The 122,383-nt window shown below is 56.1% G+C and overlaps 39 protein-coding genes across 39 annotated transcripts; 21 read left to right on the top strand and 18 right to left on the bottom strand.

The window, feature by feature from the left end:
• Positions 1-898: 898 nt before the first annotated feature.
• On the bottom strand, positions 899-2,054 carry B0H18DRAFT_76921 (uncharacterized protein). The gene is made up of 3 exons (XM_048039238.1): positions 1,440-2,054; positions 1,006-1,333; positions 899-952 (listed from the first exon to the last, which is right to left on the bottom strand). Exons 1-2 carry the CDS (start codon positions 1,828-1,830, stop codon positions 1,077-1,079), a joined length of 648 nt encoding a protein of 215 aa, XP_047887473.1. The 5' UTR covers positions 1,831-2,054; the 3' UTR covers positions 899-952; positions 1,006-1,076.
• Positions 2,055-6,269: 4,215 nt separating this feature from the next.
• On the bottom strand, positions 6,270-6,608 carry B0H18DRAFT_1039240 (uncharacterized protein). The gene has a single exon (XM_048030490.1). The coding sequence runs from the start codon at positions 6,557-6,559 to the stop codon at positions 6,392-6,394; it is 168 nt and encodes a 55-aa protein (XP_047887474.1). The 5' UTR covers positions 6,560-6,608; the 3' UTR covers positions 6,270-6,391.
• Positions 6,609-7,784: 1,176 nt separating this feature from the next.
• On the bottom strand, positions 7,785-8,348 carry B0H18DRAFT_959010 (uncharacterized protein; the record flags this gene model as incomplete). Its single annotated transcript, XM_048042773.1, has 1 exon — positions 7,785-8,348. The coding sequence occupies one exon, from the start codon at positions 8,346-8,348 to the stop codon at positions 7,785-7,787; it is 564 nt and encodes a 187-aa protein (XP_047887475.1).
• Positions 8,349-13,309: 4,961 nt separating this feature from the next.
• On the top strand, positions 13,310-14,065 carry B0H18DRAFT_1087395 (uncharacterized protein; the record flags this gene model as incomplete). Its single annotated transcript, XM_048032162.1, has 1 exon — positions 13,310-14,065. One exon carries the CDS (start codon positions 13,310-13,312, stop codon positions 14,063-14,065), a length of 756 nt encoding a protein of 251 aa, XP_047887476.1.
• Positions 14,066-16,763: 2,698 nt separating this feature from the next.
• On the top strand, positions 16,764-19,100 carry B0H18DRAFT_77162 (caspase domain-containing protein). Its single transcript, XM_048039239.1, has 14 exons — positions 16,764-17,047; positions 17,114-17,193; positions 17,247-17,307; positions 17,357-17,419; positions 17,490-17,548; positions 17,600-17,647; positions 17,707-17,743; positions 17,790-17,876; positions 17,933-17,947; positions 18,012-18,388; positions 18,449-18,517; positions 18,569-18,587; positions 18,639-18,684; positions 18,749-19,100. The coding sequence occupies exons 1-14, from the start codon at positions 16,873-16,875 to the stop codon at positions 18,894-18,896; spliced, it is 1,284 nt and encodes a 427-aa protein (XP_047887477.1). The 5' UTR covers positions 16,764-16,872; the 3' UTR covers positions 18,897-19,100.
• Positions 19,101-21,164: 2,064 nt separating this feature from the next.
• B0H18DRAFT_885286 (uncharacterized protein) lies at positions 21,165-21,680 on the top strand (the record flags this gene model as incomplete). The annotated part of the gene is made up of 1 exon (XM_048041064.1): positions 21,165-21,680. One exon carries the CDS (start codon positions 21,165-21,167, stop codon positions 21,678-21,680), a length of 516 nt encoding a protein of 171 aa, XP_047887478.1.
• Positions 21,681-22,198: 518 nt separating this feature from the next.
• B0H18DRAFT_77405 (uncharacterized protein) lies at positions 22,199-23,869 on the bottom strand. The gene is made up of 6 exons (XM_048039241.1): positions 23,751-23,869; positions 23,460-23,686; positions 22,999-23,383; positions 22,551-22,934; positions 22,379-22,495; positions 22,199-22,312 (listed from the first exon to the last, which is right to left on the bottom strand). The coding sequence occupies exons 2-5, from the start codon at positions 23,609-23,611 to the stop codon at positions 22,406-22,408; spliced, it is 1,011 nt and encodes a 336-aa protein (XP_047887479.1). The 5' UTR covers positions 23,612-23,686; positions 23,751-23,869; the 3' UTR covers positions 22,199-22,312; positions 22,379-22,405.
• A 181-nt stretch (positions 23,870-24,050) lies between these two features.
• Positions 24,051-27,071, bottom strand: B0H18DRAFT_1039307 (uncharacterized protein). The gene is made up of 11 exons (XM_048030491.1): positions 26,968-27,071; positions 26,321-26,441; positions 25,853-26,150; positions 25,386-25,772; positions 25,182-25,334; positions 24,950-25,114; positions 24,838-24,897; positions 24,774-24,817; positions 24,569-24,715; positions 24,380-24,502; positions 24,051-24,329 (listed from the first exon to the last, which is right to left on the bottom strand). The coding sequence occupies exons 1-11, from the start codon at positions 26,972-26,974 to the stop codon at positions 24,284-24,286; spliced, it is 1,551 nt and encodes a 516-aa protein (XP_047887480.1). The 5' UTR covers positions 26,975-27,071; the 3' UTR covers positions 24,051-24,283.
• A 236-nt stretch (positions 27,072-27,307) lies between these two features.
• On the top strand, positions 27,308-30,421 carry B0H18DRAFT_1124494 (aspartic peptidase domain-containing protein; the record flags this gene model as incomplete). Its single annotated transcript, XM_048034861.1, has 15 exons — positions 27,308-27,532; positions 27,599-27,788; positions 27,847-27,919; positions 27,982-28,060; positions 28,116-28,212; positions 28,266-28,404; positions 28,459-28,511; positions 28,571-28,685; positions 28,745-28,860; positions 28,919-29,019; positions 29,079-29,381; positions 29,432-29,680; positions 29,784-29,814; positions 29,870-30,023; positions 30,076-30,421. 15 exons carry the CDS (start codon positions 27,308-27,310, stop codon positions 30,419-30,421), a joined length of 2,271 nt encoding a protein of 756 aa, XP_047887481.1.
• A 785-nt stretch (positions 30,422-31,206) lies between these two features.
• On the top strand, positions 31,207-33,678 carry B0H18DRAFT_77721 (aspartic peptidase domain-containing protein). The gene is made up of 11 exons (XM_048039243.1): positions 31,207-31,727; positions 31,796-31,985; positions 32,035-32,107; positions 32,175-32,253; positions 32,302-32,398; positions 32,449-32,584; positions 32,634-32,686; positions 32,748-32,862; positions 32,918-33,033; positions 33,092-33,198; positions 33,255-33,678. The coding sequence occupies exons 1-11, from the start codon at positions 31,503-31,505 to the stop codon at positions 33,495-33,497; spliced, it is 1,434 nt and encodes a 477-aa protein (XP_047887482.1). The 5' UTR covers positions 31,207-31,502; the 3' UTR covers positions 33,498-33,678.
• B0H18DRAFT_77651 (glycoside hydrolase) lies at positions 33,479-35,858 on the bottom strand. Its single transcript, XM_048039242.1, has 6 exons — positions 35,676-35,858; positions 35,420-35,613; positions 34,973-35,120; positions 34,112-34,912; positions 33,830-34,054; positions 33,479-33,782 (listed from the first exon to the last, which is right to left on the bottom strand). Exons 1-6 carry the CDS (start codon positions 35,827-35,829, stop codon positions 33,703-33,705), a joined length of 1,602 nt encoding a protein of 533 aa, XP_047887483.1. The 5' UTR covers positions 35,830-35,858; the 3' UTR covers positions 33,479-33,702.
• A 5,427-nt stretch (positions 35,859-41,285) lies between these two features.
• On the top strand, positions 41,286-42,558 carry B0H18DRAFT_1087397 (uncharacterized protein; the record flags this gene model as incomplete). The annotated part of the gene is made up of 4 exons (XM_048032163.1): positions 41,286-41,448; positions 41,469-41,609; positions 41,672-41,882; positions 41,976-42,558. The coding sequence occupies 4 exons, from the start codon at positions 41,286-41,288 to the stop codon at positions 42,556-42,558; spliced, it is 1,098 nt and encodes a 365-aa protein (XP_047887484.1).
• Positions 42,559-42,567: 9 nt separating this feature from the next.
• B0H18DRAFT_77824 (uncharacterized protein) lies at positions 42,568-43,452 on the top strand. Its single transcript, XM_048039244.1, has one exon. The coding sequence runs from the start codon at positions 42,845-42,847 to the stop codon at positions 43,361-43,363; it is 519 nt and encodes a 172-aa protein (XP_047887485.1). The 5' UTR covers positions 42,568-42,844; the 3' UTR covers positions 43,364-43,452.
• A 734-nt stretch (positions 43,453-44,186) lies between these two features.
• On the top strand, positions 44,187-46,414 carry B0H18DRAFT_1039357 (uncharacterized protein). Its single transcript, XM_048030492.1, has 3 exons — positions 44,187-44,438; positions 44,495-46,128; positions 46,316-46,414. Exon 2 carries the CDS (start codon positions 44,593-44,595, stop codon positions 46,126-46,128), a length of 1,536 nt encoding a protein of 511 aa, XP_047887486.1. The 5' UTR covers positions 44,187-44,438; positions 44,495-44,592; the 3' UTR covers positions 46,316-46,414.
• Positions 46,415-50,911: 4,497 nt separating this feature from the next.
• B0H18DRAFT_1039367 (uncharacterized protein) lies at positions 50,912-52,275 on the bottom strand. The gene is made up of 2 exons (XM_048030493.1): positions 51,879-52,275; positions 50,912-51,811 (listed from the first exon to the last, which is right to left on the bottom strand). The coding sequence occupies exons 1-2, from the start codon at positions 52,078-52,080 to the stop codon at positions 51,321-51,323; spliced, it is 693 nt and encodes a 230-aa protein (XP_047887487.1). The 5' UTR covers positions 52,081-52,275; the 3' UTR covers positions 50,912-51,320.
• Positions 52,276-52,898: 623 nt separating this feature from the next.
• On the bottom strand, positions 52,899-57,036 carry B0H18DRAFT_1124500 (gamma DNA-directed DNA polymerase; the record flags this gene model as incomplete). The annotated part of the gene is made up of 3 exons (XM_048034862.1): positions 52,899-55,349; positions 55,400-56,805; positions 56,853-57,036. 3 exons carry the CDS (start codon positions 57,034-57,036, stop codon positions 52,899-52,901), a joined length of 4,041 nt encoding a protein of 1,346 aa, XP_047887488.1.
• A 406-nt stretch (positions 57,037-57,442) lies between these two features.
• On the top strand, positions 57,443-59,902 carry B0H18DRAFT_1039374 (histidine phosphatase superfamily). Its single transcript, XM_048030494.1, has 10 exons — positions 57,443-57,532; positions 57,598-58,012; positions 58,074-58,119; positions 58,175-58,500; positions 58,526-58,576; positions 58,597-59,026; positions 59,077-59,117; positions 59,150-59,288; positions 59,340-59,413; positions 59,467-59,902. Exons 2-10 carry the CDS (start codon positions 57,938-57,940, stop codon positions 59,770-59,772), a joined length of 1,488 nt encoding a protein of 495 aa, XP_047887489.1. The 5' UTR covers positions 57,443-57,532; positions 57,598-57,937; the 3' UTR covers positions 59,773-59,902.
• Positions 59,903-60,118: 216 nt separating this feature from the next.
• On the top strand, positions 60,119-61,173 carry B0H18DRAFT_1087400 (uncharacterized protein; the record flags this gene model as incomplete). The annotated part of the gene is made up of 5 exons (XM_048032164.1): positions 60,119-60,343; positions 60,410-60,540; positions 60,609-60,666; positions 60,698-60,906; positions 60,990-61,173. 5 exons carry the CDS (start codon positions 60,119-60,121, stop codon positions 61,171-61,173), a joined length of 807 nt encoding a protein of 268 aa, XP_047887490.1.
• A 1,724-nt stretch (positions 61,174-62,897) lies between these two features.
• B0H18DRAFT_1215225 (uncharacterized protein) lies at positions 62,898-65,176 on the bottom strand. The gene is made up of 3 exons (XM_048036624.1): positions 65,083-65,176; positions 64,797-65,024; positions 62,898-64,739 (listed from the first exon to the last, which is right to left on the bottom strand). Exon 3 carries the CDS (start codon positions 64,724-64,726, stop codon positions 63,176-63,178), a length of 1,551 nt encoding a protein of 516 aa, XP_047887491.1. The 5' UTR covers positions 64,727-64,739; positions 64,797-65,024; positions 65,083-65,176; the 3' UTR covers positions 62,898-63,175.
• Positions 65,177-66,678: 1,502 nt separating this feature from the next.
• On the bottom strand, positions 66,679-67,442 carry B0H18DRAFT_1215226 (uncharacterized protein; the record flags this gene model as incomplete). Its single annotated transcript, XM_048036625.1, has 2 exons — positions 66,679-67,282; positions 67,332-67,442. Coding segments are annotated over 2 exons (607 nt in total), but the record flags the coding sequence as incomplete, so codon positions are not given.
• Positions 67,443-69,976: 2,534 nt separating this feature from the next.
• B0H18DRAFT_1039390 (uncharacterized protein) lies at positions 69,977-73,477 on the bottom strand. The gene is made up of 11 exons (XM_048030495.1): positions 73,056-73,477; positions 72,832-73,003; positions 72,481-72,778; positions 72,123-72,431; positions 71,913-72,071; positions 71,632-71,865; positions 71,049-71,608; positions 70,730-70,997; positions 70,464-70,673; positions 70,219-70,406; positions 69,977-70,159 (listed from the first exon to the last, which is right to left on the bottom strand). The coding sequence occupies exons 1-10, from the start codon at positions 73,087-73,089 to the stop codon at positions 70,383-70,385; spliced, it is 2,268 nt and encodes a 755-aa protein (XP_047887493.1). The 5' UTR covers positions 73,090-73,477; the 3' UTR covers positions 69,977-70,159; positions 70,219-70,382.
• On the top strand, positions 73,478-74,708 carry B0H18DRAFT_1039403 (uncharacterized protein). The gene is made up of 3 exons (XM_048030496.1): positions 73,478-73,695; positions 73,757-73,872; positions 74,183-74,708. Exons 1-3 carry the CDS (start codon positions 73,505-73,507, stop codon positions 74,572-74,574), a joined length of 699 nt encoding a protein of 232 aa, XP_047887494.1. The 5' UTR covers positions 73,478-73,504; the 3' UTR covers positions 74,575-74,708.
• A 1,660-nt stretch (positions 74,709-76,368) lies between these two features.
• B0H18DRAFT_1124506 (uncharacterized protein) lies at positions 76,369-77,744 on the top strand (the record flags this gene model as incomplete). The annotated part of the gene is made up of 5 exons (XM_048034863.1): positions 76,369-76,519; positions 76,582-76,978; positions 77,034-77,059; positions 77,112-77,314; positions 77,616-77,744. The coding sequence occupies 5 exons, from the start codon at positions 76,369-76,371 to the stop codon at positions 77,742-77,744; spliced, it is 906 nt and encodes a 301-aa protein (XP_047887495.1).
• An 857-nt stretch (positions 77,745-78,601) lies between these two features.
• On the top strand, positions 78,602-80,385 carry B0H18DRAFT_1124507 (uncharacterized protein; the record flags this gene model as incomplete). Its single annotated transcript, XM_048034864.1, has 9 exons — positions 78,602-78,663; positions 78,722-78,756; positions 78,809-78,849; positions 79,358-79,449; positions 79,499-79,577; positions 79,631-79,742; positions 79,797-79,812; positions 79,862-79,996; positions 80,058-80,385. 9 exons carry the CDS (start codon positions 78,602-78,604, stop codon positions 80,383-80,385), a joined length of 900 nt encoding a protein of 299 aa, XP_047887496.1.
• A 52-nt stretch (positions 80,386-80,437) lies between these two features.
• On the bottom strand, positions 80,438-82,988 carry B0H18DRAFT_1139781 (carboxylesterase). Its single transcript, XM_048035624.1, has 8 exons — positions 82,705-82,988; positions 82,539-82,637; positions 82,404-82,488; positions 82,271-82,354; positions 81,995-82,206; positions 81,797-81,935; positions 81,143-81,735; positions 80,438-81,076 (listed from the first exon to the last, which is right to left on the bottom strand). Exons 1-8 carry the CDS (start codon positions 82,883-82,885, stop codon positions 80,823-80,825), a joined length of 1,647 nt encoding a protein of 548 aa, XP_047887497.1. The 5' UTR covers positions 82,886-82,988; the 3' UTR covers positions 80,438-80,822.
• Positions 82,989-84,022: 1,034 nt separating this feature from the next.
• B0H18DRAFT_959026 (carboxylesterase) lies at positions 84,023-86,088 on the bottom strand (the record flags this gene model as incomplete). Its single annotated transcript, XM_048042774.1, has 10 exons — positions 84,023-84,282; positions 84,333-84,411; positions 84,441-84,936; positions 84,990-85,128; positions 85,183-85,391; positions 85,444-85,527; positions 85,582-85,639; positions 85,686-85,715; positions 85,770-85,839; positions 85,933-86,088. The coding sequence occupies 10 exons, from the start codon at positions 86,086-86,088 to the stop codon at positions 84,023-84,025; spliced, it is 1,581 nt and encodes a 526-aa protein (XP_047887498.1).
• Positions 86,089-87,337: 1,249 nt separating this feature from the next.
• B0H18DRAFT_1139789 (carboxylesterase) lies at positions 87,338-89,869 on the bottom strand (the record flags this gene model as incomplete). Its single annotated transcript, XM_048035625.1, has 10 exons — positions 87,338-88,078; positions 88,143-88,733; positions 88,788-88,926; positions 88,979-89,053; positions 89,080-89,186; positions 89,242-89,319; positions 89,373-89,421; positions 89,479-89,514; positions 89,575-89,673; positions 89,752-89,869. The coding sequence occupies 10 exons, from the start codon at positions 89,867-89,869 to the stop codon at positions 87,814-87,816; spliced, it is 1,557 nt and encodes a 518-aa protein (XP_047887499.1). The 3' UTR covers positions 87,338-87,813.
• Positions 89,870-90,278: 409 nt separating this feature from the next.
• B0H18DRAFT_1039452 (rab-GTPase-TBC domain-containing protein) lies at positions 90,279-92,913 on the bottom strand. The gene is made up of 8 exons (XM_048030497.1): positions 92,559-92,913; positions 92,306-92,508; positions 92,159-92,250; positions 91,967-92,103; positions 91,850-91,906; positions 91,655-91,796; positions 90,520-91,595; positions 90,279-90,461 (listed from the first exon to the last, which is right to left on the bottom strand). Exons 1-8 carry the CDS (start codon positions 92,675-92,677, stop codon positions 90,458-90,460), a joined length of 1,830 nt encoding a protein of 609 aa, XP_047887500.1. The 5' UTR covers positions 92,678-92,913; the 3' UTR covers positions 90,279-90,457.
• Positions 92,880-95,362, top strand: B0H18DRAFT_78407 (PLP-dependent transferase). The gene is made up of 5 exons (XM_048039248.1): positions 92,880-92,993; positions 93,081-93,387; positions 93,436-94,232; positions 94,285-94,641; positions 94,691-95,362. The coding sequence occupies exons 2-5, from the start codon at positions 93,190-93,192 to the stop codon at positions 95,268-95,270; spliced, it is 1,932 nt and encodes a 643-aa protein (XP_047887501.1). The 5' UTR covers positions 92,880-92,993; positions 93,081-93,189; the 3' UTR covers positions 95,271-95,362.
• Positions 95,363-95,473: 111 nt separating this feature from the next.
• On the bottom strand, positions 95,474-98,272 carry B0H18DRAFT_885291 (uncharacterized protein; the record flags this gene model as incomplete). The annotated part of the gene is made up of 10 exons (XM_048041065.1): positions 95,474-95,854; positions 95,911-96,264; positions 96,315-96,520; positions 96,577-96,673; positions 96,729-96,860; positions 96,918-97,062; positions 97,146-97,342; positions 97,404-97,597; positions 97,803-98,028; positions 98,078-98,272. The coding sequence occupies 10 exons, from the start codon at positions 98,270-98,272 to the stop codon at positions 95,474-95,476; spliced, it is 2,127 nt and encodes a 708-aa protein (XP_047887502.1).
• Positions 98,273-98,572: 300 nt separating this feature from the next.
• B0H18DRAFT_939459 (uncharacterized protein) lies at positions 98,573-98,940 on the top strand (the record flags this gene model as incomplete). The annotated part of the gene is made up of 2 exons (XM_048041858.1): positions 98,573-98,684; positions 98,750-98,940. Coding segments are annotated over 2 exons (151 nt in total), but the record flags the coding sequence as incomplete, so codon positions are not given.
• B0H18DRAFT_914471 (uncharacterized protein) lies at positions 98,573-99,903 on the top strand (the record flags this gene model as incomplete). The annotated part of the gene is made up of 2 exons (XM_048041583.1): positions 98,573-98,684; positions 98,750-99,903. A coding segment is annotated over exon 2 (831 nt), but the record flags the coding sequence as incomplete, so codon positions are not given.
• Positions 99,904-100,456: 553 nt separating this feature from the next.
• On the bottom strand, positions 100,457-101,784 carry B0H18DRAFT_1039462 (uncharacterized protein). Its single transcript, XM_048030498.1, has 6 exons — positions 101,519-101,784; positions 101,267-101,428; positions 101,026-101,211; positions 100,873-100,965; positions 100,683-100,821; positions 100,457-100,614 (listed from the first exon to the last, which is right to left on the bottom strand). The coding sequence occupies exons 1-6, from the start codon at positions 101,678-101,680 to the stop codon at positions 100,511-100,513; spliced, it is 846 nt and encodes a 281-aa protein (XP_047887505.1). The 5' UTR covers positions 101,681-101,784; the 3' UTR covers positions 100,457-100,510.
• A 1,908-nt stretch (positions 101,785-103,692) lies between these two features.
• On the top strand, positions 103,693-105,962 carry B0H18DRAFT_1039466 (uncharacterized protein; the record flags this gene model as incomplete). The annotated part of the gene is made up of 6 exons (XM_048030499.1): positions 103,693-103,748; positions 104,202-104,325; positions 104,368-104,511; positions 104,553-104,709; positions 104,754-105,327; positions 105,391-105,962. 6 exons carry the CDS (start codon positions 103,696-103,698, stop codon positions 105,584-105,586), a joined length of 1,248 nt encoding a protein of 415 aa, XP_047887506.1. The 3' UTR covers positions 105,587-105,962.
• A 2,252-nt stretch (positions 105,963-108,214) lies between these two features.
• B0H18DRAFT_1039469 (uncharacterized protein) lies at positions 108,215-108,816 on the bottom strand (the record flags this gene model as incomplete). The annotated part of the gene is made up of 4 exons (XM_048030500.1): positions 108,215-108,413; positions 108,437-108,478; positions 108,520-108,731; positions 108,787-108,816. Coding segments are annotated over 2 exons (186 nt in total), but the record flags the coding sequence as incomplete, so codon positions are not given.
• A 736-nt stretch (positions 108,817-109,552) lies between these two features.
• On the top strand, positions 109,553-112,267 carry B0H18DRAFT_1107756 (auxin efflux carrier). Its single transcript, XM_048032722.1, has 7 exons — positions 109,553-109,671; positions 109,723-109,803; positions 109,857-109,932; positions 109,983-110,094; positions 110,477-110,651; positions 110,709-111,553; positions 111,605-112,267. The coding sequence occupies exons 1-7, from the start codon at positions 109,627-109,629 to the stop codon at positions 111,798-111,800; spliced, it is 1,530 nt and encodes a 509-aa protein (XP_047887508.1). The 5' UTR covers positions 109,553-109,626; the 3' UTR covers positions 111,801-112,267.
• On the top strand, positions 112,253-113,743 carry B0H18DRAFT_1107757 (uncharacterized protein; the record flags this gene model as incomplete). The annotated part of the gene is made up of 5 exons (XM_048032723.1): positions 112,253-112,713; positions 112,784-113,164; positions 113,214-113,309; positions 113,360-113,420; positions 113,712-113,743. Exons 1-5 carry the CDS (start codon positions 112,528-112,530, stop codon positions 113,741-113,743), a joined length of 756 nt encoding a protein of 251 aa, XP_047887509.1. The 5' UTR covers positions 112,253-112,527.
• Positions 113,744-117,464: 3,721 nt separating this feature from the next.
• On the top strand, positions 117,465-118,938 carry B0H18DRAFT_1039493 (uncharacterized protein). Its single transcript, XM_048030501.1, has 3 exons — positions 117,465-117,869; positions 117,939-118,254; positions 118,368-118,938. The coding sequence occupies exons 1-3, from the start codon at positions 117,780-117,782 to the stop codon at positions 118,502-118,504; spliced, it is 543 nt and encodes a 180-aa protein (XP_047887510.1). The 5' UTR covers positions 117,465-117,779; the 3' UTR covers positions 118,505-118,938.
• Positions 118,939-119,149: 211 nt separating this feature from the next.
• B0H18DRAFT_1039499 (mitochondrial glycoprotein) lies at positions 119,150-120,741 on the top strand. The gene is made up of 3 exons (XM_048030502.1): positions 119,150-119,674; positions 119,732-120,598; positions 120,655-120,741. Exons 1-2 carry the CDS (start codon positions 119,548-119,550, stop codon positions 120,328-120,330), a joined length of 726 nt encoding a protein of 241 aa, XP_047887511.1. The 5' UTR covers positions 119,150-119,547; the 3' UTR covers positions 120,331-120,598; positions 120,655-120,741.
• Positions 120,742-122,383: the final 1,642 nt, after the last annotated feature.

A 122,383-nucleotide genomic window follows, 5' to 3' on the forward strand; every position in this document is an offset into this window, starting at 1 on the left:
ATCGGCTCGGGTGCATCGACAGCCCTCTTGCCATCTGCGGAACACGTCAGTGTGCGAAGACAGGTGGGCCATCTGCTCTGCCTGTGCAAATGATATGCGGTCCTCTAATACTTACAGCTACAGCCCTGCGTACGTAAGCACCATCAATTAGGCGATCCTGTGTGATTTCAGGACCAGACTCACCGGTCTAGCGCCTCCCTGTATTGCTGCCCGCACCCGTGTTCATGTCGCGTTGTCAGAGCATGTACCAGGATCATCCCGAGCCTCTTCGGGGATGGCCGCGCTCCTCCAAAGATATGCACGCACCCGTTTCGAATGGAAGGGGCATCCCAGAGACGGCCCCGAGGCCTTGGGCTCGCTGGCGCTACTAATCATCACGGCCACTGCCATGGACGGTACCTGGCAAGACACTGAGCCTGTGCACGGTCCGGTCCGCGTTACACACCTGGCACTCGCTGATTCAGACCCCAGTCACTGGCAATTTCCTACACTGGCTCTCCGCAGAATCCGCGCTGCAGTATTGACAACTATCCGCTCAGGCAGAAGACTGGGGACTCTCAAGCACTCGGGAAGGAGATCGATCTGCCACTCGGTAACCCAAAGAAGGCAGGTACGCACTTGCCTTTCTGGTCAGCGCAGTACAGCCGTGCGACCCCTCCTCCATTCACTACCGCACGTAGGTACCCCAAGTCGGCCCGCAGTAGGCCTGTACCCGAAGTGATTCCTGCACGGGAACAGTCTGGGTCTGAGTGCTGACAATGAGCACCGATCAGCTATCTGACTGGTACTTACTGCCGCTGTAGGACGGGTAGGACATGCGATTCCGCCCACTTTGAAATCACGCAGCCAAGGCCAGCATCGGATCCCCCTATCATCCGAACGTCACCGTCGTCAACGAAGACTACACAGCTATGGGCCTAAGCTTCGCGGGCAGAGGTGCGTACTGGCTACTCTACATTAGTGCTCAGAGTATAGCGCTCATGATCGAACCAGGAGGACGCTCACGATCTCCGACTTAGGGTCCACCGCTGCTATCTCATCGAATCACCTGTGCGGAGATGTTTTCAAGGGCGTTGTCATCGCGCTAGGTCGAAATAGCAAGTAGTGTACCAGTACCAGAGGCCAGGGACCCCCGAAAAGGCAGCATTGGGCGTGGCTTGAATCCCACGTGTATTGCGAATGTCTGCTGCTCCACTCCGGAGAGAAGCGCGACACAGATGCGGCCACGATCCGCCTGGAGGGGCGATGTCCAATACAGCGGGGTATAACATTGGTACATGCATGCCAAAGGCCTGCGGATGTTGAATACTGACATGGAATGTGTATTGACGTGCTGAGCAGGCGCAGTGGACCCGACGTTCACGGTAATAAGCGCGCACGAGGGAGACCAAGTAGGTAAGTAATGAGGAGGAGGAGGAGGAGGTAATTGAGAGTGGCACCTGCGATTAGGCTGTGAGAACGGTATGTACCGATCGCTCGGTGCAGAGTCCCGATCAGAGCCTGACATACTGCGACTCCAGATGCGACTCCAAACTGCAGAGGTTGGCCGCTATCGTAACATGCGCGAACACCATGTGAAGGCCACGCAGTACGATGCCGGTCGGAATGGTCATCGTGTGCGCATGGACATGTGTCTGGAGACAGAACATGCGTCTCGCGACCTGTAGATACCTTGTTAGTCACGATCGGACCATGAATAGCAAGGGCGCTGCCGCAGCGCCCATACGCCGAATTAACAAGCTTCGCTCCGTTCGAAAGAACGTTACCTGTGCAATCGGCGTCGCCCATGAAGCTGCTGTAGAATGTGATACGCTGTCTCCGCCGAAGCATCGGCAGAGGTACGTTACAAAGAGCATAGGACGATGTATCAGCGCAGGCGCTTGCTCCTGGTGAATCTCAATACTTAGATCTTCGCCAAAAAGGAGAGTGAAGTTAGATTCCGGCATGCGATTGGTGGAGACCCGAGACCTAGGTCTCTGCCCGATTTGGCCACTGTTTGTGAACGGCCTCCTTGTCCAGGCTCTCGTGAGCACCAGTCCCGGTCCCTAGGTACTGGCAGTTGTCTAGACCGTGAGTGTCTAGATCAATCGAGAGCGTTTACAGGCAAGTCAGCTGGAGTTGCGAAGTCAGTACGGTGGACTGTGGTCGCCGCTGACCTCGGATCATGGTCTGGGGCGAGCACCCGGAGGCTAGGAAGATAACGTCTCGACTTTGCTGTGTTTTCCGTATCCGCAAGTGCGAACTCACGTTCTGGCACCCCATTTTGCTTCGGGACGTGATGCCGGCATGGCTCGGCAGCATGATGAAGCCACACTTCTGTAGTCACAGTCAAGGAACTGACGGATGGCACGGTGGTGACATCTGCTGACCTGTGGTCTGTGCAGCGGCCCAACAGGCACATAGGCGCTCCCCGGCTGAGGAGCCGAACGAATCTCAAACGCGGAGGATAGTCCTAATATTCGTCACCAATGAACTTAAAAGATCTAAGCCTCTGTCAGTGCACTAGGAAGATGTAGTAAGCGGTGTAATTTGGACGAACCTTATTCCAGCTCCACAGCCTTGCAGCAGTCGACCGCGACGCCGAGAGACACATGAGGACCATGCGCTTCGTTAGCACAGACCAGGTGCTTGCGAAGCAGCCCCGAGTATGAATTCGGTCTGACAGAGTACTTACCACTGACAAGCATTTCGAAGCCCAGGTATCGGAGAGTTCCAGCGGGCCCGGGGCGCTTCCGACATTCAGGTAACCGGGTTGACAGCCTCACATCGGTGTGCCTCGCGATCTACGCCCATTGTACCGTGGCACATCCCCGTGTGTACTGAACTGCTTCCAAGCTCTTCTGCAGAATATGATCGGCGACTGCCTGCAGCTTATGCCATTAGCGCGGGCATCACGCACAAAAATTGATAAAAATGATAGTCGATAACGGTGGAGCCTTTGTTTTGAAAGACTATGCCGCTACGCAGTGACTCATCCCCGGGTAGAAGGTACGGCGTATCTCGTCAAGTGGCTCCATGATATTGGTAGACGGGCACATCAGCGACTGTATGGCACTCTTCAGGAGAACGAGCTTGATCGATGCAGCTTCCGCCGGTCGATGGGCACGGCGGCGCGGGATAAGGTAAAGTACTCAGCCGCACAGGAGCCTCGGGTCAAAGGGCGACAAACCTACTCACGAGGTTCGGCGCAGAAGAGGGACACAGGCGTAGGTGCCGCGGCGCAGAGGCCAAGGTTGCAGGGCGACAGCGGAGAACCATCGGCTCGGAGGAGGAGGAGGAGGAGGTAATTCCATTTAGTCACCCCAGCTAAGTACTACCTACGCAGATGCGCCAGTACATAGCTCGTGACGGCGTTCACCGATTAGATGACAGCCGCGTATCCGAGAGGCCGCCACTTGTCTACATCTAACCTACAGTACCCTACTCTCACTATCACACGATCACAATTACAGTCATACATGCAGTATACCTTGGCCCTCTAGCTGCTAGGCTGGGCGGGCATCATGGGTAAAACCTGGCAGGAAAAAATATGCAAAAGCCTCCAGGCGTCAGTGGCAGTCCCCCGCCACACTGACATAACTCCCCATGATCCAGGTGATGTATCTAGTGCTACAGCCGTCCTACATCGTGTGGAAGGCATGATTTGCCCCCAATGCATAGTGAGTGCAGGGAATCCGTGAGTTGGTTGTAAACCAGTGGTGAACTCCAGTGGAGAACATGGGCTTCGAACAAGAAGCTGCGGTCATACAGTCGCACGCGGGCGGACAGTGGTAGCCCGCTCACTGTATTGAATACAAAGGTGACTGATACACACTTGGGATCAGTGGTAAGGGGACGGCCTAGTGGTGCTCATACTCCTCATGCAAGTACTGTGCTACGGCTGTCTCGATTCTCGAACGGTGCACACGTTCAATCGGTGCCATGAGGGTAGCATTTCCAATACATTTGGTGTACTTCTGCAGAAAAGTGCAGGTATTGAGTACCAGTAGCTGTTGCTAGGCATACCATAGACACATGGGCCATGTAGCAGTCCCCGTCGCAGCCCGCACAGTGAAACTCAGCTCACACTGCCAAAGGAACCGAGCATTGTGCCACACTGCAATGAATTATGACAGTGTAACACATTGACCGGAGAACAACTTGAATGTTGTCAAACACTCGTAATCATTGCCCGCAGGCAGCATCACCAAAGGGTGGCATCACCATGCATGCTGCAAGGTGGTATCCGCCGAGCCAAAGCTACGAGGCGAGAATTCAGACTAAGGGTGCGCCCACACAGCAATGTTAACATCGGCGAGAATTCAGACAAAGGCCTAAGGTACACCTTGATAGGCTCACGCCGTCGACCACTCTCACGCCGTCGACCACTCTCACGCCGTCGACCACTCCCCGGCTACAAGATGGTATTGAGGAGCATTCGTGCTACGAGAAGGCATTACCAGCGCCGAGCAGACTGCTTCTAGGCGACATCGTCGAGTAATAGCTACAAGACGGAGGATGTCCTGGGCAAGGCGGGGATCGCCGACCGCACACTCACGAGCCGCATCGCTCGACAGCGGGATCATCGTCGATGCAAGGGTGTTGCCCCCGAAACCCATCACTGAGCACTTTGCTTCGAGTCGGCATGGTTGAGATCCTCCGAGACGGTCGCCCTTGAGTTTTACACTGCGAGATGGCATCGCCGAGCCTTTCCGCTTCCAGGCCGCATCACCGAGCATAGGTCATTCGGGGGGGGGGGGGGTGAGGAATGAGGTTGCCCTCGGTGGCGGGGAACACCAGCAGATTGCTATAAAGCGGCGCCGAGCGTTTCCACGGCTGCATCGCCGAGCATAGGTCCTGCATGAGGATAGAGAACAACACCACCCTTGTTGTCGAGGAACACCAGCAGACTGCTACGAAGCGGCACCCAGCGTTTCCGCGGCTGCATCGCCGAGCATAGGTCGTGCATGTCCCAGAGACGATGATCCAGCAGACTGCTTCTAAGCAACGCCAAGCGTTCCCGCGGCTGCCTCGCTGAGCATAGGTCGTGCATGACAAACGTCATCGTCGTCGGCGTTGCCGGAGGCAACACCCAACGACGGCATCACCTAACGGCGGCATCGCTAGACAGCGGCATCGCCGAGCATTGCAGCTTCAAGGCGGAATTGCACAGCATCGTCGAGCAGTTGCTTCCAAGACGGCATCGTCGAGCATTGTTGCTTCCGAGACGGCATCGTCGAGCATTCAAGTTGCTTCTAGACGGCATCGCCGAGCATTTGCTTCGAGGCGGGTACAGAGCATGTAGATTCTCGTCGAGCGAGTCTACATCAAGACGGCGTCACCGAGCAAATTTGCTACAGGACAGCAGCGTCGAGCGCCCTGCTTCCAGACTGCAGGTCGTGCAGACAGGACACTTTCCCGACGTCGGTGATCCCCAGCAGACTGCTTCAAAGCGAACGTCGCCGCCAGTGAGTGCGGCGACGAGAGACCAGCGGGTGGGCCGGGCGGTGCTGCCACAAGTGGGACTAGGTCCGCGAAGGCTATAGTCTACGATGTGTCGATCCCTACAAGACACAGATAAGCCCCCCAGACCCAACCGGTGAGCTACTCACAAGACTGCAACGCTCGCTCAGGAGCCGGCCTCCACTCGCTCGACACCATCCCGCGCTTTTAGCGCCGTCATCCGACCACACCGACATCCATCCATCCAGTCCCCGCTGCGGTCCAGCCCATTGTTGAGCTTGATAAGGTCGCCAGCCGATAGCGCGGGCACTAAAAGTTGTGCCCTGGTGATGGACATTGCATAGAAGCGCAATCACAGGCGCACGGTCCACAGAGGGCAACTCATACGCAGCGCTCCCGCGTCGCGACGTCAGCGGCTCACACGCCAAACCGCACAAGCATGAGCCACGTACCGCAGACCTGCTCCCAGAAGTCGGGCCCGGAATCGACTTGGGCGCATTCCTTACGCCTTTTCCAAGACGGCAGAAGGTCCGACCCGCTGTGAGAGAATTACTGAGCAAGTCAATGTCGCTGTGGAGTTTATCGGGGCACACCGACAAAGTTGGCTTGAGTAACGGCTCCTCCAGAGGTGTGTTTTGAATTTTCACAGGCGCATCTCGCCCTTGCCGTTCACAGCGGACTGGTCCAGACCATGTCCTCGATAGGGATGCCTTCTGGTTGCTGATCATGATTTCGGACCTTGTTCGTCGTTCTCGTCGTGGCGCATCTGTGCGGTGCCGTGTCACATTGATTCAGAAATGCTGGAGGCGGATTTCCGACATGCATCTCTGCAGTGCCACGTCTGGAATAGATGCCAGACTTCAGCTGTGCAAGATTTGAACTCTGTGTCTCACCGAATGCAATACATACGGAGCCCCGTGGCCGTGCACAAGCGTGCGGGCCAGGAGCGCTACATGTCATCCCCAGCCACACAGTGCATTGACGGTCTTCTCTGCCATCCTGCGGCTATGACATCCGCCGGTTCGCCCTCATCTCTCGGCGAGAGTACACCGGATGAGGGAGGGCGTATAGCCCTCGGAGGAGAGTTCGGCATACCTACCTCAGACTCTGTACACATGTTGACAGCTCAGGCCCAGGGTCGTAGTCCGAGTCTGATGAATCCCGTCGTCATGATCAGCGGCCACCGACCGACCGCCAATGTCATCGACGTTCTCTTGTAAATCCTGGAGTTGAGCCCGACAGCAAATCGGACACCCTCAGTCGGGGACACGATTCGGAAGAAGTACGTCATGTCCCTGCACGGGCCTGTAAATTCAGTGCATGGTGTAATGCTCGCCGCACCTGCCGGAACAGCTGCGTGTCACCGCCATGATTGAGTAAGCCCTGCCGTGGTTGTCGCTGCGAATGCGAATTTGGAATGGGGCCGCAACGAGCACCGTCTTCCGCGATCGATTCGGTACGCCTGGCACCCATTGGAGGGACCTCGGGTGCATTCCCAGAACCACAGAATTGGCAACATTCACTTGACCGATATCGTGGCCGCCGGGGGACGAGACCAGCAGCGAACTGTGTGCGTGTGTGGCGAAACTTGTGTGTCGCGAAAGCGCGTGTGGCGAACTGAGTGCGTGTGGCGATCGGTAGTGCGAGTGGCGTTGGCGATCCTGCGTGGCGAGCGCGAGGCTGCCGTAAAGATTCAAGAGACCCGGCCCTGCATTCGGAAGAACACAGCCGAGAGAATGAAGAAATTAAGACATGCTTCGTCGAAGACATTGGGTGCGTTCAACGCCACTGGGTGCCATGGTATCAACGGAATTCAGAGGGCTGAAACTTCTGAGGAGATCGTGTGAGCTACTTGGTACTAGTAGTCACTCACTGCGCAGCCAGCATGTGAGACGGTGATGTTGTAGCCAGAGGGCGTGCTCACTGTAAGTTCCTAGAGGTTGCTGCAGCCTGAGGGTGACGCCACAAGTGCATTCAAACCCGAAGTGTACCACAGTTACGTAAGCTACGCCCCCTTGGAACCTTAGCCCGGCGTCAATCCTTACGCTCACGACCTTCAAGAGACTTGTATGTAGGCTCACTTGGGACACATGTTACAATTCTTTATGAGATTGTTTGAACCTAAGGGGCGATGTACGAAGTAGTATTACATGGTATCCTCATAGTATGATGTACAGTAACATAAGCAATTGAAGTTAGCAATAAGTACAGTACGATGACAGTAGGTAATGTCGTGCAAACTGTCACGGTCAACGTGCGAGCCGCCTATCGACTCGGTGTAGAATGTCTGTGCCGCAGGAGCGGATATGGGTATACTAGGAGCAAGGATAAGGACCCATCAGTCATGACTCGCGTTTGCCGACCAGCAACTCGAGCCTCGGTAGCTCAGACTTCCCTAGTACCCGAGCCGGACCCGCCGACGCGAGTCCAAAAAAGACCGTGCGCCCGCCCAGGAAGTCGATCCTCCGCATCCTCCTCATGGCGTCCCCGTTCGTCCTGTGCCGCCAGGTCGCCAACGCTGCGTTCCAGACGTCAGTCTGCGTCGCGGCGCTCTGCATTTCTTGGGGCGTGATGGTCTCGCCGAGGTGGGCATGTACGGCCTGGAGGACGTCGCGCACCGTCACGAAGGGGGGTGCGGTGGGGAGGGGACTCCGGTCCACGCGTATGGTGTAGGGATACGGCGCGCCGGCGATGGTGATGATGAGGGAAGGGGTGGGAGTGGACAGGGCTGGGTCGCCCAGACAGACGGAGGACGCGATGTGCGTCTTGAGGGATCGGTCGTACGACTGGAGCCCGTCGCAAGCCATGTCCCACTTCAGTCGTATCCTGTCCCCCTTGGGCGCCCGCGAGAGGAGCGGGGCGACGTCGAGGGATGCGAGGCGCGTGTTCTTCGCCGGGGGTGACATGCTGGCGACGCCCGCGCAGTCCTCGAGCTCCTTGGCTTGGTATCTGGAGGAGACGGCGGGCAGCGGTATGATACGCCCGCCATAGTATGTCGGCGGCGGTGAGGGTGAGTGTGGGATGTGTGAACCTATGCTGGTCGCGGACACGCGCGATGACGACTGTAGGCCGCAGGGAGATTGGGGTGGGCTCGGAGCCCATGCGACGTGCTTGACAGGCTTTGAGTCCTGTGCACGGGGGATTGCTTGTGTGCGATGCCCATGATGTTGTGAAGACACCACCCGACGTGCAAGAGGTCGGTGTGAGTGGGAGGCAATGGACTCGGGGAGGCGGTGACGGTTTCGAGGAGTGTGGTGTTCTGAGGACAGCATGGCGGTGAGGCTCACTTTATAGAGGTTGGAGAGGTATGAGGTATGAGCATGTCTGCCCAATTGAACCCGGTACGGACGTAAGGTTTTCGAACAGAGGCATCGCCGCGAGCCACAGAGGCGGTCCGCTTCGAGCCGTGGAGTGACGCCGTGCTGCCGATTGAGACGCAGGACTGCCTGCGCAGGCAGGAAGTGTGGCCCATGGATGATGGTCAGGGTCCTGGCGATGCAGGAAGGTCGGCCAAGGATTATCCTGCCATCTACGACACGCCAGCCGTTAAGGTTTGCCAGCGGCTAGATCATGCTCGCGATGGCCCACCGGATTGCGACGGGACGGGATGCGAATGTACTGCCAGCCAGTACGGAGGCTATGGACAGATCCTAGGAACAGAGCGCTTATCGTCGCGTGTATAACGCGGGTTCCTTCCCAACGCGGCTGTCTTCGAGAGCAGATTATCGCAATCATCCAGGGAGGAAGGCGGACAGACACTGTAACCAGCAGGGTGTGATGACCGGTTGTCGAGATGCGTTCAAGAGGCTCCGGCACGCATGAACGGATCGAAGTGCGCTACTCACCGATCCGTCGCCATGCACGGTAAGGCAGGAACTTACCTCACAGGGGGAGGCTAATAGAGCCGTTGAGACGCGTCGTCGTGCACTTCGGCTATGCAGAAGACAACACAGTCGCTGCAACTGCCCGCCCCAGTCGACGCGCGCCTTGCCTTCCCGGGGGCTACATTCAATGAGCAATATTTCCCAGGTTTCTGGGAGTAATCCCATGCCCAATGTGATGCGCCGTCGGTGCAGGTCCGTATTCAGTACCGCACAACGCCTTCTCCCGCACGATCGGGTGGCGAGCAGGCGCAGTGGCGTTCGAAGCCAGTCAGCCATCGCCACTCCGTGCCTGCATTCCCCGAACGAAAGCCAAAGGGACCGCTTACGTTTGGCCCTCCATCGATTCGTCGCCCGCAGTGCAAGTATACCATGCCCGCCCCATCCCCCACGAGCTGCCTCGTGTTGCAGCGAGAACACAGGAGACATCACTGCGAAACGGTCAAGGTCAGGATATGAACGGGCGACTGATCTTCCTCCGGTGCAGCGTGGGCTCGGCCGCAATCTCCTGCGATCAGCTCCAGCATGTGAATGAAATACGACATGTCTCTGCATACGGGCCGAACGCGGACCCGCGCTTATGAGCGGAGGCCACACGCACAGGAGAGTCCGAAGTAGAGGGCACTCACTCCACCATGGGACCCGTGATGTGTGTGCATCTTCCGCCACCAGCTCAAGACACGCGCATCAGGCCCGCCGTCAGGGTGGACAAGAAGAGACGGATCATGCAAACGACACAGGCGCGATACCGGGGGGACGGTGGAGCGCCCGTGCTCAACGCGCCTCCAGTGGTCGCGGGACGGATCCCTGCTCCAATGTCCTCTGTAGCATCATCCCGCCCCGGAGAGAACGGCAGACCCTGAGGATCGCGGAGAGAAAAGACCTCGTTGAATGCGGCCATCTGACAAATGGTGGCAAGGGTGATTGATGAGCCCCACACGATGCCAAAGAATAACCGTCACCTGCAGTTGCAGTTGCATCCCATCTGCGCCCGTATCACCAATACCAGAATCGGGGGCGTCGGGTTCCCCATCTTTGTTGATGATATGGCAAGCGCGGTGCCTACAGCCCGAAGCTCGGTGAGACGCTGAAATCACCGTGGGTAGCACAATGCATGCTTGTGAAGTATAGCATCGCCAATCCGCGGACAGAGGAACATACCAAGAGGAATTCTACGCATTTGGCACAGAGCCGGACTCGGTTCTGACTTCCGTAATGACTTCAAAGAAATGACACAGGCTATCACTCACCTCTAGAGAGTCCAGGCCTCGCAGCGATGCTTACTGCGCCGTGGTAACTCCGTCAGATAGCATAAGGTTCATGCTCGTGCGCTGCAGTGATAGATGGGCCACACATGCAGTCTATTCTTGTAGAGATGGCCGGTTGAGCGATGTCAATGAATGCTTTCAGAGCAATGAACTTACGCGGACGAAGTGAATTGATTTGTGTGCTTTGTCGTGCGCGAAGATCGCTCCTTCGGGACCTGCTTGTATGTTGATGCGTCTGAACCACAGAGCGGCATGAGACGCCCGCCAGTTAAGGTGCCGCCTGTGCAATTATTTGCATTTTAGAAGACTTGAGTTCGATGGTGAGATTATGAGCATTGGGACGACTCCATACAATTGTGTTGCTGACGGAGAGATGGTCAGTAGAGCACACGGTACAACGACAAGCATCAAGAGCTTGTCCGACAGTGGTGGCATTGACAACGCTGATACCAACGCATACAGATCCAGCCGACTCCCAAACCCAGTGACGGAGGCGTACCGTTGTCACGAAAAGTCACTGGTACAATCAGAGCAGATATCAGCAGAACGAAACGCGACACCTCAAAACAAAAGGTGGTCGTCTGCATCACTGAGGACTGTGTTGTATGTATTCCGCTCTGTCAGTGCCACATAGAACGACAGAACTGACGTATCCCATCAAAAATGGACTCTGGCCATCAGACCGTAGGTGGCCTGTGAAAGCTCAATCTTCGTGGCGTCAGCTCTGCCCCGAGTAAAGCGAACAACGCATCTCGGTTTAGGTCCTGAAGACATCATCAATGCCGAGCATCGTTGCCAAACATCGCTGAAAGCCGAACAGCAGTGATGTGTCACTCCGAGCTGACCTGGTAGTTCCTCGCAGCGTGCGGCCACGAGGCATGCGCAGGATGCCACGTCGGATGGAGCGAGCGGCGCAGCCTTCAGAACGGTGGATGACAGACGACGGTCTGATACGCTGACCATAGCGCAGGTCAGATGCGCAACTTGCGAACCCAGATGCGACGGGACATCGCGAAGGCGCAGCGACCCGCGACCGTCCAGCGGGTAACCTTGTCAGCACGCAAGGCTCGCGGAGATTGCAGGGAAACCGTCAGCGAACGACCGATCAGCACGTAACGGTGGCGGGCCGCCTCCATGCACTGTCCGTGCACACTGATCTGTACCGCACACGCCGTCGGGCATAGAGCGGTAAAGACCTGCGCGGCGCAGCCGACGCGAGACATGGAGGCTCTTGCCATGTAAGGATAACTGTTAACCAGATCCGGAAAGGTGAGTCCCATCGAGACTCGTCGGACGCATGAGTTGTGGCGAAGTGGGCGGAGCGCTCGGAGGCCGATATGGCGACAGGCATCGAGCATTGCCGCCCGGGCACGCTGGAATGAGAGTAAGTACGTCGCAACGCGTGCGAAGGAAGTCCGCGTCATAGCGTCATTTCGGAAGCAGCCGCTACACGAAGAGGCAACTTGAGATGAGAGAGCGACGTTGGCGCTTAGCATAGGGCACGAGGAGGTGAGATTGAACCATGTATAATTGCGACCGCGGTCGTCAATCCGTCTACTGAGCGTCAGCCAACGTACGGGATTCCCTCGGGGCATGGAGTTCGTGTCAACCACGTTGAGGATCTGAACCACCTACCGCTGAGGCACTGCGCGACAGTCGGCTGCGCACTCCGTTGGCCGCGACGGATACATAGCAATGACAGCGCTACGTGCACCTTGCCTCTTCTGAGCCACAACGGGCTATACCGCAGCGTGATCAGCACCACCGGTGTCGGGGGACACGGCGTAACGACCTGCAGGTTCTGAAACGATTGACGTTCAGATGCCAGACGTGACGTGGACCGGCGACGAGAACAACGTACGCTCACTTCCACGTTGCTCGGTGTCATTCATACTTTGGTGACATCAAACAATTGTTTCGGGTTGCCCCAAATCCAATCGTTCGCCAGTGAGATGAGCTGCGCTGCCAATGTCGTGAGAGCGGCCCAGAAGGTCTTTGCGACATGTTTTGACCTACTACATAGGACGATACCAAGCTTGAACGGGTCATGGAGATGACCACGCCTGTCACAATAGCGTTAGTTACTGTGCAGGGAACCCAGTCGTCTGTATCCCGAATGTAGTGAGTGGGACCGCGGCTGCAGATGAACAGACGCAGGAGCAATCTATCACTATTCGGTGAGACGACCTTCGTGTCAGTGCACCACCGGCGTCGACGACGATAAGACTTCGTACCACTTCAGTCCAGACCCAAACCCCCGCAGCAAAAGGGCTTGCCACTCCGGTGCCACTCCGCATTATCAGAACGGAATCAAATGCGGTTATGGGCGGCGTGCGGGAGCTGTGCGCACTGCTTAGATAATACTGAATAGCGACCCAATTTGGGCGAGACTGCCAGCCTGGCGCCAGAGCACTTTTTTCCCTCCTCTCCCCGCCAGATCTCGCTTTGCAAGGCAACTCGCACCCGGAATCAAGCAGGATCTGGCGTAAATATGGCATGTTATGCGTAGAAGGCAAGTGGTGCAACTCGGGGTTTGACAGTGCTTGACTCACGTCAGGGGGATGTGTTGCTGTGCCAGTCATAAATCATTCCTCTCCCGACAACCATACACAGCTCGACAACACTCCCTCATCTCCCCTGTTACCATCCTTATATAACCATGTCTGCCTAGCCATGACCCCTCTAAACTATCCCAACCCTCTGAACCCCGACCTCATCATGCCCGGAACCACCAAACGCGTCCACTTCGACGTCCCCCCGACGCCGCCCCCGAAGCACTTCGAGGTGCCCCCAACGCCGTCGCCCGTCCACTCCGACGCGTCGTTGCCATCGTCGGTCGGGATCGTCACACCACCGCAGTTCGCGTACGCGCAACTCTCTCCCAAGTTCCCCAGCCAGTATGTGCCCAGCCCGCCGTCGCCCTTCGGCTCGCTGCCCTATGTCGCCGGGCACGTCATGATACACCCCGTCCTCGCCGCGCCCCACACCGCGCTCGCATGGGACCTCCTCCTCGCACCGTCGACAGCAAGCATCCCGGGCGCGTACACGACCCCTTCGCCGCTAAACCCCGCGCTGCTGGCAGAGCCCGCGACACACCCCGGGCTCCCGTCGCTCACGATCATCTGCGACCTACTCCCATGGTCGATCACCATCACGCCGACACGGTCACACGTCGTCTCCGTCGGCGACGTGCTGCACGCGCTGTACCGAATGCTCCGGATCGCGGTCTCGCAGACGGAGCTGGGCGTGCTCCCGCCGGATACGCTGACGCGCGTGCACGGCGCGTTCCATACGCGACACAAGATGCTCCCCGACGCGCGCTCACGAGCGGAGGAGAAGCAGAAGGGCGTAAAACGCGTCGACTTTCTCATGGACCTCCGCCGCTTCGCAGGGCTGTCCATCGTGATGAGCGGCGCGGCGCTCAACGGCAAGGGCCTCGGCGAGGTGTGGGCGCTGCAGCTCGCCATGGCATGATGGAGTGCAGTAGCATGTGCTGCTGCTGCGCTGCAGATGGCGATTTGACTTATTCCTTATTTGCGACCACCCCGCGACAGCGGTGACGACCACGATCACGGCGACGTCGATGATGGCGACGCCGGCGACGACTGATGACGGACTCCAGACGACGATCATGGACTGCATAACTGTAGAAGAAAACCCCTCGCGTTCGATTTCTCCTCGGTGTACACGGTTTCCCATTGACGACGACTCGGACGCGCATGTTTGTACGGTACTCCCCCACATACCCCTCATAGATCCCCGAAGACAAAAGCAACAATCACTGTAATTTTTCCCTCATCCTTGGTAGCGCTAAGTTATTGTCTTTGACATACGCACTGTACTGGACGTCTACTTGTAGTTCTCGCTGTAACGAATCGACACGTCGCCATGACCTCTGCTGCGGTTCGACACGGCGCTTCGTGATTGGCAACAGCGATCGCCCGATATGGTATGCATGCCGGTTCGTTGCCACCGAATCGGACCCGCCCATGCTTCGCGTTTCGTTGAATGGGACGCACACTCACGGTCGTACGTCTGTGCGAAGACTCGGGCACATGTTCATGACGTGGTTGACGATCTGGGCCGGTAAGCCTATGAAAAGAACGAAGCCGCAGGTACGCCCCGCCAAATCCGTCCGGCGTCCCGAGGAACTAATCCCTCCGCCAGAACATTGATAAGCTGTACAAGCAACGCCCACCGGCGTGGTGCACCTCCGTCAAAGTAGTGCAGTAGGTGCGTGATGATATCTCCCAAAATACTACTGTTTTCCGCTGAATGGAGTAGCCTGGGTGATGAGAACATCTGAGCCTGTCAATCGGCGACTGGTCAAAGTACTGGGATCTGACCATGGTCCTTGGGTCTCCGTGGGTAGTTCACATGTTGTGCGCCCTAAACAGACTATTACCCCGCGCTGCGACAAATCCGGGTGCGCCGATCCCCTTTGACGTACTAACCACTCCAAATGCACGCCGCATGGGTCACGGTCTCGCAGCAGTCTGGCATCCAACATCTTTTTGCAAGCCGTTTTGTTCAGCCTCGGAACGAGGGGCATCCTGAACGTGTTTGCCTGCTCGACGTCCAGGAATAGACAGCATGTACGGGCCGTTCTGAGCCCCATTGAGCTTGTGTACTAACGGTGAGCACACCCATCACTGTGTGGTATGTTCTCCGATACGTCTTCCGGCCCTACCGATCTTACGAGGCGCAGTTCGCTGACTACCTTTGCAGCAGCGCCGTTATGCTGACCAACCCATTCGCACCTCTTAGACCACTCGCTGACCATGGTCTCTGCTCGCGCACCTCCGGTCAGCATGCATGTTGCGGAACAAGTTCGGAAGACAACCCAGTCATGGATTTCTCGGAAGCTCGCGCCTCATGGTGATATGCCAGGCTTCCTTCCACGGCGGTCTGGGCCGTCCTGTGCTTCCTCAGTACACACAAGTATATTCACGCCATCGGTGAGTCTGAACCTGAGAAGGCAATGGAATGCTCCGGCTGACAGACGTATCGGGCTTTCGGTCTGCATGCCGAGTCTGAGAGGCTAACGACATTCCGGCGACAACGCGTCTCACCAATGTTTGGCGGTTGCTCAAATACTCTGCAATTTCAAGTGGACTCCACGTAAAGTCTGCGTTGACGCTTCTGGGGCCGCACGGCCTGGCGGCTGTGGAGGCAAAAGCTCCAGTTTCAGTCGGACTCCTGCAACTAGGGCGATACCATTTGCAACGGTAAATGTCTTGTTTCCCACTATCCGTCCGAGTTAGTCAAGTTAGGCCGTTCATGTTCCGATTGACAATTTTTCCCACTTTATTTATATTGACGCGTGCGATATGAAAGCTTGAAGCCCTGATGGAAACCAAGGGGTGGACTTGCCATTCCGGTCAGCGTCCGCGCGATGCACGTCGACGCGTCGTACTAATCATGTGATCGTCTGCCAGGATCCCGTCACCACAACCTCAGACTCGCGTCGTCCTCAGTTCCACTTCCCTCAATGAGCCAGTACATTGGTTGATCTTGCGGATGCACTAAGTGGCCATATGCATCTCCCTCTGGGCTAATATTGCTTTGATTCAGCCTATGGATCGATTATTGAAGAGACCCCGCAAGTTGAACGTTGAAGCCGGGATTCTGGATGCGCTTTCAATCGCCATTTGCCAATGGTCTCCGACGCAAGTCGTTCAAAACCTAGACTGAGTGTCTGACAAGCTCAATATTTCACTGCGGTGATTGGCCAGATTCGCGCGGATCCTTGCTGCGGACCCTGCCCTTCCTTTGGCGTACTAGATGCAGACAGGCACATTAGACGACTTCAGGTATTTCCTTGGCCGCTCGCGACGTGCGCGCGTTAGTATGACTTGGTACGTGCTCCAGGAGAACATTTGAATATGTTCTTACGCTCTAGCTCAACCACGGAATGCTTCAGGGGTTTCTTGTACTGTACACGTACACATCGCCAGATCCATCATCCCGCGTGGCGCGCACCGCCGCCGACGCCCCAGTCTGGGAGAATTGCGGTTTGACTGAACTTTGTCTTGAAACGCGTCCCCGACCGAGTGTTTCATCAAAGAACTGTCATGCGCCCAGTCATTTTCGATGCACTGTTGGGCTCGTCGAATCCTGAGGACCCGCCGCCTCGTCGGCACTCCACGCGAGTTGCTATCGTTGCCTTGTACTGCAGATCAACTTGATGAACTACGACACTGATTGTTGAACCACGCTCTGCGGCCGCGACTATAACACACAATGCTGGGGTAGACACAGACCGCAAGCCCACTCTAGCTATGAAGATTGGCCCTCTGTACAAGCGTGCAACGGACCCGGAGCATCGTCATGGTGCGAGGAAGGCTCTCCTAGTGGGCATCAACTACAACACACAAGCTTCGCGGCGAGATACAGACAGTCAAACCTTGGGCAAGTGCCACCGAGATGCGCTAGCTGTGCGGGACTTATTGATTGGTGAGTGGACGGTACGACAATTGTGGGCATTGTGCTGACCATAAGAATTATTCTGTGGTGCAACAGATTCCTACGGCTATAAAACATCCGATATAGTTGTCATGCTCGATGCCAAAGATTATCCACAGCCTACGCATGACAATATGGTACTATGACATTCATCTCTTTCACTCCGGGTATTCACCGTAAATTTGCATAGATCCTTGCAATCGAAAACTTGGTGAAGGGCGCCCGACCCGGGGATCGCCTGGTCTTCATGTGTCGGTTGCCCTCTTAATTTGTGTTATCATCCACTAACACACTCCCCAGTTGCCGGACACTGTTGTCAGATTCCATGTCATCATCATAGTGAGGCAGACGACTTCGATGAGGGTAGGAGTGATTCGACGTCACTTATATTCGGCTTCTGCATATTGTCTGCATATTCTCATGTTTCTCCTAGCGCTCATGCCCATGGACCATGAAGGTACACGGAACAAGTCAAAACTCATAATCGACAACGTACGTCGTACGTTGCGTTCATTAGATTCTATATTGAGCCTCCCCTAGCAGTTGCGCCAGCTGCTTGTGAACCCACTGTCCCCGGGAGTTCGACTTACGGTGAGGGATGAATGCCACATCGACGGACGAAGAATAGCTGTCTGATACATTTGCTGCAGGCGATATTTGACGCCTGTCATTCAGGAACACTCCTCGGTAGGCTGGAGTCGTACTGTTTTTCATTTTTCTGACGCCTCCCTAGATTTGGACCATTACATGTGTAACATGCTATACACGCCCAGGATATCTCGTGGTCCTCGCGGATCTGGGTCACGAAGACAGGCAGTTCGTAAGTCGGCATGCTCTCGCATCCACCACTGCGCTGACTCAAAACCACGCTCCCAGAACGCAAGACAGCTAGTGGGTGTCTCACCGAGCCCGGCACGCCCATGTTTGTGACTGATTCCAACGTGTCATTTATCAGTGCTGCCCCTAGTGCACGACCAACCGATGTCGAAGCCTCGTCGTCGTTCCACAGCTCCACCACGGATGCTGTCCATTGACGGGATCTATCATGTCTTTCGCGATGCTATGCCTCAAATAGACCGCAGGCCGACGTTCCTTTCCCAGAGCGAGCAATCAGTAGTATCCGAAGCCGAATCCATCGAGGAGGCTTCCGGCCCTGCTGAGCCTCGAAAAGGTCCGGTCCTTGCGCGAGCCACAAGGACGTTCGTCAGGCCCTGGAAAGAGGCGTTCGCGTTGATCATTCGGAGGCACCAGTCGCCGACGCCCGTTTCGAGTGTGCGATGCGATGGCTGGTGCGTGCCCACTAGTGCCGCCTCGAAGACGGCTCCGCGGGTGGTACGTGAATTCACATTCCGCTTGTTTGACTCGTCAACCTCAGCCGGAGTCGTCGTACAGATCTCCATAGCAGCTTGTGGCGATCCACAGCAAACGTGGGAGGATCCGAAGGGGCGTTCTATGTCTTTGGTGAGGCTATGTCTTGTCATGCGTTTGTTGCGTTACTTACTCTCGGTCAAGACATTGGTAGAAGAACTAAGTAAACGTGTAGCTCCTAGGTCTGCGTGACTTGTCTGACCTCGTTCCTTAGGGCACAATCGTCACCCCATGTTGAAGGATCTCGTCGCCAGACTGATGTGCGTGGCCATACTCGACGTCATTCGTCGACGAATGGTCTCATTGCAGTCTTTCACTGAACAGGCATTCTCGTGATAACGTATCTATGCAACTTCATGCTGCAGCGAAGCGGCAGCGTAAGAAGGGCCACAAGTCGGCGTACGTGCTTGATGGCGTTAACTTCCAGGACGTACAGGTGAGTACGTTAGAGGGAGCCAATGATCCACATTGAACTGATACACTTTGCCACTGCCGTAGGTCGGAAGTCAAGAGAAGCTGGTAAGACGTGTGAAACCTACACATCCACGTATCATTCACGGCTGAAGGACCTTGATAGGCCATGGAAACCATCGTCTTCGAGCTGTAGCGGTGTGCCCTCGCCCTACAATGTCTGTGTCTGCGCGTCATTGCTAATATCTATCCTACATGCGCTGTTAATGTTTGTACTCGGAGAGACACCAACCCTAATGAATGAGGAGCGTTTTGTTTCTATCGTCGACACGGTGCTGTTTGACGCGAGCACGTGATCGCGTCGCTGAATTGCCTCCCGATTCTGATTGACTATGTAAACCTCCTCCTCGTACGCTTCGCGCATTGGAATGGAGATCTGTGAAGACACTGACTTACATTCAGTACCAGGCATAGAGCCTAGGAGTGTGATCAATACTGGACAGGATGTCGTTTCCCTTATTTGGTGTCGTTGATGAGCGGTGTACTAAGCGCGGTGGAACTTGCACACAACTCGACAAATATTTGTTACGCGTCGCGTGTTCCTTGTCTTGACTCTCGATGCTGGTCGACTATTGTACTCGAGTGTACCTGTCTACGATCAATATGGCTGCAAGAGAATATGGCACAAAAGCATTGCCTAGCAACACGCCGGATAATACAAGGCTGGCCAGCGACCGGGCAGGGGCAGACAGTCGTTGTCTCAGGTCTGGACGGTGTAGTCACCGTTGGCCCTGAAGAGTATGGTCCTTAAGAGGACGGGGTACGTCCTCCTAGAAGTGATTCTCTTGCTCCAGATAACGGGCTTCGCAGTCTCCTTGGCTGTCGGAGTGCAGCTCAGCCTACGCAAGTCATCGGCACCATCACGCAGGACCAGCCCAACCCAGATTTGGATGCGTTGGCCCTTTGCCTCTCTTGCTTCAACTGTAATCAAAAACTGGCCTAAGGAGGCGACACTTGCTCATATCCTACATGCGCTGCGGAGCACGCGCACACTTGGCGTAGACCGATGTCGGTAGCCTTCAACGATCGTGCACAGCGCGAGCCGAACACCCACCTGCATCATACTCCCCAGCACCGTAGTGCGTATCCTAACCGAGGCATCCTTCAAAATGCACACCAGGCGTCGCCCCGTCGAGCGGAAATGCCGCCACACCTATTTAGGGATGCCTCAGCCTCGCATTCAAGTTCTGGGATGCACCCTCTTCCATCTTGGGAAATCCCTGGTGCGCCGCCTTCGCCCGACTTTCCGCCAATAAACGCGACTACGACGGCTCCCTCGTATTCTACACACTCGCCACATCGCCCGGCTCTTCCGCCACACTTGTTCAGGGATTCCGCGCCGGCTGCCAGAAGTTCCTCCTACTCCTTCTCATCAACCCATCCTCCAGCGGCCACACATTATTCTGTGCCTCCTCAGCAGTCATCGACGCCCCCTCGACCGTCCCGGTCAGGGCGCCGTCATAGCATGCCGCCCCATCTATTCCGCGATGTACCCCGACCATCATCACCCCTACGTCCGTTTCCCCCCAACGCTGCTGGTAAGGCTGTACCTGCAGCTGGTGCTTGTACTTATGCAAACTCTTGCAATAGACTTGGGAACAACACCAGCTCACGGAGTGCGCAACCCTCGATTACCGCCCCACTTGTTCCGCGACCGCCACCATCCGTATGCACGTATGTGTTTCCATGTGCGAGCCTCTATCGTCGTAACTCACATACTCACCATTAGCGAATGCACATGCAGACACACAGCGGTATACCGTTCCCGCTGCGGCTCCTCCGTCACCATGGCCGCCCTCAAACGTCAACTCTCATGCACCAGCGGGCGCGGGTACGGTATTCGTTCCGGCCCTGTTACCTGCAATGATTCCAGTAGCGTCCCCGGTCCCCGCGTTTGCAACACTCCAGGCCTCCCCTATGGGCGCCCCACAGTGTTCCTTCTACCGCCCGCGCTTCCTCATGTTCATCCGCCAACAACACCACTGATGACCCCGTCCCCTGCAGCATGGATGCCCCACCCACACCCACATCCAAACATCCCCCCGCATGCGTTCTGGGGCTCTAACATGTTCAACGGCCCTCGGGCATGGCCGACGTCGCCGTACAGCCCGGGTGCGCTGGCGACGTTGACAGGAGGCTGGCCGCTTCCAGGTGCCTTCCCGCCTGGAGGGCTCCTGCGGCGTGGCCCCCGACGCCCAGTCGAACAAACCAGGCGGACTCGCAGATTCTACTCTGCCCATGGCTCGTTCCGAATCCGGCTGTGCCGTCCATGCCGCACGTCGCCTGGGACGTCACGCAGCACCCGACCACCGCGCGATGGGCGACTGGTCGTCATGTCTGGGTACCGCTCTCGCAGAGGTTTAACCAGGTGGCGACCTATCCCGAGGTGCGCACGCTGCATATTCACTGCGACATCGGGCTGGCTAGTGTGCGCTGGGGACCTGTCGTCATCGAGAAGAGTGGCGCCATCACTCTGGGCGACATCCTCTATGCGATCTACGACTTCTTCCAGAGGCGGATGTCGGAGGACGACGTGAACTTCGTGGCGACGCTGCGTCCGGGCAACCGCGAGCGGATGTACGAGGCGTTCTGGAGACGCTGTCGGACGGGCCACGCGCTGGATGGGTACGAGCACCAGCAGGGTATGAAGCGTGTGGACTGTCTGCAGGATCAGACAGCTTGGTGGGGAACGTGGATCACCGTCCGTCCTGACAACAGATGGCACCTCAACTTGGGCCTGCAATCTATTCACGCGAGTCCTCACTCTCGACATCGAACTCCTTGACCTTGACCTTGCTCGTTGCATCGCTCGCCGTGCTTTTGGGATTGACATTCCTTCCTTGGGTTTATGCTCTTGTTTTCCGCTTTCGTGACACTGTGTTGTCGTAACGCTCTGAAGACTGACGCTATCGTTATGCTCTGACAGTTCCACGTATCCCTGACGTCGACGCATGATTAATGAAGCGATCATGTATGTATTGTTATGATTTACGATTCATGTATTCTTAGACACCCGATGTACTCTTACTGTACAACAGACCAGGGTCGTTCGCAGCCCTTGTAATGAAACTGAAACAACACATACAATTCTGATGCGGTGTCTGGGGAGCTGTCCCAACAGCAAACTTGGAGGAACTATCCTCGAGTACAACGATTCCTGCGTTTCAGCGAATCGTCTATGGTCATGGGAGGAAGGCAGCTAATGACTAGCACTGCTCAAACATACAGCGAACGTAGGCGCCTAAGGGTCCGAAGCATCGCTGGGATCAAGCTGGGGTATATGCTATAAGATGCTTGTGCATTTCGTCAGTACCGGTGAGGATAAAGACAACATCGTGGTCAGTACCTTGCAGCATAAGTTACGACGCGGATGCCAATAAAAATAGACGGTATGATGGGTGATATTCAAGGCTGTGACTGGAGACAGTGCCATATGATCTCAGTAAGCTCAGAAACGAAGCCGTACGACGAGCAAACACTCACATAGATAGCATGTGGAACAACAAGGTGTTAGATGCTTATACCAGATGCAATGCTGATAGGAATGGTCGTGCTCAATCTGTGGAAACGACCGAACTTGACCCGGACGTATAAGAAATACTGCGATGGCAGATTCGGTCACCGTTCTGAACGCGAGGACAAATGACACACATACCTGAATCTCAACTTCATGACCAAGGCGCGCGAATTTGAATGTAGGCGGACACCGGAGTCGGAACACAGAGGTGAAGACCGTCTGTTGTTTCCACCGCCCCTTGATTCCCAAGTCGTCTATAGGAAACCACTCATCCTGAAAGCGCTCGATGTCGACAGAGCCCCATAGTGGCGATAGTGGCAGTGTGTACGTCTTGTCAAATGTTCGAGATCTGACGTGGACTCTCTGCCTTAGAAACAATTTGACTTCGCGCGGCTGGAGGGGCGGGCTAGGCCAGATTCGTTTGTCGTAGGTCCGGAGGAGGGGTCTGCTGACGGTAACGATTGAAAGTGCAAAGGGAATGGGAGCAGATAGTGGCAGTACCGGGGTGGCAGGGTACGTGAACTACGAACTCACTTAGAGCGCTTCTCTGGAAAGTGATATATGAGCAATGAAGCTGTCCACTCACTTCCAACTGAACATCCGCATGGGGACCCCAGAGCCCCTTGCGGATACGTTGCCGGGCTGTCTTCGTCGCCCATGGCCCTTGCCAGCCGCCCTTCAGTCGTATTCGGATTGGCGCACCCACGGCATCGGGCGTGACGACCTTCAACGCACACTCTACCTTCTCGTTCAGCCGGAGCATACCAGCTCGAACACCGATAGCTTCGACCTTATAGTCGACTCGTACAGTCATGCTGCTAGTTGAGACAGAGCACGAGGGAGGGACGTCGGCGGGCAACTCCAAGCTGAAGGGTATTCTCAGGAAGTGGGTTCCGGCCGGAGGGTAACGTTCCCCTCGTTTCCAGAGGGACTTGCTTTCATAGACGAGAAGAACATCTTCCTTCCCGCGGCTACGACGGCCGCGCGAAGCGCAGCTTCATTGAATTCACTCAGCTCGTAGTCGTGAGAGACGTCAAGAGGACGTACATGCGCATGAGTCCCCTCAGTTCCACTCGCACTTCAAGTAGTGGGTCGTCTCGTACCGAGCGAAAGTCCAACGCGACCGTGCCTTGAACGGGTTGTCCAGCAACACATGTGTGGTGAGCAACGAGAATGTGCAGTGGCGGCTTGGAAGTCATCGACGAAGACCCGCAGTACAAGTCGACTGATCGAGGCGCAATGGTCCAGAGTGACAAGATATATGCGGGCCGGGGCTATGGACAGCTTTCACGGTCAACTACAAACGCCACATCATATCAATCTTGATTTGACACTCACAGGGTCTAACACAGCGAATTCGCGACAGACGTTCTAGATGATCAGCATACTTACACTGCGTCTACGCATGTCATGGGTAGATGAATGTAAATAGACCAGATGTTAGCCCTTCCCATCGCAGGTCATAGGGATGGGGATGCAGCCGTGACTTCGCACAAGCAGAACCAATTCGCAGACTGCTGGTGGGCTTTATGGCAAGGCAATCAATATCATGCTTGATGCATCAGTCGGGAATCCTGTCCGTGAGAGCCAGAGGCACGATTCGCGTCAACCCGAAGCGGGAGTCTGTCGCCGAACCACTGTTCCACGACATTCACATCGGACATCGCATGGCTTTGGGGAGCGGTGGGTAGGCATGTGTTACATACAAGATCTCAGACAACAGACAGAACATCCTAAGAGCAATAAGTAGATACGTACCAGATAAGTTACAGATAAGTGACGAGAAGCGAGCACCAGACGGCGGATATGCGGAGGAGCGATCAGCGCTATCATGCGAGTAGTGGACATCGAGCATGTGGTGCTGACATGCGCTACTCCTCGTAGGGTGGAGGTTCGTCGTCGAGGCTGGCGCCGTAACTGCCCCGCAGTCAATGATGCCATCCCAGGCCAGCATGAGAATCACGTACGAAGGCAGGTCCACCGACTCGGTGTCCGAGGGTCGATTGGTCTCGAATGCAGGTGGTGGATGCCTGCGTGCGGGACGTCGAGAGGCAGAGAAGACCGCGCTATGATCGGCAGCATACATATTTCTAGGTAACGTTCACGGTCAGTATCCTGCGGAATGCCAAGCTCTCAAGAGCTCGAGGCGGACTCACTCAGGGACGTCAGCGGCCCCGAAGTTCCGTATGCGACCACTTCGTGAAACAGGTGGGCCTCTCGCTGGACTGACAGACCGTGTTGGTCGCAACGGGACGAAACCGCGTGTGGTGCCGTAGGGTCGCAAACTGTTTTCCATTAGTGCGCTGGATCATACCCGGATTGAGTAGGCGACCACATAGGCAAGACACGGACACGGCGTACATAGAATTATCCAGTAGATCCAAACTTCTTGAGTACCCATGACCCTGCGCCATTGATCAGGGACGCGGAGAGTAGCATTAGATGGTGTGATGGTCTCAGAGAGAGCACCAGGCGCAACCAGCTCCTACACGAACATGTTCTTAGTAAATGTCTAGCAATGTGCAGCGTTTGAAGACTGACATCGGTATCTCATGCTGCTGCAGACGGCCAACAAGCCCGCTACTCTCTCGATTTGCTGGTATCGGACGAGGAGGCCTTGTCTCTGGGGCAGTTATCACGCGACACAGGGGACTTGTCGAGTCGTTGTCAGTTGCACCCCCGGAACGGAGAGAAACCAGTCCCTAAACAGCCATGTCTCGTCAGTATTGCTCGCTATAATGTTTGCATTGCGTACATAGGGGGCTCGACTTGGTCGAGTCTATGACGTTGCTGTGTAGCTTCCATTGTTGCTGTTGTCGTTTCATCCACCGAGTTCCGCACTGAACCAGGGCAGATGACGACCGGTATGTTCTGGGTCAAACTGTAATGGGACCCGAAGTGGACGTTGATGCGAAGCGAATACTAGGCTCAGCTCTCAGCTCAATGCGAAGAACGACAACGTCGTGATGATACCTCAACGCAGACTTCGCCTGCCCCGGCCCGTGAGAAGGCTAATGTAGGTGCACTTGAGGGTGCAAATGACGACTTGAACGTCATCTCTTGCTTCCACTGGCCCGTCGACGCATCGCCTTCGGCAGGGATCCATTCTTTGTCAAGTGGTCCGACGTCCACGGTACCCCACAATGATTTGACGGGCGAAGTGAACACACGACTTTCGGGACCAACGCGGATGTAAACTCGCTGCTGCAATTCGGCAAGGATCTCGCGTGGGTGCGATGGCGGAGAAGGCCATATCGTACCGCCATCGTTCCGCGACATCGTCGAGCTGATGGTGACTACATGTAGCGTGAAGGGGATGCTGGACGACGCTGGAAAAGCGGGCAACGATGGATACGTCAACTACGAATGCCTGAACGTCGGCACAGAGCATATATCTGGCAGAGCTCTGAATCAACGCACGTTCAAAGTGGCATCCCCACAAGTCCATGCACTCTGCGAAATTGTTCAGCGATGGTCTTTGTCGTCCAAGGACCAGCCCAGCCTTGCGCTAGCTGCAACTCGGCCTGCGCGCCGTCCGGGTCGTTCGGAACGACAGTCACAGGGGATTCAACCCGTCCGCTTCGGATGCCCGAATGATCGGGAACGGCTTCAACAATGTAGCTGATACGGACACTGTTTCCCTCATCATTGAAGTTGAATGAGGGAGGTATACCATTGGACAGCTGGAATGCAAATCCGAACGGGACCATGAAGTGCCCGAGGAAGGGGAAGTCACCCCTCGCTTCCACAAGAAATGCCTTGATGCGTAAGAGAAACTGTATGCGTGACTGGAGGTCCATGATTGCGCTTCAAAGACCTATACTTCCGTGAGTCCGTGATGGAGCGTCATGGGGCTTGGTTAGATAGGACTGTACGTACGAGATCAGGGTGCCTTTCAAGTTGCATACACCTCTCCTACCCTCTCCTCTCCTAGTGCCCGGATATCCAGGCGCACAGTCCCTTCAACGATGCCACCAGCAGCAACATGTGTCTGCGACGAGGAAATACGGATAGCGGAGAGATACGACCCTGACATGTGGAGAGGACGACCGTCAGCGCGTCAGCACTGCAGGCGGCACTGCCAGTGGAGACGTACTTACCACTAGGTATGACTAAGTATTCCGCTATTGGGAACTTGTTGGGAACAACTGATGGATCTGATCCGGATCTGGGACCGGCGTGGCGTGAACGGGCGGCCAGACCGTCACAATGCTCAGTGCGGCGATCGTCCTCAGCCTCAGCCACCACAGCCTGCGTAGTACCACTCAGCTGGCATGAGAACAGCAGGCGCACAGCTCGCATATTCACGCTGCGCGCCCATATCGACGCTTGAAGTAATGGTTCCCGAAACTTTGCGTCCAAGCCAAGTGACTGCGACCGCTGGCAGCCGCGCGCAGGTTCAAGTGTACATTCCCCTCTTTTCCGCCCGTTCTCGCGGTAAGTAAGTTTTGCATCAGGTGGTTGTCATTGCATCGCGAGGACCTCATTTCTAGTGGCAGGATCTCTAGCGCAGCGTGTAGCAAGGTCAACACCCGGCGTAGTATGTAGTAGGCACAAGTCATTTAGACCGTATTCAGGAAGACCGTTCACTACACTGTTTTGTGTTGATGGATCAGATTCATGAGTTAGCAAGAGCGCAATTTTGACACACAGCTGCGAATAATCACGATGCAGTGGGCGCTGTCGCGAGGCCTTTTGGCGATATGCGCGCTGATCCCGCATAACAGTTATGGACACAGTGCTTTGACGGTGCTGGTACTACCGTACTATAGGTGCGCCCCGGGTCGCTGGCGGTCTTACGTTGAATGATGGCGCATCGCCGCAGCAATCCATTCGGATTCATAAGGACAGCCAACCGACTGGCATGGGCATTCCACCGCCCTGGGCGAACGACCATGTATCACCGTCTTCTGTCCTTCTCTTTCCTCGCCGCCACTGTTCTTTCCTCGGTCTTTGCTATTCATATTCCCCTTTGCAGGAACGCCGTCAGCATTCGGGATGCTAGTCCACACAGAATTTCTGTAACAAAGTCGGCGTCCTCGACCGACCTTTCTGGATTCGTCAATTATGCAAATGGTCGTTATAGTGGCAACATAACTATCGCTGGGCAGTCGCTCGAGGTATGTGCCTCCTGCAGTCCCGAATTTGAGATCGCAACTCATCATCGTTGCGCTGCCATAATACAGGTGGTCTTGGATACAGGCAGTTCGGACTTGTGGATAATCTCGGACTCTGCTTTGCCCGGCTCTGTGAACACCTCTATTCCAGCGGAACACAAGTATGGTACCGACGCCGCAAACGGCGCCTCCATTCAGGGATACATTTTCACAGCGGATGTGGAGTTCGGCGGCTTCACGATCGCACAACAGGCCTACAGTAGGTTTTGTAGCCCCTGAGATCCTTAGACTGCTCGTTGATACTTACTTGTCTCCAGTCGATGTGCCAAACTCGTCAGTGTCAAGCGGCGTGGTGGCTCCTGGCATGAGCGGGCTCATCGGTCTGAGCCCGTAAGTTTCCGTGTCCACATCTATCAAATGGGTCCGCTCACCACGGCATCTCTCTTGATTAGAGTGGCAGAGATTGGGACGGTCGCAGCCGATCTGCAGAAAGCCAATTACAACGCAAGCGGTGCAAACCCGATGCAGAACGTGAGTGAAGCTCAAAAATCGAGTAGGACCACAGCTTATAGGACCGGGACCGCAGATCTTTTACAATGACCCGAGTATCAAACCACAGTTCACTATCCTAATGTCTCGCAACGATGGCAAGGTAGAAACCTCTGGCGGTGTATTCACCATCGGTATTACCATTTCACGTTGTCCTAGTGAGTGCATTGCTAATGGTCATTGGCAGGTGACCCTGTTCCAGAACTGGCGTCTATCCAGGACGCGCCCATCTTGCCCGTCGGCCATGATGATGATGAAATCCTGGCCCAACATTGGACTGTGCACATGGATGCCATCGTCATCAACGGGCAGTCGTACAACACCAGGTAGACGTTTCGCAGGTTCTGAGGCTCAGTTGTTGACTTACTATCTCTTTGCAGCTCAAGCGGCGTCGCAAACCTTTCTGCGATCCTGGACACTGGTACACCGACTGGTAAGTAAAGCGTTGCATTCTAGCGAGGAATGTGCTAATCGACTCGCATTCACTCAAAGCACTTGTCGACCCGAGGTTCGTGGACATCATGTTCGGCGCAAACGCACAGCCCATCCAAACAGACTTCTCGGTCGTGGACTGCAACACTCAGATCAACATCTCGTTTGTGTTCGGGTGCGCCAGTCATGACAGGACCGTCGCCCACCCACTCACTCATTAGGTCAAACCAACAGCGGTATAGAGTTCCCGATTCATCCCATTGACGCGATCCAACCCGTCGCATTGGACGACAACGGTACGGTGATCTGCAGTGGTTCGTTCGGTCGACTCGAGGGCCTCCCCGACGGCTGTGAGTATTCATCGTCGTCTTGCACGCTCCTATTCCGAGATCAATTGCTGGGCACCAGTGCTACTTCTTGGAGATACCTTCCTTCGGAATGCGTATACTCTGTACAACCTCAACATCGGAAACAGCTCTCCAGTTGGACCATACGTTCAGATGCTCAGCGTGAGTGATCGCGTCCGGCGGTAGAGTACCGATCGTGTAACTGACGGCGGCTGCTCTAGACAACTGATGCTGAGGCGGCCGCGACGGAGTTCGCACAGCTGAACCAGCAGAGACTCTGCGCCTTCGCGGCGGCGCAATCGAACAGCTCGTCATCCGCGACTGTTGACCACGACGACGACGAACTGTCGGCTGCCGGCGCAGTTTCTTCTCCCTCGCCATCGTCTTCGTCTTCGTCTTCCGACGACTACTCTGCTCTCATGCGCAACTCATACATCATCATCGGGCTCATGGGTGGAGCGCTGCTGCTCTTGATCATCATTGCTGCGATGCTCGACGATTGCTGTCGCTGTGCTGGATACCTTGTATCGCGCGCCTCGGGGTAGTCAACAAGCGGAACTCGTGGGCCTTCAAGCCTGCGTTCAAGGCGTATGTTAAGTGCCCGGAAAGGTTCGACGAATACTACATCCAAGATCCCGATGCCGCGGCCAAGCGCGATTATGACAAGTGGGGAGTCATACCGGAAAGGGCGAGGTTCGTTCCTAGGGTATATAAGGTCAAGGGCAAGGTTGTCGGATGCTGGGACACCGTAGCAAGCCTGGAGCGGCCCTTATCGAACGCAGGCGGCGTCACCGGCCACTGTGAGAACTACGACGGTGGTCTTGTCTCTTGTTCAAGTTTATAGCATGCTCTTGGCAGGTATCGAGCACGCTTTCCACCCGTTGGCTCAGGACGAATATCTGGGCCCATTCACCCCCACTTTGTAGCACCTTCCCGACAAGGATGAAGTGGCGAAATGTGCGTTTGTTCTCCTTCTGTTCGTCACGCACCTCTCACCTCAGTCTTCACACAGCCATCGACCTCCGCCAGTGTTGGTTCTCCGGCGTCCACACCAACTTGAACGTGGGCGGAGGCTACCCCGACCAGGCGCTCGCCGATCTCGCCCTCGCGTGGATGATCGATCTGTGTAGCCCGTACCCCGATTTTGACCCCAAGTACATCAAAATGTGCGTCGACCTCGATCGCCAGCCTTGGAAGGTCCATAGCATGTACCGCCAGTCGCACCCGGATGGCTTCGACCGCGACTACCAGCCTCTACCGCTGGGCATGCGGGAAACTGTACTCGACGCTCGTGCAAGAAGGGCCAGACGTGGACGTGGCTATACCGCACGCCTGGCGCGTACCACAAGCCGGCAGACCGCACGAGAGAGAAGATGCACGCAAGTATGCGCGAACGATGGTTGACCCGGCCCGCGGGGCAAGACTGGCGACCACAAACGCTGAAAAGCTCCGAGCCAAAGCAGCGAGAGGATGGTCAGTGGGGGGGGTAGAGAACGCTGGCGGCAGGAAGCAGCCCAAAGAGTCATTTACCAGTGAGGTCAAGGCGAAGGAGAGCTTCGAGTGACTGCTCCGTTATGCGCCCGTCACGGAGCCACTGTCTAGAGAACATCGAATGAAAAGGATAACAAGAGCCTGGGCAGTTCCTCCCCTTCACGTTGTAGACGAACATCAATCGACTACTTATTGGTAGATGTCTGTAGATGTAGTGAGTTATCAAAATGCGGATTGACGTTGAAACGTTGAGGCGCTACTTATGCTATACTTACCGTCTGCTTATGTAATCAATCGGTCCAACACGCCTGGCCCCAGCGCGATCGTGCTCAGCCTCACCTACCACAGCCTACCACTGGCATGAGAACAGCAGATGACAGCTCGCATGCTCATGCCGCGCGCCCGTACCGACGCTCGTTGATTAGATCTTCCTCGTTGAAGTGATAGCCCAGAAGTCCAAGTTCCGAGACTTTGCTTGGTTACCCTACGTTCCGGCGAGGCGCACAAATCGCGCTGAAGTGCGCGCACGACCACCTCGCTTCGAGGTCCAAACTTTCGCATCCAACGTTCAATCCCTTCTTATCCGGCCGTTCCTGGAGTAAGCCTTCGGATCATGGATTTGTTTCTGCATTAATTGACTGTAAGTGCATCGCGAGGACCGGTACCTCATTTCTACTGGCAGGAGCTCTTAGAGATATATGAAAGTAGGGCGCACAGCTTTGATGGGCGCTGTCGCGGTGCTTGTTGGTGATCCCGCATAACTTAAAAACACTTGACGGGTGCTGTGATTGAATGACAGAACCTCTGTACAGACCCGGCGATCGCTGTCGACTTCAAGTGTCAATAAAGTTGTCCGACCTGCTGAAAGGATTGGTGTAAACTCAACATGAGGTGCGTCAACTCTGATGCTACATGTCCTGTTCTTGATGAGGCGGAAATGGACGACATGCGGGGTAAACGTGGCGGAGCGTGGGATGGCAGTTCAGTTGCTGGTTGCTACCTGCCGCAACCCGAACCCGTGTCTGACAATAGGTGCCAGCGCCGGCGGCGGATTCCGTTGAGTGATGGCCATCGCGCATCAATACATTCTGAATCCATTCATAAGGACAGCCTGCCAACTGCTATGAGCATCCCACCGCCCTGGGCGAACGACCATGTATCAACGTCTTCTGTCCCTCTCCTTCCTCGCCACTACTGTCCTTTCCTCGGCCTTTGCTATTCACATTCCCCTTCGCAGGGACGTCGTCAGCATTCGGGATGCTAGTCCACACAGAGTTTCTGTAACGAAGTCAGCGTCTTCGACCGACCTTTCTGGATTCGTCAATTATCAAGACTTTCGTTATATTGGCAACATAACCATCGCTGGACAGTCGTTCGAGGTATGTGCTCACCTGCAGCCCTGATTTTGAGATCGCAACTCACACATCGTTGCGTCACCACAATGCAGGTGATCTTGGATACCGGCAGTCCGGACTTGTGGATAGTCACGGACTCTGCTCTATCCGGCTCTGTGAACACCTCTGTTCCAGCGGAACTCAACTATGGTACCGATGCTGCGGACGGCTCTTCGATTCAGGGACACATCTTCACAGCGGACGTTGAGTTCGGCGGCTTCACTATTGCACAACAGGCCTACAGTAGGCTTTTAGACCCTTGGGCTGCTCATCCACGCTGACTTGTCTCCAGTCGATGTAGCAAACTCATCAGCGTCAAGCGGCCTGGTGGAACCAGGCATAAGCGGGCTCATAGGTCTGAGCCCGTAAGTTCCTGTGTCCACTATCAGCATATTCGTTAAATGGGCTCACCACGGCATCTCCCCCGATTAGAGTGGCAGAGGCTAGTACGATCGCAGCTGATCTGCAGGGAGCCAAGTACAACGCAAGCGGGGCAAATCCGCTGCAGAACGTGAGTAACAGGGATGTTCTAGTAGAGTCGGAGCTCATGAAACTGCAGATCTTTTACAACGATCCGAGCATCCAACCTCAGTTCACTATTCTGATGTCTCGCAACGATGGCGAGGTTGACACCAGTGGCGGTGAATTCACCATTGGTAAGACCATTTCACGACGTGGTGAGTGCACTGCTAACTGCTGTTGCCAGGTGACCCTGTTCCAGAACTGGCGTCTATCCAGGACACTCCCATCTTGCCAGTCGGCAGTGATAACGATGTCCTGGCCCAACACTGGACTGTACACATGGATGCCATCGTCATTAACGGGCAATGGTACAACACCAGGTATGATATTACTCACAGATTCTGAGGTTCCATTGTTGATTCTGTGCAGCTCAAGCGGCGTCGCAAACCTTTCTGCGATCCTGGACACAGGTACACCGACTGGTAAGTGACGCATCGCATCCTGCCGAGGAGTGCGCTGATCGCCTCGCATTCTCGACTCAAGCATATATCGATCCGAGGTTCGTGGACATCATGTACGGCGCAAACGCAAAACCCGTCGATACCGACTTCTCGGTCGTGGACTGCAACGCTCAGATCAACGTTACCCTTGTCTTCGGGTACGCTAATCATGGCATGGATGTCGCCTATTCGCTCACTAGGTCACACCGACAGTGGTATAGAGTTCCCGATTAACCCCATTGATACGATCCAACCCTACGCATTGGAGGACAATGGCACGGTGATCTGCGAGGGTGCGTTCGCTCGCCTCGAGGGCTTCCCCGACGGCTGTGAGTATTCATCGTCCCTTACGTGCTCCTATTCCGAGACTTATCGCTGGGCACCTAGCGCTGCTGCTTGGAGATACCTTCCTTCGGAATGCGTACACCCTGTACAACCTCAACATCGGAAACAGCTCTCAAGCCGATATTGGACCATACGTTCAGATGCTCAGCGTGAGTGATCGTGTTTGGTGGTAGAGTGATTTTGTGACTGACGGTGGCTGCTCTAGACAACTGATGCTGAGGCGGCCGCGACGGAGTTCGCACAGCTGAACCAGCAGAGACTCTCCGCCTTCGCCGCGGCGCAATCAAATAGCTCGTCATCCGCGGCCTCTGATGATGACGACGACGACCTTTCGGCTGCCGGCGCAGTTTCCTCTCCTCGCCGTCGTCGTCTTCCGACGACTACTCTGCTCTCATGCGCAACTCATACATCATCATCGGGCTTATGGGTGGAGCGCTGCTGCTCTTGATCATCATTGCTGCAATGCTCGTAAGCAAGGCACGAGGGAGCCCCCAGAGGTCGTACAGGCCGGTCGGCGCAGAGAAGTTCGACCATGTCCCCTTGCAACACGAGTCCTACAACGCCACTTACAAAGACTGAGACGGACAGACGAATGTATTTATTTACGATCGATGCATACTCACAGGGCCCATTTATATTGACCTCCAGTGCTGTCACTGTGCTGGATACAAGCTAGCAGCACATCTTCTCGAAGTCTCCGCGGGCCGCGCTACTCCCTGAGAGAACCCATGCTCTGCATCACATTTAGCATCGTATTATTGCACGCGGATGACGACTCACCGTACTCCCAGATGTTACTGTTACCCTTCTTATTGATGTGCTCCTGACTCCTCCTCTTCCCCCACGGACCCTTGAAGCCAAGCTCGGAGATGAAGCCGGTACGCTGTGCATGGGAAGAGATGAAGAAGAACAGCCACGCATCTTCCCATCCCTCTGTGAACCCGTCGCCGAACCGCCAATGCTCGTAGTTCCCTGGGTGCTGAGACCACCAAGAGCTGTGCGAACCTGCTCGCGATCGAGGTCGTCGGTTCTTCTCCGGATATCATGGATGATGTCACTCACCTAAAGCCACGTCTCTTGCCTGATCTCTCCGTGCGGTGCGCTCGGGATCATCTACAACCGGCCTGTTCGCTCTCAGCCCCACGGAACTCGGGAATACGTTCGCGGCAACGGCGTCTCTGAGCGACCAGCCCTTGTCTCCGTGCTGTTTCTTGTAAGTCCAGAAGAACCACCCGGCGCAATGGCGATCGTAGAGTTGCAGCTGAGCATCCACGTATTCACGTCTGGCCCTATCTTCGTCGCCTACACCTTGCAGGGAGCCCGGGTTGAGACCGCACGACCATTCGCCGACTATCATACCACAGCCTGCGCCTTCGAGCTTCTGCGCGACACGCGCGAACATCTGGGGTGCCCATTCGTTCTGGTCGGAGAGGGACCTCGCGTGCTGCGACACGGGCGTAGAGATGTCCTGCTGAGTGAAGCAGCGATACAGGTGGTGGTCCAGGACGGCGAACGGCACTCCGGAATTGCTGAGAAAGTCCGCGCACTGATCCGTCATCCAGACGTCGCCGATGTACAGTGGTATACTTGGATCGATGTTGCGGAGCGTGCGGAAGGCGTCGAGGTACCATCTCTCGAGGGAAGCGTTGTGCGGCCCGGGCTGCGGCTCGTTGAGAAGCTCGATGCCGACAACGTTGGGCAGCGGCGGGTTGTGCGAGCGAGTAAAGGCTGTGAGCTGGGAAAGCAGGACGGAGAGGACGTGGATCGTGTGAGGCATGTTATGAGGACTCGTGAAGAATGTTGGCTCCGAAGACGACCCAGAATGTGAGTCGGCATTTTGTTTGCCCGGAGCAGCGTGCAGGTCTGCAAGCACGTCATGTGAGCCTGCCTCGCTACGCCCTCAACGGTCCAGTATGAACTTACCGATGAGAACACCTAGGCCATAGCGATGCGCGGTAGCGATGGCTTTTGTGATTCTGACCCAAGCCCTGTCAAAGACATGACCGAGCTGGGCGAAGTCGGTGCCCTGCAAGACTGTTTGATCGACACCGCATAGGTGATAGAAACCAATCTGCGTGAGGTGAAGATTTTGTGAGTAAATTGAATCACATGGTTCGGCTGCCCCATGATGAAATGTGTCCACCTGCTGCGTCGCGGTGATATGAGAGTCGTGTTACGCCTCGCAGCTAAGAACACCGACAACACGCGCATCATGCCTGGCAATGCCGAGCATCGGCCCGCCATCCCGAATTGCTCTGCGCAGATCCTTCGCACCCGAACACCACCATTTCGACACATATCGTAGCAAGTCGTGTAATCTCGCAGTAGCGGGAGGCGAAAAGGAGGGGCAAAGGAAGAAAGACTGCGTACCGGCAGGCGGACAGTGTTTATGCCTCTGTCGGCAATCCACGCCCAGTCCTCTTCGGACACCCAAGTGTCCCAATGCCGCTCGAGCACCTCTTTGGCGTGGGAGCCGCGCGCAACGTCGAGATCGCTTTGCGCGGGGCCATCGGCGGAGCAGAAGGGCGCATCTGCGATCCATCGCTCGAGAACGAACCAAGAGCCTGCTCAATGGAATGATCAATCGATCGGGTTATGAGACGATACAACAGAAACGGATGCGGACCGAGATTAACTCCGCGTTGCTTTCGGTAGCGGTACAGATCGACGTCGGTAAACGACGTGGTTGGCAGCCTAGCCTGTGCTGCTGGAGATGTTTCTGGCCGTGTCTCCCCCTGTGGTCGGAGGTGCTGTTTCAGAGCATTCGCTACTTTGTGCATGCTGGTGGTGGTAGGAGGAGAAGAAGTATGTAAACCGTGTTGTACGTTCGGACAAGCCTAAAGTCACCTCGCCTTGTGACGTCATATCGCTGCCCGTCATCTGATCGCGTTGTATGCCTTCAGCCAGTCTTGCGACTGTGCGCTTGCAGGAAGGTCCAGTACCATCGCGAACGCGACAAAGCGAGATGCAATCATGTCTTGCTAATTCGCCAGACCGACTTCACGTCCGACGTGAAAATCTCGGGGGGAGAGGCGCATCTTCACCGGCAGGGCAAGTATGGCGGAAGGCCGTTCGACAGTTGCTCAGAGTGAAGCACAGACTCAGAGAGGCCTCGGTTGACTCGGAGATGCCTCACCCACTCTGCCTGCCCTACCAGCGTACAGCCTACACGTGAGTCGCCGCACGGAGAGGGGAATTTGCTGACGTACTGTCTATCACAGGGTAATGGACGCGCTGGTGAAGACTCGCGTCTTTTACGAACGGAACAGCAGCTAAAGATCCTGAATACGCATGTGTTGAGATAACCGTCGGTTTACGGTGAAGTTTGCCGTGTTCGTTGACATGAGCCAGATCGTCCACGGCGCAGCAGGCTGCAAGCACGGTGAGTAGCGGCAAGGTTCCCGCGTAAATCATCAATCCTTACCTCTCAATTGTCAGAGGCAAACTTGATGTTAGTTTATGCCTTCGACACGCTGCCTTTCAGACGACTGACAGAGACCTTGAATGATTGTGTTGGAAGTGATTTTGAAGAGAGTGCATAGTACGGTCAAAACGTGATGTCAAAGTGAAAGTTGATCCACAATGTGCCGTGTGGCCCTAACGACAGGCTCAAGACCACTGAAGTACTGCGTAGATGGTGCTGGAAACTCAAGACTAGCTGAGGTCTGCCCGGAGTGCCACTGGCTCGCTGAGGCGAGCGCTCGAGCTTGGACGCGCCCATTGACACGTCACGGTCACACCGATTCACACGTCGCATTCGCGGGAGTCACAGGCGCTGATTGGCTGTGACTGTGACTCGCTGACCCAATGCCCATGATAGAGCCAGTCGCGTCTCCTGAATCTTGCGCCTAGCGTCCACTCTCCAATCCATCTACAGCGCACTGGCCGTCACAAAAACTCGCTGCAAGCATTTAACAGGCGCATATATGCGTCAATCATGCCATCTTGGCCCCTACGGAGCTCTGGTTGAACGTCACTATCACAAGTCTTCCAGCAGTCAGCATCGCAGCCTCGCTCGCACCGTCAATGCTACGCGCAGCCCACGAGTTGCATACGTCAGGTCATCGAGTCGCTTAAGAGAATAAGCTATGGTAGTGTTTCATTGACTGTTAGTCGGAGTACGGTGAGCTCACGCGACAGCACTGTTATCTGGTCTTCCTATTGATAGTCCCGCATACCCAACGTATCACCGCCGGCACGCGGTGCATGTACGGTCGCTCGTGCGAAGATGCTGGTGTTGATTGTAGGGGTCGAGATGCGCTGAAGCCGGTCTCACGGTGAGTCTTCGGTCATTGCAAATCGTGCAAAGGAGCTGACAGTGAAGGCGTTCCAAGCCGGGTATCTGCACGTTCGTGTTTTCACCAGAACGTTATCCGACTTCTATAGAGCTCGACCGCGTCTCTTGCCAGGTGAGTCTCAGGCATATGGATCGTCAGGTCCCAATGAGGATGTTAACGATAGAGGGGGCAGGTCCATAGAATATGCCTCGTCCGGTTCACATCATCGCGCAGCACCTCAGGAAAGCTGCGACGAGTTCTACTTCGCTCGAACCATCGACTCTGGCGCTCCGCGGACGGAAATGACTCTGCAGACATGGCCAGTGTGCGCAGGCGATATGACGGTCGACGGTCAGGCAGTCTAGACTGTCCGATAGGGAGTATGGGCTAACATACAGTCTTCAAGGTCGCCCGCGCGACATGCCGCCTCAGGTAAAGAAGATTGAGCGACAACAAGTTATGTCATTCCGCCGTGCATCGGAGCTTCCACATTGACTCAATACCGGTGAGCTTCTCTGACGCAGAGGTCGATCTTCTCTCGGCTCCACGCGGACCAATCGCAAATTCGCGTGGCTTTATGCTCTCTTTTTGTCTGGACTTCGCCTCGCGGTCGGTTGCGCGTCCAGGAGGCGGACAACGCGGTGCGGTCCCTCCCAAACAAGTCTCTGCCGTTTGATCAGTTTCCTCGACGGTCCTCGGTGTCGGCACGATACCGAGGTCTGGAACGCATTGCTACGAGGGTCCCCGCTGTTCGAGGAACAGGCCGGCGTCACCACCGAGAAGCCCGTGCTTCTCCCCTTCGTGCAAGACTATGTCAGGGCAATGAGGATGTGCTATCTGCGCACGGTGTCGCGCTATCTATGCCGCATGTCCTCGACTTAGCACAGCCTGCGTCACTGCAATGCCCTTTGACCGACGAATGAGGACGAATGATAGCGTCACGAACATGATACCACTTGCTGCGTATGCCTCGTCGCGTCCGGCGAACCTCGTCTGCGTCTACAGCGATTGCATATGTATGCCCGAGAGCGGTGTATCCTCTTCAGGTTACCACCAACGTTCGTCCCGTTTGACGAGATCCTACTGCTGAGCTGCTCCATTGTTGAACGCCCTGCTTTGCCTCGGGTATTCTGCGCGCTTGCTACGGTCTAGGCTACCCCGCCCTCCGCCCTCCTCGGGTGTCCCATACCAAACCAAGCACTGCTCTCTCACCTCCGCGTCCCTGACGACATCGTCCGGGGTTCGAACGATCCCGTTCTTGCGCGCGCCCCAGAAGCGCATCAGTGCAGTCATCTCTCCGGCTTGCGTTGCGCCCTCATGTTTGCATGCTGCTCCGTTCAGTGTGTTCGTTACTGCGCTTCGTCCGTCCCTCGGTCATGTCGTACAGGTCGTCGGGGCGCGGCAGTTCGAGACCATCGGCCTCTCCGCACCCTAGAACTGCTGTCTTTGGCAGATGGAAGATGCTTTCTGATGCAGCTTGACCGACCGTGGAAAGATCCTCGCCGAATGTGATGTGTAACTCCGTACTGGCGGGATTGTCTTGAAAGGACAAGCGAGGTGACGCACAGCAGCTACGGTAGTAGCATAGCTCTGCACATGTTGTTCGAGACTGCTGTAGCGGCCGGCCATGGAGGGCCTGGATCCCCCACATCTCGTCTGTAACTGGCTGGCGCGTATGCTCTTTCGTGTGGATGGTTTAGGAGGTTGTTGTACGGTACGTGTGCTTTCCTATCCCTGCCACGTTTTCTCTGACAGTGTTCATTTAGGGCATCTATGCTGGCGATGACATTTCCGCTATGATCTGTTGTGTCATGCATCGTCCTTTTCTCGACAATGAAACTCTTGCGAACCGCTCTCATGCTCAGGAGTTACTTCGGCCTCGTGTTCGTTCAGTCTTTGTTCTTTCATGATGCGTCTCAGAGAGCTGCGGGCGTATCCTTCATGCTGTTGAACCTTGGGCTAGCTATGGTCTTTTGGTCCCTGGTCCTAAACGCCTCGGGGTACTGATAGCCGACATCGAACCTCCACCTTTTTTCAGGACAACCCTCCTTGCAACGTGTCATGGCATGCGGAGCTCCCCAGTCTTGACGAATGTTCGACTGTTCACGGTGAATCGCATCGCTGGATGACTGCGCTGGCGAACTGGTTTGTCTAGTCTGGCGGAGGAGCACTCTAGTTGAGCGTCCACCTACAGCTCGCATCTCGGCGTTCTGGTCTGTTCAGCCTCCCCCAAGTTCGTCTCAGCATGCCAGCGTGTTGGCTACCAATCACTGGCTCAAGACTGGTACGGTACAGAATGCACCCCAAGACAGGCGGTGGAGCCACGCAGCAGGATCCTTGGTCGAGGCCTGAACGTACATCTGTAGCTGGCCGATTTGTTTTCCGTGATCCTCTCTCGCGAAGGCATTCGGGTATCTCTCGCTGGCGGAGGACGCGCAGACATCGTGCTTCGAACCTTCTGGCCTGGGTGCTGCGCATGCGCTCGATCACTCTCGCTGGGATCTGTGCTGGTTTTGCCCTCGCTGTTCCCCTCCTGCGTCACGGTTCGGTTCGACGATCTGCGCTGACGCGCCTAGCCCACGGCGCTTGCTGTTCAGTCCAGGTTCAGTCAACAAATCCGACACCCGCATTCCAGTTGAGACTACAGGCGCATGATAGTTCGCAGCAGAGGTGGAGATGAGCATCACGTCCGCTGTCGGCACGGTGGGACTGCTCTAGAACCCGCCCCCCTACCGCCGAAACACCCGCTCATTCCCTGCCCCGCACTGCTTGGATCATTCTTCGAGGCGCGGGGGCTGGCGCGTCGGGATAGCTTGGCCACCGCCGCAGTAGGGGGATTCGGCGACGAGCCGCCGGTGTCTGTGTGCCGGAAGGTGCTGTCGACGGGTCCCACAACGACCAACGAGATCTCGGAATCTGCATCTCATTTGTGATGCCCGGTTCTAGGGTGCTGATCTCCACAGCCTGGACCCGTGGTTCATTTTAGTCCGGAGAAGCAGGCAAGGCATGCCATATACGTGCGCTACTTTCCCTTAACCGGGCCAACGTCCGGTGCGCTCGTATCATGTCCATGACTATGCGCCTTCCGGTCTTCCCGCCCTGGATTCTGCCGGTCTTGTCTTCGGTGCCCTTGGTCCAAGCATAGTACAATCTACGCAGCTCCTGGTGGCCAACTCAAGTCTGCAGGAGTGCGCTTTTACTGGGGCGACGAAGACGTCAGCATGACAAGACACAGTCTGCAGGTAGAGTCATGGCGCTCTTCGACACCTGGACTGGTCGTGCATCCCCCGCGTCGGTAAAGAGCCCAAACGGTACAGCGCGCTTGCCGCGCCCCCTAGAACGGGAAAACACGCCTTCGCCACGCGCCTTCTCCAGGTTCTAAGATCATTGTTAGCGGCCTAACGCCCGGTGGAGGCCCTTGTCACGCCGCCAATCACAATTATTACTGTTTTGTACATCGAATGCCAACATTTCCGCAGGAAAAGGCCTGGAAAAGACCACCTGGTCTGTGCTGTCGGCTGCCCATTGGACGCGGGGGCGTGTCGCTAAGGGTGATTGTAATACCTGCGTATCACGGAGTTTACGGCGAAGGGGCGGTCGAAGAGCAGCGGCTATGCACACGCTGTCTAGAACTGGACAGCTCGATCCAGGCCTCCCCGCACGTCCTTTCATTATTCTGGGGGTCTTTCCACGCTACCCACCGCGGTAGGCGGTGTCCAGAACTCGATGCACCAAGTCACGTAACCGTACCTGCCCCAAACGAGGTGCATTCTCTGTTCCCGTCACGTCGACTTATAAGGAGTCCCTCTCAGATCTCTCTGCTGCGTTCCCCCTGCAGCCGTTGCGAAGTAGAGTTGTTCCTTTGCTCTCTTGCAAGACCGCACCGTATCCGCCACTTGTCTTCGAACTCGTCGTCCGCCACCTCGAGGTATTATCAACACCGATCGCATTCGCACCAAATGACTATCATGCCTTCTTACTTTCGCAACTGGTTTGGTGGCTCGAGCAGCACTGCTGGGTCCTCTAAGTCTCACAGCCGCTCGCGCTCTGCGGGACCTGCTGCTCCCATCTATGCGCCTGCTGGCGCCTCCAGTGGTAGCGCAAACACCCAGCGCAGCTACAGTTCTCTGCCTCCCGCGCAGCGAATCCCTCGCCGCTTCGCTATGCTACCGGCCCTGATACACGAACAGCGCACGGTTATGCGAAGCGCAGTGCTACTTCACCTTACGCGGAACCGCGCGCGAACAGCCTGCGTCGGGCAAGCTACAAGACTCGCGAACCCGGTGAGTTTGATCATCACAATTCGAACTCTCCTATGCTCACTTGTCGGGGACATCGATCTTAGCTCAATATGCGACGTATACCTCTGCCGGCGGGCGCATTACGCCGCCTGGCTCACATTCGAATTCAAGTTCCTCGCTCTTCGGTATGGGGGCGCCACGGTCGTCTAGCTCTGACATGGGGCACCACAGTGGGCGCTCCTCTGTTGACGTCCGTCCGCCCTTGAGGCAGAACCAGAGTTGGCAATCTAGTGTCGGCACTGCGTCATCTTGTGAGTTATTTTTGGCTTCGCGTCTCATGCTATAACTGACCGGAGACTCAGACGGCTCGCTTCGCGGTGGCCCGTCTTCGACCCACTCGCAATCTAGCTGCTACTCGCGGCCTCGTACGCCTATGCTGCATATGCATCCACTCCTCGCGTACACGCGTCTTCACCACGCGCCGCTCACGTACGACGTCACATTCACGCCATCGGCACGGACGGTCCTGGACCGTGCAACCCACTCTGCCATTCCTTCGCATACCCTTGCCCAACCTGCCACGGAGCCGCCCATGCCTTCGGGCGCCCGTCTCGTCCTCCGCTCGTCAAAGTTCCCATGGCCAGTTATCGTATCTGCGCCCCCGACCACGGCTTCGCCCGGTCCTCGTTTCACCGTGGGCCCTCCGAAGCTGAGCGGAACCATCACGAACCTTGATGTCCTCTATGCTGTGCATACCACACTCATGACGCCCGTGACGCCAGAGGAGTGGGCGGCTCTGGGGAACGGGAGCCGGGCACAGCAGAAGGTCGCGAAGGCGTACGAGCGTCGATGCACACGCATGGGTGGCGGTTGGGAGGCTGGTGTCCGTCGCGTTGACTGGCTCGGTGAGAAGACACGGCTGGTCGGCGTCGAGGTCGACAAGAGCGGCGGTGGCGGAGGCACCGGCAAGCTCATCTTCGAGAAGCCGTGAGGTGCTCCTCGCTGCGCGGCTTGCTTCCTCTTTCGTTTCTTGGGATTTTTGGTGATCTATTGGTCTCGCCGGTCCGCGATTGGCCCAAAACTTTTGCAGGTACTTGCGTATTTGCTTGTCGTCTGCTCTGCTTTCTCGTCTCGCTTTCGCTCTCGCCGCTCTCTCCTTATCGGTCTCGTTTCGGTTCAGGTGATATTTGACGACTCGCGCCCGACTCCGCTCGGGCGTCCACGACGCGATTTACGCTTATGATTATGACCATCTGTACCATACTCACGCACGAACGATGATACTACCATTCGCATTTTTAGGACGTTTGTACTATACATCTATCGCGCACTTGTGTTGTGTCTATAGTGCTGTACCGCTTACTACTGACCTAGTCGCATCCCCAGCTCAGGCAATGCATCATCATATGCCCATGCAGTACTGTCTTCTATGTACTTTGTCAGCAACTATGACGATACTTCATCCTCTTGACGCCTGGAAAGCAGGGGACCTCTCGCTTAGATACGTGAAGGCTCGGACATCGGGATTCGACGACCGCACCGGGCACATGCTGGTACACAACTCCACCGTGCATACGGGGTTACGGCGAGTCAATGCACTAGAAGAACGTAGGTGCCTTGCGTCCGCAAAACAAGCTCGTCCTGTGACCACGGTACGAAACACCACGCTGGTTGCCGCCCATTTCCGAGCTGACGCACGTATGCACATAGGAGGGTACATACACACTTGTGCTTCGTCGTCCATGCACTCGGGCACGGCAGATCCCAGCCTCGGAGTGCTTGCCGCTCGATCCTAGACCATTCCCTGCGAACCCCAGAACCGTCAGGTGCGATCACCCGCAGTGTAGGTTTACACTGGCCCACCTGACGTCGAGATCCGGCTCGCTTCGCCCTCGGAGATGACGGTGCTGGCAGCGAAGGGGAGGGGACTGCCTCTAAAGTTATTGGTAGCGGTGAAGTGAGCTCATTGAGAACATGCGTCACTTCGGCTATGGCCACCCATACAATCCTTTCCCGATTGCGCTCAACAAACGCTGGTCTGGACCGGAGCATATTGGTGGCCCAAAGGTGGGGAACACGAGGGCGCGTGCGGTGGACAGATACGAACACGGTCTGAGGGCCACCACCACTGGGTGTTCTTATACCCTGTTTCAGGTTACAATATCAAAACGGGAATATCGGAAGTTGTTCCTACTCGTGCGGAAATGCACTCGATATCATTCGCAGGGCCATGATACTCTATGCTATCTTTGCCGTCGTCGGTATTGACCCTGCTCAGTCTCAGGTCAAGAAGTTATATGACGTTGAAAGATGAAATGGCATTAAAAGATTATTTAGAGTTCGGCGATGTACTAGCATCCATCCTAACTTAATAGTAACCGTACGGTCATACTGTGGCCATGACATTCGACATTTTACAAGCTGCCATGTGCTAAAAGATTCAATGCATAAACGTACCCACTGCAATGGGGTTACCTTTAAGGAGCAGGTCCTCATTGTCTCGTACCTGCAGCACCGTAACACTACGGCTTCTGCAGTGGCCCGAAGTCGATCAAGGTCAGTCACCGCGCCCACGTGCACGCGTCCTTCTGCCGCCGGTGGACCGTGGACTGTCACTGAGTTACAGTGCACGACCGTCCTCTTCTGAGTCTCAACAAAGTCGTGTAAAGGGTTCACCTACGGGAGCCTGACACTCCTCCTCCTGTACTCACGTCTGACCTCGGCTAGCTATCCGCGACGCCCATCTTGAGGTGCATTGAGCAGGCTGCCTCGCCGCTCCGCAAATCCTGCGCTATCCTATCGAAACATCCCAGTATAGGAGCTTTACTAGCTAGGCTGTGAGACGGAGCTACGACGCAAATCAAGCCTAATGTACGTCGAGTGACTTGCATATATGCGTCTCGTTTGCTGATGACGGTGCACTGGAGTAAAAAACGGTGTTTTGAGGCCACCAGGTGAATCATAGCACTAGCGGGTCGGTATAGCCTCGCCAGTCCCGGTGTACGATCAAGAGTCGTCAAGCCACATGGCCCACGCGCTCCTCAGTTACCGGGGTACTAGCGGGATACCCTGCAGGCCTCGCTCTACCACCATCGTTGACCTCCCACCCGACGTCCTCCTCATCATCTTTCGCTACGTGTCGAAGGACGCCGAGCTCCCAGGAGACAGCAATGGCATCCATTCAAGACTGGCCGCGTTTCTAGATCCTTGGCCCTCGCACCATGACCGATACCTTGACCATCCTTTCCCAGAATCCCTGGCATCTATTCGCCCCCTCTGGCGGAGCATCATGTCAAATATATCCATATTCTGGACGCGACTTGTCATTTGGATTGGAAGGGACCCTACTCCGCTTTCTAGGATTCACCAGTACCTCTCGTGGTCGCAGGACCGTCCCCTCGACATCTACGTCTATCGAAGGTTTGACCAGTCCGTACAGGATCCTAACGAGAAGGCTCGGATCGACGCCATATTCGAGCTGCTTCTGCCACACGTGAAGCGATGGAGGACCTTACACATGCATCTTCTTTGCTCCAGTTCGCTCCCCCTCCCTCGCGTCGATCTCGTGGGACGCGCAGACAGGCTGGTCACGCTCGTACTTCGGTTCATATTCGACGACCTTATCGACAGCACCGGATCGACCTCGCATCTTGAAGACGAATTCGAGACTCCTGTTCTGAGGAATCTCTTTATGGGTGGAGTCCACTTCCGCGAATCGTACGTGAGACCGTTTCCGCGGTTGGCCATGCCGCCCAAGCTCAGCTCCGTTGCCATCACCGACTACAACTCGCACAACGTGGCTTTCCCGCTCGTCGACCTGCTTGCATGTCTTGTGGGCTGCACGCATCTGAGCAGTCTCGAGCTCGACAGCGTCTGCCTCGACTGCTCGTACACCGGGCCACACATCATCACTGCCGAGATGCGCCTTCCCCGCTGGTCAGCCAATGTCAAATTCATCGACATCAGCGGCGACGTGATCACGGAGTACAGCAGGCTTCTCGATTACCCCGTTGTTGACAGTGTGTCGTACAGGCGATGCACGACCGCCGTACCTCTGGGGGCCACTCTCACAGATGGGTATAACGTTGGCATGTTCGAGATCCATAGTCCAACGGTACTCTTCAGCCTTCTCGCGGCTGCGCCTGAAGATTTCTCATTCTGCGAAACACAATTTGAGGATTGCGACGGTCTGACCACGGACGTTTTGCGCAAGCTGGCGGAGCCTATGCACGATCCCGATGCAGAGGCGGAATGGGTGCTCCAAGGGACGTGGTTATGCCCGAACATGAAGTCGATCCATGTTCTCGCATGCACGCAGTTCCGAAGCGCGGACATGCGCGCGCTGCTCGAGGCACGTCGCAGAGTGCACGCGGCGACGGGATTCGCGGATGCAGACAGCCCAGGGTTTCTGGTGTCGTCGGTGGACCAGCTGTACGTGCGTGGATGCTGCGAGCTCGCCCCCGAAGATGAAGTATGGTTAGATGTGAACGTCCCTCGGGTGCACTGGGACGATTGGAAAGGAGGTTACGATCGGCCGGGGCTGAGAAGGCAGATATCTTGAGTGCTCGTGCGTCAGCCCGAGTCGCCTTCCCATACGAAGAGCCTCGAGCGGCTTATGATGTCACTTGCGGTAAATGCGCACCGATACTTGGTGGTGAACGTTTGAACATCGGCGAGTTGGTCTATGGTAAGCACGACTGGTATCTGTCGAAGTAGCCCTCGTAATTGATTGGACATATGATTGACAGGCGCTTTGTATCCACACTGTCGTATAAGCTACCATGTCCCCAACCGGTAGCTAAATGAAGCGAGTCCCCCATTCACTTTCTCCAGCACCGGACTTAGTACAGTACATGCGCATTGTGCTCATGCAAAGTCAGAGCACCTTAATTTGAGCTGGCTGCGGCCCGGGCTTCGGTGATCGTTTCCACGCTGCACAGGCCATATTATTGTTTTGCACTCACTGAGATCGAGAGCTGCCAGAGGACCACCTACTACAACGTCCCCTTTGTGTCTTGAGCAGACCGTTTTCCGACTCGTTTACTGCTGTATCGACGCATTCTGGCAGTACCGAAGCTTTACCAAGGTGCTTCGAAGTAAACCAACTTGACGCCTAATGTAAGTCAACTCAGTCCGTTGTGTGCGTCTGCCTCCTCTCACCAGTGACGACGCTCCGCCGTAAAAATTACAGACAACATATTGAAGATACTAGGTAGATCCTGGGTAATCCCGCGGATCGTCATGGCCTCACCAGTCACAGCTGTGTGCAGTGATAAAAGCCCATCAAGCAACATGGCCCGAGTCCTCCTCAGTGACCGAAGGCGCTGTTCGATGAATCGGCTTCTGAGGCCTGAAGAAGGGATCATACGAACGCACCACGGTATTGACGAGCGATCTCAACACCTAGGATGCGTCGTAGGTACGTTCCTCGTCACATAATCCTTAAGATTGATGACTCAAGCTGACAGGGATAACCACCGTGATGAGCGTAGTCACTGACGAGGTGCACATGTCGTGGAGCGTTCATGGTATTACAATAACATCAACCTGAATGTACCGAACAAATGACAATCATAGATCCCCAGCGTCGGCTTAAACGTCGTTCTCGTGATAATATTCGCAGCCGATGCAGCAGCATGCATCTGCAGACCGTTTTCGTTATGATCAGTTTCGCTGTTGCACAATGATTAGACTCGCCGTCTTTGGGGTCTACATCATGCATAAGTGAGTACATCATCTATTGATGAGCGGTTTGTATATAGAACTTACCAGCCACAGGGTGTGCGTTCACCGCTGAGGTGGCGAGGACAACGATGGCGAAGAGACTGGTGGCGAGGCGGAGCAGCTGCATCTTGTCTCTAGAGTGGTGAACGAGTTCTTGACTTGTGACCCTTTTCGTGAGCAGGCCTTCATTTATATTGCAACATTGACGCTGCTGACGCCCAAGGACCAATACTGTCGATTCTGACACAGGCACTGCTGGCGAGGCATCCTTGCCAGACCGTGTGCACCAACACTACACAATAACGCGCGACTTCATATAGTACGTACTGGTTTCCCAAGGTCACGATGAAATCTGATAGCACGCCACGATTTGACAATTTTCGCATAGCCTTTGTTTCCAGGATGGAGATCCTTTAGCGGCTTCAAGTGTGTCTTGTCTTCGCTAATTTGCAACCCAGTCGCCCGTTCGGTCGCTCCGTCGAGATTTGGAACGAACTGCCTCGGATTCGGTGGCCTCCTATGCAAGCACCATACAACGGTACGATCTATCTGATACGCATTTGTGATTTACTGACGCACTGCGATGTTATGTTACAGATGACCGGAAAGACAAGGCGACTGATGTCAGTGACATGCAGGAAATTCTACCTGCCGCCAGTTGATAAAGGGTCATCGACAGGTATCGTGGCTTCAGACTCACTCATTCACACAGACTGATATTCTTACCGTTGCCGCAGTTGGAGTACAGTGCTGAGTAAAGAGGGCTGCTCGAATTCTTCCTAGGGACAGGAGATTCACCGTTACAGTGAACCTTACCGTGACCAGCAACACGCTGCAAGAGACCGACTCGATCTAGAGTCTGATAAAGAAGAATTCAATCGCAAACGATGGGTGAGGAGACATACTCCCGGTAGTGCTGCTTGGCCGGGTGTGTGGTGGTCTTCGAAGGCTTCATGAAAGCAAATAGTTTTGCTAGGTTGTCATCCCTCTTAGCTCAGTTGGTAGAGCGCGTCACTAGTACTTTGTTCTCACGATCACGTGACTTATGTCGCGAGCAAGAGGGCGAGGACAGCAGGCGGCGGGGCGACACGCCAACGCACGGGACGGGGTGACGTCAGCGGACACGCGGATGATTCCCAAGAAACTCTTGGGAGTCTTTGCGGCGATGCGAGATGCGGGTGCGGGTGCATGCCGGCGGCAGGAATCGATGGTAGGGTTTTGAGTCGTCGTGGAGCTGGTCAACCGGTGTCCCTCACTGTAGATCCAAGGGAAGATTGGCGGCATCAACCCGCAGAGAGTTGTTGCCCACGGGAGGCGCGCGGCAGTGTGGTCGTGTAATGGCCCGGGATGGAAGGAAGGTTGGGAGTGACGTAGATGTGGACGCTGACGAGTGGCGGGAGGCGACGGTTTGATGCGGCGGCGAGAACACGACGTGGGCGCGCATCGGGCGTGTCAAAGAACGACGACGTCAGGTGCAACGCACTACACTCAGGCTCATCCGAATCTTTGTTACGCGTGTCGGAACTTGAGCAGTCTTCGGAAGCAGGCCCCCTTCAGCCGTTCCTGATCCGAGAGGCGACCGACACCCACTCGTTGAGTTGGCTCGGGCGTTGCGCATTGTCGTCCAGCCCCTTAGCAGGGAACATTTTCCGAGTCGTATACGGCGGACGCGGCCAGTTCTCCGAGTACGACCTACACGCAGTTCAAGGTTCAACAGGGTGCCCGCACGGACGGACAGGCGGGGCCGCCACTCACGTGTTCGTTGATAAGAGTTGTGGATGCCGCAGACGGTATGCGTCAGGTTCAGCCGGCGGACTGCTGGCATGATGACTTTTAGCAGCTCCCCCACCGACTCCAGACGTTTGCCGAACGGGGCGGCTGCAGCAAGGTCCGGTCGCCACTGCTAGAGTGCAAAGTGACACCGAGGGAGACCTTCTCAAGCGAGTCCTCCGTCACAGCAAAGTCGGGAGCGTCACCGCCCTCCTCGACGTTCATTGCCTGTGCGAATGCCTCCCACATGCGGTCGGTAGTAGTCCTCCTCCATGCTCTTGTTGTCATGACCCTCGCTCCCAAGAGCCCGGTCGACGTTGTTCGCTATGGGGTTGTACGTCTGGTTGCCGAGACCGCGGATGGCGTACTTGACACCCGATAGCGTGTGCTCGCCGTTGCTGAACTCGCGCGAGAGGTTTCGAAGGACGAGGTTCTGTGAGCGGACCAAGCTTCCACACCCTGCTCAAGCCACGCCTGCCCGCTGCGGATGAAACCAAGCCGTGGCAGGCCTGAGCGACGCCTTTTTAACAGCGTTTTGATGTGTCTACATGGCATGCTGGGATCTGCGTCTCGACCTCTCGTGTGCGAGCGGCACGAGTATTCCTGCGCGGGGCACACGCACGATGACCGTCGCGCAACCAACACCGCGCCCTCCGTACACGTCCCGCCGCGCAAGAACTCTCCGAGGGCCTCTGGAAGTGTGCGTCTGGGTGATTTGGTCAGGGAATGGACACCGTGACCCGAGGCTAGGGTTTGTAGTCAGCGGAATGTCATTCGGGCATACGGAATCCTTACAGCGAACGCGAGCGGCACCGCCACCCGTGAGATGGGCGATCACTGTCGCCGATTTGGGAGTCCTTTCGTGCACGACGTTCGTGCACGAGTGGGGCCTACATGGTGTAGTGGTGCGGCACTGTCTACTGGCCGTGCACGACGACGGCGATATCCAGGGTGGCGATGGTAGCGACGGGTGGGGAGGGTGTGCCGCGAAGAGAAGGTGGGCGGTACTGGCAAGGGGGCATGGCCGCAACACACTCCGGACGGTGGTGGTTGTGGATCAAGAAGGGCGTGGGTGAGCGGCGGGCGGCGGGTGGCATTTGTCGGCGCGGCGCGCGGGGGCAGAGGGGCAGACGGCAGAAGCCGACGTCGCGCGCGCGATTCCCAAGGACTCCTGCGGGATCTCGCCGCTATCGCGGGGGCGCGGTGATGGTGGATAGGGCGCAGACGGGGACCACGGTGCGCACTGGCAGGGACGGTCTATCCGGCACAAGGCGACGTCACGCGCGGCGCGCAAGAGTACTCCCAAGGACCGCTTGGGAGACTTTGCGGGCGGCGGTGCGGCGTCGGCGACCGAGGGGTGCGCGGACGGTGGACGAGAGCCTGGGGGACACGGTGCGGCTTGTTTGGGGCGTGTGTTGTCAGAGGTGCGCGGGAGATGATGTGCGTACTGGGCGTGAGGGGCGACGGCGGGAGGGACTCGGACGCGAGGTCGCGCGACGCGCGGCGCGTGGGCGGCGATCACAGCACGTGATGTGAAGGTGCGCGGTGGCGTGACCGTCTGCAGCGGGGCGGGGCGGGGAGGTGCAGCGGGATGGCGCGTGGCGTGTGGCGGGAGTGGCGGGCGACGCAGAGGGTGGCGGGTGGCGGGAGTGGCGGGCGACAAGGGCAGAGGTGGCGGCGGGTGGCGGGGTGGACGACGGCGGAGAGCGACGGGGAGGCGCGACGAGGGCAGGGTGGCGCTGGTCACGGGACGTTAGAATGCCCATTAGCCGACTGGAACAACCCGCACGGATTAAGGTCAGTCGTTCAAATCGGCTAGCGGGAATTCTTTTTTTGCGCTCTAGGCAAAGGTGTTTTCCAACGGCGACCTGGCGACACGGTTCTGAGGGTGCGCCGAAGAGGACCGCAACGCCGGTCAGACGTTCCTAGAGCGTAACTTGTAAACGTAGTATTTATAAACTTTATGTAAGGTACAGTTGCAAGCCATAGTTCGTAAGGAGCAGTGGCGGTATAGCTACTGTACAGTGAGAGATGTCCGAGAGGAGGGAATAGCTACAGGAGAGGGGATTGTATACAGTGACGATCGACCAGAGAAACGCATGTCCGAGATGATACAAATAATGGGACTGCACGAGCGTCCAGCGCATACGACCAAGCACATCCGGAAAGAAGTTATTTTTGCCGCGCGGGTCGAGATAGGTGGGGGGCGTTCGAGGCGGCGAAGGGAGGACGGAATAACGACGGGGGTCCTCGTGCATCTCACGACGCCGTGACGGCGAGCTGAAGATCGCAATAGACCGCACCGCCCGACGCGCTCGTCACTTCGACGGCGTTGAAGAGGACCCTGGTGCCCAGAAAGTCGACGCGGCGAGGGGTGCGCACGGACGCCGCGACGCGCTGCCGCGCATCGGTGGGGAAGCAGTTGTACTCGTTGGCCAAGACGGGCTGCGCCATCGCCCGCCCGATGCCTTCGAGGACATCCCCGACGGTGACGCCGCTCGCTTGGGAGGCGCGCACTTCAAATTGGAACACGCCGATGATGTTGACGAAGACGCTTCGCGCGGGCGGCGACGCGAAGCTGTCCGTGACGTTGCGGTGGGAGAACGGCGCCCGGAACTCAATCTGCGAGGCCGGCAGGGAGATGTTGAACCTGAGCGTATTTGGGTGGAACATCGGGTGGATGGTGTAGCCCGCGGACCCACGCTGCCCGCGTGCTCTCTCCGGGGTTGTGGGCGGAGTCATGAGGCCATCTATGGTAACGCGCCGAAGATCGTCAACATACAGTCGGAGCGGAAAATAAATGCGAAGTTTGCATACAAGTAGCTCGAGAACCCGGAGCAGCGCCGTAACCCGCGGGGTGCATGTACGGCGCACCGGCAGGTGCGCCGTATCCGGGGAGAAAATGGGTCGGCGTGACTGGTGACGGGGGCAAGTCCTTCGGACTCATGTAGGGCGCGTTGGGCACCGGTGTGGTGGGAACACGAGTGGTACTCGACGATGGGCTCGGAGGGTACTGCATGGTGACAAGTGTTGTAGCTGAGGTGTGACAGTAGACTGCTAGCCGAGGTCGTTGGGATGGAGGCGGCGGGCAGAAATGCGGAGGCGGACGGGGCGGGGGGCGGGGCGGGCAGATTGATACGGAACGCACCCGGCGCGGCGGGCGGATTTATACGAGTCATCGTGTTTGTATGGGGCGGGGACGCGCGACGTCGCCAAACAATGCTGGCCGCAGGCGGGGCGGTCGAGTCATGCGGTCGTCGCAGCCCCGACGCGCGTCGGTGATGGCGAACCCGCCTTATCGCCCGGCATCCCGTCTGCCGGGCGCCTTCCCACGGCGGCAGGCGCGACCTACCATATTGGGCCACGCGCCCATTGCCATATGGGGTATCATCGCGCCCTCCGCCCACGCCGCGCGCCGCATGGCACGTCGGCCCTGCACCTCGCCCACAGCGCGTGACGGCGCGACTTCCCATCTGGGCTCCCGCCTTGTCCTCAGGAAGCAGGGGCGGTGTGACCATCGATTGGTGTCGCCCGCCGTGCCGCCCGCGTACGCCGCAGGACAATGCTTCGTGCTCTCCTTCCCGGCTCCGAACCCGCACACATTTCTCGGTGCAGCTCCAAGTCGCAGGTGCCTCCGTCCGGACACAATGGCGGCGCCGTTTGAATGGCCGTCTCGGACCGGCCGTCGGTCTTCGCGCGTGAACATCACGACCGCAAACTACCCACGGCGCAGTGAGAATGACATGCGTGACATTACTTGGGGGCTAAACATACCGCAACAAATGGAATATACAATAACTATGCCATAACTGACGCAGATAGCATGAGAGCAGACGTTCACGAAAGCATGTCCAACGACTTGAGCAGCTGCTCGATAGTGATGTTCCAGTCTACGCCGTCCCCGTCGCCCAGCGCCCGAACCTTCTTCAGACGCTTGAGCCCATTAACATTCTTGCTAGTCTTACTTTTGGTCTTCTTTAGGTTGTTTCCAAACTTCGCCCTGTGATCCATCGCGAGCTGCTTAATCTCCTCGACGTCGGAGATGGTCTGCGCTCGCAGCCACGCAGCGCTCTCTGCCCGGTGGACAAGACAGTCAGGTTGACGATACCCGACGAGGTCGCCCCCGCAGCGGATACCGTCATTTTCGACCATCGGCGCTCCGTTGGGCCAAAGGGAGCCGCCACCAGTCTTTTCTAGGACCTCGGCGATGTCCAAGCTCTCGCCCGGCGGGATGGGGATGGGCTGCGACGGCGTCACGCAAGGCATATCGACCTCCTTGCGCAGCACCTTGTCGACGTCAACAGCGGAGAAGAACGCCACGCCCTGCGGGAGATCATCCATGCCCAGCTTGTAAGCGAACAAGCTGCGCGTCCAGAGGTTGGCAATTTGGAGCGCGAGCGCTGCTCTGTAACGGTCTTCTTCCTTGACCAAGTACCGCAGTTCGTCGTGCACGGAGATGAGGTAGCGCGCCTGGATGTTGTACTTCTTGATGAGATGCTCCATCGAGACAATGAGGAGGTGCAGGTAATCGACACCCGAGGATTGAACGACCCAGTTGATACGAGAAGGCATGTAGTCGTCACCAAACGTCGCTGGCAAGTACTCCTTCGATAGCGCGTACGTCACCCCACACCCGAGCGCAGGCGTCTGCGGCCGGTCCGACAGCGCGATCTCCTCAAGCTTGTTGAAGACGAAACTCTCCGTGCCGCCGTACCAGAACTTGCGTCCGAACAGATCACCGCGGTGGGTGTTCTTACCCTTCGTAGACGCGTACAGGTTCTGCGCGAGCTTCTGCGCCTGCTCGGGCAGCATGCCGGCGTTCGACTGCAGCAGCAGCAAGACTGCGTGACGCATCCCGGCGCCGTAGATACGCGAGTAGTTGAACACCTTCGCCTGGTCACGCGAGATGCCCAGAATGCTCGCAGTCTTGGAGTGCAGATCCGTGCCCGCCGCCTTGGTCCCCTCGAGCGTCATCCACCCAATTGCAGTCGCGCCGTGCAGACCGAACTGCGCGTCGCCCATCACGCTCGAGATCCACAGCTCCTCCGAGTCGACGTCGGCGCCAACGATAGCGTACCCCTCCGGGGCGCGCACCATCGCCTTCAGCTCGGACCCTACTCGGTTCTTCTTCGCATTGCTCGCGGTCAGCCACGTCTTCTCGATCGCGCGCCGCGTCACTGTGCCCATCGTGATGACCTGCGGGAGGATGATGCCCCACTTCTTGCCCTCCTCGGCGGGCTGCGGGAGGCCCGCTTTGACGCGCTCGTCCTGCCAGACGACCATCTGGTTGAGGACCCGGTCGCGGGCGCTGATCCAGTAGCTGCACTGCGCGTTCATGTCGAGGGCGTCCTTGGCCTCGTCGCCCGGGCTCGTCAGCGTCCCGTCCTGCGCGTACTTCATGAACGTCTTGCCGAGGGGGCTCCCTACGTTGGCCTCGTCGCCGTCCTTGTGCGGGAGCTTGTAAAACATGTAGCCCTCGTCGGCCATCGCCCGCAGCGGCGCATCCGCCTCCACTGGAAAAGCGACCGATTTCGCACGAGTCTCGAAGCCGGCGTCGGGAGGGACGCGGAAGGTCCACCCATGCTCCCGAGAGTGGAAGAGCGGCCAGCCCTGCCAGGAGAGACGCAGAAGGAGCGGCGCGAGCCGACTACGCACAGTGAGGTCGAGAGTCCCCGGCTGTGCGTCCTTCTTCGGCTTCGCGAGATCCCAAAACCACTTGGGCCACTTCACGGCACCAGAGCCTACGGAGCTCCCCTTCGAGGTCGTTTTCGGTGTAGTGGTTTTCGGCGTAGAAGTAACCTCCTCCGTCGAAGTAACGCCGTCTTCAATTATGCCTTGGCAGGTTGGATGAGCTTTCCTCGGAGGTCGTACGGGCGTCCAGTCCAGCTGCCTTAACGAAGGGTCCTTCTCGACTTCGATTTTGTCCATCTGCACGATCTTCTCTGCTACAGCCATGACGCGCTCCGTCATCCATTGATACTTGTACTTGCTCGAGAGGGCGAACGCCAGCTCGTCGTCATCGGTCACTAATCTTCCTTGCCGCAGGCCGTGCAACCCGCACACCGCCGAAAACACTTCGAATATGTTACGACCGGTGCCGCCGATCTTCAGGGGGCGACACACCTCGCCAGACACAAGCCAATGCCAGCGGTGCTCCGCCGAGTACTGCAGGGGTACCCCGTCGTACTTGGAGCGAAGCAGGAGTGGCATTACACGCCCCAGGAACACACTACTGAATGTGCCCGACTTGAGGAGGGAAGCGTACCAGGTTGGGACATCAGTTGAGGCCTAGCACAAACATTGAATGCATATTCCGTCAAATCATACACTTGGCTTACCTTGACACCTCGCGTCTTGCCCGCGACTTTAGGGGTCCAATCTAGCTGGCTGAGCCAAACGTCCGACTTCCAACTCTCGTCGTCCATCATGCCCTTTGCCTGGCATGCCAGGTCCTGTAGCCGTCTCTTCACCTTCTCTTCCAACTCCTTGTACGTACGTTCGGCCTCGGCGAGATAGGTGTCCCACTTTTCGTTGACCGTTAGGAAGCTTGATCCCATCGTCAACACGCCAGCGAAAGATACAGGGTTCGGGCACGCGTTGAGAAATGAAGGAAGGACTTTGCTGAAAACAGCGTGAGTGACTGCGACGTCGCCAGCACAGTAGTTCAGGTAGTCCTGGACGCCCTGGAGAATCTCCTCCCTCGTGCTCGTCATGAAGTCGTTGCGGATCGCTTTGTCCATGTCAATGTCGCAGTGCAACTTCGCAACGTCGGCGAGTGAGTTCGCGGACGTGAGGTCCTCCCAGCGCTGGCACGACATCTCATCCTCCTCGGCCTCCTCAAACTCCTCGGCCTGCAAAGAAGGCAGACCCTCCTCCAAGTCGTGTAGCAGCCGACCGAGCTCCTCGACCTTGGCGGGATCGGTTTCCGAGAGTCGGCGCTCCTCAGCCTGGCGCATGAGCTCCAGAACGGCTTCGATAGCTTCCTCCTTCTGCTGCTGTGCCTTTTCCTTCGTCTTCCGGTACTTCGCCCACGCGGGCCGCTGATGAGATGAAATACCCTTCACGGCAACGTGCAGAGCCATGGTATCGATGAACCGCGTCTGCGTGCCGTCGACACTGTACTCCTCCAGGACGCGACCACGGTCGTATGACACGTTATGCCCGACCACCACACGGGGCACCGTACGACCGCCCATAGGGATCAGCTGCTTGCTCTCCTCCGTCTCGCCCAAGAGCCACGGCGACACCCAGGAATACCACGCGTTCTTCGACGCTGCGCACGCCATGACGGCATACGGGCTGTACTCCGGCATCGTCTCCACGTCGAACACGAGCATCTCCTCCGCCTGACCGCTGAACTCAGGACACTCAACGTGCTCGTAGTAGCTCGAGCCATCCGGTTGGTAGAGATACCTCGTCCATCCCGCCTGCATGTTCCAATGGTCGGGTCGCGGCGGGAGCTCCGCGCCAGCGAGGTCTTTCGCGAGGGAGAGCCATGGATGCGCTGCGCTGGCGCCGATAGCGTGGAAGTGTTCGTCGAGATTGCGGCCCTGCAGGGGCGGGAGCGTGAAGCTGGTGTTCGGAAGGACGGATCCTTGTGCGGGGTCGAGCCCGTGCGTTTTGAGGTGTTCCCGGGCGATGTGCACGTACGAGGACTCGGGAGAGGGGAAGGATATGTTGCGGAAGATCTGCTGGTGCAGCTGGCGAGAGAGAAGCTGCACGCCGACCTGGTTGCGCTTGACCTCTGCGAAACCGTTAGCAAGACCTCATCAAGCAACGTTTGCGACGCACCCTCTTGTCTCGCGACCTCCTGAGTGGGCTGGGAACATAGCTCCTCCTGCTCGGTGCTCCTATGATCTGGGACTGCACGCTTGGGAGCGCTGGTTGGCAGAGGCTTCTGCTGCAGAACAGAGGTGGGCAGAGAAGTATGAAATAGTCGGGAACGTCTTGCAACTGGGAGCGACTTGGCCAGCATTCGACCAGGCCTCGCATTCGCTTCCCCAACCAGGCTCCTTTCTGCGACAGAGAACAGGCGTAGGAGGCGACTAGGAGGAATAGGAGGAATTGGGGGAGACTCGAAAAAAGGGCGAAATGAGGTGTCCAGTACTTGGTTACTTTTAATCTGTCGCCGACGATCTTGACAGAAATGCTCACTGTTACCAAAAATGGAAACCTCCACCTTCGCCGTTGCGCTCACATTGTCATTGTGACTCACAACGATACTTACGCATCTGTGTACAGCTGCTCTTCTTGGGACTACATCTGGACCGTCTTGAGTCGAGCTCAGTCAATTATATAGCGGTACTTTCTCGGTTCCTCGAAGGCATTGAGCTCAAATTCGGCGATAGGGCTGCAGCAGCAGGCACGCATTGACGGTCACAACCTAGTATGTAGGCCCCTTGTTTTCGCTCACCCACGGTCCCTCGCCCCTGGGATAAAACAATGTCCAGTTCTGCGCGTCACGCCATACGGTATGTATGTGCACGGCCACGATAACAAGTAAATTCATTTGCCAAGCCTGCGCGTGTACATCCAGCTGCAGATCCAAGACGGCGATTTGTTGCAGCAGTGCGCAACAACTTCAAGTAATCGCACGACTCGTAGCTGGAAGTCACCACAACAGGACATGGCCCACCCCCAAATATTCATCTCTCCTCTGCCAGGGCGTCGACGCTTCTTCAGCTTCGGCTTCAGAGTCCAATGAAGCATTTGCACTTATCGGTGCACAGCGACCATGTGCAACGAACCCGTCAGTGCTGTGTGCGATGTGCGCCCTTGTGCGCCCCGTGCAATCAATAACGGCAGCGGTCCCTGCCGCTGCATAAATATCACTGCTTGATGCTCGGCCGCCAGGGATTTTCCTCTGGCGGTCCAGTATGGTCTCCGTGCTCCTGCTCGCTGCCCTGCCCTTCGCTGCTGCGCTCCCGCACTCATACTCAGCCTCGATCTTCGTGGGGTCGACAATTTCCGCGGCGTTTCCGCCCCGGTGCGACTAGCACGTCCTACAAAGAGTACTTCCCCGATGCAGCAGAGGTTGGATTCGCCGGACCCACTCCCAGTACGTGTTCGACGAGTCTTTCACGCGTCGCATCCACTGAACGACGCGTCCACAGCTGGGGCTGAACCGGAGGCCATCCAGACGGCACCTGCGGCACCTGTGAAGTCGGATACGTACCCGCTCGTTGCGGATGGCGCGGCGTATAGCCCGTCGTTCAATCCGATGCGCTACTGGGGCAACCTCTCGCCGTGGTTCTCAGTCGGCGGCGCGTTTGGGTTGCCGGAAGCGTCCCCACAAGTTCCATCTGGCTGCGAACTCACTCAGGCGCACATCGTTCAGCGGCACGGCGCACGATACCCCACATCTGGCACGAACAAGTTCGCCGCGCTCTTGCAGAACGCAGTCGTGAACAGACCGGATTCACCGCCAAGGGTCCCCTCGGTTCCTCAACACCTGGACGTACAAGCTCGGCGCGGAGATCCTTACGCCCTTCGGTAGGAAGCAGCTGTATGACCTGGTGTCGCGTCAAGGGTGCAGTACGGACACCTGCTGAGTGGCTTCACGCAGCTTCCCGTGTTCCGCACGACCTCCGAGTGGCGGATGGTCCAGTCCGCACGCAACTGGGCTGCAGGCTTCTTCGGTCTCGAGGAGTACCCCACGTCGTACTATGAGGAGATCATCATCGAGGAGGACGGCTATAACAATACGCTCGTGCCGTGGAATGACTGTGCGAATGCGAATGGCGACCTATACGAGATGGGCAGTTGGTATGCGAACAATTGGACGGAGATATACTTGAAGGGCGCTGTGGAGCGGCTGCAGCAGTATGTCGATGGTGTGGAACTCACTACGACATATGTATCGGAGATGCAGGACCTGTGCGCGTACGAGACGGTGTCGATCGGTTACTCGAAGTTCTGCGACTTGTTCACTGAGGAGGAATGGAAGGGCTACCAGTACGCAAATGGTCAGTTTTGGCGGTGTCGTCAGTAGCTTGTCGCTTACATAGTTTCGCAGACTTGGACTTCTGGTACGCTGACGGGCCTGGAACCCTACCGGTGCTGCGCAGGGCATAGGATACGTGCAAGAGCTGCTTGCGCGTCTGACGCAGACACCTATGACCCTATTTGACACGACGACCAACGGGACGCTTGACGGGAACAACATCACGTTCCCTCTCAATCAACCGATCTACATGGACGCCACCCACGATACTAATATTGCTTCTAGTGAGTTCCCAATATTTTCTTTCATATAGAATGCTGGCTGAGATCATACAGTCGCCGTTGCTATGAATTTCACGAGCATGGTTGCAAGCGGTCCGCTGCCAGTAGATCACATACCGCTTGATTTGGTGCGAGCATCTCTTGCCGCCTCTCCTGACATCTACTCACCTACACCTCGTAGAGCTACAACACCCAACACATCGCGCCCTTCGCCGCTCATCTCGTAGGGCAAGTTATGACTTGCCCTGTAACTGACAGTCCCTCCGGGTCTGAGAAGTACATACGCTGGCTTCTGAACGACGGCGCGGTGCCCCTCACCGGTATCAAGTACTGCGAGGAGCCCAATAAGGACGGCCTGTGCCTGTTGGGCAACTTCATTAAGGGCATGCAGGAGCGCGTCGCGGAGGTTGACTTCCAGTACGACTGCTTTGGCGACGTGTCCGTGCCGTACCCAGATAACTTGACGAATGGAAGGTATATCCGATAGCATGGGGTGTGTTGCTCGGTTGAAAAAAAAGTAAGGGTAGAGTCGGTACCGTACAACATTACGATACTATTCGCATAACTTACCTGAAACCCGGAACGCGAGGGCAGTCATAACACACCAAGTTGGGTGGTTGAGCCTGAGCGCAACCTGAGCGTTAGACTCCTCGATCTCAGCCACAATATCGGTCGCGACTCGCGATGGCTGCTCGGAGTCACCGCTCCTCCTCCTCCTCCTCCTCCGTCCCTGAAATTCATCCCGATTTATCAGTGACTGGAAGACCACTACGCTTCTTGCATTCAAACCGACCGTACTTCAAGCTACAGCTCTGATCAAGGAGGTGATAGTCATGGCCAGCGTGGCAGAGGATCGACCCATAGGGCCGCTTCCAGATGTTCCAGGACAGAGATACGTCTCCGTGTATGCATTGCACGCCGGCTCGGTATTCCTGCCAGACCGGGAAGTCTTCGACGACTCGCTAGACACAGACACAGGTTCTAAAGTGCCCAGCTTCGCCTTCCTGATTCAGCACGGTCAACGGGGGAAGTTATTGTTTGATCTCGGGCTGAGGAAGGTGATGTTTGTGTTCTGTTCCTTCAGCCTTGTACGACCATCTGATGTACTAGTCATGGCCGAATAGCACGGCATGGGATATCCCCCGGCATGGAATGAGACCTTGCAGACGTTCACAGTCGATTGTCCTCACGACATTGTCGATATCTTGAACGGCGGGGACGTCGCTCCAAGTTCGATCAACACAATCGTGTACAGGTGCGGTTCCTCATAGATCACGCACGTCGCAGACAAGGATACCGCTCATCGCGGACTCACCACCATAGCCATCTCCACTTTGACCACGTTGGTGATCTCTCTCCCTTCCCGTCCGCCGAACTCGTGGTTGGTGCGCCCGCCGCCGAACTCATGGGAGGCCTTACCGCGCTACCCAGACAGCCTCTGGCAGGAGTTCCCTCCGCACCAGAAAGTCCGTTACATCCAGTTCGAAGACAACGTGCCACCATCGCGCGTCGTAGCTCCCCTCGGGTCCTTCGATCGCGGACTTGATTTCTACGGAGATGGCTCGCTGTATCTGCTTGACGCACCGGGCCACTTCCCGGCCATCTCGGCGCCCTTGCTCGCGTCGCGCCCAATGGCTTCGTCCTGCTGGCCGCGGACTGTTGCCACAATCGACTCTGCTACTGCCCTGGAGACCGTCTCATCAGCCGAGAGAACTATGATGAGCTCGATATCGCCCGGAAGACGGTCGACAGGCTGAAAGCTATGCATGCTGTGGACAATGTCGTGGTCATCCTCGCGCACGAGAAGGAGAGACTGGACGAGATGCCTCTATTTCCGACAGCTCTTGACGATTGGGCAGTCGAAGAAGCGCAGAGGAAGAGGGGCTAGTGCGTACGGCGCCACACGAGGCCACTGGATATCTCCGGTGTGACCAATTGTATACGATGTGTACCATGACCACGACTGACTACGAATACCATCCTTGAAACGGCCGATGCTTGTGACAAGGATGGCTCTTGACGGTGAACATCGACACAGGACTGGTGAATATATTGATCCTTCCCTTGATTTCATACAGTTGGTTAACCGACACGGTGCGAATGATGCTACATGTAAGTCTTTTCTTGCACCTTTTGGTTCCACCCAGATACCCGCTGATAGCGAGTCTTCTTGGACGGAAGGTAGCTCATATCCAGATGCTGAATGCTCGTGGCATGATGTGGTGTCCGCAAGGCCTAAGCAAGGTTTGCGCGTGGATCTGCTGGAGAGCAGATCATAAGAGCGCGCGGTACATCCATACGACCCACTTCTTCGTCGCTGTCTTGCACTATCTTCGCACTTTGTGGGCCTCACTAGTTCAAGCTGCTTCCGCTCAAATCAACCAGGCTGTACCTGTCGTGCATGCTGCCCTCAGCGGATCGTCTCACCAGGTTGCTACCGCCCTCACAGCCGCGAAGGAGGCCTCAGCAGTCCAGGCTGCTTCTGCTCAATCAACCAGGCGGTACCTGTCGTACATGCTGCCCTCAGCGGATCGGCCCCTCATGCCGCCGCCGCCCTCACAGCCGCGAACGTGGCAGCAGCAGCTGTCACTACGTTCGGTGCTCCTGTGGCCTCAGGCCTAAAACTGCATCGCTCACCTCTTATATCGTGGCGAAAGTCGCCCTCATGAAATCCGCGCTCAAGAACGCCCTCGACATCGACTCGGGGAGTCATGTCAAGGAGTTCGCGGAGGGCGTTCGCGCCAGGGAGCTGCGCAATAGCGCACGTATCACGTCGCTCGCTCTATACCAGACCTCGTCGGCGGAGGATTTCATCGCCAGCAGACGGGCGGCAACCTGGGCCATCGTTTCATCGTAGTCACGATCGAGATGAAGGGTGACGGCGCGTTCACTCAGACATTCGCCCGCGTCGAGTTCTGGGGCAAGGACACATTCCAGGAGAACCCTATCTCACAGGTCGTCATGCTCTCTGACGACGCCAGCGAGCTCCAACGCGACGCAAACGAGCTTGCACACCTGCGCTCGAGTGGCTACGCCGGAAGTCCTACCCTTGGCGAGTTCGCCTCCCTGCTGGAGGTCATCCATGACTGCACAACGAACTACAACGTCTTCACTCGAAACTGCTACTGGTACTCGGAGGCGATCATGTTTCCCTCGCACGGCGGTATTCCGAGCACTGGATGGCAGGGCAGGTCTGGCCAGAGCCCCTGACGAAGTGGATCAAGCGCGAGTGTGACGCCCCGCCTGCATGGCGGGCTCGTCTTTCAGCATCCTGCTGTTCAGTGGGGTGCAGCCGTGGGCACGGGTCTCTTTCGATGGAGTATGGCGAATTCCCCAGCCTTGTCCCTGAGAATGAACGCATGACTTTCCACGAAGTCGACATCGATCAGATTCTGGGTGCGTGGCAGGGTTGCCAGTGATTATTGATGTGGGGTCGGAATGGTGAGTCCTCCATGTCTTAAGACCATCGGTTGAGACGGAGTGTCTGATTGTACAGATCCGGATGCTGCAGTGGGCGTGGGCGCATTCATGATAGTTCTTGTATTCTTCGTTGGCTTCTCTTCAGACTCACTAAGCGTCGTTGTACATGTATAGGTAGAGGTAAATTTGTGACCATGTTGTACAGCGGTACTAAATCTGTCGAAACAAATCTCGACCATGGCTTCATGCTTCATGCATTCATGCCTTACGTCTCATGTCCACACAGTTTCGCTCATGGCAGTAAGGTAAATGGAAAGTGACGCGTCACTACGAGACATGGTTTATGCCGAGTTTGCACCGGAGAGGTCAAGTGGCATACACGACCAAGGCAGACTTGGTTGTGTGCCAGTGTACATACTGTCCTATCTCTACGTATCTACTCTTTATGAGGATCACGCAGAACATGGTATTTACACACCAACACCCAAAGGCAAGAGGTTTTCACTCAAAGGTCGCCATTCGTAACCCCCACGGAAATCATCCCACTGGAAGTATGGGACGTTTGCATGCAACCACTCCCGATCTTCGGGGACGAGCTCGCAGCACCCGCGCACGTAGAGGTGGTTCACCGACGTCACAACGAACCCCGGGTCATCTTCATCCACAAATCCCGTGCCTTCGTGTGCTCTGCGACGCGCCTCGACGAATGCGCGCACATCGGTGCTCCGAAACTGCGTGCACTCAATGATCATGAGCTCCTCCAAAGTCGGACAGATCCAGATACCGCCGGGCCCCTCGTCGTCTGCCTCCGCCTCGGGATCAGGCATAGTAGGATCCGTGAGCACCCGCAGCACATCTGTAGTCAGGCCACCGCAATTGGTGAACTCTACCTCGCCAAGTACTGTGCTACTTAGCGAGGCTGCGAGGGATTCGAAGAGCGCTGCTGGGCTGTGGATCTCCTCCATAATGACCCGGCGAGCGTGTAAGAGCTTTGCGTCCAGCGGAGTGGTCAGCCCACATCGCGTGTACGACACACAGTCGATGAAAGGATGGTTCAGAAGCCTGCCATACTCAGCGATCACATCACCGCCCATGTCGGTGAAGCTGACGCCCCAACGGGGCATTCTCGGAGCCTCAATGATGGGTGGCCCAACGTCGAAGCCGTTGAGGTTGAGGTTGTCGAGCTCGAGAGACGCCAATTCCTTGCAGCTCTCAAGGCATGCGAGCAGATCAACGAGTGCGAAGGCTTCGTTTTGCGAGTGGTAGCCGGTGATGGCGAGGGAATAGAGCTGAGGTGGCATGGCCAACTGCGGGAAAGGGTCCACATACGATTTGCGGAAGTGGACTCCACCCATGGAGATTTTCTTCAGAACAGGGGTCTCAAACTCATCTCCTAGATGCAAGGTCGTCCCGGTGCTGCCGACGAGGTCATCGACAATAAACTCCAGGATGAGTGCCTCCAGCTTGTGCGCCCGGCCAACGAGCTGGACGCGAGGAAGTGGGAGCGAGCTGGAGCACAGAGAACACACACGCAAGATCCTCCACCGCCCGACATGAGGTAAGAGCAGGTCGAATACACTTTCGAGTTGGGCCTTCTCGTTCTGATCCTTCAGTAATGGGTCGACTCTCCGCAGGACGTAGATATCAAGGGGATGTTTCTGTGACCACGAGAGGTACTGACGAATTCTGGAAAGCGGAGTAGGGTCCCTTCCAATCCGAATGACAAGTTGCGTCCAAAATATGGATATATTTGACATGACGTCTCGCCAAAGGGGACGGATAGAGGCAAGGCTCTCTGGGAAGGGGTGTTCAAGGTACCGATCACGGTTCGGATATGGTGAGGGGTCTGTGATGTTGAGGGCCAGTTGGTAGTCATCCCATTCTCCCGGGAGCCCTATATCCTTCGAGACATAACGAAAGATAATGAGGAGGACGTCGGGTGGAAGGTCAAGAATGGTAACGGGACGAGGCAAGTTGCAGGGAGCGCTGCTCAGGTCGCCGAGGCCCAGCACTCGGGCCATGTTTCTTGGTGGGCTTTCATTCGCCATCATGAGAGGAGGCGGATATCCGCAACAGAGTGAGTCGACTTACATTCGGCTTGAGTTGTTTCGAAGCACCTTGGGGTACTGCCGGGATGCGATCGCGTCGATACCGTAGCGGCAGATGAGCTGCGAAACGGTTCAGTCTGCTCGATGCAATTCGTGGGGACGTTGCGGGTAGGTGGTCCTTGGCAGCTCTACGGAGGCGAGTGCAGAACAATATGCGAGACAGCTGGGAGTGAGGAGACGTTCACCAAGGCCCGACGGTGGCTGTTCAAATCTACATAACTTATTAGCAGGCTGCGTTCGTCCCAGCATAAGCGCCCGCCTTAACGTACCTCCCCGCTGCAGCGTAGAAGATTAAGACTTGCGGTTAGGATTTCAGGCAGTGTATTGTGCACTCTTGAGGATTGCGCAAAAAGTTAGTGTCGGGAAGCCCAGATGCTCACGCAAATTCAATGGTATGGGCTGACCCACCGCGCCACCGCAGCCGGCGCTTCTCGTACTTACGCGCGCCGAATGCAATTGCAAACGTTCCTCCTCCTCCTCCTCTCTCGACTCTGCAGCCCCGCCGTCCGACCCTGCGGCTCGCCCATCGCTTGCCTTGCGATGTTACCATCATTACGAGGCCTAGGCGAGCGCGCTCCTTCACGCTCTGCTTGCTCGCTCGGTGTTACCTGCCCGTGCTGACTCGCCACTGGTACTGCGAACGGTCTCGCCCTATCACAACCACACAGAGTCAACACACTGTGGCAGGCACAGTCGACGAACAGGCGGCGGGCGCATGGCCGAAGGGCAGAAGGGGGCGAAGGGCTTACTGAGGGCGTGGCCGAGAGCGAGGGCGAGGTCGAGTGGATGGTAGGAAGGGCGGGCACAAGGGCAAGCAGCGGGGAGAAAGGCAAGCAGAGAGGAGGGCGAGAGGAGGGTGGTTGCAGGCGCAGGTGAGCAGTGACAAGTCAGAGACAAGATATTCTACCTCACGTTCCGCTCAGGCAATGAACTAAGACTCCCGACATCAGCTGGCCTCGAGCATCGCGGAGTTCACAGCGAACTACAAGACCACCGTGACCGCGTTCAGGGTGCTGCTCGAGCCGGTCATCACGAAAGTGCAGCTCGCGAACATCTGCGAGACGACTCGGAGCGTGCACTTCGAGACGGAGGTCGCGTTCTACGACGTGTCCCGCCCCCCATGAGCGAGTCGCGCGTCGTCGGGCTGCCAGCCTTCGAGTCAGCGACACTCCTTAGACTATCAAGCACCTCTCATCGCGACCGCTGCCAGTGCTGTTCCCGCACCTCCATCCCCGACGTCCTGAGTGTGCCCCTCACGGTCGTCGCCCCATGGGACGACGACGCGTAGTGGCTTGCCTTCGACCACTACACTGCAGCCCTTACTGTGTTTCCTCCGACACGATCATTGTAGACGCCGGCATCGCAGGCCGCCCACTCGCCCAGGCCCTTGCTTACTCCCAAGTGTCCTGCGCCCCTCCGGATGTTGCCTACCCCAACGCTCGCTCGCGGAGCCGAACCGCACCATCGGCGCGCTCCTCCAGCTCAGCGCCGTCGAGGCGCTGCGCAGGCTCGGCATGACCGTCTGTCTGGAGGACATCGACGACGCGCGAAGGAGGGTGTCTTCCAAGTCGGCGACTCGTGGAACATGCGGCATCCGCTTACAGGGCTGCATGACTGTTGCGTTCAATGGCGACGTCATCCTCCTGGACCTTCTGCGCGAAGTCAATGACTTTGGCCACTGGCTTGAGATTTCTGTACTGTATAGTGTATATCACTAGCTCTTCGGAATGTCAGTGTCATACCATGTACCTATTACTGACAATGCTGATCTCGCAGCGCGCGAGCAAGGGTCTCGTCGCCATCGGTAGCAGCACAACGAGTAATGAGTTGAACAACGAATACATTCACTTGGACAGGTCATTGACACCGTTGGTGCAGAACTTTCCATTGCAATGCAGACCCCACGTGTAGGTTTATGTGAACATTAGGTATAACACTGGCACACGAAAGCCAGTGGTAGAAAAAGACTCCCATCACATCTCCTCCATCGGCACACGACCAATAAGGGAACGAGCAGCCTCCACGCCATCAATCGTCGCTGGATGGCAATATACAAACTTGTTGATTACAGAAATCCATGGTGGATGCTTGATGTACCCAACCGTCTTCATGCGACATGCCTTGCACGACAACAGATACTGAGGTTCTGTCTTCTTCATCCGTGGATTGACGTCTGATTGTGTGCCCGTACAGTGTGGATTGGGGCAATAGAAAGGCACCCCCCACGGAAGCTCTGGACGACTTTGCATGTAGACGAGCTGTTGAACATTGCCCGTTTCTTCCCGCCACGTAAAGTGCACACCCACGTGCTTGAGAAATGCCGCATCACTGGTGAACGCAGCGATCACAGCCTTCTCCGGCTTGGTGTTCTCCACAAATACGGCCTTAATGAAGGCCAGCAATGGGAGGCTAACCTGCCGGGCAGCAAAGCTCTTCGATAAAAAGCCAAGCGCAAAGTCGAAGTAGTTGCTGCGCCAGTAGTCAGACCCGAAACTTGGCATTGACAAATGCAGCATACCGTTCCACAAGCTCTTTCAGGATGTACCGTTGCTCGGTTGGGGATGGAGACAGAGCTTGCCGCCAGCAGGACGAGCCCACGGCGACCCGGGATGGTGGGGAGCTTCTCATAGTACAAAGGTCCCAACAAGATTGGTAACAGCTGGGAACCAACACTCAATATATTTTAGAGAACAAAATGATATTGCACACACCACATTCACTGGCATCATGATAGACTCGCCACTTCCTCCCCTGCGGTAGGCTAGATGACCCATCTTTGGGTCATTGTGCGTTTCAATCGTGAGCAGTACTTTTGGCAAGAGATGTTCGTAGCTTTCCAGCCATTGATGAGCACTCCCTGTTGAGTGGGTCAAGTCGTGTCCCAGTCCCTCCGTAGTAAGCGGACCACTGTAGTGATAGAACTAAATTATTGAATGAGTACTGCTGAGAGCCAGAAATAAAGGATATACTGACCAGCCGATCGATCATACTATATTCCTTCTGTAACTGTATACTTGCAAGTGAGGCGAAGTCCGGCCGGTCAAAGTGGGCTGTGATGAGCAAGAGAGGTATAGCCATTCCAGCATTTTGAATGGCTGGAGATGCAAAGCTCGATACAGTGTACTAGACTAGAGAATGAGCACTTATCGGTATCAGCCTGAGGCGGTCAACACTACTGACATTCAGTTGCTCGCGTCGCCGGCATATCGGACACTTGAACTCGTCTGGATTGAAAGGTATATCCTGTTTGACCTTGATACAGTCCATTTCCTGCCCGAAGCACGCGGTGGCACCACATTCGTAGCAGGTAAGCATTTTTCCATCGTCCTGGCAGGTTTCCCCGCAGTAAACGCAGAGCTGGGTGACATGTGAGCAAAGAGTGGGATGGTGGAAAAAATATCCTCACAGGAATGGGGGTTTCTTTCTTGACAAGCCTTGAGGCTTCAAGGAGTCAGAATACTTCTTATGGGCTTATGTACCGTGCACGTACGATTCAGTTCACCGGGTCGGTTGACCGCGCTTTTCTTACGATGGCCACTGGCACGCTGCCGTGATGCAGCCCGGTGGAGAGGCGTCCCGGTTTTGACCATGAGCCAAAAGAGGGGGGAACGCAGAAATAGTAGACAACCCAAAGTGTATGGTACGCCGTACTACTAATACGGTACTACGCCTATGGTACGCCGGAAGGCCACAGTTCGATTTTGGACGCGGCTCGGCGCTATCCGCAGGATAGACGCCGGCCACCCACCGACGAGTTCAACTGAGTTCAAGAAAGCTAAAGACACTAACGGAGATTGCTGTGAGTCGTACATATATGTTGTTTGGAAAGCACTGATTGGGTGCTCGATATTTCACCCCTTCAGTTTTCGCCCTACAGGCATCATTTCGCATGCATCATACAACGGCCCGGCGTCTGCATAAATTTCGTTGTAGTGACTGTATTCATTCTTCATATTGGACATATAGATTCAGAAACGCTCTGCGACGTTGCCTGAGGTATCCGGAAAGATGAGCCAACTGATGTCGGTGACATGCGAGAAAGGGTCGTCGTTATGGGGCTGCTGACACGTAGCTCAGATTTCACTCGTTGACACAGTCTGAGTGTTCGCACTGCAACTTCGCCATAGATGGAGTACACTGCTTAGTATGTGTGGATGCTCCAATTGAACCAATTATTCCTGAGGCAAGGGTGACACGCTATCTTTGTCGTCGTCGGCATTGCAGCTAATTTCAGAACGATAGTCACTCTCGAACGCGCGCGACATATGATGACTAAGCGCTCCGCGCTTCGGGAGCCGTTCTTCTGCACCACTGCAACCTGCGCGAGATCTTCCACACACAGCGACCTGTCCAGGACCAGCCCCTCGCAACGACATACACGACACGATCCCGTGAGCAATCAGGTTGATGCGAACCAATAATTATGCAGAATGTGTCTGGTCAGCCTTGCTCTACAACACCACTGACATTCCAGTGAATCCCATGCCTTGCCAGTCGCGAGCCATGTAGAAAGAGTTCAACTATTCGGACTCTGCGAGAGTCATGGTAGCTCTACACTACTACTGTAAATGGTAGAGAGACAGGTCAATAATTCAGATTTCAGATCATATATCATCTGTTGTGTCTGCTCGCGCAAAATTGACAGGAGACGATGAACGACAGTGGTGCAGAAGAGCGGTGCGCGCCGCCTTCTTGAAGGTTGGAGCGCTTAGTCATCGTCTGTCGCGCGCGTTTGCAAGTGACTATCGTTCTGAAATTAGCTGTGACCCGCGCACCCTGTGGCTGATGAGTCCTGTACATATAAAACCATCCTCCGTACTCGCCTCTCTCGACGACTCACCGATATGGGCGGTGACATGATCGCGGAGTACGGCAGGCTTCTTGACTGCCCCTTCGTCGACCGCTGAACAGGCTATCATGGACGAGATCCACAGCTCGACAGCGCTCTTCTACTTCTTCACGGCCTTGCTAAGCGACGTACAACGATTGTGGTGGTCTGACCGCAGAGGCCTAATGTCCTGCTCGCGGAGCCTACCCCAGACCCAGGCACTACCATTGATCGCTGAGAAAGTCCGTGAAGCACATCCTGATGGTGCCATTATCAATGTTGCAGAGGACCACAATTTCGTATGGAAACATTCAACTCAGTGCGTTCCGGAGTCGCAACGGGGCAGCGTGAGGATAAATCAGCACACACCTTTGAACAACCATAATCGGCGCTCGACGGTTCAAACGTTCAAGCTCATGATGAAGTGACTGGCGAACTGCATGGTACTCGTGGTCTGCATTGTCCCGCTGCGGGTTGTCGCTCTCAACGCCTATAGGTAAACGATGTACACCCGCTAGCTGAAAGCGACGGTGCACGTAAACAAACTGAAAACCCCCTCTCCATTGACTGCACGCACCGGCCTAGGAATTCAAGCCGCCCCGATCATGATCGAGTTGGAACGCAGGCAGCTGATCGCTCGCATGGGTTCAATCGTCAACTCAGACATCAGATACAAACAGAAACTCATTCCTTTTCGTATCGACGTCACAAGAAAACATAAATACACCACTACCCCGACACTCAATTTGTTTGCGCTCCCACAGCCTGCCAACTCTGCATCAGCAACGCGACACGAAGGCCACAGAGTCAGACGACACTCACCAAACGCTTGAGATGCTCCATGAACACTTGCAAGCTAACGTCGTCCGTGAAGATGGCCTGCCCAGCGCTAGCGCCCGCAGCCGTGCCGTACATACTCGTCGACATGTGCGTCGTGGAGGGGTTGAGCTTCGACAGCAGGAACCGTGCCTGACTGCCACCCTGGTCACAGACGATGTACCGCGGGATGGGGAACCGGTCCGCGAGGAGTTCCTAGTTTCCCCGATGTCAGATTATTAGAACATGTCCAACGTGAAAGAAAATCGTACCTGGGCATCAGCGACGGGAGCCTCGAGCAGCTCCTTGAAGTTTTCATAGCCTTCTTGTTCCTGGTAGCCGGCCTTGCGCCACTGCGCGATCGTCTCGCCGTGGAAGATGAGGATGTGGAAGAAGGTGTCGAGGAGGAGGATGACGTCTGGCTTGATGGACACGCTGTCGAGCAGCACGGGTTGAGGAGGCGTGTCAAACGTGTACGACATGAGCGTGGGCTGGATCATAATGAGAGAGCTGTTGACATCCTCCTCGTTAAGGATATGTCTGGACGAGCCGTCAGCGCACAGTCAAACCCATCACGCCGGGATGACGCACCTGTAGAAGGCAGTCTCGTCAGGACTGTTGTTGAACACTTGCAAGAACTGGCTTCGCCGGAGGTGGAACATGAACTGCGGGTAGATGCTGAAGTTGTCCGACAGGCGGAATGTGGTCGGGTCCTCCTTCCTGTAGTCCGCGAACTTCTGGCACAGCCGGATGAGCATGCGGTCTAGCCACCTCAGCACGTCAGGCGAGTCGTCGATCTCTGCCTTAAACACGGCGATCCGCGCCATAAGCACCGCGGCCGCCTCCTGGTCAAACGACGCCGCGATGCTCGGCGATCCCGCCTCTGCGAAGTTCCGCGCGATCGTCGTCACCCGCAGACGGAGTTGGCCGGACGAGTGCTGGTAGTGTGTCACGAACTGGATGAGACCGCGCGAGCCTGGCTGCAGCGGCTGCCCAGCTGGCGTGACCACCTCGAAGTAGACCCCTGCTGAAGTGCGCGGTGTGATGGAGTTGATCTTCCACGCCGAGGTCTGGCCGATACCGATCTCCGTCTCGCCGACGCATGCGGACTTCTTCCCGGCTGAGATCGCGTGACCAATCAGTCCGGACACCTTAGCTCCTTCGTCGTCTGTACATCGAACGTCGCGTTGAAGCCCATCTCGAGATTGCCGGCATCGTCCTTATTGAAGACGCGCAGGAAGCTCTGCTTGAATATCGACGTTGCGAACGAGTCTGACAGCACAATTACACCGTTCGTAGAGTTTGGCAAGGACTTCATCTCGAGCAGACCGACTTGGTCCAGGCAGCCGGCGAACAGGTCGATGACATGCCCGTTGTTGGACGCCCGCTTGGCGAGACCTTCGTAGAACTACACAAGGTTCAGTTGCTGGTGACTGAACAGTAGCGTTCGCATACCTTCACGGCTCGCTTGTAGTGCTTGGCGCTGTCCCGGTCAATATCGTGGTGCGACCGAATCGGCTCCTTCAGCTCGTTGTTCACGACCATACCTGGGCCCTCCGAAGCAGATCCGCCCGAGAACACCATCATGCGCGCTCCGGTGTTCGGGAAGGACGTCTGAGAATGCTCTATAAGCCAATGCGTTCTCGCAGATATAGCACTACTTACCTCCAAGAGTCCCACCGCAACCGAGACCGCAACACCAGTGCAGCGCAGCGGCCGCTTTCCAGCGGCGACCGGCCATGGGTCTTGGCCGAGGCTCTCCAAAATGCCGGTCAACTGGAACTCGCACTGCGAGACGGGAAGGAGGAAGCGCGCTGCGCCGAAGGCCTGCATAGGTTGCCCTGGGCGAGGGGCTGCCCTGTTCTGCGAGCTCAGGCCGAGCATGTCCTGGATCTGCTTCGGGGTGTACTCTTTGCCTCCACGGAACACGTATGACTTGTTGCACTCAGCGTAGCCGAGCTCATGTACTTGTGCCTGAAAGCGCTCTCAGACGTGCATTTGGCGTAGGTCTCGAGACACGCACCATCGTTCCATACGTGATCAGACCGACTAGCGCGTACGGCGGGAGCAAGCTCAAACTAACGATGATTGCATCGCGGAGTGCCTTCAGCTCTTCTGGCTCCTCAAAGCAGGTGTCCACTACGAAGAGGAATATAGGCGGGACTTGAGCAGGCCGGGAAAGCGTGTACTCGATCGTGGTGTATTTTGGTAGCAACTCGGCAGGGAGATTCGTGTTGGAGATGTCCTTGTAATGAGGAGGGAAAGCGTTCCGCTGCAAGCAGAAGGGGCAGATCCACAGCTTCCCGCGAATATCAATCTGGCTGCAGTCCGGTTATCGGTACTTGAACGTCAGACAGTTGCATATGACGCGTACCAGTAAGGATTGAGCACGGCGCGACATGGTGGCTTGCAGGTGACCGGCTCGTACAAGACGGGAGGCAGATCTTCGCGCACTTTGAGAGGTACGTACAATGCAGAGATGGGTACGACTGTGCGCGTCGCTTCGATCCTCGACGACGGCCAGACGTTCCATGACAGACGCACGCCTGCACAGCTTCATCAGGAACCAGCGCACATGAGATGTTATTTGCGGCTCACCGTCGCGCTCCTCTACGTCCTCGAAATTAAGCATCGTGGTTGGGAATATTAGGTCGACTCGTCAACTATATGCTTTGTGCCGTGTTCTTGCCGTCGACGTGTCCTGTATGTTATTGTTTGTCTTCCGCGACGCCGGCAGAAGGAGCGTCTTTGCAGGCGTAGAGATCTTTGGTCATTCAGGTGAGTCTTCGCTTTACACGCGACATCGGTTCGACGTACCTACGAAGACTGAGGAGGTGGAGGTCGGTGGACTGGCGGTGCAGGCCGTGCGATGGGTCTGACGCCGAGTGCCCAATATGGAAGGCGGCCAAACACACGCTCGGTCACGGTGGGGACTCGGACAAGCGGGAGACCTGGTCCCAACCTGGTCCTCAACACCGCTCACGACGTCTGCAACTCAAGTATCCTTGATTAGCACTTTTGCCTAGGACTTGATATTGTGTTCTGCAATGTTTCATGCGGGTATACGACACAGAGTTCGCTCTTTTGCGCTCAGTCTGAGCTTTCTCGGTGCGGCAACTGTCCGACACTCGTCGACTGCATACCTTCTCCGGACACCGCCCTCCTCTGCTCCCCGCGAAGTTCCTACCCCCTTAGTCTTTGTGTCCTCGAGCTCCTGGGACCCTCACTCGAAAACTGGGTGAGCCGCCTTGCTGCTGCATAGCTCAGCCACGCCTCACGACGCTCAAACACGACTGCAGGTTCGGCTCGCTGGCAACCATGCTCACAGCGCGCGGGTTCACCTGTCTGGAGATTGACTTAGCTCCGCCGGAGAGAGCTGATACATCGGATGCACTTATGCGGCACTTCGAGGCAGGTCAGTGCTCGGCGTACATTGTTTGAATGTCATCTTTCCGGTTACCTGGTGGGTCGGCGCAACATACTTGGTCCCTGGAGAGTCTCTTGTCGTCGATCAACTATGCTCTGTGTACAGGATGTTATAGAACCTTCGACCGATGCAAGCGCATCGCGGTCCGACCTCAATTGTCGCAGGGAGCGCTACAGATGGTCGACGTCGCCCCATGTCACAGCGTCGTCGGCGCTGCACTGCTTGGCAGTGGGCAGGGTCGAGCTGTGTGGCCTTCCGATCTGAGCCGACTGCAGATGCTATACTCATCCTCTTGCAGAGCTGTCCTCGCACATCCGTCTCACGATGATCCCGTTCGCACCCATCATCTTCGCCAGGGGTTCGGGTGCATTAATCGCACAAACATACATCTCTTCTCACCCAGCCTCCGGCCTGCTACTCATCTCGCCGCCGGTCTCCAACGCCACACTCAAGTCATCGTCAGAGGCAGACGGCAACGCGCCCTTGCCGACCGCCCTCCCGGAATTCAATTTCGAGCCTAGGTTCCCGTGCGCCATCCTGTGCACACAGCAAGAAACTAAGGCGCTCGCCGAGAACAGGCTATGGAAAGACGAGAACGTCAGCAAGCTGATCGCAAGGAACGAGCAAACCCTGGATGGTCAAGAAGGTTTCGTCAAGATTGAGCAGTGGCTGGATGAGGTTGGCGTGTGATGTTACGGCGAGGATGGACGATGCATTGCGATGCCCGAAGCTTCGTGTGTGCATGTGATATATGAACTCTACCCACATAAGCTCCGTGTTCAATCAGCATCTAACGAAGATGACCTCTGCATACTAGATCCGCGTGTGACAGAATGCCTGCTGAGACTGGCAGATAGATGCGAACATATTCACCCTCGATCTGCCCTCACTACGAGTGCTACACTACGAGTGCTACACGGTCACGGATTCGAGCATCGCTCAACTCCCTGTTAATACTACACCCATACTAAAGGCATTCCTAACGACATCTATCTGGCGGTAAGTAGCCGAACTTTACAACAGACATGCAGATTGACACTTGACTGACTGTAGCTTCAAGCAGGATCCCGACAGTACGTGCCGTTCCATGGAATAGGCTGCCGTTGCTCCTCGTTATGATGGAGGGCGTTCTAGGGTGTTCAACATCCTCTTACTTTCGCACCACTCAACATGGCCTAGACCCCTCGACGTCGACCGAACAACAGATCTTGGGGTCTCTGTCACGTTTGCCGAATTTGAAGAGGGAGCTGGCGACTCCGGGACCCCGCACAGGAAATACGAAATGTCGGCAGTGTTGTCCTCGGCCGGGCAGTTGCGATTCCTAATGCCACGAAACACCGCAGAATCAACGTTCACTGCATCCTCAAGACGTCGCGAGATTCGGTGACAGGAGCGGTGGCCGACCTCATAGACTCCGATTCAGTGCCATTGCGACTTCTGAGCGACTCAGCATCTCCATAGCATTCGTGATATCAGTATCAAGGTACTTACGTTGTGTCAGAGAAAATGACCGCCTGAGTCCTTGCGTCGCCGAGAACACGTACTAGTCAAAAACACGCAGCTAGTGAGCAGTCCAATGACTATGACGAGCTGTGCATGATCATTCTTTGGGCCCAAACGTTCACTGGGCCATTCGAATGAGGTGACAAAGTGGCCTTCATCATTTTGGCGTACGTCGAGAGTGCTGTCGCACAGGTGAGCCACGTCCTCGATTACCAAATCGACCAGCCATGCGAGACTGAGAGTACAGCATTCGCTTGACAGATCCTTGATGGTGGATGTGGCGTCAAGTGAGGCGAACGGCCGCCAACCATCTGGAGTACTGGTAAGCACCGTGTGTTCTCACGTAAAGGGCGGAGTATGAGTCCATGTGTGGTTGTGTCCTCATACAGAAGGTGCCATTCGCCACAGTGAGTTATCACCGCCATAACGCCTGCATGCAAGCGGTGCAGAGCGCATGAATGGATGTAGAGCGATACACCTCTTAACTTTCAGCGATCTGTGGGAGGCCTCTGTTGAGTGAAGAACCGTCAGCTTCCTGAACATCACCAGTGCCGCGTACTCACGGACGAAGAGACACGATGACAGTACGCCCTTCAGAACACCTGTATTTCCGGATTGGACCAAAATCCGGATACCCATCTGAAGCTGTGCCGCCGTCTACGCCGAAGGTCAGAGTTTCTCGTTCATCACGATGGTCCACAGGGAATCGGGAGTCTGGCTGCTATTCCAGTCGCCAGCCGCCAGTCTTCGTGGTCCCTGTGGTCCATCGGTGTTGCAGGTCATGATCCGTTCCACCGGCTCCTAGTATATGTGCGCGCGGGAACGAAGCTCAGTCATCGTCTTGATGACCAGTGACAGTCTTACTGTCGACGCCCGTTCACCTTCTGTACTGCAGTGAGTGACAGTCGTGCGATGCGTATGTTGATGTACTGAATTGCGATAACGCCCACTCCGCAGAGCAGCCAATATATTCACTGATTCATGTCAAGTAATGTCATCTCCAAGCTATATCCAGTTGGCGCGTCGGATCCAAGACTCGTTTATGAGCCTGCGGACGCTTGGGGTTCGTTCTGTAGTAACGGTGACTTGGGCACGCGAACAGCGGGGTCTAGCGTCACGTTCACATTCAACGGTGAGCTGTCATATTTGGATTGCAGACATTCCACGGCTTCGGATACTGACTCTCACGTTTAGGTACCTTTGTCGAAGTCTACGGTTCGTCAGGCTCAGCGAAGACTAGCGCGTCATTCGTTTTGGACGGTCAACAGGCTGTCGACTACACTAGCTCCGGAGCCAGCTCGCAGGCTCTACCACTCTACCATTCGTCCACCCTCATTTACAGCCAACATACGCTCAAAGTAACGGTACAGGGTGACGACCCATCGCTTTGCCTTCAACAGTTGCAGTATACCGGCACACTAGACCCAGCAGCTCCTTCGACCTCCTCGGCTCCGGAACCAACGAACACTCAATCACTCGACAGTTCTCCCACTACGGCTACCTCAGTCTCCAACCACCTCCCAGCGGGGACGATATGTGGGATCGTGATAGGCAGCATCGTCGTCTTGCTCCTTGTCATCTTCACCATCTTGTACGCCCGTGGCTGGCTACCCCGTTGTTGTGGGCGAGGCAGGTGTCCCTCCAAGGAGAACGAGTGGACATCGTCTTGATGGTCAGTTCTCCCTTGGCAACTCAAGTCATCGCTGACTGACGAGCATTCACAGATATGCCCAAGTCGCCTCCTCCCCCGGTGGGCATGGATGCATTCCGGAAACTGCTGCTGCAGCGCGCCCAGAAGGCGACCATGACACGTCTCGCCTCCGGCCCGAACTCGAAGAAGAGTTCGTCAAACGGGACTCGGTCAACCGCCATCTTCTCCTCCGTCGTCATACTCACGCCCCTGTGTCATCCTCCGGAGGAAGTCGTGGTCGCTCAGAAAGACTGCAGAGACCGGAGCGACCACAGACAACTTGGCCGTCTACACCGACTTTGCATGTCGCCAACCAAGTCCAGAGTCCGTAACCACAATCTTTGACTCAGACATGGTTTCATCTTGATTTATCTTCGCGCGGACAATAGTATCACTCGGACTCCGGGAGAGGGTTTGTATACATTAGAAGCACTGTAATTCTTGAATCCCAACATATTTTACTGAGATAGTACGGCTAACCCTACGAGTCTACGAATGAGATGGCCAACGGCAATAGCCGATTGCTCATCGCGCGCAGATCCGAATCGAGCCAGCGTTCCAGTTCGCACTTGGTGCGAACTTCGCCACTCGTACTTCGTTCCATCATCCACTCATGGGTCACCGGTCATCATTGGGTGGCTTTGAATCTCGTGGGTCTACTCCGTAAAGACGCTGTGTGGAATGAAGTAAGGCCCGGAATGATGTTGTGGATGCGAGCTATTCAAGTTCTCGTCAATTCGCGATGGTACTCCAAGGAAACCGTCAAGTTGGTGTAAGATCTCTTCCGTGAGAACATATAATGGTTGATCCTGCGCTATAGGTGACATCGGGATAACGGACACAGGGATGTCCTTACGCTCCATGTTCTGTCAGTATTTTATCAAGTGACGAAGGTTCTTGACCTTGGTCGCAGTCATTCGCCACCGTACACTCCTCAAGGGGACATGCCATAGATAGTCTTGATGTACAGCTGGCGCTCCGGGAAACGCTTAGAGATTGAGAGACGTCGTGAGAATGAATCAGCGCCGTCCAACATTGTGACGGTCAACAGTCAGTGTGAGACATGGGCTATAGGTGAGTGTTCGGCTTCGACTCTGATCCCTTTACGTTGCTATCTTCTTAGAACACCTACTTCTGCCGCAAAAGCGGTCGGGTATACCAGACGACGGAAGTGGCAGGCAAATGCATGTGCTGAAGACGCAGCTCTGTATGTTTGGCACCTTGAACCGCCCGCGCGTGGTACAGCCAGCATAAACGTAGAAAATATGACTATGATGACAGAGGACAGATGCACACACAGCCACAAATGTTCGACGTCTTTCGTTACTCATAGGGGGAGCGTACTCAGGCAGCATCATGATGCGATCCCGTCGAGGTCGGCTCACGTCGTACCAGGTCAGAGGATTGTGAGATACATGATGCTCTACTTAAACCGGATGATGCTGGATGCTCAACTTGGGAAACTCTCCCAACGCTGCTCGTGTCTGTTGATTGTTTTCCCTTGGCTGCAGCGGAGCTGCCACCATGTCGCAGGCCGACTTCACTTCAGCCGACGCTGCGCAGGTCGCGGCCATATTTCAAGATATGTGGGTCTCCAAATCTTTATAGATACGATTTGTACTCATCCAGATCCGCATCTCACAGGCTGCTGGCTAACTTCTGCGGCGTAGCCGCTACCAGTGAGCGAAACAATTAAACGTCGACGTGTATCGCTCATGTTCTTCCTCACAGCACTCCTTTTCTACGATTACGTGCTCATGTTTTCTCGCGAAGTACGTTGTATTTGGCACCGTCGGTTCTCTGGAGCTACAATTCTTTTCCTCTTGAATCGATACTTGACTCTGGTATATCGCGTCCTCATGACGGTCGAGACATTCCCGTTGGGGAGGAACCCGGCCACTGGTCAAGCGGTAGGGAATCTCTTAGCAAATGATCTCCGGTAGCTTACACTGTTACTCATCACAGATGTATGGACACTTATTTAGAGAGTGCTTCCCGATTATTGATGCTGTTTGCGCAGTTGCACAGGAGTCCTTCGCACCACCCAGGTCTTGTCAATGGTGACATCTTTGGTCACAGCAGGTATGTAATGTCTATCAACATATCGCATGATCTGAATGGTCAACAGTCTTTACATCATTGCGCATGTACGCCATCTGGTGTAAGGATTGCAGGATATTCGCTGGGGTATTGTTTCTCGGATTGGTCCCCATCGGCGTTAACATGGTGCGGCTGTTTGCCACGTTTCAATGCCGACACAACTCATTGACGTCACGGCAGTTCTACTACACGAAGGTAGCTTTCGTCGTAGCCCCTCCTCCTCTTGTTGGCTGTGCCGATTTGGTCAATATGACTTCTAGTGCTAGTGAAACGTACGTCCTTCATCTGTCATGGACGTCTCCCTGGCTTAACGAATGGCAGACGTAAGCAACTCAAGCGCACGGTGCTGCTCAGAGGCGTACCTTCTGATGTTTACTATGCACAGTCGGCATATTCAACTGTTCATTCGCCATCTCTGCGGACGCCATTGTTCTGATTCTCACTTGCGTGAAGACGCTCGAGATCAAGCGCTCCTTCGCCGCTATTGGGACAAGAGCGAAGGACAGTTTGGAGACGCTGGTGCAATCTCGCGAACTGTCTTATGTATCTCTGATACAACGAGACGGTATGTCAACCTTGCGTCGTGAAGCTCTTTGTCCTTTTCACTGACCGTATGCAGGAACAATTTACTTCCTGTGAATATTGTCTGTGCTTGTCGTCGACTGTGCACTGATGCTGTACCAGTGCTCTGTTGATTCTCAATGTAGTGGATTTGGTCGCGATAAAGAATCAGGTTATTTCACTTCCAACTACCCTCCCATTGATTACATATCTGACACCTTCGAAGACTTTTGGGTCTTTACCTGCCCTCACAGAGGTGTAAGTACATCCACCACGCGATGCACGATGACGTGGCTCAATGGACGCGTTGACGACCTAGATTAACATCGATCCTCATCTCCCGCTTCCTCCTCGACCTGCGCAGCGTATACCTGTCAAGTCGTGGGATGGATAGTAACAAGGAAGGCTCGTCAACCGATTCGCACTTGTCGTCTATCCTTTTCGCGAGACATAGCGTCGCTGGAAATCTCGGAGCTCCCCTCGAGGCTATGGTGTACAATCCCGAGGAAAGCTACGAGCAAGTCGCTGCCGAGGAAATTGCATATGTCGCGGCGGACCCGTTGGCCATGGGGCTGCATTCATCTCCCGGGGACGATCACGACTACCATGATGATTGTGATACGGACTTACGTCCGCTGAAAGAGTAAGTTCAATCTCCTGCGAATGTCTCGGGATGTTCTATAACCAATCTGCGCATAGGTTGTACGATGTCCCTGTATGATGCCCAGAACGTACATACGCTTGCGACGGACATTCAGCATGCCGAGGAAGAGCCGGCGAGCAAATGTAGCAAGTCATTTCATCCATGGCGAGACTGTCCAATTACTGTGGATGGTCTTACCCTGACACAAAGCTGAAGATTCGAAGCCGATCGCCTTGCAAAAGGCAACAATCTACGTTTGGTAGCGACGCGCTTGGCCACTCTTCGGTAGGGTCGGTCTGTACGCATGACGAAGAATAGCAGATGAAGTGGAATTGCGCCAATGAATTCATCGCGAAGGTCAGTGTGGTCTCACGAAGGCATTGTACATCTTTGCAGTACTGGTGTTACATGTCCCACATTCGCCGCCGAGCAACTCGAGCGCTACTCGCCGGGAAGGGCGACAGTCAAGCGCATGATATCGTCCCATCTAGTGTCATCCTTCCAGCCCGCACACCCATCCTTGAGAGCAAACACCCTCTTCATGTTCCTGGCTTCATTGCTGCTACCAGCTTCGATAGCGGCTCTTTGAGCGTTGACCGCATCGAGCCATCCAAGGACGACGGGGATTTCAGATTGCTCTAGCAGCGCCTCGCGATAGGCCCAAATGACGCGGTCAAGCCCATGACTGACATAGCCTGGTCAGATCAGAACATTTCTTCAGTAAAGGTCGGGGATCAGTACAAAAACCAGCAGGCTCTTACCTCCAGAGCGCAGCACGCGCGCAGGCAGCCACCCAATTTCATAGCGCAGTACCGGGTATCCCGCGTTGATGAGGTCCCTTGCGAGCAGCCTCGTCGGTAGGTGCGCCTGCCCGTCCGACAGCACCCTACCCATGAACTTAAACAGCGCATCCGGGGTATCATCCGGGCGCTCATAGCACTGGAGCATTCGCGTCACGATGTCGCTCGGGTAGTACTTGCGAAGGTTCAGTTCGACGTCCGCGTAGCTGTGAACGCGGTGCGTCATCCCATACACGAACCACTCCTCCGTGAGGTCCCCGACGATGACACTCCGCACACCCTTCTCGCGAAGCCCGCGCGCGAGGCCGCCGGAGCGTTGCCAGGTCATCGGGTCGGGATCGCTCCTGAGCCAGACACCGTCGGTCGTGGCCCGGAAAGTGTCGAACTCGGGGCCTACCTGACCGTTCTCGATGACACTAGTGATCTTGCTTGTGGGCAGCGCCTCGGTGTCCCTCAGCTGGAGAATGATGGAGGATGTGTACGGCTTTAGGCCGACCGCGGCGCAGAATGCCTCGAATTGCGGACGTAGCTCGGTGCGTGACTTAGGGCTGTTCCTGAGCTCGGTTGATCATGAATTGGTGTATAATGCGCGCCAAAGCCGATATGAATACTCACATCATCCCATTTGATTGTATGATGACGGATTGAAAAGGCGCTTGTTCGCCTTCAGGAAGACGGGAAGCGTGGTGCAAAATCTGGTGCACCGAGTGCCCACCCGCGGACAGCCCCGTGAGCTGGATGTCCGTAGGATCACCTTGCAAGCGCAACTCAGCTTCTTCACATCACGCAAAACAGTTGACAAACTGCACATACCTCCGAACTTGTCAATGTTGTCTCGAACCCACAGGAGCCCGAGCCATTGATCCTTGAATCCGTAATTGCCCTCCACCTTTGGCCATTCACCACAAGCGAGGAAGCCGAAGACTGAGACACGATAGCCTATGTTGACCCACACCTCCGATCGTGCGGCAGCGATATGCTGCGCCTGTGAGTTGATCTCGTGCGGAGAGCCGATCTGCAGGAAGCTAGCATCCGAGTTTCACCACTCCGAGTCAGCTCGCGCCAGATACAGTTAAATGATATACAGACCCGCCGTGGATGTATATTCTGACGGGATACTTGCGGTCTGAGCCTGGCGAGAAATCAGGTGGACATACGATGTTGACGAACAAGCTGCACGACGATGTCAGTTCGAGATGATGCGTCGTGAAGCCATGCGTACGGGTTCTCGGTGGGCATGCCCAGGCCAACTATGTTCTCATATGGTGTCCCCGCAATAAGCTGGTCATTTCTAGGTTGGGCACAATCTATGAAGCGGTGAAGGTCAATATGGATAAAAGATCACTGTATCACTTACAGCTGGCTTCATATATGTACTCCTTGTTTTCGTAGCGATAATTGTCCTGCAATGGCCGGGGATTTTCGAAGCGCACAGGAGGTAAGGCGTAGGGCACCTCTGTGGAAATGACATGCACTTAAGTAACGTACCAGAACGCGGTCGACCGCTGGGAGAGTGGACTTACCCAGGAATGCCACAGCACCGGTGCTTGCACGACCACCGATGATTGGACCGTACTTCGTCTGAACTGTAATGCGCTCTGTGTTGGCCAAGAGTTCTTCCTGAAGGTGGCTCTGGGCAGTCTGGGCGTGGTATTTACGCCAACTACGGGCGGATACCGTAGGATTGAAATCAGGAGCAGCCATGATCGGTTTCAATGAGCACGTCGTGCGGAGCGGATGAGCGCAAGGGCACGGTATCTTCAGGTAACGAGTCTGCGAGATGTCCGACAGTCACACTCGAGCAGTGTGATAGTATTGGCCTGGGTGTTCTAACGTCAAGTTATATAGGTCGTGGTCGAATACATGCACGTGCGAATATCTACGCAGTAATTTGTCGTCTGAACGAGGAGAAACTCGTGGCGCAAGGGTAACTGTATCAGATGACAGGTTGGTGAAGGATCATGTACGTACTATGGCAGGGTCCATAGGCGCATAGTGGTAGCACCAAGACCACAAGGCAGAAGGGATTACTCCCTAGGAGCGCGTAGTGCACTGAATTGTGTCGGTCCGACTAACAACCCTGAGCTCGCTGCTCTTGCAAAAATGGTTGACGAAGGTAGACGACGCAGCATTGCTGGAGTTCTTGTACCCGTGTACGCACCTTTCAGTACAGCTGCTTGTTGCAAACCCCTCGGAGACACCTTCAACGACATGGTCGAAAACAGTTATTGACAGCCCTGGACTCCATGCGCCTGGAAATACGCGGCAACCCTGGCTGTCAACAACACGTACAGCAGAAGCAGATGCTCAGCCTACTCTGTATTCGCGAGACACGTTGCTATGTCGAATAAGCAGGTCTCCTTCAAAATACAGAAGATTGTCTCACGAGTAGGGAACAGACGTACCATTGAGAACATTTGCTCCGTCTTGCTCGCTTTCGGCTTATGGATTTCAACCCAGCTGACCCGTCTTCTTCGGGGCCTGGCACATTTGGTACTCTGGTGCTCGGGACACGCTTGAGGCTTGATTACTGTGAATCACGATGTAGACAATGGGTAGTTCACGAACACATGTGTCGGTTGAATGGCAAGGCAGCGAGATGCACGCACACTCGTGTGTTCATATTGGTCGTCCTCTCGAACGGAGGTCCCAATTCTGAATCAATTCAGTGCAATCGACTTTCGCACGCCTGAAGTCACAAACGCGCATGTCACACGCACGAGACTGTGACATGAACAATCCGCCTCATTCAAATTGATTCTGAATGGAACAGGTTCACTACGAATACAGGTATACTACATTCATGCACTTTACTGTCGCGACACAATTCGCAGACGACGCTCACTGCTCGCCAGGGAGGACGGAAGCCAGATGCATGAGCTCGTCCCACCTTTCGTCGTCCTTCCAGCCCACGGTCTTGTCCGCTTTCAAGGCGTACACCTTCTTCATGTTCTTCGCGGTGACGTTCAGGCCGGCTTGGAGCGACTTCACCTCGGCGTCAATGGAGTCGAGCCACAGCTTCACGGTTGCGATCTGCGAGAGCTTCATCAATGGCAGACGGTACGCCCAGAAGACACGGTCGGTGCCGTGGGACACGTAGCCTATCGCTCACGCTCAGCACGGTGAGACAGCAGGGAGAAAGACTACTCACCGCCCGTCATTGCCGACAGCTGCTCGGGCACCCAGCCAATCTCGTACCGCAGTATGGGGTAGCCAGCGTGATCAAGTCCCTTGCCAGGATCCGCAGAGGGATGTAGACCTGCGCGTCCGAGAGCGCCGTGCCCATGAACTTGGTGACCTGCGCCTGGGTGGGGTTGTCCGGCAGGGCCGGGTAGCACGCGAAGAGCTTCTGGGTCACGTCAGCGGAGAAGTACCGCTCCATATTGACCACGCAGTCGGCCATAGTGGTGATGCCGGGGTGGATGATCCCGTAGACATACCACTCCTCCGTGAGGTTGCCCATGATGATGTACTGCACGCCTTTGTCTTTCAGGCCCCGCGCGAGGTTGCCCGAGCGCTGCCACTCCATCATCTCGGGCGGGGGCGACACCCACACGCCGTCGATGGTGTCGCGGAACGTGTCGTACGGAGCAGGAACCGACCCGTTCAGAAGAACCTTCATGAACGCTTCCGCTGGAAACTTGGTGGTGTCGCGCAGGTCCGAAAGCGCGGTAGGCGAAGAGGGGTCCAGGCCGAGAGCCTTGCAAACAGCCTCGAATTGCAGGCGATGGTCAGCCTTGGTGCTCGGCGTCGTCCTGTACGGCTAGTCAGTCCCTGGGCTAGCACCGAAAAATGGGATCAAACTCACAGAATCGCGTTAGATTGAAGGAAAGCGGACTGGAAAGGTGCCTTCTGGCCGTCGGGAAGTTGCGATGCATGGTGCAATATCTGGTGAACCGAATGGGCACCTGCAGAGTCTCCGGCAATCTGGATGTTGGTAGGATCACCTATCAATAACGATGAGCCGCCTCACTTGCATGGCGATGACGAAGAATGTTTACCCCCGAACTTGTCAATATTGTCGTGCACCCACAAGAGTGCCTGCCACTGGTCCTTGAAACCATAGTTGCCAGAGATGTCCGGGGTGTCGCTTGCGAGGAAACCAAGGATGGAGACACGGTAACCGATGTTCACGACGACTTGTGTCTTCTCGGCAGCCCAGTACTGAGCCTGCGAGTTCAGTTCATGGGGAGAACCAGTTTGCAGGAATCTGCTACGTCTCTTGAGTTTCATGTGCATCGTGCATATCGAAGGGGACTAACCCGCCGTGAATGTAAACCAACACAGGGTACTTGAACGGCGAATTCGGCGAGAACTGAGGTGGGCAGACAACGTTGAGGAACAGCCTAAACCCTGCATGAGCCTCCCGTAGTGGCAGTAGATTGGGCTATTGTACGTACGGATTCTCAGTGGGCTTGCCTAAGCCGACCAGTTCCGGGAGGTTGACGCCTTTTCCGACTATGAGCTACACGTCGATGAGTGCGTCCAAGTACTAAATACCTACCAGGGACGTCAGGGAGCGGCTGCGCGCAGTCTGCAAATAATAATCAATCCAACGTTCGCCTTGCACGACTCTAACGCGACTCACAAGCACTTTCGTAAATGTAGACTTTGTTCTCATAGCGGTGGTCGCGGGCAGAGGCTGCGGATCCTGCCACCTGCCCGTATAGAGTGCATACGGGATCTCTAGAGACGATCGTGCGATCGTCAGTCGGATTCATAAATGCCGAACGAAAAGAACAGAACCTCACCCAAGAAAGCAGGTGCACCGTTTGTGGCGCGCCACCAGTAATGGGGCCGTACTTGGTGTTGACCACCAACTGCTCGGAGTGCGCCGCGAGCTGAGTCTCGAGTTGGTCGTCGGGCACGCAGGGATTGAAGCTCTTGGAATCGGTGGTGGAAGACATGCTCAGAGTTTATAAGTGGGGAGCGGTTAGCAATTCGACGAGGGCAGCTACTACTCGAGCGGTAGAAAGGAGAGTCTGGTCTGCAGCGTCGCACGATGCAAGTATTTATGCAGTCTTGAGTTCAAGGACGCGCGGCATGCAGTTCTATGCATCCGTGTCCACCAGATGGCCGCGGTAACCCTACCCAACAAATGTTGAGAGTCCACCGAGCATACAGCAATGGAACTGGAGTATTTGGGAAGCGAACAGTCGAAGTTGGTGAATGGCGCATATTCGATGACCGCAGTCAAGGTTCTAGGCATTTTGTCACTGTCTGGTGGGTGTCCGTTGACGTTCGATTCGCCACAGTCGGCATACGATTGTTAGGACGATTGCCTAGAATGGAGCAGATATGCTGGGGGCACTTGAGCTTGATATGCTAGGCCAGGCGCACATCGCCCCATGGCGCCTTTTTCCATCATCAGCGGTCATTGAGGCGTGCCGCTTATGTCTGCAAGACATCAGATATCGTGGATGCATGAACAGGTCGTATGATGCGGAGGCGTACATTGGAAGTCGGAAGTCGGGTACAACTGGGCCTGCTCGGCTCGATGCTCTGAGGGAGACAGGCAGCCATTGGTACCGTCCCGATGCGGATTGGCTAATGCACGGCACGATCGTGTCTCGACCGTTGACATCCTCTTCCAAAGTTGAGACTTCGCTGCCATCCTCAGCTGGAAGCTCTTGAGCTGCAACGGCATAGAAGTGCTTTCGCCAACGTGTTCAATCGTCAGATGAGCACGCCCATGATGTTGCGAGATATCAGGTATTGGAGGGACTCATCATAGGCTGGTCATCCAGATCGCCAGTCTAGCGCGGCAAAACCTAGAGTAGTATGCGCATTACCCTCTCGACCAATCTGAGCGCGATGAGCGCTGGGCGTCGTAAACCGGTGTGTATGCAGTCATTCATCTATGTAGATTTGTCTGGATCTTTAATTTTTACGGTCGGCAGTTTCTATCGTCCGCTCAAGGCACTTTCAGCGCATCGGTCAAATTACCTGTACACTGCCTGCGGTCATCAGACAGGCGACAGAGAACATGAGTGGAATGCATGCAGTCACTTAACTGCTAACCGTCATGCCCTCTTCCTGCGCCGCATTGATTCCGCGGACACCTTCGGTCGTTTGATCCAACCGCGATCCGTCGGTTCCTACTGATTCATATACAGAGCACTCACTGCTCGAGTAAGTACCTCATCACCAGTACGCAGAATCTCGCAGAAACGTGAGGTGAATCCTGCCAGGAACCTGATTCATAACTGTCGATTTGCTGTCGATCGTCAGTACTTACTCCTCCTCCTCCTCCTCAGTGGGAAGTTGCCACATCAATATCATGCTACTGCTCACGATTGAATGATCACGATACCGGACGGTGTACATGTTATCTCCTCATACTTGCGTATTTGGGGCAAATTGAAGCTGTTCGCGGCACGTCAAAGGAGGCTGTGTGAACACAGACGACGAAGATCAGGTGAGAGAAGCCACTGGCGGAAAGCAAGTAGACTGGTGTTCATTTCAATCGAACTGCCTGAGTCGTTCGCATATTTGGCAGTGAAGCCGATTTGGCCATACCCGAATTCATACTTGACGCGAATCGTAGGATACTGCGTGACTACCGTTCGTTGAGTTTATCGCTCTTCCGATGAACAACGAAAACATTCCGTGGTCACAGTCTACCAACCACGTCATGGTTCGCTCTCCCCTGGATGCGCCGTTCGGAGGCGCATCAGATAGTCCCACCTATCATCTTCCTTCCAACCAACTGTCTTGTCTTCCTGCAAAGCAAGCACTTTCTTCGGGTCCCTGGCGTTGGCGTTCACACCGGCTTCGAGCGATTTGGTCTCCGTATCGATGACGTCGAGCCATGTCCTGGCAGCAACGATCTGGGACGGTTCCAGCGAGGGCAGGCGTAGCGTCCACAGCAGCCGGTCGGTCCCATGGGTTACATACCTTCAGTGTCGAGTTCAACGAATCAGCATGTATCACGTCCATAGAGCATCGCCGCTTACCATACGGCCGGTATTGCTCCGGCGTCCATCTTATCTCATACCTCAACACCGGGAAGGCGGCGTTCAACAGGTCCCTCGCAAATAACCTGACCGGGAAGTGCACCTGCCCATCCGCGAGCACGTCTCCCATGTACCGCTCGAGCTGCTTCTGGTCCGCATCCTGGGGGACCGCGGGGTAACACGCGAGCATCTTGTCCACGACGTCGCCCGGGTAGTACCGTCGCACATTATGCACCACGTCCTCCTCGGTGTTTACCGGATGCGCGATGCTGTACAGGTACCACTCCTCCGTGAGGTCCCCGACGACGATGCTCCGCACGCCCTTCTCGCGGAGAGCGCGCGCGAACCCGCCCGAGCGCTGCCAGGCCATCGGGTCGGGCGTCGTGGCGAGCCAGGTGCCGTCAAGCGCGCCGCGGAAGGATCCGAATTCGGTACCGATCTTGTCTGTCTCGATGACGTGGGTGAGCTTGTCCCATGGAAGAGTGGAGGTGTCTCGTAGCCGGCTAAGAGCGTCTGCCGAGGAAGGGTCTAACCCCAGGACCCTGCAAAGTGCTTCGAATTGTGGGCGGAGCTCGGTGGGCGACTTGGGGATCGTCCTAGCCTAAAATGAGGGAACGTTCTCCGCCTACAGAGATGTATGGAACTCGCACAAGATCGCATTAGACTGGAGCATGGCAGATTGAAATGGGGCTTGTTCGCCGTCCGGCAGGCGAGAGGCGTGGTGTAGTATCTGGTGAACTGAATGAGCGCCCGCCGAGAGACCTGTCACCTGTACGTTTGTGGGATCGCCTGGCTCATTGCGTTTAGCGCACTTCACGGGTTCAGCTTTATGCACCCTTACCGCCGAACTTCGCGATGTTGTCTCTGATCCACAGTAGGGCGAGCCACTGGTCCTTGAATCCGAAGTTGCCCTCCACTTTGGACTGTCGCAGGCAAGGAAACCGAACACCGAAAGTCGATAACCTATGTTCACCCACACTTCTGACCTCTCCGCAGCAACGTAGGGTGCTTGTGCGCTCAGCCCATGGGGGGAACCAAACTGCAAGAACCTGACATTGCATGGCGTGAGATGTGTGTCCTTGGACGATAATCAATAGCCCTGACCCGCCATGAATGTAGACTTTGACCGGATACTTGGAGCTCGACGAAGTGTTCGGTGGGCAGACAACGTTGACGAATAGTCTGAGACAAAAACAGTGAGTACTGGATGATAAAGGTTCCGTCATGGTACACACGGATCCTCGGACGGCTTCCCCAGACCAAGCCTATCCTCACGCGGTATACCTAGTTGGGAGGGTACGCATAAGCGCAAGGGGTCGTATAAGCCATTCTAATACGCACCAGCACCCTGGCCGTCATTCGTTGGTTGCGCGCAATCTAGGGTGGAAAACGTCGATCAATATATGATAAATCACGCCCTGACAGCGATCTGCTCACATTTGCTTTCATAGATGTATTCCTTGTCGTCGTACCGGTAACCCGTAGGGAGGGGTATCGGATCTTCAAACCTGCCAGGAGGCAGCGCGTACGGTATCTCTGCAACGAGAGTTGTATGAGATCAAGCTGATCGACAAAGATCGCCTTGGAGTGGTAGTTGGCTGGTTCGGGACGCACCTAAGAAGACAGCTGCTCCGTTAGCTGCTCGCCCTCCCTTGACAGGACCGAACTGAGTGTGGACGGTGATGCGCTCGGTGCTCTTGGTGAGCTCCTCTTGCAGGTGAACTCGAGCCATCCTGTGGTGAAGACGACGGTACGAACCTGCAGACGCAGCGAGGGCAGACAAGCTCGACGGACGGAGCAGAGGGGCTCCGTAGCTTGGCAGACCTAGTCTATATATAGTCCGCTGAATCGCTCGAGGAGAGAACCAAGACATGATAACGGCGGGCCGCAGTGTCACAGGTCCAGTGGGCATGTCGACATGGCCCCTAAGCTTCCAGCATATGTACTTTTTGAGTGTCCCACACGCACGACGGAAGTTGTAAGTGTCCTCTGTCAGCGAGAGCCTTAGAACTGATACGACACTTTGAATCTCCGTGATGATGGTTCTATCGACGACACCAATGCTTAATGCAGAAAGGCAGGTGGACCACGCATCAGCTGTCGATTCATGCAGTTGCGTCAGATCTGCAGGAGTCAATATAGAATTTCAGGGCCGGTACGGTGACCACAAGCGTTGACGCACCTATGCACACAGAATGGACGCTGGTCGAGTTCGGGATGGTTAATGTGGACAAGACGAACATCAATGCGATAATAAAATGAAATGAATGCGTAGAGACAACCAGTGGGCCTTGTACCGTTCCCGTACGAATATAAATAATCAGCTGTGGCACAGTCGTTTGTCAGTACTTCAGCCACACATAAGACACCTCGAGCACTCACCCTCCATGCAAAAGCGGCTCAAAGATCCGCTCCCCAACACCAAGTACCACACCCCCAACAAAACTGCTCATCCTCTTCCACTCCCTCCCCAACGTATGCCTCTCCCTATGCTCCGAAAAGCCCCTGAACAGCCCCGCCGACCCGCCGCTCTGCAGCCCATACACCGCAACGGCGACGCCGAGCACGAGCACGGCACCCGCGACCATCGTCTTCCGCTGCAAGACCAGATGCCTTGGCTTCTTCAGCCGCCTCCGCTCCCGGTCCTTGGCCCTGGACCGTCGCTTGCCGCGCGGAGACGCGCCCTCCTCATCGGACTCGACCTCGTCGTCCGGCTCGATCCACGGGACTACGATGAGCTCGGGCTTCGTCACCATCAGCTCCGCGTCGTCGTCCGGCGGCAGCTCCGACGTGTCCTCGGACCAAGTGAGCATCACGCTCTGGGGGCCCATGATCGTCGCGAGCGCGATGGACGGGTGAGAGGGCGGGAAGCGCGCGTAGAGGTCGTCGGCTTGCATGAGCAGAGACGTGAGGGAGACGCGTGGGCGCGGAGGGGCGGCGTCGTCGGATTGGGTGACTGTAGATGCGCGCGAGAGGGGGCGCTTCTCGGAGAGGTCTCCTTCGTCAGGATTTGATGCTGGCTCTGTCGACGCACTCTCAGGTTCGTCGGAAGAGAGTAGAGATGTTGACGATGTGTCGGCTTTCTCGTGTATATCGTCCTCGGCTTCTGATTCGAGGCCAACAGTCGTGGATTCGTCGTCACCGGCTGTGGATGAAGTGTCGGACATAGCGGAAAGAGAAGTCACTGCCGTCATGTCGTCGCTGAAGTCTGCAGGCCGCTCTTCGACTATGTTGTCCAACGACTCCGCACTCGATTCGACAACGATTGCTGCGTCTGGGGTATCTGCGGTTGACGCTGCCATAGGCTCGTGCTCAGCTTCTGCACACGTGCCTTCGTCTGGGATCGCATCATCATACTCTTCGTATAACTCAGGAAGTGTGCTCAGCACGGAATGGACCATGCCCTCGTCGCCTGCTTCTACTAGTTGCCGTACTTCGTCTCGTCTCGACAAGACGACCTGCTCGCAGAAACGCCATCGTCAGTACCACTTGTGGTCGAATGGGGGAACCAACGAACCGCGGCAACGAGGTAAACGACGGCACTTGGATGTCTGCATAAGAGGTAATCGAAGATATGCTGGATCAAGGGCAACGTCGGTACGTCATGAGAGAGCAGGGTGAGGATGTTTGAGAGCGCGAAGTACGGCAGTGGTGACGTGCTGACAACAAGGTGTGAGCCAGCTATGTAGTGGTGAGCTCATGCGAGACTGACCGTTCCAGCACTGATGAAAAATCAGGGTCCAGTTCGTGAAGCAAGCGCTTGAGAATTCTGTCATACAGTTAGCCCTGCACTGAGTCGTATCATGCTCGATGAAGCGAAACAAAGTACCTCAACAATCCCAGTACGGGCTCGAGCGTCATGCCCATCGCATCGCGAATTCGATGCAAACTCATCTTCTCCACAGATGAAGCCTGCGCCTCGGACGGTAGTGTCAGGAACAGGACAGACACGATGTCATGAAAGCCCTGTGAACATGGTCATGCATATAGTCATGGCCTCAGGCGTGTATGGGTGACTCACCTGGAAGTAATTGAGATGGCGCCGTTTACGGAAGACGGATACAATCAGCTCATGTAGCTGCTCCTTCAAGTGTTCCCTGTCCGGTCCCTCGTCTGCCCAGATGTTATCTGTTTGAGTCAACACAGGGCGAAGAATGGCTCTAGTCACCTACTGGGTACAAGACAAAACTCCGGTTGGTGTCCAGGCCAATCTGGCGTTCATCCCTATGGGCTAAAGCGGCATCAAGATCCGCAGACAGGTCAAGCTTTGTACTGTCGGGAGCATCTGTAGTAGCAGATGATTCTGACGGTGTGTCCGCCGTTGGTATACTGGATTTGGCGGTCCGGGAGTCTACGTGCAGCAGCTGTGGCCTTCCTCAAGCGTTACTCCCATTGTCTCGCCTTCAGTACTGGCTACTCACCATAATGTTTTACGTTCATCTCGGAACCCATGCGGTTCAAGGCTTCTCTTCCGCAATGCATCCCAGTCCAAAGAGGCAGAGGTCAGGATAGCGCGTTCCGTGACCTCGCCGGAGCCCATGAGTCGCGTCCAGAGTAGATATAAGATGGTCGCCTCAAGAGCTACGAAAACGAGATGGGAGGTGGTCTCTGAGTGCTGCGTCGAGGAGGAGGCAAGGAGGAGGTCGACGTCGAGCTTGCGGCGCGTGGCAGGCGCCCATGGGACCGGGCTTTACAAAACAGGCGCCCATGTCAGTCCCAGGGAAACTTGGTCGAATTTGACGAGGATTTTGACACTCTCCTTTGACTCGCCTCCTCCGCTGTGTGTGGCAGACCAGTGCTCTCTGTATCATATTTCCCAGTAATTCACAAGAATCCCTTTCGTCGGAGGCACCCAGGTGGGTATAACTGCATCAGCATTCAGCTCACTCAGACCGAGTCAGGCTGCTTCTTCTCACATTCAGGCTCACATGGCTTCTCTGTAGGACCACGCACGCAGGTCATACTCCAGCGCACGATCTGTTCAGCCCTAGGCCAGTGGTACTTCTAACCGAGAGAGTACGAGTCACACAGCCCGCGGTTTGACCCTCTGCCATGTCCGCAACCCTCATGAGCACCAACGACCAACGCGCAACATTGGGGAAACCCGTCCCGCCATTCACCGCGCATGCAATCTCCGTGTCACTCCCTACTTGGGATGACAATGTGGGCTACGAGGAGGGAGACAAGCGGGTGGCCGATGTCATGGTCATTGGCTATCCAAGATTCTTCATCCATCTGAGCATTCAGAAAGCACGTCGCGATCTCTCAGTGACTCCCACACATGTTGACGTTCCGTAGCTAGCCGCGATCTGCGAACAAAAGTTCGGCACGCATGGGGAGCGGTGTTTGCTCTGCCCCACCCGCAAGGTTGCAGAGGCCTGCCGAGCCTTCATGATCGACCGCTCCTCCAAAACCGGACCCGCCGTCCCAGTGCGCCTCGTCCAGTTCCTCATCTGCCCCGAAGACGACGTAGAAACCCTCAACCAATGCATCGAGCTCCACATCGTTCTCTTCCCGGGCGACTCTTTCCCGCTCGCCAAGCAGTTTTTCCAGCACGCAGGTAACTGTATATCGAGCAGACGGGCGGAGCGCTGTCTTGCCATGCTCGGAGAACTCCCCGGGGTCACCGGAGCAGGAATCCCTATGCCCGCCGTCTCCCGCCCGCCCACTCGCGTGCCGAACAGACACTACTCAAAGAAGAGCTTCGGCAGGTCCCCACCTCACTCGCCAGCGTCGTCTCACTTCCGCAATGGCCCATTCCGGTCGCCGGAAGAGGCACTGAAAGCGGATGAGGTGCTCAGTGCGGACCAGAGCGTGTACTTGGAGGAGCGGTACGGGCGCAACCTACCTCTTGAGTCTGCGGTTGCTTGCAAGCGTGCGCTGCGTCGGAGAATAGCAGGTGTGCTATTGAGGGACACCCCGAACGATTGGTCGAATGCTGGTGGCAACGAGGCAGAGATCGGTCCTAGTACTCGAGGAGTCGACAATGTCGCGGAGGACGACGTCTTCTTGTTCCCAACAGGCATGTCGGCCATCTGGCACGCGCACCAGGTCGCGCTGGCAGCTCGGCCTGCTGCTAAGAGCATATGTTTCGGGTGTGTAAAGAGATACGATGTCACCGCAGAAGTCGCTCATCGAATGCGACAGGTTCCCATATACGGACACATTGAAGATCCTGGAGAAGTGGGGCCCGGGCTGCTGGTTCCTGGGTAACGGCCTCGACAAGGACATCGACGAACTCGAAGCTATCCTCGAAAAGGAGGCTGCGGCTAACCCGTCGAAGCCACCAGCGCTTGCTCTCTTCACTGAGTTCCCGTCGAACCCTCTTCTCCGCTGCGCCGATCTCTCTCGCCTGCGCGCCCTCGCAGACAAGTATGACTTCCTCATCGTCATCGACGAGACGATCGGGAACTTCGTCAACGTCGAGGTGCTCCCCTACGCGGATATTGTCGTGAGCAGCCTGAGCAAGATTTTCAGCGGCGACGCCAACGTCATGGGTGGCAGGTACGTCCTCCCTGCCTGCACCCTCCTGCTCATCTAACGGTGCTCACAGCATGGTCCTCAACCCTCGAGGTAAACGATATGTCGAGCTGAAAGCCATGGTCTCCGACCTTTACGAGGACCTCTACTTCGACGAAGATGCTGTCTTCATGGAGCGCAACTCGCGCGACTTCCGGCGGCGCATCCAGATCATCGACGCCAACGCGCTCGCCGTCTGCTCCTTCCTCTACTCCCGCTCCCTCGCCGCCTCGCCGCCGCCCCCGCGCACGGTCGTCAAACGCGTGTACTACCCCAAATGGGAGACGCCGCAGCACTACGAGCGCTGCCGCGTACGCGAGGGCAACGGACTCGGCGGACTGTTCAGCGTGACATTCACGTCTGCGGCGGCGAGCCGCGCGTTCTACGACACCCTCAGCTGCCAGAAGGGCCCGAGCCTCGGCACGAACTTCACGCTCGCGAGCCCGTACGTCATCCTTGCGCACTACGCGGAGCTCGAGTGGGCAGCGCAGTATGGTGTCGAGCAGAGCCTCGTGCGTGTGAGTGTCGGTATGGAGGACAGGGAGGAGCTGTTGAAGGACTTTGAGAAGGCGCTGCAGGCGGCGGAGGCGACGCTGGACGGTGCTGACGCATAAGCAGCTGGACTCAAACACCAGAGACTATCCACCAGAGCTAAGTAGACGGTGAAGGAAAGGCGCACTGAGCGGATCCAACTCCCTCAGATATCTTGACCCTGGTCAGGCGCGCCAGCATACCAACTACCAAAATTACGTAGAATACTTGTCCAACCAAGATGTAGCAATACCCATACATACTAGTCACTCAAGCAACGTCTGTATCATGTACCCACTTCGACATCGAATTGCGGATCTTGAGGCGATGCTGCCTCTTTCACGCCTGGCTGTGGATGATGGATGTCGACGACCTCCGGTGATGCTTCTTGCGCGAGCTCCCCGGCTTGCAGGGCGACCTTCTCGTCGAAGGATGCAGGCAACCCCTTTTCGTCCCCATCCTCTCCGTCGTCCACAGCCTCCTCGATGACGGCGCCCTGCTCGCGGATGACCAGCCATGTCCGCTCGGCCACCGCCAAATTTTGACTCGCGCTGATGGCCTTGACGATCTGGCCTTCGTGGTGTGCGTGCAGCGTCCTGCGTAACGACCGAGCGACGAAGGTGGAGAGAATACTCAGAGGCCAATCTGGTGGGATGAGAGAGATGACCTGGCAAAGGCACGAAGGTCAGGTCATATCAACAATGACTGTACAAAAGAACGTACGTCAAGCACATCGAGATTCATTGCCTGCGCGTTGAGGAACCTCGCCGTCCGCTCGGCCGTCGCTTCTCCCCCGCTCATATACACCTCCAGCAATATTCGGACCAAATTCTTCTTGAGCTCCCCGTCGACCGTTACCAGTCGACTCATCGATTGCGCCTTTGGAAGACCCGCCTTCCCGGGCGTCGCAGGAGGCGCAATGAGCGCTGCCCATGCCTGGATATCGAAGCGCTCCCCGAGCGACTGCGCGGTCTTAGGCGGAACAATCTCGCCGCCAAGTGTGCAGTAGATCTCGGCAGAAGTTGGGTCGTGCAGGTCGTGCACGAGGGAGGCAAGGGCAGAGCGGTGCTCACCGAGCTACACAGTCTGTCAGAATACATCGCAGAATGGATCCGGCGTTTACTGACCTTGCCATCAACAATGGCAATCTCAAAGCGGAAAAGCTTCTCATGCTCGAGGAGCCGTTGTCGGATGGGATGTGGGTCGTACAGTGTTGAACCTTGGAGGAAGAGGATCGTCTTGAGGCGTGTGCGTGTTGCGGGGCTGTCGGGAGTGGTGGACGCGAAGTAAGAGAGGAAGGATGTGTCGGCGCGGGATGACGTGTATGAGGATACTATACGGATTCTCGTCAGTGACTCAAGCAGCAAATACGCCAAGGGCAAACATTACGTTTGGCCCGCCATAGCTTAGATGTCGACTCTTCCGCGAGACACGAGAGCAGTTCGTCAACGCAACTCACGGCGAGCTGCATGTGGAAATCTGGATTCTATATGCACACAGACGTCAGCCTCCTGACGAGTCATTGAAACGAAAGCACCGACCTGACTGCGCTTTTGAAGGACGAGATGCTCCAAGTATCTCCGCCCTGCAGAAGTGTCAGCTTCCCAGAGCTGTGTGAGGAGGTTCCTGTCGTCTTCTGCTGTCCGCTTCCCCGAGGATAGTGAGGTCAGGAGCTATCGAGATCTCGTCAACAAGCTTGATCAAACCATTTGCCAACGAAGACAACCAACCTTGAGCGCACGATCCGGATCTCGTTTCGTAAGCCAGATACTCCATTGTTGGATGACAGTCCTGTCTCTCCGCTCGCCGAGCAATGCAAACATACTCCCCAACGGGTCCTTGACCTCATTATCCTTCCACTCGCCATCTACCAGCCTGCACGGGTAAAGTCATAACCGCCGTAGATACGCTAGGTGAGCGAATGAGAGAACACCGGATCGAGATCAGAACATACGTACTTCGCCCATGTAGACAAGAGCTTTGACTCCTGCCCGTACTGCCAATAGAGCCGGCAAAGTGCGTCGAAGTACCCGCCCTGGATGCAAATCGGCTCGAGCTCCTGGAGAATGATGCAGTTTGGTTCGGCCAATAGTGTGTTCAGATCGGCTGGTTTCGAATGCGCGACGTAGAGTTTCGCTAAGACAGTATCGACAGTCTGATGAGAACGGAGCAATTAGTCCTAATATTCTAGCCTTAAGTCGCGTAGGACCACTTACAGCCAAGACGGGCTGCAACTGGTGCGCCCGCTTCGGATCCTCCATCTTTAGCTTCGCCCGCCACTTCTTCAAGTACGCCTCCAGCATGTCCCGTGCAGTCATCTTCAGCATCTCCCTGAGCTCGATGGCGGGCGGCGCCTCGCGAGTGTTCGGCGACAGGTGCGGGGAGTAGTTGAGGACTAGATTTGCGGCGACTGGATTAGTCCCGACGAGAGGCGCGGCGCGGGAATTGCAAATCGGAAGGGGGACAGTGAGTTCGCGGGAGCGGGGGAGAAATGGAGAACGAGAAGAGATGCACGAGACGTGCGCGGGCCAGAGACCATCCGGAGCATGGAGCAAATATGATACAAAGGGAAGAGGCGGTGGGAGGGGAGGGCGGTGGAAATGCTGGACACTCACTTATGTCGTCTATGGATTCTTCGTGGGGCAGATACTCTGCTACGCCTGCGTAGACATCGACGGAGTCATCCTCCGTGAAGAGGTCTCCCCGAACATCCGGGAAGTAGCTGATGAGCACGCGAGGGTCCAGTTCTCCGGCGAAGAGGTGCCTGCCGGCATCGTCGAAGAGCGTCTCCGTCAAGCACTGGAATCCTAGGCGTTGATAGACGTAGCGCAGTTCTTCCGCCTGCGAGTGTAATTCAGCGCATAAGTTCACGAAATAATAAGCAACGCACTTCGTGTTCGTCGACTGTGATTGACGCTTGGATCTTCCTCCGCTGCTGGTCAGCGAGGTCGGCGGCATCCTTTATTCGGTGCGCTTGCAGTAGCGCGTCCGCTTGCGAGATGAGGGTCGAGGGCAGAAGAGCATATATGGAGTTCGTCCCAAGAACTAGCACATTTGCGCGAGCAAATGATGGCTGTCGCGACATTTCTGAGGAGGGTTGCTCCGAGACGTGCTAGCCACAGCACACTACCGCGTATTATGTATAGGTATCCGCGCGCCGCGTTGCAGCCCTTGCCAGCTATAACCGAGGATAACACGTCTGAGCGCGCCCCTCAAAAGTGTCGTTGCAACCGGTCCAGGATATAAGACCGCAACTAAGGTTTTGATATAGACAACAACGGAGAGGAAAGGCGAAGACGGTGGCGGTAGTTGGCACGTAGTGCACACGCCAAATAAGCGCCCATATAGCTTCCTCCCGCGATCCCTCCGGGCGCGACAATCGTGACGAAATAGAATCTACTTTTGCTCCCCCTCACAGGCCTTCCTCTGTCGTTCAGGTAGCGCTGTCAGTATACCTTCAGACCGTGCACCTTGTGTGTCTCCAAACAGTACTAGTAGTAAGTGTACATAATGCGAGTTCAGCGTGTCCGTCTCATTGTATCGACTAATCATGAACCCCTAGTATAAGTTCACTCAAGCAGTGAGAACACTGCAACTCTAACATGCGCTCGCCGGGGAACGACTCGGATACAAGCCCGTCCAGTACCACTGCTTGCACGCCTTCTGAAAGCGGCAATATCGGCCGCAAACCTCGCACCACCATCGTTGACCTTCCACCTGACGTTCTCCTCATCATCTTCCGCGCCGTGTTCCGTGAAATAGCCTGCCCAAGGTTCCGGCTGAGATCATTTTTCTAGATCCTTGGTCCACAACCAATGGCCCGAATTACGAACACCCCTCTCCAGAATGCCTTGCCTCCGTCTCTCCTTTGTGGCGAGAAGCCATGTCGAACTCATCGCAGTTCTGGACACACTTCGTTATCTGGATCGGAAGGGACCCCACCCCGCTTCCCAGGATCTGCCAGTATCTCGCATGGTCGCGGGATCGCCCCCTTGAGATCTATTTTCTGCGGAGGTTCGACCCGTCCATAGAGGACTCTACGGAGAAGGCTCAGGAAAAAGCCGTCATTGAAGTGCTTTTGCCTCATATCAAGCGATGTACAACTCTATGCATGAAGCTCCTATACTCCAGTTCACTCCCGATCCCTCGGTTCGACCTCGTGGGGCGCGCAGAACAGCTGCAGACGCTCGTTCTTGACTTCATGATTGACGATTTGGTAGACAGCGTCGGGATAGTCTCGCCTCGAGTTGGTGACTTCGACACGCCCGTACTGGAGAACTTGTCTATGGGCGAGGTCCACTTCCGCGAGTCATACGTAAATCATTTTCCCCAATCCACCATGCCATCCAAGCTCGTAACCCTCGCCATCACCGACTACGACGCGCGCAACGCGATCTTCCCGCTCGTCGACCTCCTCAAATGCGTCGTGCACTGCCCGGGGCTGTGCAACCTCAAGCTCGACAACCTCCACCTCGACTGTTCCTACGCTGGGCCGGCCATACCGCCCCCCAATGGCAGGGTACTGATCTGGCAGCCCGACGTCGACTTCATCGACATGGGCGACGATGTGATCGCGGAGTACGGCCGGCTGCTCTACTACCCCCTGGTCGATGCTATGTCGTACACACGGTGCTCGACCCCACCCCCAGGCGCCGCGCTCTCGGAGGCCAGCTATATCACGCTGAAAGAAATCAACACCGCGACGGCACTCTTCAGCCTCTTCGCGTCCGTTCCGGGCGACTTTCGATATGACGAAGCGAGCTTCATAGACTGTGCCGGCCTGACCACGGACGTGCTCCGCAGGCTCGCGGAGACTCAGACCGTTGCCGACCCTGAGGCGGCCGTGGAAGGCGACGACGACCCCATCTGGCTCTGCCCGAGGCTCCGCGCGCTCATGATCGACGGGTGCACGCAGTTCCGGAGCGGGGGGTCGAGGCGCGTCGCACGGCGCACGAAGCGACGGACTTCGCGCAGTACGGCGAGCCGGGGTTTGTGGTGTCTTCAGTGATGACCGTCGACGTTCGAAATTGCTGCGAGCTCGCGCCCGAAGACAAGGAGTGGCTCGACGCGAATGCGTGTGGTGTTAGATGGGAGGCGAGGAGGCCATGGGTTTCACTATTGAGCACTCTTGTGCAAGTGGCCGCGTCGCTTCGCGCACCCTCCGTGGGATGATGCTCTACAGGTCGTGATTGTCTCCGCACTAGCACTTTCTGGACACTAGCTGTGGTCATGTCTGCTAAGCGATGCCGGCGGGTCCGCAAAATGCAAATGTGCATGTATTGCATGAAGGGTAATACTGTGCATACAAAATATATCCTATACATCACCACCTGTAATGGACCCACTCGATAGCGGCCGCCGTAGCCCGGTGGACGCCCCGCACAGGCAGCTCGCAGCACACAGTCGGTACATCCCGTGTGGGTCGTACTCCGTGTGGCCCATTTCAAGCATCGCCTTCATCTCATCCCACATTGTCACCCCCGCCGCTCGCAGACCGGCCATGCTGCCATATCCCGGCAACAGGCGGACGTCGTCGTCGACGGTGATGCGCAGGTAACATCGGTGTTCAGGGACGTCGTACGGGCCGCGGTGTACCGCCGCGAGCGACCTCTTCTTCCTCACACGGTCATTCAGCTAGAATGGACTGTTGGATGAGAAAGGAAGGGCAGAAAGGAGAGTGCTGACCTCCAACGCGACTCGATACCAGATGTACGACGACGTCCTGTCGTCTGTGTGTTTGGACACGACGGAGGTGAGGATGCCCACCCAGACGGTATTCTATGCCGGTGGACAGCATCAGTGAGTCTTTCCGTCATTGGAGTCCGCTGGGACACTCACCGAATCCAAGCCCCGCTGGTAGTACTCCGACGGAGTATACGGCACCCCGGGCAGTATCGACCCCCGCAGCGTCCGCAGGTCAGGCACGTACATCTCGCCAAAGAACGGGATCACCCTGAGCCTAATCACCCGTCCGTCCCCCCGCCGTTCTGCACGGACGATGCACGACTTCACGATCGTGCCGCTCTGCGAAGCAGTCAGTCGCGCGCGGTGGGACGCCACTCGCGATCATGAGGCTCACCACTGTGAGGGACCACGTCTCTGACTCGAGGGTCGCTGTCATCCAATCCGTCCAGAGGCTCGCGGGGTTGCTGGGCCTGCTATCGAGGGAGTAGACCAGCGGCAAGTTGAGCCAGCGCAGATGCTTGTACATCCTCAGGCGCGCGAGGCAGGATGTACCGCGCTGGACACGGATTCGCACATCAGTTGTCAATCCTGACTAGGACGGGCACGTACCGGAAACGATGGGAGTCGTCAACGTGCGCGGGGGGACATGCGGCTGCGTTTCCTGGGGATCGTGAGCCTGGGGGATAGGGAGTGGCTGCGTCGCGATTCCGGAGAGGACATGATAGTGGCCGGACGCGAGGATGTCCGGAGACTCGAAGAACGGGATACGAGATACGAACTCCTGGGTAGGTCTCGGACCTGGTTGCATGTGGCACGATCAGATAACATACTGTAGCTGTGGCGGGGAGGAAGCGAGGGTAGGCCGGCGTGCTTTTGATACTTATTGGAGGACACAATAGGGGCTTAAGCCAGTCAACTTTGACAAGACCACCAAGAACGGAGAGATGTCTCCTGAGTCGACCACTTGCTGCGAGATGTTAATTGCCACGTAGTTACAGGACGAAGTCGGCAGAGTGGCGGTGGACAAGAGGGTAGAGGCTAAAGCGGGGGAAGTGATGAACGAGGGCCAAAGCGGGCGCTTGTACTTCGCAACGCTTTGACATTGTATTCTTGGGGCCTTACCGATACGTGCAGCATCCCTGGCATGCAGACATGATAACCGATCCGCATAGCCACGGTAAAAGCATCGACTCCCTGGAATACAAGCAGATGGGCATGGATAGTGCACTGACCATAGCCAATTCAGCAGAATGATGTGCGCATATAACTACAAACTCACCTCTACGCTGTGAAGAGTCTCTCCCAGACGATGTTGACATGCGTTGTTGAACTGTGTATCAGTAATGGGCCGCTCATGACCAACGAGGAAGATTGCCGTCATCTACGACTCCTCGTTCGCGGACGCCACATCAATCCGACCTGTGCGTTATTACACGATCGAAAAACTGTCGAGGCACCGTTGGACTTCCACCGCCTGGCAGTACGTGCTAAGTTGTCACGCTTGCTTGTGAGCCGTCCATGGTTTGTATGTCGTAGTGGCCGAGAGCAACTAGATGCCCATATGATGTAGACGACGCGCCAAGAGCAGCTCTCCCCTCTGGGGCAGTGAAGATCAGGGGAAGCGCGCTGAACTGAAGCAACGCTGTAGCCAGTTATCCTTCAGTCACAGATTCCGAGACAGCTCGCAAGACAGAAGATTCAGTCAGCTGCCAGAGTCCGTTGAGGTCGATGTCCGACCAGTTCTCTCGTTCGGTGCTTGTGACACCCTCGTGCAGACAGTATCCCGACGTTGAATGGGCACGCCTCGGTGAAATGGGCGCGTAAGCACGGCGAAGCAGCGTCTCTAGCTGCGCAGAGACGGAGGCGTGTTGCTCAGAGGGACCATTCTGACCGCAACTGTACTCACGGAGGGTCGTGACTTTCTGACAGGTCCAATGGCGGCAGGCACATTACTCACCGCTCGCAGCCAGCCTTCGCACCGCACCCTATTGTGGACCTGCAGTTTGCACGGACGCCGTATGAAGGCAGGTCGTCGTGGACGTCTGGGCGACCAGGATGTGTTCTCGGCTGGATCAAGGAAGTCGAAAGATGGTGGCGGAAGCTGCGCAGGATGTCCTGAGCGATACAGGGGACGTCGACCGCATCGCCAACGACGTGCTGGGCAACTGCGGAGGCTGGGCGATGAGATCAGAAAACAGTGCGCGGCGACGAGGGTGGAGGAGAGGGAAGCCGGATATGGGAGCGCGTAGCGAGAGAAGCGCCCGCCTGGGATGGGCCAGCCGCGACTGGGAGGCGCGGCAACTCAGCCACCAAGGCTCCTACAAATGACGCATCGGGCGAGCGGGCCTCTTCCTCCCTCCTCTTCCGCCCCGGGCTGCATCCTCTCCCACCTTCATCACGCCATTCATGACCGGAAACCCAATCCTCCCGCTTCTGCAGGTCGTCTTCGACGTACGTGGCGGCGGTCTCTGCTGACGGAACGGGCACTGACATCGTCCCACAGTCTATCCTCGAAGTCTTCCTCGTCTGTCTTGCCGGATACATCCTTGCGCGCCAGGGCGTGCTTGACAGGAAGATACAGAAGGTGCGTCTTCTTGCTACTCCATAGCTGTCTACTAAGGTTCGTATTGTGCCCCAGCAACTCAACCGCCTCAATGTCTCCTTATTTACGCCGTCGCTGCTCTTCTCAAAAGTCGCGTTCTTCCTCTCACCAGGCATGTCTTCACGGCTCTCTTGACCTCAATCGCTTCTGACCGTATTTTAGCCAAGCTCCGCGAGCTATGGGTCATCCCAATCTTCTTTACCTTGACAACCGCTGTCTCGATGGTAGTCGCGTATGTATTCGGATGGATGCTCGGACTGAAGAAGTCGCAACGGTGAGTGTTTCATCTTCCGTTGCCTTTCATTCCCGGCAGATTCTTCCCGCTTTGCCGTTGTTGCGCCGCGTCCTTCGTCTGTTACCCGAAGCCCTTGGCATCCTCGGTTCGATGATCACTGAGGATAAGTACTGTCCGCCCGTGGTGGTGCCTCCACCAGGTGCTGCGCTCTGAAACGCCCCGTCGTGCGATGCGCGTGCGCTATCGCCTCCTGTGTCGCGGGCGGGGCAATTTCCGTGCAATAAGGCGAGCAGGGGCGCACACTGATCCGGGCCCTATCTGATAAGATAGCGCTGCGGCCGATCTGTGGCACAATATCAGGCAGGCACGTTCGTGCGGGAGCAAATCGCAGGCCCCGCGCGGATCAAATGTCAATCTACTCTAGATCTCATCCTCTGTGGCTGCTGCTGTCCTTCCAGCGACTCTATATTGACCAGCTCAATCACAATGCAGGAGCTTTGCGGTCGCGGCATCCATGTTCATGAACTCGAATTCACTCCCAATAGCGTTGATGCAGAGTCTGGTCTTCACCGTACCCAATCTCAAGTGGGGAGATGATGACAATGTGAATGCTATGGTCGGTCGAGCTCTGACGTACCTCGTGCTTACTCTACCTTAGGAATGGTCGTACGTACACCCTGTGTTTTCAATTCTGTCCGTTGCTTACATGCGCTGTTCTTTCCAGCTTCGATGGAGTTACGGCGTCAGGCTCTTGGCAACCGCAGACCCAGAGGCAGTAGAAGATCTCCCTGCAGATCCTCTCGTCGGTCAGGACGAGACTGCGTTCCCTAATCGACGGATCAGGACCATATCTTGCGTCATGAGCGGTCTTCACTGACAGATGTCGACGACACAAAACTCTTGCGCAGGCCCGCGCGCCGAAGACCCAAGTCGCTCCCGAGTTCACGATCCTACTCGCCTCAACCCCAACCGCAGGCATCGACGTCCGGTGCACCTCCATGTACGCCGACGAGGACGACGAAGAAGAGGACGAGGACGGCGGAGCTCCCCATGGGGCGTCCGATCTCCGAGCCGACATCTTCACTCTGGCAATCCCGCATGCGGCGCATGGGCAATCGTATCCGCAACGCCTGGGCGACGCTCTACGAGTTCATGACCGTCCCGCTCTGGGCCGCACTCGCATCGCTGCTGGTCGCGTGCATCCGGCCGGTGCAGCACATCCTGGAGGTGCACATTGCACCCGTCAAGGGCGCGCTGAACGCCGCGGGCAATGCTCCATCCCGCTCACGCTCGTCGTCCTCGGCGCGTACTTCTACTCGCCGCCCGAGAAGGACGAGGGCGCGACAGAGAGGGACGGTAGGCTCCCGACACACAAGCCGCTGAGCCGCACGCCGAGCTGGGCGTCCCGCTCGACGCTGTACGACCAGATGCGCGGGATGTTCAGTTTGAAGAGGAGGGATGGCGAGCCGAGGCAGACTCAGAGGCAGGCACACCCACGCCCGGGCGAGACCAAGACGGTTGTCGTGGCGGTGCTGTCGCGGATGGTAATCACGCCGTTGTTGCTCCTGCCACTGATGGCGGTCGGCGCGCGGTTCGACGTGCAGCGGGTCTTTGAAGAGTGCGTGCCTTCATGTTTCCGTGCTGTTCCGAGAGTGGTCGCTGATCGTGACTATGATTGTAGCCCTGTGTTCGTTGTGGCGAACGTGCTTTTGATCGCGTCCCCGCCGGCATTAACGCTTGCCCAAATCACGCAGGCCGCGTCGGGCGACGCGTTCGAGCGGCTCATCAGCCGCACCATCTTCTGGTCGTACTGCGTCCTGACCCCGCCCTCCACCATCCTCTTCGTCGTCGTCGGGTTGGTCCTCGCGAAGCTCTGATATCGGCACCCGGACTGTGTTGCTGCAATCTGCGCTGCCCCTCCGACTTGCATCGTTCGTACGCGCTGGCGACATAACTTGAGACACTGTCTCCGTACATATGTATCACGGCATTGGCCTGACTCTGTACTCACCATCGTGCGTGGTGTTAACGTTCCGTTTGGCCCTAGAAGTACTGGTGGGGTGTTGAGCGTATGTGATGGGGGTGGAGGGAGAACGTGTTGCGATTCTAGAGACCCGGATGGCTGATTGTACAGTAGGCGTTTACCATTTACCACCACATGTTCCCGGATATGGATACACTGCATCTCACGTCCTGACTGGGTCTAAGTTATCAGATTCAGTCGGTGCGTTTGCTGTGGGACGATGAGATGGATGACTGGGAGGGTCGCGCCTGGATGACTGGAAGGGTTGCGTCGATGCTACTGCGCAATGAGAGTCTACGTACTGCATCCGACCTGGGGAAATGCTGGTTCGGGAATGCAGTGCCGAGCGTACGGTGGTGAGCTCGCGTCAATTTTCGGACGCGGTTTTCACCCACCCGTGTGGCCTCTCTCCACGAGGGCCCCTGATGTTCGCATCCGGCCACCGTTGTCGAGGTCCGACTCGTGGTTTCTAGTCTGCTTCGCTGGATGCGTTGCGAACCCAGTCCCCATGTATGGTACTTCGACTCAAACCTTGCGATCGATCCATCCCTCGCCTCTCTGAGACTTAGCTAGCCAACGTCGGCGCGGGCGCTGCTGGTCTTACTGATCATGACGCACTCGACGAAGCACCGATCCAATACATTATCCTCTCCATTGATCGTGCCCCTCGATTTCACAGACCTTATGGTCGGCGCACACGCGCCATGTTGAGCCAACAGTGGTCGGGAACACAGATTTGACAGGTGTCGCCGACCCAGACGTCCTCTGCTCATTGGAGTCCCCTTCCACGCGACTCCGGGATATGCCGTCCTGACTTGATCCCAACCTTCCTCGAGGAGCGCAAACCTATGCAGTGACCATGGGTACCGCCGGGGATCACAGTGTCATTGCCTGACGAGGATCTCGCAGTGGGGTGGGACATTGATTGTTGGGAAGGTCCTCGTCCGACAAGTCGCCGAATCGGCTGCCGCGTAAATGGCGCATCGTCATGCCAAGGCAGAGTCAAGCCCTACCCTAGTTTCCTCGGGAGGTTTTTGTTTGGCGTATGGATTTGGGGGGCCGCCGGTATGGATGGAAGAGAACTAGCGAGAGACATAATATCCACGGCCGCGGTCCGGGCTAATACAGTTCCACGCCGTGGAGAGTTCTCCGAGTCTGGGATGTCAAGTGAAGTCGCGAGAATGAATTTGTCCTGTGAACGTACATGATCGTGCTGGTCAAATGTATTGTAGATGTTGAACGAGGCGTGTCCAAGTCGCACTGCGGTTGCAGGTGGTGCGCTTCGTGGGAGAGTTCGAGATCGTGGGTGTGATTATACCTCTTTCTGATGCGGCGTACAAGCAAAGGAGCAATTGAGTGGTGCGTACCATGTTCTTTCAATTGGCAGCGAGACACCACTGTGGATCTTCACGTCCTCCAGACGTCAATGTATTGCAGTCTCCTACAAACACATACGTAGGGAGTAAATAGTACACGTTCTGGTACCACGTACGGATACCCCCGGAAACGCACTCACCGTATCCTGACATATGTCTTCGACTTCCCGGGCGGCCGCACAGGCGCAAGGCCTGACGGCTACTGACAGTCTTTACGCTCAATATCCAGCGCTGAACTGTGCCAAGATTGCGCTCTCTTCCCCGGCAGCCCCTCGGTAGCCAATGCATCGGTCAAATGGGTCCTGCACATGGACAACCCAGTCTGCGAGCGTCCCGAGCTGCCATCCATTTGCAGGCCATCGATAGGACCCACGGGAGCTTGGCAGGGCATACTATGCTGTTAGTAAGGCGTCTTGTGTCAAAGCGAATAGATGTTGGGCAACGGTTCTTCGCGGGACAAGCTACTGATACCGTCTGCAGCCTGGGCACCAGCCTTGAGAAACGCTGTCTCCGACTCGGATGCAAGAATGCATCGGTACTAAACAGGTACCGAACACGTCCTCCGCTGCCGCTCGCAGTGGGGCGCTCTATACCTTGCGAAATCAATTGGATCTGGCAATTTGTAAAGGACCGCTTAAATCACTTACAGCATAAGACTTCGCTGCATTCGATGAACCGGATGTTCTACGTCCAGGGAGAAATATATGAAGCTTGAGCCTCTAATCGCTGCAGTGAGTGGGAATTGACTCGACCTGTCCAATGAGGTGGGTCCGTGCGTCGAATGCCAAACTACCCACCTATTGGCAGTGATTGGATTTCCCTTATTTTGAGAAATCTAGGAGACGCCAGCGCGTCAGCTCTGACGCAACGCGAATACGGGTGCATTTCTTCATTATGTACGGGTGCAGACGGACATATTCGTGCGCTGCACTGGACAAATAGCGGCGGCCACTGTGATTCTTCAGCATGCGTAGCGCTCACACGCACAAAGCCATTACTCACCTCTTCGACTGAGGATTGTTCCGGCTCAAAGTCGTCTGACTGTGGGAAGCGTTGGGGTGCAACGCTAGTCTGAGGGTATAACAGCACCTCGAGCCGCTTATGATCACCAACGGATGTCCGAGTCGACGTCGTCGCGGCCGTATCCGGGTTGCCACTCATTCAAGCGCTCATACCGATCGGATCTAGCGTACCACTAATACGGCCAGTAGTTAGTAGTTCTAAGGCCGGCAAACTTGCACAGCTCACCTTGCGCGAAAACGCGTAGGATCCATGAAGCACCGCCTGTAAATTCCTCCGAATCCTCTTTTTGGCCACGAAGAACGAACTGGATGCAGAATGAATGTAGAAGGTGCCCCCAAACACCGGTTCTCTCATGTCGACGACAGCTAACACGGATTTTGTTTTCGAGATGCCTCGCCCTCTGGCTGCAGTATGCGAGTGGCCATATCTGAGAGCACCCGCTACTGTATTGTCTTTGATCGGGTATCCGTCTCGGAACTGCAGGGCGGTCTCGATCAATACAGAAGGCACCCCAAACACAGGTCTCTCAAGTCGACGAGAACTCGAGCAGCTCAGAAAAGCGCATCATGACGAAGGGGCATCGGTGGCTCTCAATTATCTGTATTCTACCATTGTACTCCATGCACAACGACCGTATGCTCACACATCATAGAAGGCGCCCCAAACGCATGTCTCTCATGTCGACGAGAAACTTGAGTGGCTCAGTGGAACCACTGGAAACAGCTCACTAGACGGAAGCGTTGCTGCTCCTCGAAAGCACAGAATCTAGAACAGCTCATAATGGTGGCCATGACACGATCCGGTCAGCTGCTCTATTCTAAAAGGATCGATGAGTCCTACCAGTTCTCTCGCTCGATACTTCGTATCCCGACGACTGAATGGACATGCCTCGGCAAATTCCTGTGAAATGCCGCTTCTCTGGCTGCGCAAATTCAAACGCCCGTTTTTGGCAATGGTCATCGATATCCCGAAGGGAAATGTACTCACGAAGGTTCGTTACTTGCTAAGAGCTTCAATTGTAGTAAACAGAATACCCACAGCGGGCGGCCCGCCTTCGCCATCGCACCCTGTTGCGCCTACAGCTTGTGCCCCACGCCGCATGAATGCCAGTTATGAATGTACGTCTGGGCGTAGACGACGTGTTCTCGGCTGTATTACGGACAACACTCGACATGGTAGGACTAAGCGGGAAGATGTCCAATCCGAGTCGAGCGACAAGGGTGGTAGGCTCGGCAGCGCCGCGTACGGTGTGCTGGGCGGCTGCGGATACTCGGCGACGAGAGAAAGAAGCTTCGCGCGCCACGGGCAGCGGGGAAGAGAGGGAAGCCGAATATGGGAACATCGTGGCCTAAGCGGAAGAAGCGATCGCAACCCTACAAATGACGCATCGAGTGAGCGAGCCCTCTCTTCATTCCCTCCTTCCTCATCCCCCGGGGCAGCGCCCTCTAGTCATTCATTCGCTACCCACCCCGGGCAGCGCCCTCTCCCACCGGTCATGGCCTCCTCCCCTATCGGCCCGCTTGTCCTGGTTGTCTTTGAGGTATGTCCTTGGGCTCACCGCGAACGGAGCGGATGCTGACTAGGCCCGCAGTCTATCCTCGAAGTCTTCATCATCTGCTTTGCTGGATGGATACTGGCTGTCCAGGGCATTCTCGACAAGAAGACGCAGAAGGTGTGCCATATCGGCGGATACATGACTGTCTACTGACAGCCATGCTGCAATAGCAAATCAACCGCGTCAATGTCTCCTTGTTCACGCCGGCGTTGCTCTTTTCAAAAGTTGCTTTCTTCCTCACACCAGGTACGTTACAGCGGCCACTCAGGTCGTGGCAATGTCTGAGTGCAATGCAGCCAAGCTGGCCCAACTATGGGTCATCCCTATCGTTTTCATCATAGTGACTCTGGTTTCGATGGCGGTCGCGTATTTGCTGGCATGGATGCTCAAGCTCAAGAAGTCGCAGAGGTGAGTGTACTCCAATCCGGATCCGTTTCAGCGGGGCCGCGCAGTCGCTTGGCAGACTTCATCCACTACCCGAGGTCCTTGGCGTCCTCGGTACGGTGCCGAGCCCAGGATCGCCGAGAAGCCCAGGATCGCCGAGAAGCCCAGGATCGCCAGGGATTCGCTCGCCTGTGGCGTACCCTCAAACGTTTTGGCGTTCCACTGATCCGAGGCATATCTGATATGATAAGATGGCATCGCGGTCCATCTCTGGCACCTTATCTCGTCGCGGGAGCAGATCAGAGGCATTTTTGACTTGCCCATCAAATGCTAATCTGTACTCGATCTCGTCGATTGTGGCTTACCTATCCGAGCACTGTATGCTGACTGGCTCGTCGCAATGCAGGAACTTTGCGATCGCAGCCGCTATGTTCATGAACTCGAATACGCTCCCAATCGCCTTGATGCAAAGTCTCGTCGTCACCGTCCCCAATCTCAAGTGGGGAGACGATGACACCCAAAGCGATATGTTGGGCAGAGCATTGACTTATCTCGTGCTATACTCTACCCTGGGCATGATTGTACGTATGACATGCTGCGCATTCCTATCTTTTATCCTCACAACTGGTTCCATTTAGGTACGATGGAGTTACGGTGTCAGGCTCTTGGCGGATGCGGATCCAGAGGCTATACCAGACGCCCCGGCGAATTCTCCCGTCGGGCAGAATGACAACGCGCATACCAGTTCGATGGAAGCTGATCATACCCTGCGTCGTGAACCATCTTCCCTGACTGACGCTGACGACGCGAAGACCCTTACGCACGTTCGCATCATCGAGGAGCCCAAGTCTTTGCCAAGCTCACGATCCATATCGCCCCAACCCCAGGCATCGACATCCGGCACACCTTCCTTGTACGCCAGCGAGGGCGAACGGACCAATGTAGATCTCCCTCTGGGAGATGTGGTCCCAGAGCTGGAGGCCTCGGTCCCGGACTCGCGCTCGCGACGCGTCTGGAACCGCATCCGCAAAGCCTGGGCAGGGTTCTGCGATTTCATGACCGTCCCTTTGTGGGCCGCGCTCGCCTCCATCATCGTCGCGTGCATCACACCGCTACAGGTGTTCATCGAGGACCACGTCCCACCCATCACAGGCGCGCTCACCCAAGCCGGTAATTGCTCCATCCCCCTCACGCTCGTTGTCCTCGGCGTATACTTCTACACCCCACCCGATAAGCGCCAACAGGACGAGCAGCTCCCTACGCATAAGTCTTCGGGCCGCAAGCCGAGCTGGGCAGCACGCTCGCGCGAACGGATACGCAAGGCGTTTAGCCGGAAGAAGAGTGGAGAGGGGAATCAGGCGCGCCCGGGGGAGACGAAGACGGTCCTTGTGGCAGTGCTGGCGAGGATGGTGATCACGCCGATACTGCTCGTGCCACTCATAGCAGTCGCGGCGAAGTACGACCTACAGCGGCTTTTCCAAGAGTGCGTTTCCTTCCCGTTCCTTCTCGAGGCCTGCTGCTGATTATTTGATAGCCCTGTATTCATCGTGTCGAACGTGCTCCTGATCGCGTCGCCGCCTGCGCTCACGCTTGCGCAGATCACACAGGCTGCGTCGGGCGACGCTTTCGAGCGTCTCCTCAGCAAAACGATCTTCTGGTCGTACTGTGTCCTGACCGCGCCCTCCACTATCATCGTAGTTGTCCTTGGGCTGATCCTCGCCAAGCTCTAATCCGAGCTACGTTCTTTTGCTTGAATTGCTCTGCTGTTGTCTCGTCATGCTCAATCTTGCATCATACAATTCTCAACGGCATACATGTGAATCCATATGACGGACTTGATTTGTTTTTTTCTTGCTGATCTCGATTGTTGAATTCTCATACAAGCGCGGTGTGTCCTCTAGCCTTGAGAAGCTGCGCCTGGTACGTACGTATCAGGCGTGTGCGTGGGTGTATACAGGGACTTAGAACGTGTTGCCGATCCATAGACTGTTCTGGCTGTATTGTAGGCCTTTTCTACACCATCCCCGATACATTGCATCCAACATGTTGGGCAGCGCAGACGAGGCTCGCTGGTGCGTTTGCTCAAGGCAAATAGGCGCTGATGGCACTATCGCCACTACGAGAGATGCGAATTCGGAATGCGTTTGTCTCGCCGATGCACACAGTGCACGCATGCATTGACCCTCCATTTCCGTCGTCGACCGGCGGATAAAAGCTTGCATGGGTTTTGACAGTTGCAGCAGAGCGGGCGGTTGCCAGGTCCGAACAAGGAGAACAATGTAGCCCACTGAGAACACTATAGTAGCTGGGCACGCGTATGCCTCGAGACTCGTGCAACAAACGCGGTACGCGTCTCATAGTGATTGGAACGGCCAAAGCTCTCTTCGAGACGTATAAAGAGCGATATGCCGTCATTGCTCGACGACTGTCGCACTGTCCCCTTGATTTTACTTCGCTATGGCCACTAACTCGGATCCTGGCCTCATCAGCGTACATACGCCACCGCACTGGACGAAAGACTTGGTCAGGAACCTCGAATGGGGAGCGAGCATCGACAATTTAGATCTGCTAAGCAAGTTAGAATCCATCGCTCCGGAATACGCCATCCCAACAGTCTTGGAAGACCGCATCGTACCCATATCCGTGGGTAACTTACCATCTCCGAGCTCTGTATTGGTGCCACATACGTTGGATCTGACGAGCATGTGTCAAGGTGGGACATCCCTGCAGAGTCCGCGTTCGATACTTCACCGAGAGCCAGCTCAGGTGCAACTGGCGCATCGTCATGCCGGGACACATCGACCCCTACCCTAGCTTCCTCAGGGGGTTCAGCGAGTGGATGGACGCCACTGTAGAGCGGGTGCTTCTCTCGACGACTGTGGTTAGTGCTGCGATTAAGGACAGAGTGCCAGCATTTGTGAGGACTTACGAGCAGAACGGAGCCTTGCTGCGGACGTACGTCGTGCTCGCCAAGCGGATCACAGATGGACAGCCCGTGAGGCTGCAGGTTGTCCCGTGGGTGGGCGAGTTCATGGTTGAGGGTATGATCATACCTCTCCCCGATGCGACCTACGAGCAGCGAAGTGAACGTATGGTGCGTACTGTAGATCGTCAGAGGTACCGCAGATCTTGATGGCCTCTAGACGTCGATGTATATCGGCCTTCCGGTTATCGCGGAGCCTGAAGACGCATATCCCGGGAGCAAATGGTACACCTTCTGGTATCGGGCGCGGTTAGACGTACGAGTCTCACTACAATGTACACACGTTATCCTCACCAACGAACGCAGGGCTACAACACCCACCAAGGTCGCAAGTCTTTCAAGCTGACAGTCGCCGAGGGGCCTTACAGTCAGTCCCCTGCACTGGAGTGCATCACTCTGCGTGTCGAACTGTTGCCTGGGAATGACTCCGTGGCCGATATCTTGGTCAAACGGGGATATCTTGTTTGTGGGCGTTCTGAACTGGCTGGGATGAGATACCATCGATTGGACCTATGGGAACATGACGGGACGCTGCCGATAACTTACATACCTTAGAAGCAGGAGCCGGTGGAATGACAATCGTCTGTCAGCGGCCTGTAGTGACAGCAAGGTATCTCACTCACTGGATGCCTTCTGGGAGCACATAGTATGCCGGTAGATAGCACGGCGCGCTATTGGCTCTATAGCTGATCATGTCATTATAGTGTATCATAGCGTAGAGAGCGATCATTGTATGGGGTTGTTCAACACTGGCTAGTAGAGACGAGTTCAAGCTGCTTGGGTGACGGCGGCGCGGTGACTTGGTCTGAGTGTAAATATAAGATCGCATCGGTACGGAACGCATGGGATCCAAGCGCCCGCGACCACTAGTACCGACGTAAGCCATAGAGTAGGACGGTTCTAAACAAACTAGTAAGGTGGATGGAGAGCTCCATATAAATGTGGGGCCTCAGTCTGTCTGTTGATACCAAGTTCATCCGTAGACCTGTCCTCAATTCTTATACGAGATAGAGATATGATAGCAGAGATAGAGTTGAAATAATTATTGCGCTCGAGTTATATCATTGTTGCACTGAAAGCACGACTATGAATGAAAGAACGTTGAAGCAGGAATCGCTACGGTGCAAGGCGGATTCGTTGGGTTCCATAGTGTTGCCAGTGGGTTCCTAGACCGTAGCAAGTAGGCACATGTAAGTCATCAACGCTCCGACTCAGACATGCTCGCGAGGGCGTGAAGCTGTCCATCGAACGAGATTGTCAGGAATGGGAAGCCATTGAGAAGGCAGGAATGGGTCCCGTTTGGATTGAGGTCCTTACGTGTGAATTGCCAAGAAATATGACCCTTCAAGACGCAGATTCGAAGCGCTGACAGCCTGGCATGCCCCAGCCATTCGCCCGAGGAAATTCAACTGAATGCCAGATCCTGGCGCAATGGTGCCGAAGTCTTGAATAGAGATGTGAACAAAGATGATGGAAGGTGCAACACTGACTGAGAAGATCTGGGAGTGCCACGATTAAATGGCCGTGCACCGCGGAGCACAGACTCTTGAGGCGGAGAATGCGAGTTGTGGTTGTGGGTCCACATGAGCGTGACGCCCCGGTGATGTTCGCAGCGCCGACACGTTGCTGGCTTCCCAGGCTCGCTCGCTGCGATCCCTTCATCGTGCCCGCCGCGGACGTCGAGCATGGGCCCGCCGTCGAGGAGAGACGCGCCCGAGTAGCGCCCACGGATGTGGCGAGAACAAAGTTTGGCTCACAGCCTGCGACACGTGCACCCTTCTTTGCGCCTTTGACCATCAACCCTCGCGCACGTCGGATTGCTCAGCACGCTCTCGTCCAGAATCCGGACTGCAGCCTATCCAAGCATACGAGGGCACGGACCGACGGGCTGCGGAGACGGAAGGCAGTTGAAACGGAACAGAACGGAGAGGGAGGAGTGAGTCGGTGAGTTCTGAGCGGCGACGAGATCGGGAACGAGATTTGAGTCGGAGTGAGCAACTTCCTCATGTTCTCCGCTCCTGGTCCTCGGGCCCTCTCCCTCGCCCGCAGACTCGTGCTAACAGCCCGCCCCAATGTCTGCAGAGTCCCAGAAAATAACCGCCCCCCCCCGCCCCGCCGGCCGAGCCCCACCTCGCCAGCACCACCCGCGACATGGCGAGCGAGCCGGCGAAGTCCTCCAACCCCGGGGCCCCAGAGCACCTTCAGCCACATCCCATAGTCTCCTATCCTCCCCAGCAGTACGGCGGCCAGTATCCCCGCCCGTCCCCTACCCCCTTATTATACCTACGCCGCCGTCCCCGACGGCAGCCACGACCCCAACGCTGCGAACGGCGCCCCGCCGCCCCTCCGTACTTCATGGCGCTCCCGCCCCCGCTCCGGGTATGGTCTATGCTATCCTGCCCTCCGCTGGACAAGGTGATGTGATGAGTCAGCTTGCCTGGCTACCTAGTTACTGACGTTCCCTCGAAGGCTTTCCTCCATATCCGCCTCAGATGCAGCCCACACCGGTCCGGTGCGGCAGAAGCGTAAACAAGTAAAGATGGCGGTACGTATCTTCCACTTGTGCGTGTCGATCACCGCTCATGGTCGTATAGTGCACGAACTGCGCGACCGCCTGCAACGCTGCGACGAGGCGCGTCCCTGCGAGCGTTGCGTCAAGTATGGCATTGCGGACAGCTGCATCGACGGCGTCCGCAAGGAGCGCAAGAAGGGCGTCAAGCGTGGCCCGTACAAGCGCAAGGAGAAGTCGGGTGAATCGCCCTCGAACGGTATGCCTTCCATACCCTATCCCACAGGCTCACCTTTGTACTCATCCAGTCTGTGCGCGATGAAGGTGAAACGTCCGCCCCGCCGCCCTCGCCATACTCTGTGCCTGTGCCCCTGAGAGCTACTATCCTTACGTCTACCCGCCGCATCCCTACGCCCCGCCTCCGCACGATGGGCAGCCGCATCCCGAAGGCGGCCATGTACCTCATCCGCCATACTATCCTGGCTATCCCGTCTACTCACCGTATGGAGCATATCCCGGCGCCCCGCCTATGCCGTACCCACCTCCTACGATGCCACCGCCTGCTGTATCTGCCACCTCGAAGCCTCCGGAGACTCCCACTGTCGCGCCTGCTGAGATGAACGGCGACGCCGCGAACAAGACCAAGAAGCGGTCGCGCGTGAAGAGCATGAAGATGGCGGGGCAAGAGGAAAGAAGGCGAAGCATTCCGGGGACCCGCAGGCGGACGGCGAAGGCCCACGGGGTATTGTCCAGGGCGATGCGGCTCCTCTCTACGCGAGCGACGCATCGAGAACCATGGTGGCCGTCTAATTGCGGGTCATGTACATGCCCACGCGCGTCATGCAGCACGCGGCCAGCGTGTTCTTCGTCAAGCCTGACAAGCAGTCGGACAGCTCTTCCCGCGATAGGCCCTCAGGGTCGACTGTACTAGTATCATCGTCATCTCCGTCCGTCGTGTCCGTTTTCTCTATCTTCATCTACTCGGCTTGTACGAGAACTCTCAGAGATGGACACTCATGGTGTGGCATCGTTGCCTGAGGGATTCTCCTGGTTGTGTCATTTAGCCAGTATTAGGGTCTTCCATGTGGTTGATCCTCTTGGTGAGCCAAATGTGCGCAGTAGGATCCCGGGCACCGGTGGCCATGCCATGTAGCTTACATAGATTGAACCCATCTCCTGTCCTGATAGTCGTGCCTCGTGGTCCTCGCTCTCGCTACAAACTCGTTATGGTATCTCGCTCGTCGATTGGTCGTGCTTCTTGAAAGCGTGTAAAACTAAATATGTGCCTGTACTTGAACAGATGAATGGATGTCGATATTTATCGAAAATTTTCATGAGAGTGTCTGTCTCCAATCACAGTTCTGTCGATTGTGTGTCTGATATGTGGCCTCAGGACACTCTGGCGGCGGATTCAATGTCTGACTGTGCCGCCGCCACCGCCGGACGGAACAGACAATAATAAGGCCTATACAGGTGTAGTTCGCCACGAAAATTTTCTACTGTGACCGCCGCGCGCTGGAGCCTGTGCAGAAATAGCACTTCGCGAGGGCGATGTGGCTGGATGATAACGGCTATGAGTATAGACAGCTGCATGTGCTTCCCGTCCCTCTGCCTCACGCAGCTGGTGGGCAGCCGCTTATGGTAAAGGAACCTACCACGTCCTATGACCTTAGCATGCTTCTCGCGGATGACGTCTAAGGAACGTGATGCCAGGCCACGACCCTGGACTGCATGACTGGAGGATATTGACAGTGAAATTGTGTGGCACAGCGGTCGCGATCAATGCCAGGCGATGTATGCTCGGCAGTTGCCCACTTGAATTCTGCGCAGGCGCCCAGTCCGGTAGCGATCCGATCTGTGGCTGCTGGCTACTACTAGTCTCCATCTGGCACCTCGGCGTAAGTATGCTTCGACCGGCCAACTCATGCTGCGACTCCATCAACTTTCGGCGTGTACGCTCGCTCGTAAGAGGGATTGTGTCAATTGCATCCCCGCTGGTTCGGATCTGTCGCGAACATTACGGGACTGACGTGCAGTACGTACGTGGGTACTTCGGACCGTGATGGTGTCGGGGGCCACCGGAAGGTCACCGTCGACGTCAGTCGGAGCGACCTGTGGGCAAGGCGGCAGCTGCAGCCCTCTACGCTCGACGACCTCTACTGCACCGTCCAGCAGAACACACCAAGCGTTGTGCAGATACCCGCCAGCGACCAGAATATGCCGTCTACCTGGGAGAACGCCCGGGTCTCCGGAGCCATGCTTCTCCGCGGAGGACTCGCGCTTTCGCCGATCATAGCTGCCTACCAGGTGCGTCCAAAGACTTCGCTGCTTGGCGTGTGTGTATCGAGTGATGATGATATGTTCCATCAACTCTAGGGCACCTCGTTGATTCCTCCTGGTTCTCCAAGTATCGCGACCCAGGGCATCCTAGCGGGCCTCGCCGCCTCCAGCCTGCCCGCTTTCTTCTATGTCGTGCCGATGGTCTTCGGCTCCAGGCCATGCCCATCTCAGTCGCCTTTGTTCCTGCCTGTGACGACCTTCGTCGTCACTACGGATGTCTTCTCCTGGGTCGCAGCGCTCGTGCTCGCTCGGCAGCGCAGGACCGGGCGCAGCGACTGGCTTCTGGACACGATGGCGAAGCTGCAGCTGACGTCTTCGGTGTTGCTTGGGATCGGGAGCGTCATTCGAAAGTGTGAGTACCCTCAGGCTTGCGGTCGATGCGCCATATTCTCCGTGTCTGTTCGATCCGTCCGTTGTTTGGCCTTCGGGTTCTGAATGGTTGCACTCATTCCGTAACGCCAACAGACCTGAAGGTGGGTCAGATTGATCCCAGCCTGGCATGGACCGATAAGGTGGAATGGCAGCTTCTTGGGACGACCCTCTTCCATATCGCTGGAGCGACTGCCGTCTTGACCAGACGTCGCTGGGAATACAAGCAATGATCTTTGCGTCGGCGTTTGTCCTCTCGAACAACTGTTACGTTGTATCCGTTATGATATGTATCATACTATACCTTTGTGTGTCAGCCGTTACTCAGAAGTGCACTGTATATGCTGCGATATTGCATTCGTCTTGCTTTGGACACTGGTTTCGGCTCTTACTCGATTATCGTAACTCAGCAGCCTGAGTGCTCCGCCGTGTCATCGAGCTCTCGTCCAGTCGAGGCATATCCCCGTGGTGGATAATATGACTAGCTTTGAATGAGATGACTATGTATCGACATTCGACCAACGGAAGCATTTCGATAGCTGGCCTAGACGGCACCAGACACGGACGAACAGAGACTCTGAGAGAGCGTTTGTTTGTTTCTAAGGCTCTTGGCAAACACCGCGCCCAAATCCGGACACTGCACGTGGCAAGCGCCGTTTCTCCCGGGCCAGCTCTCGCCGCGGCGCACCTCCAGTTTTCGACGCACACGTAAACGTTCTCCTCCCAGCCCATCACCACCACCATGTCTGCCATCCGTGCCCTCCGCCACATCTCGCTCTCCTCCAGCCGTGCCTTCGCTGTGCACGGCGCCGCGCGCGCTGTGTCGCGCGCCGCTCTCCCCGTCTTCGCTGCTCGTGCCGGTCCGGTTGCGTCAAGGGCGTTCTCGGTGTCTGCGCGCAGGTTTGGCGAGGGTGCTGGTGAGTCGTTCTGGGCTTGCGCTGACGGCGTGGGGTGTGGCGGTGCTGACGCGTGCGTTGTGGCAGCTGACGTCGCGCTGTCGCAGAAGCTCGGGGAGGAGTTGCAGTACGAGAAGGACAGCGCTGCCGAGGCCGAGCCTGATTTCTTGCGCGCGTTCAAGGCGAAGGGTGTCTGGGAGGTGCGTGTCATCTTCGTATGCAATGCACCCGCCGGGTCTCATCCCTGTCGACGTAGATCGAGGACACCGCCGGGAATGACGAGGTTGCGCTGAGGCGGAAGTTTGGTAACGAGACGTGCGTCATGCGTGGCGATCCGCTGGCTTGCGCGCGCTGACGCCTTGCCTGCTAGCATCCGGCTGATGTTCTCGATTGCGGACATTCAGAACGAGCAGGAATCCGAGTTCGAGCAGGGTGAGGAGGGTGAGCAAACGCCAGAAGAGCAGCCCATCCACTCCTACCCCATTCGCTGCTCCATCTCCATCACAAAGGTGCGCACCCAGGTCACCCGACATGGGCTGTCCCTTCTCTAATGCCGCTGGTCACAGGCGGGTGCGGACGGTGCGGTCAACGTCGACGCGCTCTGCCAGGAGGGCGCGTTCCTGGTCGACAACATCTCCTTCTATAAGGACGCTGCTGTCGGCACGGAGCTGACGGCGGAGGCGGACTGGAAGCGTCGCGGCCTGTACATCGGCCCACAATTCGACACGCTCGATGTCACCGTGCAGGAGGAGTTCGAGCACTGGCTGCGGGAGCGCGGTATTGACGAGGAGCTGTCCACGTTCATCCCGGAGTATTCTGAGTTCAAAGAGCAGAAGGTACGTCCTGTCATGGCGTATGTATGGCAGATGCTGATGGCCATTTGCTTTTCTGTAGGAGTATGTCGGCTGGCTGCAGCACGTCAAGAAGTTCATCGAGGCATAGATGCGCTGCTTCTGCGTACTGCGTGCAACTCGGCTGGGTTGCTCACACAAAAGTTGATGCAGTGTCTGTGCTGCAGTCCTTACCTACACGACCGTCCTAATCGCAATGTGTCACTAATAATGCACTTCCCACTCATGCATATGCGTTTCTTTCCGGCTGCCCGTTCGCCCATGACAGGGTCACATTCGTGTCAATGTCATCCCGCAAGAGGTTTCGATTAGGTAAGCAACCAAGTCGGGAGGAGGAGGAGGAGGAGGGGATTCCATTTAGTCCTCACGTCTGCGTGCCATAAGGCTCGCCACGTGTGACAACGCTCTCTATTTACATGACAACCCCCATACTCCATAGACCCGTGTACACTACTTCCCGATCGGGATATCCAGCACCTACTATCGCACGATTGCAATACTACTCGATAATTCACAAACACCCCGGCTCATCTGCCTTGCAGCATGGCAGGATCCATGGCTAAAACCTGGTAGGAAAAAGCTTCGAAAAACCTCCAGGCGTTAGTGGTGGTTCCCCATCGCACTAACATAACTCACCATGGTCCAGGTGGTACCATATGGTAGCGCTACTGCCGTCCGCGATCATGCGGAGGGCACGCGAGGCCCCCTATTGGCATAGTAGGGGCTGGACACGCCCGACCTGGTCATAACACACAATGACTTTGGTATTGATGACACCGCCGTCGTGGGCGTAGAGCAAGCGGCTGCGGTGATATAGACGCACGCAGGGGACAGCGCTGGCCCGCTCACCGCATGGCGTAAGAGTGGAATTGCTCCACGCTGGTGACCACCAGGATGGGGACGGCGTCACAGCATTGGAACACGTCAAGAATGTATTTTGCGGCGATCTGCTCCGTGCACTCCTCCGCAATCACCGCATTGAGGAATGCAAGGGGGGACTGCTCCGGCAATGCTCGTTTCTGTGAGCGCAGAGCGACGTCAACCGCCCGCATGAAAGCGGCGCGTCGTGACCGAAGAGCTCCGCATGACATAGCATCAGCACATGTGCCTCGTCCTCGACCATGTTTCGCCCTTGGCAGAATCTGCAAATTCGCCAGTGGGGTGGAATTGGCGGCGACCGTCGTCGCAGACGTTCTACCGCAAATGGGTGGTCGGAGGCGAAGAGCCTGCATACTGCCTTTCGGGCGTCACGGCCTTCCAGCGTGAGATATTTGCGCCGAGTGAGGACGCCTGCGCCCGTTGGGCGCGCACGCAGGACACATAGCCGTTGGGATGCTTGAATTTCGCGTGTAAGGTAAGTCCTCAGGGAGGCGAGCATTTCTCTGCACATTTCTTGACAACATCCGATGTTAAGGCTTCTGGCAACGGAAGTCGACAGGGACTGGTAGCTGTTGCAAAGCATATACCGAAGGTCTCCGAGCCATGAAGCAGTGCCACTCAGAGCCATGCGGCGAGTCTCGGCCAGCGCTGCCAAGGGAGCACTGGTCGCTGCGTTACCACATACATGAGGTAACGGAGCGCCAACGAGAGTCGTCGGTAACGGATTGGCCACAGGCCAGTCTCCGTGAACAGGACTGCAGTTACAGACCTGGGGTTTAGTCCGAGGGTGCGGCGCAGAAGGTCAACTGCACAGCCGCGAGGGTGTTGTGCGCCCTCAGTTGGACATCAATCGTCACTTCGCAACCAGAGATCAGGTGCGAATCGATGTGGGTGTTATATAGAGTCAGAGCCGCCCAGGGGGGCAGGTCTGCAACATACGACTCCACGGAAAGGCATGCATTCGCTGTCTTGCGTGCGATGTCCACACGGCGCTCGATATGCGCCGCAAAGATGTCTCGCGCCGTGGACAGGAACGTGATGCCGACATAGGTGTATCTGTCACAAGGGCAATGCGTGCTCCATTGACAGTGATACGGGGCGCGGACGTCGGGAGGCTCCGAAGATCATCAGCTGGGTCTTCGAGACATTAATGGTCGCGAAGTTCAGTGAGCACCATCGAGCTAAGTCATCTAGTTTGAGTTGAAGCCCAGCCTGGGATGTGGAGAACAACGCGATGTCATCCGCCTGCTCGAGGTGGGACACGCATACTCCTCCTAGACGGATGTCGTCTTCATGGTTGGAGATGCATAGATCGGCCAGGAAGAGGATCCAGAGGATGGGAGATGCCGGGTCGCCTATCAGAATGCCCGCTGCCGCTTTGAAGAAGTCAGATGTGCCGCCATCTGCGCGTACCACATAGCGCAGCCTAGCATACAGCATCCGCAGCCAGTCAAAAAGCGGGCCTGAAAAGCCCGCCGCGTGCAGC

This window comes from Fomitopsis serialis (assembly GCF_022376445.1).
Source record: "Fomitopsis serialis strain Sig1Antser10 chromosome Unknown B0H18scaffold_125, whole genome shotgun sequence".
NCBI classification, from domain to species: Eukaryota; Fungi; Basidiomycota; class Agaricomycetes; order Polyporales; family Fomitopsidaceae; genus Fomitopsis; species Fomitopsis serialis.

Coding starts and splice junctions, on each gene's coding strand:
- B0H18DRAFT_76921 (XM_048039238.1), bottom strand. CDS start 1,830: ATGCTTCGGCGGAGACAGCGTATCACATTCTACAGCAGCTTCATGGGC. Junction 1,334..1,439: donor TTCTCACAGCCTAATCGCAG/GTGCCACTCTCA, acceptor GCGCCTGCTCAG/CACGTCAATACACATTCCAT.
- B0H18DRAFT_1039240 (XM_048030490.1), bottom strand. CDS start 6,559: ATGTGTACAGAGTCTGAGGTAGGTATGCCGAACTCTCCTCCGAGGGCT.
- B0H18DRAFT_77162 (XM_048039239.1), top strand. CDS start 16,873: ATGAAGATTGGCCCTCTGTACAAGCGTGCAACGGACCCGGAGCATCGT. Junction 17,308..17,356: donor GGATCGCCTGGTCTTCATGT/GTCGGTTGCCCT, acceptor CACACTCCCCAG/TTGCCGGACACTGTTGTCAG. Junction 17,648..17,706: donor CCCCGGGAGTTCGACTTACG/GTGAGGGATGAA, acceptor CATTTGCTGCAG/GCGATATTTGACGCCTGTCA.
- B0H18DRAFT_77405 (XM_048039241.1), bottom strand. CDS start 23,611: ATGACTTCCAAGCCGCCACTGCACATTCTCGTTGCTCACCACACATGT. Junction 22,935..22,998: donor ATGCGGATGTTCAGTTGGAA/GTGAGTGGACAG, acceptor GTGAGTTCGTAG/TTCACGTACCCTGCCACCCC. Junction 22,496..22,550: donor GTCATGAAGTTGAGATTCAG/GTATGTGTGTCA, acceptor CTGCCATCGCAG/TATTTCTTATACGTCCGGGT.
- B0H18DRAFT_1039307 (XM_048030491.1), bottom strand. Junction 25,773..25,852: donor TTCGCAGAGTGCATGGACTT/GTGGGGATGCCA, acceptor AGGCATTCGTAG/TTGACGTATCCATCGTTGCC. Junction 25,335..25,385: donor CAGGCGAAGTCTGCGTTGAG/GTATCATCACGA, acceptor AGCTGAGCCTAG/TATTCGCTTCGCATCAACGT.
- B0H18DRAFT_77721 (XM_048039243.1), top strand. CDS start 31,503: ATGTATCAACGTCTTCTGTCCCTCTCCTTCCTCGCCACTACTGTCCTT. Junction 32,399..32,448: donor TGGCGGTGAATTCACCATTG/GTAAGACCATTT, acceptor TGCTGTTGCCAG/GTGACCCTGTTCCAGAACTG. Junction 32,863..32,917: donor AACGTTACCCTTGTCTTCGG/GTACGCTAATCA, acceptor TCACACCGACAG/TGGTATAGAGTTCCCGATTA.
- B0H18DRAFT_77651 (XM_048039242.1), bottom strand. CDS start 35,829: ATGCACAAAGTAGCGAATGCTCTGAAACAGCACCTCCGACCACAGGGG. Junction 34,913..34,972: donor TGGCCTAGGTGTTCTCATCG/GTAAGTTCATAC, acceptor ACGTGCTTGCAG/ACCTGCACGCTGCTCCGGGC. Junction 34,055..34,111: donor GGCAAGAGACGTGGCTTTAG/GTGAGTGACATC, acceptor GATCGCGAGCAG/GTTCGCACAGCTCTTGGTGG.
- B0H18DRAFT_77824 (XM_048039244.1), top strand. CDS start 42,845: ATGATACTACCATTCGCATTTTTAGGACGTTTGTACTATACATCTATC.
- B0H18DRAFT_1039357 (XM_048030492.1), top strand. CDS start 44,593: ATGGCCCACGCGCTCCTCAGTTACCGGGGTACTAGCGGGATACCCTGC.
- B0H18DRAFT_1039367 (XM_048030493.1), bottom strand. CDS start 52,080: ATGCAGTACCCTCCGAGCCCATCGTCGAGTACCACTCGTGTTCCCACC. Junction 51,812..51,878: donor TCCGGGTTCTCGAGCTACTT/GTATGCAAACTT, acceptor GCGTTACCATAG/ATGGCCTCATGACTCCGCCC.
- B0H18DRAFT_1039374 (XM_048030494.1), top strand. CDS start 57,938: ATGGTCTCCGTGCTCCTGCTCGCTGCCCTGCCCTTCGCTGCTGCGCTC. Junction 59,027..59,076: donor GGGCTACCAGTACGCAAATG/GTCAGTTTTGGC, acceptor ATAGTTTCGCAG/ACTTGGACTTCTGGTACGCT. Junction 59,118..59,149: donor ACGGGCCTGGAACCCTACCG/GTGCTGCGCAGG, acceptor TACGTGCAAGAG/CTGCTTGCGCGTCTGACGCA.
- B0H18DRAFT_1215225 (XM_048036624.1), bottom strand. CDS start 64,726: ATGGCCCGAGTGCTGGGCCTCGGCGACCTGAGCAGCGCTCCCTGCAAC.
- B0H18DRAFT_1039390 (XM_048030495.1), bottom strand. CDS start 73,089: ATGCTTAATTTCGAGGACGTAGAGGAGCGCGACG. Junction 72,072..72,122: donor TTGCGGTGGGACTCTTGGAG/GTAAGTAGTGCT, acceptor GAGCATTCTCAG/ACGTCCTTCCCGAACACCGG. Junction 71,866..71,912: donor ACTACAAGCGAGCCGTGAAG/GTATGCGAACGC, acceptor AACCTTGTGTAG/TTCTACGAAGGTCTCGCCAA.
- B0H18DRAFT_1039403 (XM_048030496.1), top strand. CDS start 73,505: ATGTTTCATGCGGGTATACGACACAGAGTTCGCTCTTTTGCGCTCAGT. Junction 73,696..73,756: donor GACCCTCACTCGAAAACTGG/GTGAGCCGCCTT, acceptor ACACGACTGCAG/GTTCGGCTCGCTGGCAACCA. Junction 73,873..74,182: donor TATGCGGCACTTCGAGGCAG/GTCAGTGCTCGG, acceptor ATCCTCTTGCAG/AGCTGTCCTCGCACATCCGT.
- B0H18DRAFT_1139781 (XM_048035624.1), bottom strand. CDS start 82,885: ATGGCTGCTCCTGATTTCAATCCTACGGTATCCGCCCGTAGTTGGCGT. Junction 82,638..82,704: donor CGGTGCTGTGGCATTCCTGG/GTAAGTCCACTC, acceptor TCATTTCCACAG/AGGTGCCCTACGCCTTACCT. Junction 82,489..82,538: donor GTACATATATGAAGCCAGCT/GTAAGTGATACA, acceptor ACCGCTTCATAG/ATTGTGCCCAACCTAGAAAT.
- B0H18DRAFT_1039452 (XM_048030497.1), bottom strand. CDS start 92,677: ATGGGCTCCGGCGAGGTCACGGAACGCGCTATCCTGACCTCTGCCTCT. Junction 91,907..91,966: donor CCCGTACTGGGATTGTTGAG/GTACTTTGTTTC, acceptor ACTGTATGACAG/AATTCTCAAGCGCTTGCTTC. Junction 91,797..91,849: donor TTTTCATCAGTGCTGGAACG/GTCAGTCTCGCA, acceptor CCTTGTTGTCAG/CACGTCACCACTGCCGTACT.
- B0H18DRAFT_78407 (XM_048039248.1), top strand. CDS start 93,190: ATGTCCGCAACCCTCATGAGCACCAACGACCAACGCGCAACATTGGGG. Junction 94,233..94,284: donor GCTAAGAGCATATGTTTCGG/GTGTGTAAAGAG, acceptor CGAATGCGACAG/GTTCCCATATACGGACACAT. Junction 94,642..94,690: donor GCCAACGTCATGGGTGGCAG/GTACGTCCTCCC, acceptor CGGTGCTCACAG/CATGGTCCTCAACCCTCGAG.
- B0H18DRAFT_1039462 (XM_048030498.1), bottom strand. CDS start 101,680: ATGCAACCAGGTCCGAGACCTACCCAGGAGTTCGTATCTCGTATCCCG. Junction 100,966..101,025: donor ACCAGCGGGGCTTGGATTCG/GTGAGTGTCCCA, acceptor CCACCGGCATAG/AATACCGTCTGGGTGGGCAT. Junction 100,615..100,682: donor GGGATATGGCAGCATGGCCG/GTCTGCGAGCGG, acceptor GGCCACACGGAG/TACGACCCACACGGGATGTA.
- B0H18DRAFT_1107756 (XM_048032722.1), top strand. CDS start 109,627: ATGGCCTCCTCCCCTATCGGCCCGCTTGTCCTGGTTGTCTTTGAG. Junction 109,933..109,982: donor TGCTTTCTTCCTCACACCAG/GTACGTTACAGC, acceptor AGTGCAATGCAG/CCAAGCTGGCCCAACTATGG. Junction 111,554..111,604: donor CTACAGCGGCTTTTCCAAGA/GTGCGTTTCCTT, acceptor ATTATTTGATAG/CCCTGTATTCATCGTGTCGA.
- B0H18DRAFT_1039493 (XM_048030501.1), top strand. CDS start 117,780: ATGCCGTCTACCTGGGAGAACGCCCGGGTCTCCGGAGCCATGCTTCTC. Junction 117,870..117,938: donor CGATCATAGCTGCCTACCAG/GTGCGTCCAAAG, acceptor CATCAACTCTAG/GGCACCTCGTTGATTCCTCC. Junction 118,255..118,367: donor CGGGAGCGTCATTCGAAAGT/GTGAGTACCCTC, acceptor TAACGCCAACAG/ACCTGAAGGTGGGTCAGATT.
- B0H18DRAFT_1039499 (XM_048030502.1), top strand. CDS start 119,548: ATGTTCTCGATTGCGGACATTCAGAACGAGCAGGAATCCGAGTTCGAG. Junction 119,675..119,731: donor CTGCTCCATCTCCATCACAA/AGGTGCGCACCC, acceptor GCCGCTGGTCAC/AGGCGGGTGCGGACGGTGCG.